At 56.3% G+C, this 125211-nt stretch overlaps 35 protein-coding genes and 1 non-coding gene across 36 annotated transcripts; 21 read left to right on the plus strand and 15 right to left on the minus strand.

The window, feature by feature from the left end:
* Nucleotides 1-5278: 5278 nt before the first annotated feature.
* PHYSODRAFT_532249 (hypothetical protein) lies at nt 5279-6381 on the minus strand (the record flags this gene model as incomplete). Its single annotated transcript, XM_009540170.1, has 2 exons — nt 5279-5727; nt 5787-6381. Coding segments are annotated over 2 exons (1044 nt in total), but the record flags the coding sequence as incomplete, so codon positions are not given.
* A 9287-nt stretch (nt 6382-15668) lies between these two features.
* Nucleotides 15669-16106, plus strand: PHYSODRAFT_415076 (hypothetical protein; the record flags this gene model as incomplete). Its single annotated transcript, XM_009540171.1, has 2 exons — nt 15669-15887; nt 15996-16106. Coding segments are annotated over 2 exons (330 nt in total), but the record flags the coding sequence as incomplete, so codon positions are not given.
* Nucleotides 16107-16136: 30 nt separating this feature from the next.
* On the plus strand, nt 16137-16598 carry PHYSODRAFT_532158 (hypothetical protein; the record flags this gene model as incomplete). Its single annotated transcript, XM_009540172.1, has 2 exons — nt 16137-16256; nt 16365-16598. The coding sequence occupies 2 exons, from the start codon at nt 16137-16139 to the stop codon at nt 16596-16598; spliced, it is 354 nt and encodes a 117-aa protein (XP_009538467.1).
* Nucleotides 16599-17175: 577 nt separating this feature from the next.
* On the minus strand, nt 17176-20030 carry PHYSODRAFT_341819 (hypothetical protein; the record flags this gene model as incomplete). Its single annotated transcript, XM_009540173.1, has 5 exons — nt 17176-17263; nt 17311-17625; nt 17736-17887; nt 19622-19925; nt 19987-20030. The coding sequence occupies 5 exons, from the start codon at nt 20028-20030 to the stop codon at nt 17176-17178; spliced, it is 903 nt and encodes a 300-aa protein (XP_009538468.1).
* A 242-nt stretch (nt 20031-20272) lies between these two features.
* Nucleotides 20273-20677, plus strand: PHYSODRAFT_419717 (hypothetical protein; the record flags this gene model as incomplete). The annotated part of the gene is made up of 1 exon (XM_009540174.1): nt 20273-20677. A coding segment is annotated over one exon (405 nt), but the record flags the coding sequence as incomplete, so codon positions are not given.
* Nucleotides 20678-22929: 2252 nt separating this feature from the next.
* On the minus strand, nt 22930-23079 carry PHYSODRAFT_531434 (hypothetical protein; the record flags this gene model as incomplete). The annotated part of the gene is made up of 1 exon (XM_009540175.1): nt 22930-23079. A coding segment is annotated over one exon (150 nt), but the record flags the coding sequence as incomplete, so codon positions are not given.
* A 327-nt stretch (nt 23080-23406) lies between these two features.
* On the plus strand, nt 23407-24390 carry PHYSODRAFT_532090 (hypothetical protein; the record flags this gene model as incomplete). Its single annotated transcript, XM_009540176.1, has 3 exons — nt 23407-23788; nt 23922-24011; nt 24071-24390. 3 exons carry the CDS (start codon nt 23407-23409, stop codon nt 24388-24390), a joined length of 792 nt encoding a protein of 263 aa, XP_009538471.1.
* An 11225-nt stretch (nt 24391-35615) lies between these two features.
* Nucleotides 35616-36979, minus strand: PHYSODRAFT_248105 (hypothetical protein; the record flags this gene model as incomplete). Its single annotated transcript, XM_009540177.1, has 4 exons — nt 35616-35821; nt 36035-36436; nt 36674-36868; nt 36970-36979. 4 exons carry the CDS (start codon nt 36977-36979, stop codon nt 35616-35618), a joined length of 813 nt encoding a protein of 270 aa, XP_009538472.1.
* A 1611-nt stretch (nt 36980-38590) lies between these two features.
* Nucleotides 38591-38860, plus strand: PHYSODRAFT_383212 (hypothetical protein; the record flags this gene model as incomplete). Its single annotated transcript, XM_009540178.1, has 1 exon — nt 38591-38860. A coding segment is annotated over one exon (270 nt), but the record flags the coding sequence as incomplete, so codon positions are not given.
* A 3036-nt stretch (nt 38861-41896) lies between these two features.
* Nucleotides 41897-43174, plus strand: PHYSODRAFT_532021 (hypothetical protein; the record flags this gene model as incomplete). Its single annotated transcript, XM_009540179.1, has 1 exon — nt 41897-43174. One exon carries the CDS (start codon nt 41897-41899, stop codon nt 43172-43174), a length of 1278 nt encoding a protein of 425 aa, XP_009538474.1.
* Nucleotides 43175-43285: 111 nt separating this feature from the next.
* Nucleotides 43286-44167, minus strand: PHYSODRAFT_531430 (hypothetical protein; the record flags this gene model as incomplete). Its single annotated transcript, XM_009540180.1, has 3 exons — nt 43286-43525; nt 43601-43801; nt 43976-44167. 3 exons carry the CDS (start codon nt 44165-44167, stop codon nt 43286-43288), a joined length of 633 nt encoding a protein of 210 aa, XP_009538475.1.
* Nucleotides 44168-44468: 301 nt separating this feature from the next.
* On the minus strand, nt 44469-45188 carry PHYSODRAFT_341826 (hypothetical protein; the record flags this gene model as incomplete). Its single annotated transcript, XM_009540181.1, has 1 exon — nt 44469-45188. The coding sequence occupies one exon, from the start codon at nt 45186-45188 to the stop codon at nt 44469-44471; it is 720 nt and encodes a 239-aa protein (XP_009538476.1).
* A 522-nt stretch (nt 45189-45710) lies between these two features.
* Nucleotides 45711-48482, plus strand: PHYSODRAFT_566196 (hypothetical protein; the record flags this gene model as incomplete). Its single annotated transcript, XM_009540182.1, has 1 exon — nt 45711-48482. The coding sequence occupies one exon, from the start codon at nt 45711-45713 to the stop codon at nt 48480-48482; it is 2772 nt and encodes a 923-aa protein (XP_009538477.1).
* Nucleotides 48483-49013: 531 nt separating this feature from the next.
* On the plus strand, nt 49014-50380 carry PHYSODRAFT_531424 (hypothetical protein; the record flags this gene model as incomplete). The annotated part of the gene is made up of 2 exons (XM_009540183.1): nt 49014-49761; nt 49869-50380. The coding sequence occupies 2 exons, from the start codon at nt 49014-49016 to the stop codon at nt 50378-50380; spliced, it is 1260 nt and encodes a 419-aa protein (XP_009538478.1).
* Nucleotides 50381-50450: 70 nt separating this feature from the next.
* Nucleotides 50451-53566, minus strand: PHYSODRAFT_566199 (hypothetical protein; the record flags this gene model as incomplete). Its single annotated transcript, XM_009540184.1, has 1 exon — nt 50451-53566. One exon carries the CDS (start codon nt 53564-53566, stop codon nt 50855-50857), a length of 2712 nt encoding a protein of 903 aa, XP_009538479.1. The 3' UTR covers nt 50451-50854.
* A 540-nt stretch (nt 53567-54106) lies between these two features.
* Nucleotides 54107-54179, plus strand: PHYSODRAFT_t1549. The gene has a single exon. It is a non-coding gene; the product is annotated as a tRNA-Arg (tRNA).
* A 1453-nt stretch (nt 54180-55632) lies between these two features.
* On the plus strand, nt 55633-56780 carry PHYSODRAFT_531325 (hypothetical protein; the record flags this gene model as incomplete). Its single annotated transcript, XM_009540185.1, has 2 exons — nt 55633-56406; nt 56511-56780. The coding sequence occupies 2 exons, from the start codon at nt 55633-55635 to the stop codon at nt 56778-56780; spliced, it is 1044 nt and encodes a 347-aa protein (XP_009538480.1).
* A 289-nt stretch (nt 56781-57069) lies between these two features.
* PHYSODRAFT_531875 (hypothetical protein) lies at nt 57070-59039 on the minus strand (the record flags this gene model as incomplete). The annotated part of the gene is made up of 6 exons (XM_009540186.1): nt 57070-57195; nt 57275-57400; nt 57463-57900; nt 57979-58113; nt 58188-58650; nt 58732-59039. The coding sequence occupies 6 exons, from the start codon at nt 59037-59039 to the stop codon at nt 57070-57072; spliced, it is 1596 nt and encodes a 531-aa protein (XP_009538481.1).
* A 203-nt stretch (nt 59040-59242) lies between these two features.
* Nucleotides 59243-59859, minus strand: PHYSODRAFT_532160 (hypothetical protein; the record flags this gene model as incomplete). Its single annotated transcript, XM_009540187.1, has 3 exons — nt 59243-59338; nt 59407-59484; nt 59674-59859. The coding sequence occupies 3 exons, from the start codon at nt 59857-59859 to the stop codon at nt 59243-59245; spliced, it is 360 nt and encodes a 119-aa protein (XP_009538482.1).
* An 89-nt stretch (nt 59860-59948) lies between these two features.
* PHYSODRAFT_532191 (hypothetical protein) lies at nt 59949-60394 on the minus strand (the record flags this gene model as incomplete). Its single annotated transcript, XM_009540188.1, has 2 exons — nt 59949-60016; nt 60112-60394. The coding sequence occupies 2 exons, from the start codon at nt 60392-60394 to the stop codon at nt 59949-59951; spliced, it is 351 nt and encodes a 116-aa protein (XP_009538483.1).
* Nucleotides 60395-61719: 1325 nt separating this feature from the next.
* Nucleotides 61720-65659, minus strand: PHYSODRAFT_532067 (hypothetical protein; the record flags this gene model as incomplete). Its single annotated transcript, XM_009540189.1, has 2 exons — nt 61720-62125; nt 65172-65659. Coding segments are annotated over 2 exons (894 nt in total), but the record flags the coding sequence as incomplete, so codon positions are not given.
* A 1448-nt stretch (nt 65660-67107) lies between these two features.
* PHYSODRAFT_531635 (putative glycosyl hydrolase family 5 protein) lies at nt 67108-68451 on the plus strand (the record flags this gene model as incomplete). The annotated part of the gene is made up of 1 exon (XM_009540190.1): nt 67108-68451. One exon carries the CDS (start codon nt 67108-67110, stop codon nt 68449-68451), a length of 1344 nt encoding a protein of 447 aa, XP_009538485.1.
* Nucleotides 68452-68877: 426 nt separating this feature from the next.
* Nucleotides 68878-71061, plus strand: PHYSODRAFT_532399 (ABCF/EF-3b transporter-like protein; the record flags this gene model as incomplete). The annotated part of the gene is made up of 1 exon (XM_009540191.1): nt 68878-71061. The coding sequence occupies one exon, from the start codon at nt 68878-68880 to the stop codon at nt 71059-71061; it is 2184 nt and encodes a 727-aa protein (XP_009538486.1).
* An 887-nt stretch (nt 71062-71948) lies between these two features.
* Nucleotides 71949-73586, plus strand: PHYSODRAFT_531067 (hypothetical protein; the record flags this gene model as incomplete). The annotated part of the gene is made up of 2 exons (XM_009540192.1): nt 71949-72123; nt 72451-73586. The coding sequence occupies 2 exons, from the start codon at nt 71949-71951 to the stop codon at nt 73584-73586; spliced, it is 1311 nt and encodes a 436-aa protein (XP_009538487.1).
* Nucleotides 73587-76710: 3124 nt separating this feature from the next.
* Nucleotides 76711-81671, plus strand: PHYSODRAFT_531438 (hypothetical protein; the record flags this gene model as incomplete). The annotated part of the gene is made up of 2 exons (XM_009540193.1): nt 76711-81410; nt 81500-81671. The coding sequence occupies 2 exons, from the start codon at nt 76711-76713 to the stop codon at nt 81669-81671; spliced, it is 4872 nt and encodes a 1623-aa protein (XP_009538488.1).
* Nucleotides 81672-82645: 974 nt separating this feature from the next.
* PHYSODRAFT_307441 (hypothetical protein) lies at nt 82646-84066 on the minus strand (the record flags this gene model as incomplete). Its single annotated transcript, XM_009540194.1, has 2 exons — nt 82646-83823; nt 83916-84066. 2 exons carry the CDS (start codon nt 84064-84066, stop codon nt 82646-82648), a joined length of 1329 nt encoding a protein of 442 aa, XP_009538489.1.
* Nucleotides 84067-84420: 354 nt separating this feature from the next.
* Nucleotides 84421-87642, plus strand: PHYSODRAFT_532354 (hypothetical protein; the record flags this gene model as incomplete). Its single annotated transcript, XM_009540195.1, has 2 exons — nt 84421-85526; nt 85596-87642. The coding sequence occupies 2 exons, from the start codon at nt 84421-84423 to the stop codon at nt 87640-87642; spliced, it is 3153 nt and encodes a 1050-aa protein (XP_009538490.1).
* Nucleotides 87643-98289: 10647 nt separating this feature from the next.
* On the minus strand, nt 98290-99270 carry PHYSODRAFT_394763 (hypothetical protein; the record flags this gene model as incomplete). The annotated part of the gene is made up of 1 exon (XM_009540196.1): nt 98290-99270. A coding segment is annotated over one exon (981 nt), but the record flags the coding sequence as incomplete, so codon positions are not given.
* Nucleotides 99271-106148: 6878 nt separating this feature from the next.
* On the plus strand, nt 106149-107054 carry PHYSODRAFT_532121 (hypothetical protein; the record flags this gene model as incomplete). The annotated part of the gene is made up of 1 exon (XM_009540197.1): nt 106149-107054. One exon carries the CDS (start codon nt 106149-106151, stop codon nt 107052-107054), a length of 906 nt encoding a protein of 301 aa, XP_009538492.1.
* A 615-nt stretch (nt 107055-107669) lies between these two features.
* On the plus strand, nt 107670-111090 carry PHYSODRAFT_319887 (hypothetical protein; the record flags this gene model as incomplete). Its single annotated transcript, XM_009540198.1, has 5 exons — nt 107670-107914; nt 108023-108344; nt 108420-109058; nt 109158-110087; nt 110278-111090. 5 exons carry the CDS (start codon nt 107670-107672, stop codon nt 111088-111090), a joined length of 2949 nt encoding a protein of 982 aa, XP_009538493.1.
* A 949-nt stretch (nt 111091-112039) lies between these two features.
* Nucleotides 112040-112992, minus strand: PHYSODRAFT_248098 (hypothetical protein; the record flags this gene model as incomplete). Its single annotated transcript, XM_009540199.1, has 2 exons — nt 112040-112060; nt 112093-112992. The coding sequence occupies 2 exons, from the start codon at nt 112990-112992 to the stop codon at nt 112040-112042; spliced, it is 921 nt and encodes a 306-aa protein (XP_009538494.1).
* A 203-nt stretch (nt 112993-113195) lies between these two features.
* On the minus strand, nt 113196-114083 carry PHYSODRAFT_248097 (serine protease trypsin-like protein; the record flags this gene model as incomplete). Its single annotated transcript, XM_009540200.1, has 1 exon — nt 113196-114083. The coding sequence occupies one exon, from the start codon at nt 114081-114083 to the stop codon at nt 113196-113198; it is 888 nt and encodes a 295-aa protein (XP_009538495.1).
* A 734-nt stretch (nt 114084-114817) lies between these two features.
* Nucleotides 114818-115671, plus strand: PHYSODRAFT_566203 (serine protease trypsin-like protein; the record flags this gene model as incomplete). The annotated part of the gene is made up of 1 exon (XM_009540201.1): nt 114818-115671. The coding sequence occupies one exon, from the start codon at nt 114818-114820 to the stop codon at nt 115613-115615; it is 798 nt and encodes a 265-aa protein (XP_009538496.1). The 3' UTR covers nt 115616-115671.
* Nucleotides 115672-117081: 1410 nt separating this feature from the next.
* Nucleotides 117082-118380, plus strand: PHYSODRAFT_341847 (hypothetical protein; the record flags this gene model as incomplete). Its single annotated transcript, XM_009540202.1, has 1 exon — nt 117082-118380. One exon carries the CDS (start codon nt 117082-117084, stop codon nt 118378-118380), a length of 1299 nt encoding a protein of 432 aa, XP_009538497.1.
* Nucleotides 118381-119217: 837 nt separating this feature from the next.
* PHYSODRAFT_248094 (hypothetical protein) lies at nt 119218-121488 on the plus strand (the record flags this gene model as incomplete). The annotated part of the gene is made up of 1 exon (XM_009540203.1): nt 119218-121488. The coding sequence occupies one exon, from the start codon at nt 119218-119220 to the stop codon at nt 121486-121488; it is 2271 nt and encodes a 756-aa protein (XP_009538498.1).
* A 2867-nt stretch (nt 121489-124355) lies between these two features.
* Nucleotides 124356-125204, plus strand: PHYSODRAFT_399671 (hypothetical protein; the record flags this gene model as incomplete). The annotated part of the gene is made up of 1 exon (XM_009540204.1): nt 124356-125204. A coding segment is annotated over one exon (849 nt), but the record flags the coding sequence as incomplete, so codon positions are not given.
* Nucleotides 125205-125211: the final 7 nt, after the last annotated feature.

The following is a 125211-nucleotide window of genomic DNA, read 5'->3' on the forward strand; positions in this document are numbered from 1 at the left end:
TAAAGCCATTACCACTTGTTTTATGTATTGAAGTCTGTGCTTATGATTTTTTCCCGTTCTTTTTGTGCTGGATTCGTCTTCTTCTCCGCATTTCGATGGTATTTTCAGTTTTTTGTAATTCCACCTGGATGTTGAGTTAGCCACCGATAACGCAAATAGGGGCACGAAGAGATAGTTTCTTTTATTTCTAACTCGAACGAGTTTTTGTCTCCAAAACGCGTTTAAAGCTACACATGTAAACATACATGCACTTGACGTTGCCGCTCGTGAGGCCGTCTCACAGCAATGTGTTTCCTAACGAGCCCGTTCTCAAGAGCTATCAGAAATGCGCTCGACGGACTTCACTTGCAATTATAGCGAATATTTATTAATAGGACTGCATAGGTCTAATAAACTACCGGATTGGGTTGCGTTTTGAAATTCCGTAGTAAAAGGCCAAAAATTGCGGGCTGTTACAGCATTGCGTGTTAATCGCGATGGGAGATATTTAATCGGGTTACAATGGACACCGTTCGCTTTGCTTGTCCCCCATCCTCGTATTTTGCCCAACTCTATTGCGTGGGTGGGGTGCTTACTCCAGGGGCACAGTTATTAATAGGAAAGCCATTTTAAAACTCCATCATCGTGTGAATTGGATAATGATGAATGAACACCACGACGAATCAGTGATTAGCACATCAGTACTGTAATATTCACAACGACACACAGCAGCAGCACACTTAAATAACATGCTGCAAAACGAGTAACTGACGTGAGCACAACGACCAATCAGGGTACAGACCAAAACCTAGCGAATCATCCATACGAATGAAAATAGTCAGTTCATCACATACATAATTTCCGGGTAGACCTTCCGATCTAGATACCAGGCATCAAGTAGCGGACGACGTCCTGATCAGCCGCCACACTTCCAATGAAGCCCCATACCGCGCAAGTTGACCTGCCCCCCCCCCTCTGACCCACCAAGAATGTCCCGAGTGGAAGCGACACAAGTGCTAATATTGCTGCGGCCATCCACGCTCGCGTTTTTAGCGGAAGCGAGGGCAGGCTCTCGTTTTGCAGTATTGCGCTGGGTGTATAGCAAGGTGATTGGACAGCCGCTTACGGTAGCGCACCTCAAGGTTGACGCCGGTAGCAGTATAATGCAATTAGCAGTGTGTTTGGTGGGGACTGTAACTACGTGCACCTCATGCGCTATTACCACCGTGAGCGTATGAAGGGGCTACTGAAGGAGCTGAGCGAAGACGTTCTTCGTGACGTCTACGACATGCAATCCAACCGTTACGTGGAGAATAGTCCGGTATACTTAATTGCCCAAGACATTCGCTGCATACTTCAAGTGAGAGTGATTTAACTAGCGCGTTTGCCCCTACCAGTACCACCAGTCTCCTCATGACGCTGCGACGGCCAACAAGCGAGTTGGGCAGTTCAATCAGGCGTTGAAGCAAGACTACACTAGCCACCGGCCATTCAAAATGTCTGGGCTCAGAACACAACTCGCTGTGTGCTGTCACGAACATGGCATCGACCTGCCTCCGCTTGTCACAAAAAGCCGCCGTCGAAGAAGATCTTGGCACGGGTGAGAGTGCTCAGATCGCAGCAACGCTTGCGCGAACTTGCTGTCCCTTGCATGAGCGTCGAGTTCTTGCTTGGTGGCTAACGTCCGGCGAGGTGCATGTACTGTACACACATCCACCCAGGATCTTCGACACTAGAACGAACACCATGAAACAAGACATCGAAGTGTATGGAGAAGTGGACTGGCAAAATCCGTTCCTGGTCTCGCACAGCGCAGGTTTCAGCTCACAAACGCGTCGACGTGCTCAGCGATGGGTAGTCACGCGTAAGATAATCCGGAACCTGTCTAGCGTAATTTGATATGACACAGGTTGCAAGTAGTTGAGGTCTTGGTTAGGATGACGTGCACGGGATTGTCGTCTCGTGTCGTCGGTTGCCTCTTCCTTCTTCTCGTTCTCCTCAGGTCTCGTCCAGGCCCTATCGTTCGCCGATGACAGTCCTTCTCACTCTCCTCTGGTCTCTAAATTAGTTCGGAGGCGCGAAGGGAGCGACAGTGTTCTGGGTACATACCGAGGTGTTACCGGTATGGCCCTGATTTACCATGACCTCGCCGGTTCGTAGTTTGCGCAGCCTAAGTACCTCGTAGTGGTAGGCTAGCAAGAAGTCAGTCAGTTCGGAATTCGCCAAGGAATACAGAGATCCTTTCCGTTCTCACCTTGGTTGGCCCGCCGCCGGGCGCCACGCAGATCACTCCCTCTTCAACTCTTCCTCCTTGTTCTGTGCTGCAGGCAGTGCCTGCCAGGCACAGATGGCTCTGCGATCTCACATCTACGATCTCAGTTCTCAGTTCTACGATCTCAGCTCTACGATCTTCAGCCTGTCTGGATACCCAAGTGATTCAACCCACAAGCTGCTGGAGTTCCGCGTCTAATCACTGGTGAACAGCACTGACGAGCAGCGCACGTAGGAGGAAGAGGTGAAGAGGGAGTAGCTGCAAGACCCGTTAACGAGGCTCGAATACATGTCAGTTTGAAATTTCCCTCCTAGTGCGCAATAGAGAGGGTGGCTGGGGCTAGCTGAGCGCCAAGTCAGAACAGACAGGGCCGAGCGACCAACGGAGTGACAAACGCAGCCGGCACGATGTAGCGCCCCGCGCACGTCTTGCGAGGTCGATTCTTCTTCTCTGTGGAGGGTTGGACTTGAAAGCCAGACGTGGCAAGAGATGTGTATTACTTCCTAGGCTGATGTGCTTGCGTGCTTGAGTGTAAATTGCGGACTGCCTGCCTTACTCCCTTTCTCTCTTTCCAACCTTACCATGGTCAGATCTCCTTTACCTTGTCTTAACTGGGCTTCGTTACACCTCCATGGTGCTCTCCTCCATCCATCTTGCTGTTCTGGGCGCGCAGATGTCGTCCTTCTCGAATACCAAAGCACTTGTCCCTGTATAGTTGTCGAGTCAGGGCTTGACCGGTATTGTCCGGAATATCCCGGGACCAAAAGTCACCAAAAGTGACCGAAAGTGACCTATTCCTGGCAGTTTTCCTGCTTCCCCGACAACAATTTTAGCCAATATAATTAGCCCGAAAGCAAGCAGGAGCTTACATCACAACAAGTATCCAGGCAAGTTATCAAGACAGCGAAGCTCCGCATAGCTCACTAAACTTGACAAGCAGCTCGAGAGAGCCGCCGACCATGACGAGATGGCACTAGTACTGACGCTAATGCTGCGTCTTCGCTCAACGCGTCAACGAAGCTCGCTGTTCTCAACGTCGAAGATGGCGACTATCAGTGTGGCGCCTGTGGACGGGAGCAAGACCAGCTCTCGGCAGACCAAGCACCTAGAAGTGGTTTTCATGCGATAGCATTAACCCACCACACCGGTAAGCGTTCCAATGCATCCCCCACCTACTCTGAACTGTGCCTAACCACTCTGTGTACTTATGTGTTGTTAGCATAGCGAACAGCTTGAATACAGCAGTATGGAGATTAAGGCCTTCGGCGAGGGTTTAGATGCAGCTTTATTCAATCGAGCCGAGCCATTTGCAAGTGCCAGTGACATAGAGAATAGCAGGGCTTTTGGTACGAAATCAATAACATGATGCTCTCACAATTTGACACAAATACTAACTTGGTCGAAGATGTTTGCATGTAGTATTTATTTATTTTGATACGAAAAACGTGGCAATGGACTGGATTTTAGCTTTCTTTCGCTTTTCGTAGTCTGGGTTCTTGCTGTTTGCGTTGCAACCTCGTTTTCGGGTCCGACAACTCTTGCACGCGGGGTCGTTATCGTTTTCATTGTCTTCCGCTGCTGCTAGCTGCTGCGGCTCTGGCGGCTGGGCGATCTGCTGGAGTGCAAGACTTGGCTGGACAACACGCGTCACTAGTGCAGATTGTTGCATCCTTTCTGCTACTACGGTACTGCTGTTCACTCGTAGCTGCTTCGCATTCCGACTCCGTTGCTTGAGTCGACATCAAAGAGCATTTTGGTTTAGAGTTCCAGCCGGGTTCATCTTCAAGTACAAAGCATGGATATTAGCCCACTTGCCGTGTGTTCCTTTGGGTATAGTGGCGGCATATTCTAGCAGCACGGTTTTCGTTTCTTCGCCGAGAATCTCGTGCGCAGGTCTTGTTGGCGGAGTCACCGACAGATTCGGCTCCCATGTCGACGGAAAAGTAGGTGCGCCAGACGAGGACAGCTCTGCAGATGAACGCAGCGGGACCACGACCGCAGTAGAATCTTGAGGCCTTGGCTGAACGGGTTGCTCGCAGACTCTGCCTTCGACAGAATCAAATTTTGGCTGCTTCAATTTATTTTCTCCAGTTTTCTTGTTGCGCTGTAGTTTTGAGCTCGGCGCAGAGACTCCCAGCGCCGCTCAAGAAACTCATCACTCTACGATTAATGTCGGGACATGCGCATGCTGCAAAATCATATACCGAGCGGTACACTTGCTTTACACTTTTGATGCCCGTCGACAATCTCAGAATCTGAAACAAATTTTCTTGAAGCGAGCTCTCGCCTCCGCGATTTTCTTCATCGTTGACCATCTTGTTTTGCACCATCAGGGCCCGAGCCTCTTGGCTTAAGGTTTTAGGCGCGCACTGCGTCAGCTGCAAATCTATAGAGGCTAACCGCCGAGCAATCGCTTGGTGACTGTGCTTCCTGATGGCTAAGCTGGGGTTATCCATCCGCCTGACCGCTGCATTATACAGAATCGTTGTGACCACCTCACACGGCTCCCACTTTGCGTCTTTAGAAGCAAGTTGCTCAGCACGCACTTGTTTCAACAGCGCAAACTCGTGAGCAGAAAATTCAGAGGTACTCTCGTACTCTGGCTCCAGACCCAAGTTCTCGGTGAAGTCGTGCTGATTCATTTGCTTGCACCCTCGATATGCAGAATATAACATTGTTCGGATGTCGTCGAGCGCAGAATTGCTGCGGAGCATATTCCCCTCAGCATATTCAACCCGCAATGGAATCATGTCGTACAGAGTCTCCCACGAACGATGGCCTTGCCATTGCGAAGCCCCCGGTATATATTGTTGTTGGAGACTAATTGCGTACGGACGGGCTGCAAGCAACTGGCTAATGTACTCGAGCTGAGGTGAATCTGGGATTATTCCTCGGCAAAGAACAGCAGTTCGGCACAGTGTCATGAAATCAAAACCAGTGAATTCGGGTTGCGTCGAAACTTTGCTCCAACCTTCAGATTATGCTGTAACCACAAAATAAAAAAGAAATAATGTTTGTGAGTTTTTATTAATGGATAAGAGAAGAGTTTGCGGCTGTACCTGCAGAAGAAAGATGTCCAGAATTCGTAGACCGACTTCGATGGACACTACACGGTCCAGTAGCTTGCGAAGCTTGGAATGTATAGCCTCCAGCTGACTGGTAGAGACGACTCGGACAGAGCAACCTCCTTCGCAATATAATAGTGCTCGTCTCTACAAACAGGTCCCCAGTACGAATCTGCTCTAAATTACTTTTGACGCAGCCTTCCCATTCGCTACTTGAAACACGGATATCCGATGGATTCATTGTAGCCAAGGCAGCGGTGAACATGCGCTCCATCACATCTGGAGATCGAAGCTTTCCCTCCACGTCGTACAAACCTTCAGAAAGTCTCTTAGATAACCACTGTCGCTTCACCGAATCGCTTATTTTCTCAGTCAATCTCTGAATAACGTGAAAAGGGTCTTGTTTCACCACTACAGACTCGCCAAAAACATTTTTTACGAGGTTGCGCATGCCATTTGCGTGATCGCACACACAAAATCGCTCAATATGAGAAGTGGAGGCCAGCTTGTTTGCAATTGGCTGCAAATAGCGGTAGTTTTTTCATGGTTTTCAGACTTTGTCAGACCCCGCGCGAGCAACTGACGCACTTCATTCTGGACAAGCAACAACATGCGCACGCTAGCCACTTGTTCTTTGCTTCCATCTGCGCCAAACACCTTCAGCTTGCTACAAAACTTTTGCGAGTGGTCCACCCTAAGTACTTTAGCGCACTCCGCAGACGCCATGTGAGCTTCCACCAACGTACTGCACACTGCAGTTTGCGTAAGCCACAATTTTTGGATGACCTCGCTGTCAAGGCACCCGTGATCTGTCATATACTGCTCCACCGAGAGAAGCAAAGGCTGACTGTAGTGGGGGTCGGCTCGCTTGCGTTTCTCTATCTCGGTTGCGGCACCAGCTAACAGGGTGTAGTACCGCTTCTGTCGACGGCGAACAATGTTGTTGGTGGCCCCTGATATCCCCATAGTTGTCAACATACTATCATATACAAGGTCAAACAGCTCTAGCGAGATGCCAGATTTGTAAGTAAGTAGATATGGAAATGCTAACAGCACTTCTTTCGATGTGGACAAGTCTTTGTGTTGCAGGAGCGCGCCAGGTGCGGCGATAGAGGCGACGAAGCTCTCGTCAACAGACACATGACGAAGCGAAAGTGCTGTGGGCGCACCCACCGCTTCCTGGTTCAGCCCTCGAGAGAGAGTAATGGTGTTGACGTTTATGCTGGCAAATATGTAGCGATATGTAAATGTCAGCTTTAGGAGGGCATTGAACACTGGATAAATACGAACATATAGACCAGCAACATGCCCGCCCAAGACCAGCTTTTATCCTTCGTTTAGATGCAAAATAGCTTACGCTGTAGTATGGCTCTCTGAGGATGAGTGAGAGCAATAACCGCAATTAGTAGAAAATGTGGTATCTCAGCAGACAGTGCATACATAATTTCCTTTCTTAGACCCAACAAGAAAATTACGATGACAATAAAGATTCATGTACTAGGGGGGTTATTTTGGTGGGGTACTAATCAGTGATATTTCAGTTTTTGGGTTTCCACAAAAAATATAGCCTTTTTGTTGAACCTTGCCCCGTACCAGGCTCTGGACTGCACTGACTACATGGAACACGAGACGTGTACTATGTCATACCTTAGGAAGAAGTCAACTTGTGATATCAGGTAGTCGTAGTTGGCCGAAGCGCTTGCTGATGGCCCCAGTGCCTGTGACATAGTCACATGTGGATATCTCCGAATGGAAACTCTAACTTGAAAAATGAACATCGGTTACGTACGCTGGGCCACCACATAGTCGACCTTGGTGATGGCGTCCAATGCCACGCATACGTATAGGCCCTATCGCGTGTCAATGAAAAGAATACAATATGGAACATATGCATTGTCCATCACAAAAATGGCCCACCGAGCTTTCCGCTAAGACGTCTCCACCTGAACAACCCAGCCGATCTGCATACACACGTCCAGTTGGCGACACAGTCAGATCAAAGGACCGCCAATACCACCATATACTATCGAACATGTCGCCCCTGCCGATATCAACCATGTTCCATGCGAACCATACACCACTGGCACATTTGGCGATCTCTGACCCCCATCCGGACAAACCTAGACACCATCCGCTCGGAGGAAGTAACAAAAGTTGCTTCTCACCGCCACGTCACAACCAAACAGAGGCACCAGTAAAACGTTTGATACTGCCGCGTGCAAACACAGCCCGCATTGACGGATCTAAAACCTGCGCCAGCCTACCGGTCGCTTGGAGCATCATGGCGAGGAAGGTGGATGCACGGCTCAGTAGCTCAACTATAAAAAAGATCAAAAATATTCCCTTCTCGGCACCATCCCTACCCCTGAGAACCTTGAATGATAACGGCACGGATGGATTCATCGGCGAACACTCCTAGTGCATACTCCCCACTCTCATGCCCGTGACCGGATAACATCTCCGGGCGGACCAGTTGTGACTACTCTCACGATTCCACGGACACTCATCAAGTGAATCTGCCCTTCGGGGTCGCGCTTCGAAAGAGCAGCATGCACGAGTATGAGTTACCTTTGCTTTCTAAACTCTACTCAATATTAACCCAGCAAACTATCAAGCGCTCGCGACTTCCAAGGCACAAGGACGTCAAGGATCACCAGTTTTTGTGCGCCTATGTGTCACACCAAGGTATCCTCCGCGGATAATCTGCGGTATCGGATTGGTGCACGAATCCAAAGTATGGAGGCATATGAAGAGAAAAGGAGACGCTACAAGCACATCCTGTAACGGGGTTACACGCACAAGTGGCTGCAGTCACTTGTTTCTCTAACAGATGCGATGTCTGTTAGAGGTTTGAACACTTCCTCGACCTTGGTGTAAGGTACACCAATGGCTACATACATTTACGACCACCACGACGGGTGGTCCATGCACATTTAGGATTCCTATTGGCTGAAAGCAGCATCTTTTAGCCAATGAGTGACTTGCATGTTAGCAGAATCCTGCCAACCAGCCGTTGGCAGATTCCTAACTTAGAATATTACATTTAGAGGAAGTCAGAAACATAAAACAAAAATAGCAGTTCTCATCTTTTACCAAAACCCGCTACTTGGAGTCTTTATCTTGTTGAAAGTAAACTCGTGGATCTCGAGTATACTTAATTCAAGTAAAAGAAACCTACGCTTCCTCATACACGTGCGCATACGTGTAAGCCGTAGTAGTGAGCCAAAGTAGGCCCATTACACCTGGTAGCACTTAGTAGTCCATGCAACGACCGACTACCTGAACGTTCGTACGGAGCTGTACGAACGAGGAGCCGAGAACCTTTTCATGAGCGCGGAGGTGCCCATGGAAAGATCCACTTCGCCTGCAACTCATGTTGCACGCGCTGACTGCCTCCACCTGTCGGATCCAGAGTGGGAGGCACTCCAACGACTGTCAACAATCATTGGGGAGGCGGCAGTAGCTGCGATGCTGCGTACGCTATCGCCGACAGAGCAACATGGTGTTGCTCTGGGGTTCATCATGAGGGAGCAGCGAGATGCTGCTTCGTCTACCACGGTGTCGTCGGGGACGACACCGCGCGCGCAATCGCTGAAGCTCAGCGTGAGCAATTACGTTGGAAGAGAGGGCGAGCCTCTCCTCCGTTGGCTTGTCGAACTCGACACTGCCATTGCGGCTCGACGCATCGTCGACCCGTTGTCGAAGGTCGCGTTCGCCATGTCATGTCTTGGCGGACGTGCAAGAAGTTGGGCGTATGGACGCCGACTCTCTGATCCTACGTGCTTTAGCACGTACGACGGTTTCAAGGAGGAGCTCAGACAAGCGTTTGAGCCAACGCAAAACGAGTTCCGGTCGAGGGCGGAGTTCCTCGACCTGCAGCAGGGCAAGCATGATGCCCATGCTTACGTGCAGAGAGCTCGGTACTTGGTCTCGAACATCGTGACCAACCCGATAGACGAGGCGACCAAGGTCGTCACGTTCATGAAGGGTCTGAGAGATGGGCCTGTAAAGTCCTATCGCTTCCGTGAGTACCCAGGCACTCTCGAAGCTGCGATTACTCTTGCAATGCAGGAGGAGTTTAGTCTGAGGCAGACTAAACTGCATGCGAATGCGCCGAGGCTGCAACCGCCTCCGGTCGCGATAGTGGGAGGTCCGGAACCAATGGACCTCTCGAATGCAACGGCTGTTGGTTATCAACAGCAACAAGGAAGTAATGTACGATGCTTCCATTGCGGAAGGATCGGTCACTTTGCCCGAGAGTGCACGGCACCCGAGCACCGAGATGGTGGTCGACGCGGCGATGCCGGGCATCGTCGCGGACAAAAAAAACGCTGGAACCCAGTAGGCGCGGGGCGCCCTACTGGTGAAGCAGTCACGCATGTCCAACTCGGACATGCGACACTGAGGACTGCAGCCCTCAGTGACGACCCTTCTCACTGCAAAATGCATGATGAGAAACCGAACCTTGTCATCTTGAACGTGTCTTCGAAGAGAGAGAGAGCAACTCATTTTGTGCTTTGGTTGATTCGGGCGCGTCGAACAACTTTGTTCGACTGCGAAGTCTATCAAGGCTTGACTTCGATGATTTAAAGATACCTCGAAGTATGTTGGAGGTACGACTGGCAACGAGTGCCGTCGTGAAGACCGAGAAGCGCATGGTACGCGTGCGCTTCACGTATGAAGATCAAGAGTTTTTCGAGACCTTTATCGTCCTGGATCTGGACGATAAGTTTGACATTGTATTGGGCATGCCGTGCAAGCCACGGCATGATCCGGTCATCGATTGGGAGAAGCGCACTCTCGTGCGCTTCGGTCGCGACAGCGGAACAGTGAGCGATGGCCCTGTTGCCGCTACGCACGCACCGTCAGATGCGCGCGACTCCCCACTCGAGACAGCGCCTAATGCCGCTGTCCCGGAGCGCCCTGAGCGCGCGCGAGCACGCGCGCAAGAGCAGCAAGCGTCGGCGTCGCCGCCGACGGTTGAAGGAGAAAATGTGTTGATCTCGGAGATCGACACCCGCTTTTCAGCGAATCAGGAAGAGTCTCCGACCTCAAGGGGCACGGAAAACGCAGGCGAGTCACACGCCTCAGCCGTGGAGGCTGACGCGAATCTGATTGGATCAGTTTTGGCCAATAATAAGAGCCAAGGTGACGAAACGCCGTCGACTCCGGGAGTCGATGCTGCAGGCGGTGCGGACGGTTGCAAACGTCCCGCACCGGAAAATCTTGCATGCTGTCGTGCAGCCGGGCTGCACGACGAAGCGCCTGGCGACCAAGCCGGGCTTGAAGTCGCTCGTCCGCGGGATATACCCGCCGGCGGTATACAAGAAGAACACCCGTCCACGGCTGGGCCTGGACGAGGTCAAGAACCAAGCGGAGCCGGGCTCCGCAAAACAAGAAGACGGCGCATGCGAAGGTCGCTGCGCAAGTTTCGGCCTGGGGCCGAGACGCTACAAGAAATGTCTGCCGGGCAGACGGGGGCTGAGAAGCCGGACGTCGAAACGTTGAACGTCTTGACGCGTACCTGTTCCGGGTTCCGGTACAGGGAGATGACTCTCGCTAATCCTCCGACGCAAGCGTCGGAGTTGACTTCGCTTCCAGTCGTGAGCTGGAAGCGCTTCGCGCGTGACTTGCACGATGGACGCATCGAGCAAATATGCATTCTCTCGGACGCCGTGAGAACGAAGAGCGAGAATGAAGAACTGAGGCAGTTCTTCATGGAGAGCACCACTACACTCTCAGTGCGAAGACTAAGAAGGAGTGCTTTGAGGAGCAGAGCTGGGACTCGCTGAAAAGGAGTCCTTCTACGAGATTCTACGGGAGCACGCGGACGTGCTTCCGGAAGAGATCCCTGTGGAGCTTCCGCAGGACAAGGGCATCCAACACGAGATTGATCTCGTGCCGGGCACGAAGTACTGTGTCACGCGGCAGTGGCCACTGCCGCGAGAGCAGGTCGAAGTGATCGACGACTTCTTCGAAAGTCGTCGCAAAGCTGGACAGGTGCGGGAATCGAAGTCCCCGCACAGTGCCCCGACGTTCTGTGTCAAGAAGCCACAGGGCGGATGGCGCATCGTTCATGCATACAACAAGCTGAACGATGCGACGATACCGGCGCAGACACCGATACCGCGAAAAGATGTCATCATCAATTCGATGGCCAGGAGCACTGTCTACAGTGCTCTTGATCTGCGCGATGGGTTCTATCAGATCCTCATGCGTGAGAGCGATATCCCTCTCACGGCTGTGAGCACGCCGAGCGGCATGCTCTGGGAGTGGCTAGTGATGCCGCAGGGTCTGAAGAACGCCCCTGCGACCTTCAACAGGTGCGTGACGCAGTTGTTGCGCTCGGTGCGCGACTTCGCACCGAGCTACTTCGACGATGTGTTCGTCCACAGCCGGGCTGCGGACGGGATGAGCGTTGTCGAGATGCACAAGGTGCATCTCCGGAAGCTGCTTGCGCTCATGCGCAAGCACAAGCTCTATGCGAACCTGAAGAAGTGCATCTTCGGGGCGAGCGAGATACCCGTGGTCGGGTGTCTCGTTGGGAAGAACGGTGTCCGCCCTGACCCTGAGAAGGTCAGAGTGATCAATGAGTGGCCGACGCCGTCGAATGTCAATGAACTGCGGCAGTTCCTTGGCTTGGCCACGTACTTGTGCAAGTACGTGAAGGACTACGCGGGCATGATACGCCCGCTGTCACAGCTCCTGAAAAAGGACGCCGAGTGGAATTGGGCTGCTGAGTGTCAGCAGGCCTTCGATGCAGTCAAGCAGGGCTTGACTGAGGCGCCGATCTTGGCGGTGGCCGACCAAGATCGCCCATTCCACGTTGTGTGCGATGCATCCGATTTTGTAATCGGATGTGCGTTGATGCAGCACGATCACGAGGGTCGTGATCGTGTGGTCTACTACCAATCGCGTCAGCTGAAGCCAGCTGAGCGCAACTACCCGGTACATGACAAGGAACGCCTTGCCATGAAGTACGCACTCGCGAAGTTCCGAGTGTATCTACTCGGAAGCAAACCGTTCGTGGTCTATACGGACCACGCGTCGCTGCGGACGGCTGTGAAGTCGCCGCACATCTCGCAACGGATGGCGAGATGGCTCTCATTCTTCGCAGAGTATAACTTCCGGGTTGAGTACAAACCCGGAAGACTCAATGTGGTGGCCGACGCGCTCTCACGCCGACCTGACTACGCCACGACTGATGCCGACGTCAATGCCATTGACGCCATGCGATCGAGCACCCCAACGTCGTCACTGTTGGACGACGTGAAGGTCGCGTACGCGCACGACGCGGACGCGAAGCTCTTGCTGACCTATGGCTCCGCGCCTTCTGACAAAGCTCGTCAGAAGCTGCCGAAGCATCTTCGTGCTCGTGCACACCGTTATCGGGTGCACGACGGGTTATTACTCTACAGTGCAGTCGACGACAACGCGGACCGCGTTGTCGTGCCCTATGACCATGACCTGCGACACAGGATCATGTATGAGTATCACGATGCGCCGACTGCGGGGCATCCGGGTCGTGAGAAGACATACCTTCTTCTCACGCGTGACTTCTACTGGGCCCACCAGTACAAATGGGTGCGCAAGTACGTCCGTGCTTGCGAAGTTTGTCAACGTGTGAAGCCTGCGCCGTTCGCGCAGGCTCCCTTGCAGTCACTCCCGACTCCGTCGGAGTGTTGGCAGTCCATGTCTTTGGACTTCGTATTCGGTCTTCCCCCGGACAGCCAGGGGAACACAGGCGTTGTGTCTTTGTTGGCCGCTTCAGCAAGATGTACCATCTTGCTGCTGTACCCGCTGAAGTGACTGCGAAACAGACTGCACGTCTGTTCGTCGACATGGTGTTCAAACACCATGGCATCCCGATCGACATTGTGTCGGATCGGAACCCGCGCTTCACTGCACACCTTTGGCAAGAAGTATTTACACTTCTTGGGAGTCAACTCTCGATGTCGACTGCGGACCATCCTCAGACGGACGGGCAGACCGAGCGCGTGAATCGCGTGCTCGTTGACGTGCTAAAGAGCTACGCTCACTCGATCCAACACTGGAGCGAGTGCCTGCCGATGGCAGAGTTCGCCATCAACAACTCGGTGCATGCCTCGACCGGGCATACACCGTTCTACGTGAATGCCATGAGGCACCCACGCCTCCCGAGCCTACTCGGGATGGTGACTCCTTCCTTAAGTGGGGGAGGATCTCCGACTGCAACGCAGCAGCCGCAGAATGCCGCTGACACTTGCACAGTGTCAGCCGCAACGACACGAAGTAAAGCCGAGAACCGCGCGTCTGTGCAGGGCACAGACGCCGACAAGCGCACGAAGAACGTGTCTGTGCGGGGCACAGACACTGACAAGAACAAGCAGAAGAAGAGCGTGTCTGTGCAGGGCACATACACCACGAAGACCAACGCAGAGGCAGGGCCTACTGCTGAAAGCGAGCTGAACGAGTTCAGTTCGGACGCAATTCACTTCGTACAGCGCAGACAAGCCGTCATTCGGTTTGTCCAAGACGCTATTGCAGCTTCTGTCGACCGACAGAAGCTGAACGCAGACAATGTTGGCAGGGGCAACACTAATGAATTCGAGAAGGGTTCATTAGTCTTGTTAGCTACTCAAAACTTGCCTAAACATGTCGTTTCCGACTTCGGGGCGAGCAAGCTCGCTCCGCGCTTCATCGGGCCGTTCACTGTGCTGGCACGGCACGGCAACGCCTACACACTGGACATACCGTATAGTATGTGTCTCCATCCGACGTTCTACGTCGGAAGGCTGAAGCCATACCTGCAGCTCGAGCTACCTAGCTCGGCTGAACCGAATCAGAAGAATCCGCGGATGCCGTCATCCTCTCCAGCGCGACTTCGCGCTGGAGCAGCGGGTCGAGCTAATGGTCCAGCTCGGCCGAAACGATCGATGCGGTCTGGGAGGCCGCCGCAAACTGCGAATACTTCAGAGCGCCGAACGCAGCGCTCTGGAACTACTCCACGACCGGGACTTGGTCGTGGGGAGACGCGAGATCAGAGTCAACACCAAGTTGACCACACACGGGGTGTGTTTCCGCCACCGCCGCCGCCAATTCGCGATGCACACGGCTCAACTCGATGAATTGTTGATCGGATTGTTGATCACAGTATCCCGAGAACGAACAGGCAACCAGTTTGTTTTCGTATTCGTTGGAGAGGATTTCCTCCCAACCAAGATACATAGGAGCCACGGAACGTCTTGCTCCAAGACGTTCCAGACTTGGTGAGGGTATACGAAGCCCACCACGCGCTACATACTGGAACGTAATGCGAGCGCTGCTGTTAACAGCACTTCAAGGGCGGGCTGTGGGTCCTGCCCCCCTGGCAGCAGCGCGCTTTGCACGTTGCCGCGCATTATGCGCAGCAGCAGAGATGTTCTCCGCTGCTGCGCCAGGGGTCTTCAACTTCGACGTGCTCGTTACGGAACGAGCACGCTCTCTTCAAACGTCACACATTGACCAAACGGTCAATGTTGGTTGACGTGCTGAGACCGGCACGTCTAACCTTGACGGGGGGATGGTGTAACAGGGTTACACGCACAAGTGGCTACAGTCACTTGTAACTCTAACAGACACGACGTCTGTTAGAGGTTCGAAAGACTTTCTCGTCCTTGGTGTAGACGCACCAAAGGCTACATACATTTACGATCACCACGACGGATGGTCCATAGAGACTTAGGATTCCTATTGGCTGAAAGCAGCATTTTAGCCAATGAGCGACATGCATAGCATTGGAATTCTGGCCACCAGCCGCTGGCAGATTCCTAACTTAGAATATTACATTTAGAGGAAGTCAGAAAGCATAAAACAAAAATAGCAGTTCTCATCTTTTACCAAAACCCGCTACTTGGAGTCTTTATCTTGTTGAAAGTAAACTCGTGGATCTCGAGTATACTTAACTCAAGTAAAAGAAACCTACGCTTCATCATGCACGTGCGCATACGTGTAAGCCGTAGTAGTGAGCCAAGGTAGGCCCACTACACATCCGGTACTGTCGTCCAACTCGAAAAGGATCAGCCCCAGCGTTTCCTGCGTGGGTTCCTCGTGTTCGGCGTCTACATTTCTGGACAACACGTTCTACTCCTAATTCGAGGCTTTGATGGGGCTCATTGCAAACACCCTAAGTACAATGGCGCCGTTTCGTCTCTAATCGGCCGGGACGGCAATGGCCAGAACGTGACCATGGCAACCGCGCTGATAAACATGGAGAACGAAGGCTTGTTTGGTTCCTGCACCTGTGTAACCAAGCTGGCCGCACCTTTTGTGACACTGCGGGGGTTTTCGACAGAGGCAAAATGATCGGAGCAGTAGAGCACTTTCGGTCCCAAACTGGTATCCGGGTGCATTTGCAGTATTGCACGATGCACATGCTGCGCAACATGAACAAACACTACGGTCTCGGCGATCAAGCCTTTCAGAATGCAGTCTGGAATATCCAGGGCGCCGAAAAGCAAAGAGAGTTTGCTGACGGTCTTGCCAAACTTCGCCGAGATTACGGTTATGCTGTGGCCAACTACATAGCATCAATTCCTACGGACTTCTGGTCAGTGCATGCGAATATGTCGTTCTTCGTTTCGGACCCATAACCCGAGACATCAGACGCAGATGAATATCTGACTGCGGACCCTTCAAGACCTCTTCACGTGAAGCCAAAGTTGTCATCCGCATCGACGGTCTTGCCTTTGTTTGGATGGAGAAGCACTAACTTTGTCGAAAGCGAGAACAGCACTACGGTAGAAAGTGGTATCCGCGACGTAGGCCCGTACGAGGCCTTTTACCAGCTTGCGGTGACTGAGATGGAGCGCTGCACTAAACGTGACCCGGCAATATCAAAGTGGAAGAAAGCAAAATGCGCTCTGACGCCTCACGCGGGATATTTGTGGGAGAAGGAGCGAGCTCGAGTTGGGGAGTATCACGTGCGAAAAAGCACGTCGACATTTTACGTTGCTGTTCGAACGGGATCTCCTCGAGCCCGGCGCGTCGACATCTCTATCCTTTCATACTCTTGTTCTACGTCAGACCAGCTGATGATCTCCTGCCGCCACATCAACGCGGTTCTCGACCATTGTGGATTGCAGGAGCACAACCTGCAGGCTTTAGACCCCAGCTATCTCGTGCAGACAAATGCAGATGGGTTCTCCGGCAAAGGCATCGAGCTACCAGTTCGGGATACGAACATGAACAGTGACCTTGTCAAACCATCACCGTTCTATAAGCAAGCAGGACGGCGGGTGCCACGGCGCATCGCAAGTTCATGAGAGGCTCCAACCGGAAAGACCTACAAATGCAAAGTATGCACGCAAGAAGGTCACAACCATCATACGTGTAAGCGGCACAGCAATGAGTGCGATGAGGCAAACGAAGACTTGATACCCACCGTAGTCTCGCTGCCGTGCATCGTCCGCACGAGTTCTGTCCAGGACTTCGTCTCCGGCAGTAATGTTCGGGGGTGTTTCGCCTCTCAGGCCGCTGGTAGAGGCACAAGCAGCGATTACTGAAAGCGACGAGGCTACACGCGAGTCGAAGCGAGCATGAAGCCAATGCCGCACAGCACAGATGAAGCCGAATGTCAGTAGCCTTCGTAGTGGATGATAAAAAATGTAAAAAACATCACCTCCTTTTACCTCTCGTGTTACGCGCTTATTAGCAATGTGACCTTGGACGTCTACCCGACTGCGTCACATCTAATTAGACGATCTTGACTCCTCCAGCCTTGGTGCATGCCCAGGCTGTTCTTGCTCTTGGAGACGAGTTGGTCGAGCAAGTCTACGGAGTCTGCGTGGCGCAGGACTCCGCTTTGCGTAGGACTCAGAGATATGTTGCAAGCTTTTGTATCTACTCCGTAACCAGCACGAACATAAGCGTGCACTTAGTATTGTTGACGAGTGAGACGTCGATCTCGTAGCCACTGGTGTGCTTCTTGCTGGTGGTGTGTTAGAGCAATTTGATGACGAGCTTGATCTTGCCGACGAGACGTAGTCAAGCACGCTTGGTAAGTCGCTCTTTAGAACCGACAGATTGGACAGCGTGGCGGTCTCGATGCCCAGCGCGGCCAGAGGCTCAGACGTGCCTTGCATTACGTAAATGGCGTAGCTCAGCTGGATGAACTCGCGCTTGATCTTCTGGTGGCCGAGCGATATGGGCACCCTGCTTTCGTTGGGCATCTTGACGACCAAGACCAGCAGTACCTTGAGGTACGCCTCGTGCATGTACGCACCAACGCAGGCCATCTTGACACCCAGGCTCGGGTCAGCGCCATGCGGACTCGTGACCTGAACGGCAGGTCTTGACGCCCGCGTAGCCGATGCCTATGAGCGCGACAGGCGCTATCTTGGCAGGCAGGCAGGCAGGCCGATCATATCCTTGGTCGCCAGGAAGCCGAAGTTGAGGTCGACGTCTTGGAGGTGAAGGGTAACGTGGGCGACGCGCGCAGGTGCGTAGTGGCCATTTTTGCAGGGGTGAGCCGGATGTTGAGCGTAGAACACCCTGGGGCCCTGGTGATGACGCTTGCGCTGCGCTTCACCTGCTTGACCAGGGTCACGTAAGGCTTGAGCCGGCATCACCAGCGTCGCATTGGCCGAGTACACGCGTGTCGCGACGTCGAGCGCACAGAAACAAGTCGAATGGCACCCTCAACACGGATGGTCCACTTAAAGTTGGAGTGATACTGGTACTGGTTTTAGGACTGGTACTGGTGTTGAAAAAGAGGTTCTAGACTGGTACTGGTTTTGGGAAAATCTCTTACCACAAATCAGTGTTGAATTTGCCTTCGACATCGCAAGTACCTTCAGAAAGTACATTGGCTCTACGGTGTAGCTAGGTTTTGGTAGTGGATCTAGTGTCGGTTAAGTCTGAATAACATATTGGCTAGCTATACGACTTTCCTAGTGACCTAATTACAAGCGCAGATCCCAGATCCACCCGGATTTAATACTTGGCCGGGTGTATCCTCAACTCTTAACATCCACGGATTCCGCTACAAGAAGCGCCGAGTACGACAAAGAAGATCACCCCGAGGCGGAGGAAAGGGACAATAACCCCCAAACACAACCCCATGGCCGACTCCAGATCCAGACCACCAGATCCAAGTACACGAGGTATTGGATTTGGACCTATAACTAGGAGTAGAGTGAAGATTTCCGTGCTGCTCCACCCACATGCGCTTGTTACGCCCAGGTGTTGCTTCTTCACCGCTTGAACGCTTTGGTAGACACCAGAAGAGCAAGATCCAGCCCTACCATCGGGTTCACAAGATGACAAGTTCAGCATAAGATCACGGAACATCGGGGGAACCCTCCGTTAGTCAGTGTTCGGGCCCGGTTAGCAAGTTGGATCCAGCAATCACGCTCATTATGCTGATCCGGCTACTTCACAATAGAGTCTACACTGTTTAACTGGTCAGTAATTGCTAAGTTGCACCCCCTATCATCATTACAGCGGCCAACAAACAAATATCGAACAGCCAAATATATTGCAATTTTCGCCCCAATCGTGGCCATTGTTACGTCTTGTTCAACGCTATGTGGTTTACATCCTTCCCCATACGTAGTTGTAGGCATCAGATATTCTAGCACCATTTCGAAATACATACTTGGCAAAACGTAGCTATCCGGTCGCTATTTTCACGACCATAATCTTTGTTGGGACACTTCTTTGTACGACCACTCCATTTGAGCCAGGCAAAAGGCGCTTAACCCCTCTAGCCCCGCTTCCTGTATTCTACAGGGTAAGCACTTTTCTTATCCTGTATTAAACAGGATAAGAAATCAGGCATACTTTAATCAAATGCAACTATACAAATGTCAAGTAATTTGAACCGATCACAAGATAAGCAAGGTTGTTGATAAGCTCGGGGGGTATAATTCGTGGCCCAGGTTTTTCGAGATTCAGTGAATTCGCGCGCGCCCAGCATTCGCGCCATTCGCGAATCCGACGGACGGAAAGCAAGTGAAGGCAGACACGTGATGGGTGAACGCAAGCACATCAAGCCTCTCACATGGCCCAAGCTGTGGACAAAACTAAAAAAGCTTGGGTGGCGGTTTGAGCGGCCGAAGGGTCTCTCCAACGAAAGTCGCTTCTACACACGTGCAGGATGGGAGAAACGACCGAATGCAACGCACCTTGTCGACTATTTTGACGGAGGAGATGAAGTCTGGAAGCATCTACCAGTCCCTGGTACGCGGCATGTTACAATAATAGCTTTGTTGGTTTTCTAACGCTACGACAGTTCTGTACGACGAGGCCCCTCCTACCAAACGCCAAGCTACGGAAGCCACTGTACGCGAAGCGCAGACACCCACGGGAGCGGCAGCGGCGACCGCGGTGGAGTCCGACTCGCCGGCACGCCAATCGGCACCTCCACCTCTAAACCCAATCTCGAGACCTCCCCAAAGCCCCCATCCAAGTCGCCGACGAAGCCGACCACCACGGTGCCCGCCAAGTCGCCGTCCCAGTCGTCCGCGTCACCAGCAAAGTCGCTCACAAAGGCGCCTGCGAAGTCTCCCGCCAAAGCACCAGCCACGTCATCAGCAGAGACGACCCCAGCGAAGTCTCCCGCCAAGGCGCCCCAAAGGTACGTTTGGATGCTACATGTCAAGGCGGCGTTTCGAGGAAATTGTGAGGTTCCTACACCTTAGCGACAACTACGGGTCCGACGCACGCAAGTACAAAACCTGAAAGATCAAGCCCATCGCTGACACGATCAACACTACCTTCAAGCTGGGGATGACGGTTGGCCAGCGGATCGCGTTCGACGAAGGAATGACTCCTATGAGAAGCAAGTACAACCCCATGCGGCAGTATCTACGAGGGAAGCCCCATCCTTGGGGAACCAAGTGTTTCCTGACGTGCGATGTCGACAGTGGCTACTGTTACAGGTATGGTGCTCTAAGATTCTTAAATTCTACAGGATAACAACTTACTCTGTGTGTTCGTAATCCTGTACAGGGCCGAGATCTACCAGGGGCGAATCAACAGCGATAGTGCCGATTTGAACCAAGGACCCAACGCTGTCATTCGCAACATTGAAGAGGTACTCGAAGGGCTGCCAAAGCGTCGACTCATTATCACGGATAGGTTCTACTCCAGCGTGCTGCTGTTGTCCATCCTCCTGCAGCGGGGCCTGTACCATGTCGGCACGATCCAGACCAATCGACGAGGATACTGCAAGACGATCCCTTACAAACAAGAGAAGCGGCCAAAGTCCATGGCGCGTGGGTCTTACCGAATTGCGCGTTCGAAAGCAGAGCCCGGTATGTTAGCCGTGTCTTGGATGGACAACCTACCGGTGCACTTCATCGCTACGGGCTGCGGCACACGACCGACGCGATTGTCAAGGCGTGCAGGCGCTGAAGTTGCCGGCGTTCCTGCGCCACAGCTTGTGAAGGACTACCAAGACGGGATAGGCGGCGCGGACTTACACGATCAACTCCGTCTTCAGCGATTTTCAATTCAGGTCGGTTTTGCTTTATCTATCTATCCTGTTTTTGCCCAGATTATGTTGCTGACAAACGAATGTTATTCTGCATTCTACAGCGAACCATGAAAATGAGGAAGTATTATCTCACGATTTTTCTCGGGCTGGTTGATATGGCGTTGGTCAGCGCTTACATCATTTATCGACGTGTGCAAGCTGAGCGTGCACCCGGCAAAGCTCCACCGACTGATGCCGAGTTCACGCGATTGATGTAGACGGCGCTGCTGGGAGTGGGGGCCGCGGACTTCGAAGGTGACTTGTCTGTCCGAGCGCTGGTGGACACGCCAGTACTCCCGTCGCCAACACCACGGTACACGCTACCAGGATGTCACGCGACAAAGCAAGTGGACATCTACCGCGTCACGCGAGGGAAGAACGGCAAAGAGACGAGGAAACGCCGCCAGTATGGTTGCAAGGTGTGTTCACTCCTTCGGCCGGGGAAGAATCCGTGGAGACGACCTTCTACTGCGTTGAGTGTACCGAGGCAAGGCCAAAAGGGGCCACGGACGACGCTGCATGCGCCAAAGGAAAGGTTTACCTCTGCCAAAAAGCTCGTCAGCACGATCCAAGCGCGCCGACAAACATTGCGACCTGCTGGCAAATTTGGTATGACCTTTGGTGTGGTGGTGACAACATTCCTCCAGGATTCAAGGCGATCAGACTGCGCACTGCAAAAGGACGTGACGTACAACAAGCCAGCGGAGCTGCCGACGACTCCAGTGATAGCGACGGTAGCTCAAGCTCAAGTGTTAGGTCGTGTAGTGCCCGAAGTTCGCACAGTGTTCCCAGTGATGTAGACAATCATCAAGAATGAATGCAGATAGTTTGTGAGTGATGGTATTTGTTGAATTTTGACATTTTTCTCTACAAACCTATAATTTGGATACGGAGAATACAGGGTATCACAAGACACCTAACAATGATACCCTGTACAGCACACTGTAGAAAACAAGAATATAGTAAAATCAAGTCATTTCCTTATCCGGTAGAATACAGGGTAACTTCTGCCCAAAATCGCGGGGCTAGAGGGGTTAATTAGTGCAAATACCTGCACTTAGTATCCACATAACTAACTCTAGTTTATTCTCAATGACTGGCCTGTGGCCACACGTCCCTCAGGGAGTAATCCTTGGTGTATCGCACACCATAAGGGTAACCACAAGGGTAACCTCCGTGTAACCCCGTTACAACTTCCCAGGTCAATATCCTACCCGTAGGAATGGCTACGTCCAACCGGTAGGGTTGAGCCATCATAAAATTATATTGACGTTTGTATGCAATGGCATATAGAGACATATTTTGATCATGACGTGCCCGACGAGGAAGACTCTTGAGTATGAACTCGGATTTCAGACTTGCAACTCCTATGGGAAGCTTGGGATGAAATAGAATGGCATCGTGAAAACTAAGTTGGTGGAACCTGGGTATCTCCGGAACCTTTGTGTCAATCTAGAAGCTGTAGTTCCAGGTCATTTTTCAGTAATCTATTTTTAAAGTCATCCTACCGGTAGGATTCGAAACTTACACCTCCCCAGACGAGAACCTTTCTGGCGACCACAAGACGGGCTCAATTAAGCACTGTATTGTGAAATACGTTGCTCTTTAAGCCAGTTCGCTACTGTTGAGCTCCAGCAAATAGTGTGTATTTCGACCGCAAATAAAACTGAGCTTTGTGCACTAAATTCTATTCAAACCGGTTTAAAATTCGGACTGAATTTGCCAGCTTTCAGAGATCGCCATGAAGGACTATCGACGAGTACAAGACACAGTGACAGCCGTGCAGATAACTTAATGGCAACTTTGAGGTAGGGATATGCGTTTCTCGGGCGCGTCTCGTCCCCTTCCTGACTTACCTCCTCGTGTAGGTTGCTGTCGCCTTCATCCGTGTCAGCGTCACTGGGCTGCAGATCCTCTTCCTCCCCCTCATCTTCCGTGCATGAGTCGTATTCGACCTGGTAACATGTCCCATTTTCTTCGCAAACATCCCCTTGGGCCTTGGCACTCCGAACAGCTTCCTCCAACTCTGACGGATCCGTTATCACCTTCCGCAATGGATTCGAGTAGCGTCGATTCTAGTACAGGCCAACGATCTTGTTAACTTTTTCCAGACCAAGCTAATGTCGTCGATCGGAGTGAACATATTTGTGAGCACCCCAGTTTCTCTCTGTCTCAGCCGAGGAGGTCGGCATCGTAAAAACTCTGCGCGCAATCCTATGCAAAATAGGATATGCCTCGAGACGGGCCTTCCACCACTCCATTGGAGCCGTCCGAGCTTCATACTTTCGTCGTTGAGAACCCTAGTCGGTCTTTTGGTTCCAGAATACTCCCGCTTGGTGAAATGCATCCAGCGCTTCAGCTTTCGAGAGAAACGCTTGTAAACTCAGTGGTGACAGGTCCGAACATGGCACCGGTGCATGTTTGCACGATAGCAACCGGAGCGAAACGGGGCCCTGCATGGTCCTGCTTATGCTTCGAGTGGTGGACTGGCTGGAAGATATTCTCAGGGTAGGTAAAGTGGCCATCATTACGACAGATAATGCCCCCAACATGGAGAAGGCTTGGAAGATCATCGAAGCAGAGCGTGAGATATTATGCAATGGCTGTGCCGCGCACACACAATCAACCTACTGCTTCAGGACGTGTCCAAATTGGAGGATGTGCAACAGACTGTGACAGGGGCCGAGACGATTACAGCGTACTTCATGAAGAGGCCGCAGCTACTTGCACGATTTAAGGAGGAGAAGCTATCACTCGCTCTTGATGACAGCACCAATGCGTCCGGCCGCTCGTTTTCGGTGTCTGTTCCTACGCGCTGGTATTCGTCGTATCAAAGTCTCGTGAACGTGATCCGGAATAAGGAGGCAGTCATTTGTGTTTTTAATGATGACGAATTCATGGAAGCGGACAAAGGAGCTAAGAGGCGTCGGAGGCAACCAGCACCAGTAGTCCCAACAACGACATCGAGGAAGAGGAGTAAACGGGCCAAGAAGAAGAGCAAAAAACGAGGGAAGCGGCACAAACTCAAACGCCCAAGTCGGCCAAAGAAATCGCCTTTAGACGTGTTGATAAGGTCGTGCGGGATGAAGAATTTTGGCTGAAAGGCGAGAAGTGATCCGGCTGCTGAGCCCGATCATAAAGAAGCTTGGGTTGTTGGAGTCGGATCGGTGTTGTATATTTTTGGTCTACTGGGCATTTCGTAATCTGATGAGCGACCCTCTATATTGCGAGCCAACGTTTCTAACTAAACTGCTGAAGCCATTAGTAGTTTGGTCGAGGCGAGATGGAATTTTGCTCACACAGAAGCCATGGGAATCGCGTACTATTTGGACCCTGCCCAGGATCCCCGTAGATTTGTGAACAATGACCAGGGGCAGTCAAAAGATCAGATCGAGATGGTGGCGAGGCGCCTGGGGTTTGCTTGGGATTCGACCAGCCGTCATACGAGACCCCGAGGTACGGCTGATCTCGCATCTCCAAGAATCTGTCGTCCATCATTCCATCATGAGCCACGTCGAGCAGGTGGCATCCCATGTCCTTCGGTGAAGAAACACGCAAATGCGGGCAGAGGGTCTTGATCATCCACATGAAGCTAGGTAAGCCAACTTGACGGAATGCCGAACCGGACTCGTAAATGTAATCAGACACCAATGTGTTCATTAGTTCTTGCGAGATCACACGTGCCTGCTGCTACTGACCAGGTTCATCGGCTGCGGACTGGGGTAGATTGACAGCTCCATACTCCCTTCGTTTCTTCTCTGCAGCTTCCTCTGCTCGCTCCAGCATCACGCGCTTCCTCTTGTTCTTCTCCACCAATGTGCGTCCACGGCACTTTGTCGAATGGCATTCCAGCTTCGAGCACTTCGGGTTAGTGATGACAACACGGCAACGCTTGCACGCCACACTGCCACCATCGTCCTTGTCGCTGAAAAGGTCCCAGACCTCGCTTCGAGGGCGACCTCCGGGCATCGCTGGTCCACTGTAATTACGCATTAGCACACACCGATGGTCAACAACATCGCCGTCGCCGCTTCCTCACCTGCCTTCACCTAGAGCTGCAGTACAGGCTTCTCACGCTCCGCGACCCGCAACGGCATGAGTTGTTGCAGAAGACGAGTTGAAGTTGAAGTGGCGGAGTGCGCACTCGGCCCGCGAGCGGGAGAATTCAAATGCGTACTTAGTATGAATCTAAAATTACAAAAGTAGCCGCAAATCAGTTCTGTCGACAAAACGAAAAAATTGGCCACACAACTCAAGTTTTAACGGGTATAATACATCTGACTCGAACTAAACCGACTCAAACTAACAGTCCCGGACACCAAAGAGGGCCCAAAACTACTTTCTCCACCGTTGGTAGATTCGTATTCTTCTAGAGGAAACATGAAAAAGTAGAGCAAGCACGCTAAGATTCGCTTCGCAATGACCACACCAAATAGTCGCTGCCTTTGCTCAAGTCACTTCCATTTCCTGCAAATCATCATTATTGCATCTCACTGCGAGGCCGAAGCTCGAATTGTGACGGGGTCACACAGCACAATGCTCAGAGAAGGTGCGCACGGATATTACTATCCAGGTGAACAGCAGTTCACCAGTTCCCGGCCTCAAAGGGAACGGTTTGCTACAAAAGAGTAGGTTATAAGACTGACTGTATTTTGATAGAGGTTAACTTGGTCGTAATACAAACTACAAATTAACTATACAAAAGCCCACACACCTCTAATGGTTTGCTTGCGGAGCTACTGGTACCATGTACCGTGAACTCGGGAGAGTGAAACCCGTCACTCTTCATGTAAGGGGTACAATTGATTGTACCCCGTTATATCTTCCTCCACTTATCTGGAAAACACATCTGATTCTCAATCAGCTACGAGAGAATCTGAACACCCAAAGGTCGGAATCTCGGGCGCCGCCGCCGCAAGGCTGGCGCGCCTCATTGTCACACCCACAATGACTTGTGCCCGCAGTGGCCACCCCGCGCTGCATCCCCCTGCCCTCGGCGATGTCGGCCGCAAAGCCTCTTGGGGACGCATCCACAGCGCTAGCAGGCGCAGAGTGCCTCGGCACGGGATGCATGTGCCTCCAAACTTGCAGTGTCCCTCGTAGACCACCAGCAGTTAGTGTCGCATGGCATTCGGGCCCCGCTGGTACGTTCGTGCTGCGGTGCCTCCCGCGTGGGACGGCACCTTTCAGGTCAGCGCGAAGCGTAACTATAGATAGAGGCGCGCTGCTCATCTCCGGCCATGACAGCGGTCCGACAGGACCCCGCTCGTCACGGCGCAGCGTGTCAGTCGTTCGAGAGCGCCGGCACGACCTTTGGGCAGATCTGGTGTAGGAAACACCAGATTTCGTGCGACCAACTCGGCTGGAATGGTACACTTTACCGGGAGCCGAGCTGAGCCGAGTTCACCATCTTACCCGGACACTTTATCTGTAGTGGGCCTACCTTGGCTCACTACTACGGCTTACACGTATGCGCACGTGCATGATGAAGCGTAGGTTTCTTTTACTTGAGTTAAGTATACTCGAGATCCACGAGTTTACTTTCAACAAGATAAAGACTCCAAGTAGCGGGTTTTGGTAAAAGATGAGAACTGCTATTTTTGTTTTATGCTTTCTGACTTCCTCTAAATGTAATATTCTAAGTTAGGAATCTGCCAGCGGCTGGTGGCCAGAATTCCAATGCTATGCATGTCGCTCATTGGCTAAAATGCTGCTTTCAGCCAATAGGAATCCTAAGTCTCTATGGACCACCCGTCGTGGTGATCGTAAATGTATGTAGCCTTTGGTGCGTCTACACCAAGGACGAGAAAGTCTTTCGAACCTCTAACAGACGTCGTGTCTGTTAGAGTTACAAGTGACTGTAGCCACTTGTGCGTGTAACCCTGTTACACCATCCCCCCGTCAAGGTTAGACGTGCCGGTCTCAGCACGTCAACCAACATTGACCGTTTGGTCAATGTGTGACGTTTGAAGAGAGCGTGCTCGTTCCGTAACGAGCACGTCGAAGTTGAAGACCCCTGGCGCAGCAGCGGAGAACATCTCTGCTGCTGCGCATAATGCGCGGCAACGTGCAAAGCGCGCTGCTGCCAGGGGGGCAGGACCCACAGCCCGCCCTTGAAGTGCTGTTAACAGCAGCGCTCGCATTACGTTCCAGTATGTAGCGCGTGGTGGGCTTCGTATACCCTCACCAAGTCTGGAACGTCTTGGAGCAAGACGTTCCGTGGCTCCTATGTATCTTGGTTGGGAGGAAATCCTCTCCAACGAATACGAAAACAAACTGGTTGCCTGTTCGTTCTCGGGATACTGTGATCAACAATCCGATCAACAATTCATCGAGTTGAGCCGTGTGCATCGCGAATTGGCGGCGGCGGTGGCGGAAACACACCCCGTGTGTGGTCAACTTGGTGTTGACTCTGATCTCGCGTCTCCCCACGACCAAGTCCCGGTCGTGGAGTAGTTCCAGAGCGCTGCGTTCGGCGCTCTGAAGTATTCGCAGTTTGCGGCGGCCTCCCAGACCGCATCGATCGTTTCGGCCGAGCTGGACCATTAGCTCGACCCGCTGCTCCAGCGCGAAGTCGCGCTGGAGAGGATGACGGCGTCCGCCGATTCTTCTGATTCGGTTCAGCCGAGCTAGGTAGCTCGAGCTGCAGGTATGGCTTCAGCCTTCCGACGTAGAACGTCGGATGGAGACACATACTATACGGTATGTCCAGTGTGTAGGCGTTGCCGTGCCGTGCCAGCACAGTGAACGGCCCGATGAAGCGCGGAGCGAGCTTGCTCGCCCCGAAGTCGGAAACGACATGTTTAGGCAAGTTTTGAGTAGCTAACAAGACTAATGAACCCTTCTCGAATTCATTAGTGTTGCCCCTGCCAACATTGTCTGCGTTCAGCTTCTGTCGGTCGACAGAAGCTGCAATAGCGTCTTGGACAAACCGAATGACGGCTTGTCTGCGCTGTACGAAGTGAATTGCGTCCGAACTGAACTCGTTCAGCTCGCTTTCAGCAGTAGGCCCTGCCTCTGCGTTGGTCTTCGTGGTGTATGTGCCCTGCACAGACACGCTCTTCTTCTGCTTGTTCTTGTCAGTGTCTGTGCCCCGCACAGACACGTTCTTCGTGCGCTTGTCGGCGTCTGTGCCCTGCACAGACGCGCGGTTCTCGGCTTTACTTCGTGTCGTTGCGGCTGACACTGTGCAAGTGTCAGCGGCATTCTGCGGCTGCTGCGTTGCAGTCGGAGATCCTCCCCCACTTAAGGAAGGAGTCACCATCCCGAGTAGGCTCGGGAGGCGTGGGTGCCTCATGGCATTCACGTAGAACGGTGTATGCCCGGTCGAGGCATGCACCGAGTTGTTGATGGCGAACTCTGCCATCGGCAGGCACTCGCTCCAGTGTTGGAACGAGTGAGCGTAGCTCTTTAGCACGTCAACGAGCACGCGATTCACGCGCTCGGTCTGCCCGTCCGTCTGAGGATGGTCCGCAGTCGACATCGAGAGTTGACTCCCAAGAAGTGTAAATACTTCTTGCCAAAGGTGTGCAGTGAAGCGCGGGTTCCGATCCGACACAATGTCGATCGGGATGCCATGGTGTTTGAACACCATGTCGACGAACAGACGTGCAGTCTGTTTCGCAGTCACTTCAGCGGGTACAGCAGCAAGATGGTACATCTTGCTGAAGCGGCCAACAAAGACACAACGCCTGTGTTCCCCTGGCTGTCCGGGGGAAGACCGAATACGAAGTCCAAAGACATGGACTGCCAACACTCCGACGGAGTCGGGAGTGACTGCAAGGGAGCCTGCGCGAACGGCGCAGGCTTCACACGTTGACAAACTTCGCAAGCACGGACGTACTTGCGCACCCATTTGTACTGGTGGGCCCAGTAGAAGTCACGCGTGAGAAGAAGGTATGTCTTCTCACGACCCGGATGCCCCGCAGTCGGCGCATCGTGATACTCATACATGATCCTGTGTCGCAGGTCATGGTCATAGGGCACGACAACGCGGTCCGCGTTGTCGTCGACTGCACTGTAGAGTAATAACCCGTCGTGCACCCGATAACGGTGTGCACGAGCACGAAGATGCTTCGGCAGCTTCTGACGAGCTTTGTCAGAAGGCGCGGAGCCATAGGCCAGCAAGAGCTTCGCGTCCGCGTCGTGCGCGTACGCGACCTTCACGTCGTCCAACAGTGACGACGTTGGGGTGCTCGATCGCATGGCGTCAATGGCATTGACGTCGGCATCAGTCGTGGCGTAGTCAGGTCGGCGTGAGAGCGCGTCGGCCACCACATTGAGTCTTCCGGGTTTGTACTCAACCCGGAAGTTATACTCTGCGAAGAATGAGAGCCATCTCGCCATCCGTTGCGAGATGTGCGGCGACTTCACAGCCGTCCGCAGCGACGCGTGGTCCGTATAGACCACGAACGGTTTGCTTCCGAGTAGATACACTCGGAACTTCGCGAGTGCGTACTTCATGGCAAGGCGTTCCTTGTCATGTACCGGGTAGTTGCGCTCAGCTGGCTTCAGCTGACGCGATTGGTAGTAGACCACACGATCACGACCCTCGTGATCGTGCTGCATCAACGCACATCCGATTGCGAAGTCGGATGCATCGCACACAACGTGGAATGGGCGATCTTGGTCGGCCACCGCCAAGATCGGCGCCTCAGTCAAGCCCTGCTTGACTGCATCGAAGGCCTGCTGACACTCAGCAGCCCAATTCCACTCGGCGTCCTTTTTCAGGAGCTGTGACAGCGGGCGTATCATGCCCGCGTAGTCCTTCACGTACTTGCACAAGTACGTGGCCAAGCCAAGGAACTGCCGCAGTTCATTGACATTCGACGGCGTCGGCCACTCATTGATCACTCTGACCTTCTCAGGGTCAGGGCGGACACCGTTCTTCCCAACGAGACAGGTATCTCGCTCGCCCCGAAGATGCACTTCTTCAGGTTCGCATAGAGCTTGTGCTTGCGCATGAGCGCAAGCAGCTTCCGGAGATGCACCTTGTGCATCTCGACAACGCTCATCCCGTCCGCAGCCCGGCTGTGGACGAACACATCGTCGAAGTAGCTCGGTGCGAAGTCGCGCACCGAGCGCAACAACTGCGTCACGCACCTGTTGAAGGTCGCAGGGGCGTTCTTCAGACCCTGCGGCATCACTAGCCACTCCCAGAGCATGCCGCTCGGCGTGCTCACAGCCGTGAGAGGGATATCGCTCTCACGCATGAGGATCTGATAGAACCCATCGCGCAGATCAAGAGCACTGTAGACAGTGCTCCTGGCCATCGAATTGATAATGACATCTTTTCGCGGTATCGGTGTCTGCGCCGGTATCGTCGCATCGTTCAGCTTGTTGTATGCATGAACGATGCGCCATCCGCCCTGTGGCTTCTTGACACAGAACGTCGGGGCACTGTGCGGGGACTTCGATTCCCGCACCTGTCCAGCTTTGCGACGACTTTCGAAGAAGTCGTCGATCACTTCGACCTGCTCTCGCGGCAGTGGCCACTGCCGCGTGACACAGTACTTCGTGCCCGGCACGAGATCAATCTCGTGTTGGATGCCCTTGTCCTGCGGAAGCTCCACAGGGATCTCTTCCGGAAGCACGTCCGCGTGCTCCCGTAGAATCTCGTAGAAGGACTCCTTTTCAGCGAGTCCCAGCTCTGCTCCTCAAAGCACTCCTTCTTAGTCTTCGCACTGAGAGTGTCCTCGCTCTCAGTGGTGCTCTCCATGAAGAACTGCCTCAGTTCTTCATTCTCGCTCTTCGTTCTCACGGCGTCCGAGAGAATGCATATTTGCTCGATGCGTCCATCGTGCAAGTCACGCGCGAAGCGCTTCCAGCTCACGACTGGAAGCGAAGTCAACTCCGACGCTTGCGTCGGAGGATTAGCGAGAGTCATCTCCCTGTACCGGAACCCGGAACAGGTACGCGTCAAGACGTTCAACGTTTCGACGTCCGGCTTCTCAGCCCCCGTCTGCCCGGCAGACATTTCTTGTAGCGTCTCGGCCCCAGGCCGAAACTTGCGCAGCGACCTTCGCATGCGCCGTCTTCTTGTTTTGCGGAGCCCGGCTCCGCTTGGTTCTTGACCTCGTCCAGGCCCAGCCGTGGACGGGTGTTCTTCTTGTATACCGCCGGCGGGTATATCCCGCGGACGAGCGACTTCAAGCCCGGCTTGGTCGCCAGGCGCTTCGTCGTGCAGCCCGGCTGCACGACAGCATGCAAGATTTTCCGGTGCGGGACGTTTGCAACCGTCCGCACCGCCTGCAGCATCGACTCCCGGAGTCGACGGCGTTTCGTCACCTTGGCTCTTATTATTGGCCAAAACTGATCCAATCAGATTCGCGTCAGCCTCCACGGCTGAGGCGTGTGACTCGCCTGCGTTTTCCGTGCCCCTTGAGGTCGGAGACTCTTCCTGATTCGCTGAAAAGCGGGTGTCGATCTCCGAGATCAACACATTTTCTCCTTCAACCGTCGGCGGCGACGCCGACGCTTGCTGCTCTTGCGCGCGTGCTCGCGCGCGCTCAGGGCGCTCCGGGACAGCGGCATTAGGCGCTGTCTCGAGTGGGGAGTCGCGCGCATCTGACGGTGCGTGCGTAGCGGCAACAGGGCCATCGCTCACTGTTCCGCTGTCGCGACCGAAGCGCACGAGAGTGCGCTTCTCCCAATCGATGACCGGATCATGCCGTGGCTTGCACGGCATGCCCAATACAATGTCAAACTTATCGTCCAGATCCAGGACGATAAAGGTCTCGAAAAACTCTTGATCTTCATACGTGAAGCGCACGCGTACCATGCGCTTCTCGGTCTTCACGACGGCACTCGTTGCCAGTCGTACCTCCAACATACTTCGAGGTATCTTTAAATCATCGAAGTCAAGCCTTGATAGACTTCGCAGTCGAACAAAGTTGTTCGACGCGCCCGAATCAACCAAAGCACAAAATGAGTTGCTCTCTCTCTCTTCGAAGACACGTTCAAGATGACAAGGTTCGGTTTCTCATCATGCATTTTGCAGTGAGAAGGGTCGTCACTGAGGGCTGCAGTCCTCAGTGTCGCATGTCCGAGTTGGACATGCGTGACTGCTTCACCAGTAGGGCGCCCCGCGCCTACTGGGTTCCAGCGTTTTTTTTTTTGTCCGCGACGATGCCCGGCATCGCCGCGTCGACCACCATCTCGGTGCTCGGGTGCCGTGCACTCTCGGGCAAAGTGACCGATCCTTCCGCAATGGAAGCATCGTACATTACTTCCTTGTTGCTGTTGATAACCAACAGCCGTTGCATTCGAGAGGTCCATTGGTTCCGGACCTCCCACTATCGCGACCGGAGGCGGTTGCAGCCTCGGCGCATTCGCATGCAGTTTAGTCTGCCTCAGACTAAACTCCTCCTGCATTGCAAGAGCAATCGCAGCTTCGAGAGTGCCTGGGTACTCACGGAAGAGATAGGTCTTTACAGGCCCATCTCACAGACCCTTCATGAACGTGACGACCTTGGTCGCCTCGTCTATCGGGTTGGTCACAATGTTCGAGACCAAATACCGTGCTCTCTGCGCGTAAGCATGAACATCATGCTTAACCTGCTGTAGGTCGAGGAACTCTCCCCTCGACCGGAACTAGTTTTGCGGGGGCTCAAATGTTTGTCTGAGCTCCTCCTTGAAACCCTCGTACGTGCAGAAGCACGTAGGATCAGAGAGTCGGCGCCCATACGCCCAACTTCTCGCTCGTCCGCCAAGACATGACATGGCGAACGCAACCTTGGACAACGGGTCGACGATACGTCGAGCTGCAATGGCAATGTCGAGTTCGACAAGCCACCGGAGGAGAGGCTCGCCCTCTCTTCCGGCATAGTTGCTCACGTTTAGCTTCAACGATTGCTCGCGCGGTGTCGTCCCCGACGCCACCGTGATAGAGGAAGTAGCATCACCCTGCTCCTTCATGATGAACCCCAGAGCAACACCATGTTGCTCTGTCGGCGATAGCGTACGCAGCATCGCAGCTACTGCCGCCTCCCCAATGATTGTTGACAGTCGTTGGAGTGCCTCCCACTCTGGATCCGACAGGTGGAGGCAGTCAGCGCGTGCAACATGAGTTGCAGGCGAAGTGGAGCTTTCCATGGGCCCCTCCGCGCTCATGAAAAGGTTCTCGGCTCCTCGTTCGTACAGCTCCGTACGAACGTTCAGGTAGTCGGTCGTTGGACGGACTACTAAGTGCTACCAGGTGTAGTGGGCCTACCTTGGCTCACTACTACGACTTCCACGAATGCGCACGTGTATGTGGAAGCGTAGGTTTCTTTTACTTGAATTAAGTATACTCGAGATCCACGAGTTTACTTTCAACAAGATAAAGACTCCAAGTAGCGGGTTTTGGTAAAAGATGAGAACTGCTATTTTTGTTTTATGCTTTCTGACTTCCTCTAAATGTAATATTCTAAGTTAGGAATCTGCCAGCGGCTGGTGGCCAGAATTCCAATGCTATGCATGTCGCTCATTGGCTAAAATGCTGCTTTCAGCCAATAGGAATCCTAAGTCTCTATGGACCACCCGTCGTGGTGATCGTAAATGTATGTAGCCTTTGGTGCGTCTACACCAAGGACGAGAAAGTCTTTCGAACCTCTAACAGACGTCGTGTCTGTTAGAGTTACAAGTGACTGTAGCCACTTGTGCGTGTAACCCTGTTGCATTATCCGGCTCAGCCGAGTTCGAAGAGTTATCCGGATGCCTTATCCGGACCAGATCCAAAACCGCCCACTTTCACTTGGTATTTGTATGGGAGCTTAGGAATAGTGGAGGCGCCCCTTCAGGGCGCCCGACAGAGATAACAAACAACAGAGCAGAATTTTGCTAGGCCCTAAAGCACGTGTACACGTTCCGGTAAGTCCCTGCACGGGGCCGGATTATGTCTGCTGCCGGTACTCAAGAGGCATAAGCATGTAGGGTACTCGGCTGGCAGCGCCAAGAGATTAAGGTCGGCCCGGGTTGGGCGCGTGTCTCACCAAGCGCGAAGGAAAAGTCTCGCCACCGCTGCGAGTCGGTGTTCCCGTACGTCCGGGCACTGATTGCTAAGTCGAGAAGCCTTTGCTCTCAGCGAGGTGTAAAAGCGCTCAGTGCGCCGTCGTCCATCTTTTGGTGGAGGGCACAGGGTTGAGTGAACAGAGGGCGGTTCTCCGGAGGAGTTATCTTGGTTGGCAGAGCTCGCGAGAGGCGAGACACCCGCTGTCCCAGTTGGTACGAACCGCTCGAGGGCAACCCGGCGCAGGCCATCAAAGCCGACCAGCCCGGCTATTGTTGTTTTTGTAGCCATATTACCACAACTGACGATTTTGCGCGTGCTGCTATACCACACAGAGGTCAAGCGTTGACCCAAGCCAAGAAGCATTGGGCTTCATCGTCGCCATAGTCCCGGGGACCACGGCTGCTGCTCACAACACGCTCGTCATTCCGAGGAACGCGGCGGACTTGTCCCATGTCCTGCCCCGCGTCACGGCCATCGTGGAGCCGACGCTGAGGTGTCTTCCGTCGACACCAAGGTACCGCAATCGCACTTCATCATGGTGTGAGACGCCTTGACCTCTACCACCAGCGGTTGCATCATGCATCGCGGCGACCAACACCAGGTCAGTGTGCGTGCTAGGCAGCATGACGCCCAGCCCATACCAGGACATGATTGTGTACAGGGGCACCACCCCATACACCAAAGGCACGCCGTGCACCTTGTGTACCACAACTGCCATTAGTGCCTCGTGCACATAGCGTACCACGATCACGGCAAGTTCCGCGTGCACTGCGAGTACCTCGCACACACCAAGTGCCCCGCGCACAGTGAGCGTCATGGGCCGACGGCTCCGCGCCTACCTCACAGACAATTGTGCCGCGTGCACGCGTACCGTACAAGCGCAGCATGCACCGCGCTAAGTGTGAATGCCCACAAAGGCAACACGTTCGGGTTCACCCTTCGTGGGCTACACCCAACCACCTTGCTGTTGACTACCTGACCGGCAGACGTGCCGCGACCAGCGTAGCAACAGCATGGAGCTGCCCCTCGGGTTTGCCCCATCCTGGGCTTGAGGCTGATCGCTACCTGGCCGGAAGACGTGCCACCCCCAGCGTAGCAACAGCCTTGAGCTATGGCATGGTGCTGGTGGCTACCTGGTCGGTAGACGTACTGCGCCCCGTGTAGCAACAGCATCGAGCTGCGGCATGGCGATGCGTAAGCGCGCACACCTTCGTCTGTGGGCCAAGCCGCAGATTAGCTGCCATGTCCTCGCCAAACCGAGGCAGCCTTCTGACAGCGAATTCGCCCGCCGTCTTCGGCCCAGCAGCGGCAGTGGCCACTACCAACGTTGCTGGCCATCGGTCACCATGACCTTGGGACCTAAGCACCGATGCATCAGGTCCAGCACCTTCGTGCAATTCTTCGTGAGTGGTTGCACCAGGCAGCCACTACATCAGCTTCTATGACGAAGCAAGTCCCTTGCCAGAGACGCCGGGAGGAAGGGCACTTCCGATCCCCTCCCCCACTTACGATTCGAACCCCGGCGGGCCAGGCGCCAGCCGGTCGCCTAACCTCGCGCCGCCCTGCAGCGCCGAGTCGCTATACCAGCAGATTCCGGTCCAACAGACTCCGGTGGCGCGGGCAGCTACCCTGCTTGGGCTTCGGGTCAACATCATCGACCAAGGCTTTGTATCTACCAGCCGATATGAAGTTTGAGTCTGCGTGACTTGACGTGGTACTCTGTTATCCACGTCTGCGGGCAAAGACACCCATGACACCGTACAACTTGTCCTGCCTTTAGAGTAGCTTCATGGCATGCACGCATACTCAGACTCAGCCATCTCGGCACCGAGTCATGGACACTTGTTGCCCCAACGCCGCTCCACACGCCAGGCATAATAGCCCTCGGTTGCAGATACACTGCACCTTCTCCATGGAGATCATCATGTCATCGATGCCTCCCTTCTTCTTCTTCTTCTTCTTCTTCTTCTTGTCGGACGCATCCAGCACCATAGTGGTCCCATTGAACGCCCTTGTGTCTATCCCGAGGTGGGAACATGACTCACCAATGCTCTGACAGACACAATGTACCATTACCCCCGTACACACACGTGTACTACCGACAACCCACCGTTGTTCTTCACCAAAGCGAGCGTCAGTGCTCGCAAGGGACCCCGGGTCTCTGTGGTGTACGCCTTCCGTACACCCATCACAAAGACTCGGGCCAACCCCAGCAAGGCCCTCGTCCTTACTGGTGGTTGTGGCTCCCTTGAGCACCTGACGGTGGATGGCGTCGGCTCCCCCTTGACCCTCTGGTCTTCGGGTAGTCTTCTTCCCAGACCCTGACGATGGGCAGGCACGTTGATAGTGTCCCAGTCCGCCGCAGCCGTAGCAGCGGACTGAGTACTGCTCAGCTGAACTCAGATCCATGGGTTCTGGCTCGCTTTCAGTGACCACAGGCTGTACAACAGCCAGAGCACCAGCCTGCTTGTGGCTGTACTCCTCCTGGAGGGCGACTTGGATCTCCTCCTCCATAGTGGCGGTGCGCACGCGGAACAACTGCGTGCGCGCAGGACCGACCTTTAGGCCACTGTCATCTTGATGTATTCCGACAGTGGGTCCCCCACTAGCGAGGCTGCCAACGTGCGCATCTCCTGTACGTACACGTATAGCTCGCGCTCCCCTTGTTTGCAGGCAAGGAAGCTCGAGCGCTGGCGGAACTCGTTGTACGCCGGGCGAAAAGCGGCTCGAAGCTGCTCACACAGCTGAGCCCAGGATGTAAAACATCCAGGCGACATCGCTTCGCGCGTGTACGCCCAAGTCTTGGCACGTCCACCAAGATTGGAGAGCGCAAAGGCGACTCAAAGGTTCTCAGCCGAGATGAGACCTACGCTCGATCTCGGTCTCCCGGATCCAGAAGTGAAGGTTCTCATCTTCCTCCCCTTCGAATGGAGGCACAGTTAGCCGCAAAGGCTTAGGCTGCACCCGTTTGGGCTCACTCATCTGAGCCAGCAGGTTTCCCTGCACATGAGCGATGAGCCCGCGTTCGTACTCGTCAAACGCGCTCATCCGCTCGACCGGCTCGGCTGGCGTCGCCGCGCCAAGCTCCGGAGGGCATCACTTCCGAAGATGCCCGCCATCTTCGGCACTGACTCGAACTGCGGGTCAGTCAAGAGAGGAAACTCACTCCGGTCCATCGTGGCTCACGGACCTGAGCCACCGAGGATTCAGGTAGACCCATCTACCCGCGTAGGCGTAGGATTGACTACGAGTGCTACCAAGTGTGACGGGGTCACACAGCACAATGCACAGAGGAAGTGCGTACGGCTATTACTATCCAGGTGAACAGCAGTTCACCAGTTCTCGGCCTCAAAGGGAACAGTTTGCTACAAAGGAGTAGGTTATAAGACTGACTGTATTTTGGTAGAGGTTAACTTGGTCGTAATACAAACTACAAGTTAACTATACAAAAGCCCACACAACTCTAATGCTTGGCTTGCGGAGCTACTGGTACCATGTACCGTGAACTCGGGAGAGTGACACCCGTCACTCTTCATGCAAGGGGTATACACGAATGGAGGTGGCTCGAAGGTGCTCGCGAGCCCTGTAGGTAGCAATCGCGACCGAGCGCCGCACGCAATAACAACCTGTATGTATACTACTCGGAGTATGTCTACACCTGCACATGCACTGAACACCATCATATGCGTTGTTGTTGAGGAGCTAGTCGCCTGTGAAGCCTGCCCCCTGACTTCGGCTGATTTTTGGACGGTCCGAAAATGTTATACTTCATTTTAGTATGAGCCGACCGCGCCACCGCCTTTTTGAGACTCCAATAACTCTACTTTTGATGCTTTCGAGCTACTAAGGCGATTGGGCGAAGCGCCTCAATGAGATCTATCGATTGGTCCAAACAGCACTTCAAAATTCGGAGATTAATTTTAAGATCAAAACTCAAAAAGACCCTGCCCGGGACTGTAAACTCACTAAACTTACTACCAGCCGATATTGGCTGACCTAGCCGGGTTTCGACTCGTGGATCCCTTGTTAACTGGACGTCCCTTCAACAATGTACGGGATCTCGGGAAAAGAATAAATTCGGTTTTTCCTGGCGAGTCTAGGAATGCTGAAACTTTGCATATCTACTAGTATGTCCATCAAAGGAGTAATGCCAAAGTGGCTTCTCCTTTTCTTGCCCCGTTCGGCAACGAGGACATGGAGCGTAGCCCCCCTTACTATTTGTCAGTCATCTTATCGCTAGTAATTCGCGATCTTTCATACCAACCTGAAAGGTCACACAAATACATATAGTTTTTTATATGCTACATAAATAACGGTAAGGAAGATCGCAGAGGCGCCAGGCAACGCCAACTTTGAGGATATAGCGCTTCATACAGCGGCATTACCCAAGCTAGATGCAGGGCTTTCTATCCATGTCGGTCTCAACGGCGATGCTCCTCTCATTGCAGAGTTAAATTCGCCGAAATAACAGGTTTCCGACCTGTCATGTACATTCATGAAGGGACGCCCAGTTAATATTAAGGAAAGGCAGCAATACGAGGGGGTCCACGGGGTCCACTTAAAAATGGGAGGGGTATTATTATTCTCCATTTTCGGTAAACATGCCGCATGTTACATCAGACCTCCTTTATTCCGGCACTTGAAGTTCATATATGGCAATGTGCCTATTTGAAGTTTTTTCGAGTGCCGAAATGAGCGACCGTTCAAAATCGTAGAATTCAAGCAGTGAACGATGGAGAAGCTAAAGCCAAGCGTCTCTAAGAAGCCCCCCCTCGCGTAAAACCCCGTTCCAAGACGCTCACAAGCTGCAGTACGGGCTCGAGGTCGTAGCGTGTGACGCTGGGGGAGCGGCTTGCTCGGTCCGCTGCCTGTTTTGCCGATACTTTGGTAGAGAGGAAGCACCCAAGGGCAAACGAAAGCGTACTCAAAATATCAAATACTACAAGGCTCCTTCCCGACCCCAGAACTACATCGAGCACAATACTACCGCGCACTCAGCTAAGTGGGGAGAATACACAGATCTCGGTGACGCAGAGAAGGCTGTATTTTTTGCTGATCTCACTTTTCAACCAATTGGTAGCTCATTTTGGCACAGAGAGTGCTGTGTTGCGGTATTCTTTCCAGAGTTGATTGTGACTGAGCTGGTTGGAAAGGTATTTTTCAATGCTGAAGATGAAGATGATGATATGACTGTTGCGAGGGCTCTTCGTGCTTTCGGCTCGGTAGTGAATGGGGTCTACCCAGGGCTTCATATCATCGGCTATTTTTACGATATGCATGATACAGATACAAAGTTTAAAATGAGCGGGGCTGGATCAACTGATCTTGATACACGTACACTGTCGTATCGATATCATATCAATATCGTATCAAAAAACAAATACTCTATCAATGAAGGTGATTGTGGTAAAATTTAAAATTAATGCGATTTAATTGGTCAAAATACCTATGTTGGTACATAATATGTACTACTCGTGCGACACCACCCTTTTGAGCCCTAGCTCTGAAAACGAAAGAGAACGAAAGAGTGCAGCTCCATCGCATTGGGCGCAGTTGGACAGCTGCAGTTATTCGCGAAATAATGCGATAGTACCATGACAGCAAGCAAACTGTGCTACTTATTGACTTTTTGTAGATAATTTCAGGCAGTTTTAAGGCTGGGATCGCCCCGGTAAAGCAGGCATGCTTCTGAAAACGAGGCCTGAGAGTGAGTAGGCATTTTGGTGCACACCTTTTCAACTTCAAAACTGCAAATTGTAAGTTCAAAACAGCAAAAGGTAAGATCAAAACAACAATACTCTATAAATGTATATTACAAACTATCATCATATACGATTATAGAGTACAATTTGCCTGTGCTGCGTGCCAACCAATGAGCTGTGTATAAAAGTACGAAGCTAGCCTGGTTTCTGCTCGTGCAGTTTTGAACTTACCTTTTGCAGAATTGAACTTGGAATTTGCGGTTTTGAAGTTGAAAAGGTGTAGACCTCATGCTGAAGGAACCCACGTGCAGAACTGCTATCGCGGAAGTTAACAGTTCTGAGCAAGCTACAATGGTATCGGATATAATATTACCGGATACCAATCAGTTTGTGTGGGCGGATCAATGATCCTGATCGCAAGCTTCTAGTGGTATCACCTGATATTGATACAAGTAATACATGCATATAGTATCATCGTATCAATGGGTATCACCTGTTGCTATTAAGCCCTGGGTCTACTTGGTAGACCGTCTACCAAGTGGAAATTAAGACGCCTCTGCGGTTTACTCTTTCGGTCAAACATCTCTCGGTTGGGTTGTCTTTTCAGTAGACGGCAGCAGTAATTCAGCAGCACTACAACGCCACAGGGAACTCGAAGCTTTACGGTATGACCGACGCTATGGCAGGCACTTATGCACGTATTATAGTTGCCTATTCGTTTCAACGCATCAGCAACCTCATAGCAGACCCCAATATGTGGGGGGTTGCATTTGCTTGCGACATCACAACCCACACCGATCGTTCTTTCATGGATCAGCGTGTTCGTGTTGCCGTCAACGGCGTGCTAGTCAACCTACACTTGCTCGCGGTCCCTATGTTTGACCGCCACACTGCTGTGGTCCAAGTTCAACTGATTGTTCGAGTACTCGATATTTTGTTCGCTAACTGGAGACAGAAGTTGGTTGGTATTTCATCGGATGGAGAGAACTATGACAGGCCGTCATGGTGGGGTGGTCACTCTTTTAGAGAAAGAGGCCACCCACTCGGTGCTGAGAGTGTGGTGTGCTGCTCATCAAATGGACCTGGTCATGAAAGCCGGTTTTGCAATTGTTGGGAATGGAGACTTTGTGAAGAAGACAAAGGGATTAATTGTTCACCTTCGCCGCCACGGTGGCTGTACATGGGAAACGCATTGCAGTGAATATTAAAAAACCATTTTCGCCTCGATGAACACCTTGATGAAAACGTGTCTGCGGCACCAACGCCATCATGGTGGGTCAATGCAGCGGTTGTTTGTGGGATAACGGTGGTGGTGAACGTCACGTTTGTCAAGATACAGGGGGAGGATGTCCTGCTCTCGCAGCAAACGGCAGAGATTGAGCTCCTTGTAGATCGCCTTCGCAAACTGCTACGAGTTGAACGCGTACCTAGCTCTGAATTCCAATCTAGCGCTAATGACACGATTACTATGAAGTACTGACTCAAAGAGCAACACTTACTCGAGTTTATTCAAGACCAGGGGACGTTCGTCAAGAATCACATGAATAGTGTTGCAGATGCCGACAAAAATTCGATTCTGAGGCAGCTTGGTAAGTTTGTACTGCATCTAATTGAAGGTATGGAGCATGAACAAGCTGAGCGAGACAACAACAATGACGCTGCCGCATCTCCGGCTCCGCCAGTAATGCCAGCTGAGCTTGTCACAGTCCCTTCTCGCCAGTTTGCAGAAGATATTTTGAATCGTCGCCGCGATCAATTGGCTTTGTTTTGGAGTGAGGCAAGAATTGAAGCCGTTGAACGGGAGCATCGAGAGCTGTGTCAAGCCAATCTGCATGATCTGGTTCGCACAGCCCTGGAGGAAGAATCGTATGACACCAGCTTCAACGACGCCTGGGATTCAATGCAAAACGCTGCTGCTCCAAAGACATTTTCACATCTCCGTCAGTTCTGCTGCGGATTGGCGACCGTATTCGCGAATACGGCGTCCGTCGAATCCGATTTTTCCGTATTGAAGTGTGAACTGAACGACCCGCGCACTTCGTTGGCTTCTCTAGCCCTTGAAGGCATCTTCCAGGCTAAACAGTTCGACATGCTAGAGAAATTGTAGTAAAATGCATACTTTATTTCCTTAAACTGGCACTGTGCCGAAATAAACAAAACAAGAGTGCCGAAATATAGCTAATCCGACACATCCCGGCAGGTTATAAGGGAGGTCTGTGTTACATGCGCATGACTCGGACTCGCTGCGATGCAGCGTCGTGCCAATCGCGTATGCGCGTCAGATCGGTTTTGAAACGTAGGCTAGCGCACTGGCATTGACCGGCATCTAAGCTGGTAGCACACAAGCGACGACACTCACCAAGCACTCGTTCAGCGACCAAGCGCAGCAGCATGGCGGAGGCGCCTGGAGGAGACGAGGCCTACAACCCGTTCGACGCGCCGACGAGCGACAGGAATCCCTTTCCTCCCTTTGAGGCCGCGCTGGCTGACGATCAGTCGGCGGCAACAGCGGCGGAAGGGGAGGGAACTGGGCTGCAGGGCGCCGGCACGGCGCTGGACTGGAGCATCGACACGCTTGCGGAGCTCAAGCCGGCGATTTTCTCGCCGCTGCCGCAGCAGAAAGAGGCCAACGTCTCGGGGACTTCGCACGGGGCCAGCGGGTTCTTCGAGGACGAGGAGCAGTACGAGGTACTGCGCACGCCGCTGCCTGCAGCTCGGCCATCGACCGCCGCCGCTCCGAGCAGAACCCGAGCAACGTCAACGCCGTCGCCACCGCTGGAGCTGCACCGACGCTGCAGAGAGACCATAGCGCGATGCGAAGCGAGGCTGCGGGAGCGGCAGCGCAAGATGGACAAGTTGCAGTCGGTCCTCCCTCCGCCCACGCCGAAGCGGTCGAGCCACCCGCGCGCCACTCCGCCGTCTCGATCGACCCCGCCGCGCCCAGCCAAGAGGAACCGACTGAGCGGCTTCGCGACGCCCGGCAGCGACTGGAAGTCCCAGTCGCCCAGCGCAAGGCCCCCAAAGTGGTCGGCGTCGCCCATTGCCATCGTCGGCAGCAAACAGCCGCTTTGCGCCACGCCGGCCACGTTGCAGTTCGATGCGCTGACCCCGTCGCCGCTGGTCAAGACGCCGCGGGACTCGACGAAGCACAGCTCGAAGCTGCGGCTGTCCTTCGGGCTCTCGCCCATCGCGTTCTCATCCCCGGAGCAAACGCAAGCGGAGAAGATGGAGGAGGGGAAGGACGAGGAAGAGGAGAAGGTTGCCAGTAACGACGACACTCTGCCGCTCAGTTCGACGGAGGAATCTGCGGCCAGCGTTTCGCCCGAGTCCGAGAAGGAGAACGCAGAGCAGCAAGCTCAACGTGAAGCTGGCCGTCAGCAGGAATCGTCATCATCCCACGCCCCTCCTCCGATGCCCGCAGCGAAGAAATCAGTGGCACCGGCGCGGCGGCAGCAGGCCTTCATGGAGGCGATGGAGGCCGAGGCTCGCTGTAACGACTCCAGGAGGACACCACCGCCACCACCGCTGACAGCAGCAGCAGCGCCGTCTTCCATTCTGTCGCTGTATCAGGAAGCAAAGCGCCTAGGCATGACGGACCCTCAGACCCAATGGCAGTACGTGCAGACGCTGCGTCAAAGTGACCAGAAGAACTCTGCGCCCAAAGGATAACATGCTCCATGTTCATTACTAGTACCGATAGAGTAGCAAAACAATCTTCTTGTAGTAGAGTAAACGCGCAATAACTTAAGTTTCCTCCCCCTCTTCCCTCCTCTCCAATGCTCAGTTCGCCTTGGGGCTGGAAGTCGTGTGGCTGCGTCGCGACACCAGGCGCCGCTGCACTCGGAAGTCCCCGATCCAGTAGCCATCCGAGCGCAGAGCGTCCTCCAGCCTCTCCGAGCTGCTCCGCCTGACGTACGCGTCCTGCTTGGACGCGAACGTCGCGCGGCGCGACCGCTCCTGGTGCTTGGCGGTGCCGTTCATGCCCGTGTCAGCGCGCCGTCTGGGCACTCGGCGCTTCCTCTCCAGCACGTCTGCGTGACTACTACGCGAGACCGAAGCCCTGACTGGCGACCGACTGGATCTGCTGTCTCCAACTGCCGACGAGGACCGCGGGCGCGTGGCCTGTCGCCGCTGGAGCTCTCCGTCCGTCGTGTTGCTGCGCGTCCTGACGTTTGCGAGGCTCTTGCTGTGTCTGGAGGCGGGGGATCTGGCGCGCGCCTTGATGCTCGGGGGCGCTCCGGCCTCGCTGTCATCGTCCTCCGATTCGGTCTCGGAGGGGGGCGCGGCTGCCACTTTCTTGAGCTGCATCGGCAGTGTCTCGGGCGTCACGGGGGCCACCGCTGCGGTCGCGATAGTCTCCTCTTCTTCTGCTGCTGCGTCTGCTTCTTCCTGTCCCTGATCTTGCTGAGCCTGTAGCTGCTGTTGCGGCGTCTCCCGTTGCTGTTCCGCTGGTTGCGGCTCCTGGGGCACGCGCGAGCACGAGTAGAAGCCCTTGGCGTAGCGCTGGCGTCTCGAGTCCACGAACCACAAGGCCAGCGCCGACGCGCAGGCCGCCAGCGTGTAGCGCGGAGTCACGAGCTGCACAAGCAGCACCACGAGGCGCACGATGGCGGCCGTTAGCAGTAGCAGCAGCGCCGCCAGCGCCACACCGGCCGCGCACATGAGACGCAGTCCCATTCCTAACTGTGAATCGACCTGCGCTCGATCGAGCGAATAGAGAAATGAAGAAATGAAGAAATGAAGAAATGAAGAAATGAAGACCTGCTGGTCGGTGCCCTAAATGTGACTCGGTTTTTGTATGGATATCTTGTCCCACTGTCTCTGAATATCCAAAAGCGGGTTTGTTGACCAATGACAGGACGAAAGCTGTCTATTGCAGGTTGCAGGTGTCTACGATAAGAACGCTTTTGCTGCAAGTGCAAGTGCATTGAGCAGCGGGGGCTCTTCTGAAGGTGGTGCCGATTCACGACGCTAGCGACCCGGCCGCGGAGAATCTGATTTGGTTGAACACGCGGCTAGATTCTCCGCGTCCAGCATGCAGCGCTCCGTCCCAAATCTCCGGCGCACGGCCCAGCGCTGGAAGCGGCAAAGCGCAGAGGCGAGGCTGCAATACTAAGCGTGGGTGAACTTTGCGGTGCGCTGGCCGAGACATTTCGCCGACAAGAGCACGACTGACTGGCAGACGGCGGTCTCGACGTCCATTCGACGGCGCGAGCGCATGCTCGAGCATCTCGAAGCAGCGCTCTGAAGCCACCCCGGCGAGTGACCGGCGGAAGCGCTGCCACAACCGAGATGCTGGCGGGAACGCCGGCTGCCGGTCGGCGCTTCTCTGCATTGCAGTGACAGAGACTGCCGCCAGGCCCGATCTTGGGCCCACGCGCGCAGCCCCGCAGCGCAGCGCCACAGCTTGGCCGATCTCATCCTCGAGCCGCGAGACTCCCGCGGAGAGCGAGAACGAGCCGCGAAACGGTAAACCTTGGAAGTTGCGGGCGATAAGCGCTCGCGTTCCTGGAAGGCTGGGGTGCAGCCGAAACGCCCTATGGCTGCGGGCCCAGCTGGCCCCGAAAACGCGATGTGGACTGCGTAAAGCGGAGCAGCGAGGCATTACAGCATTACGCGCCCGCGCAGGGGCTCGGGGACAGGCCACGAAACTAACAACAACTTCGCGGCGACCGCCGTTCATCCTGGCGTGGCTCGGCCTCAATTGACACGCCCGCCAAAATTATCGCGGTGACTAAAGAACGCAGGATGTGAATGCATCGAGCAAGCTGTACATACATGCAAATGACTGTGGGGAAACTTTGCTCGGCGTACCAGAATCCTGGTACAGTGAAGCGTCTGCGAAACGGGGCTACTGCCACACAACGCGCAACGAAGGGACACGACCCCGCCAAACCCGATCGCGTATCTTCGATGGTCGCAAAGACCCACCTCAGCATCACCCAGCTCGTCTCGAATGCAGCCCCTCCTCGTGCTGCTGCTGCTGCTGGTTGCGCTGGTCGCGCTGGTCGCGCGGCCCGCGCAGGGCTCGGACGATGGCGGCGACCAGCCCGCGGCCGCTGCAACGCTCCAGCGCGATCCGCTGCTGGAGGCGCCGCTCAGGGACTTGCTGCTGACGCCGCTGGCGGGCGACGCGGCGGCGCCACTGGACGCGCGACTGCAGAGCGCCTTCGTCCAATGCCGAGAGCTGGGCGTGACGTCCTTCATGTACGAGAGCGGCGCCGACTCGAGCGGCGGGGGCGCCTTGCCGTCACTGGGCGCAGACGATGTGGCCTACTGCAACCGTCTGCGCTACGTGCGGCACCAGCGCCAGCACTTCCGAGGCGTCTGGCAAGAGCTAGCGACACAGACTGAGGAGCCCGAGAGGCCGCAACAAGTGGACAAGAGGCCAGCGGACGACGTGAGCTTCCAGGAGTTCTTTGAGCTGTACGCGGAGAAGACGCGGCCGGTGCTGCTGCAGCTAAAAGACGACGAGAAGGACCCCGTGGCGCAGCTGTTGGGGCTCGACGAAACTCGCAGCAGCGATGCAGAGGAGGCTGCTGCTAGTCCGAGCGCGATGGACAAGTTTCTAAGCGGTTGCTTCGGTGACGAAACGCAACGAGGAAGTGTCCGACCGCTGCGGGTTGAAGATGAGGCGTGCGCGGCCCTGCTGGAGACCTCTTTCCGCGTGCCGATTTACATGACTCACGACTACGTCCAGCGCACCAACGCATCGCGCGAGGTGGCTTTCTTGCCTGCCATTATAGAGCTTTCGTCTGATCTCGATGCGCCCGAGAGCGCGAAGGACATTGTAGCGTGTCCGTACGGACTTCACATGCTGGCGGTCCCTCTCGGAGACGACTCTGTCAGTGGTGTGCGCGTGTCGTTAGTTGACCGCAAGTTTCAGCCGGTCGCTGCGCCGTCTTCAATGCGCGACCAGCTCCAGGAAGTTGCTCTCGGTGCCGACGCGAACGTCGCGTTCAGCACAGAAACTACGGTGCTAGATGCTGGCTTCTTCCAGCGAGCGCCGGAGCTGTACAGCGCAGTTGAGTTGGAGCCTGGACGCAATGTGCTCTTCGTCCCAGGTAGCGTCGTCTCGACAATGCGCGTATTGACCCCACCGTCATCGTCGCCACGAACGGCGAAAGTTCTTCGCTTCTGCTATTGCGATGCCGCCAACGTGAAGGACGTCAAGCAAGCTGCTGGTGTTGATGCGCTGCTCATGACAAGTGACAATAGGGACGAGGCGGTTTATGGTTTACTGCACGCGCTCCAGAGTCCAGCCTTCGACTCTACGTTCTCGCGCCGCCCGACAAGCAGCGACACTAGCTGGAATACGTTCGTCAAGTGGCCTCGCGACCCTGCGTACCTTGCCAGGAAAAACCGAAGGCATAAAAGTGGAGGTGCTAATGGTGATGACCAGGAAGGAGAAGAGGAGCAACTATCACGTCGTGAGCGGCTCAAGCAGTGGCAAGATGACAAGCGGTGGGAGCGATACATCGCGTCTCTCACGTTACCCGTCGCGTGGCCGCCTATCGTCGTCAATACAACTCGCACGACGGCTACACTGCGTTGGCAGGAGCTGTACCAGCCGCTGAAGCACGATCTTACAAGCTACGGCTACGAGGTAAGCTGGAAGCGTGAAAATCGGGATGGCAGTGCGACGGAGGACCCAGCACTGGCAGGAGAACTAGAGAACTCGGTGAATGTGACGCATGACCAGCTCACGCGCAGCAGGATGCCGTCGACGCTTTTCGGCGACGACTTCGACGGGCGCGACCTCGAAGCTGTGATCACGGGTCTGCAAGCTGAGACGGCGTACTCCTTTTCAGTGCGTCTGCTCGTGGGGGAGGCCCAAGGAGCCGTGAGTGGAGCTTCACGCCGCGTGGTCACTAGCCCGTGCGCTCCTCCGTCTCCAATCCGTGGTGTTCCTGAGACGAGAGATGTAGAAGAAACGTGCTTGGTACTGCGATGGCTTGACGCCGAAGACGACGGCGGCAAAAAAATCGAGCTATACCTCGTGTCAATGGAGAAACTACCGGAGATAGGAGAGCAGGACGACCTGAACAATGGCAGAGGGGCAGACAACGGAGCAGTTGTTCGTGAGCACGAAAAAGTCATCGCGGTGAACTCGAGCATCAGCCATGGACAGGTCACTGCAGAAACGTTGAGCTCCGGTGCGCTGTGGCTTTCTACCAAGGTGTGTGGTTTGTTTCCTGGTGCGGCTTACACGTTTCGAGTTGCAGCGATGAACGTGCTGGGTGCCGGGCACTGGAGTCACCGCAGCAGCCGCGTCGTGATCGCACCGCGGCGCCGCCTCACATCGCTAGAAAGCGGCGCTAAAAGCCAATACTTGGCCGTCCCGACATTGAAAGGCGTGGGAGACCCTGGCTACTCCGTCGTAAGCGGAGTCGACATCCTCTCTCAAAGCGACTTGAGCGCGCTGATCGCCCAAGACCCGCACCGCATCCTCCGCGCGACTGGAGTCCAGGTCCAAGACGCGACTCTACCCCGCGTAGTGCTCTCCGACGTGAACGAGCAAGTCCAATTGCTGTCAAGCAACGCAAGTGAACAGGGGACTGTGGGGGTCGAGCGCTCGTTCGAAGCGTGGAGTAGCCACTACAGCCCTCGACTCTTCGACGTGTCGGCCGAATTGGTGCTGGCAGACCCGCCGGATGCCTCGCAGCCACTGCGCAACGCTCACGCCGTCCGCGATCGAGTGCTTCTGGCGGTGCGAGGCGGCGTCCCCTTCGTGTTCAAGTTGCACTTCGCGCAGCGTGCCGGTGCTCTGGGGCTCATCATCGCCGACGCGGATGGGGTGTGCGGCGGTGGCTTCGACCAGAGCTGCGTGCCCGGCGCCGACAAGAGGCGCGGAGAAGGTTTTGCAGCGCAGGAGCGGCACACACTTTGGCAAGAGGCGCAGATTCCCTGCGTGCTGGTGCTGCAGGACACGGCCCAGGAGCTGCTCGAGCGGCTCGGAGCAGCTTCATCTGCATAGTGCAAATGGCTACATTCTAGTGTGTAATGCACGAATGCCCACGAAAAGACGCGATCCAACAATGTAGCCATCTCCTGCGTCATGTGCATTTCAGTTCAACTTCCGAGAAAGCCAGGCGCCGCCGCCGTGTACTGCGCGTCTAAGACGTATTTGTCGACAGCTCTCGCTCGCTCTGAACGCTGCGTCGAGCGCAATCGCGAGGCTGTCTCCCAGCCCGTCGCAAAGCAGAGCGAGCCACACCATACCCCTTCGCGAGTCTCAGAATAGCGGCTCTACCGTCCGTCGCGCCTACAGAGCCGGGATACGGTATCTTGCCGGCCCGTTGAAGAGTCCGCAGTCCGCTGGTAGTCACCCGTCGGCAGTCTGCCACTCACGCAGGCAGGCAAGTACCAAGCTCTCCGTTTCCAGGCATCAATGAACCCTGGACGGCCCCCACCTCCAGCTGGTGAATCGGATTCCGGCGCAGCGCAGGGCGGCGGCAATCGTGGTACATCGCCGTCCGAGTGGAGGCGAGATGAACACGGCAGGTTCATGCAAGCACTCGAGCACTATGGCTCAGGACGGACGGGCGGCGAGTGGAAGCTCATCACGGACTTCGTGGGCACGCGCACCATCGAGGAAGTGCGTTTGCACGGGCGGCAGTATCTCCAGCGACTGGTTCAACAGTTGCCGCCATCCCCCGAGGCGGCGGCTGCAAGTCGCTCCTTGTCCAGCGCAGGCAATCAGAACAACCCCAACAGACAGAACTACCAGGTACCCAGAGGCGTCGAACTCCAGAAACCACGAGGAAAGAGATCCGTCCCCCAGCCACAGGGAGTCCCGCCGGGCGGCAGCAGCGCTCTGAGCGCGGCGGCACTGGAGTGTGCACAGTCGATGAGTGTTCAAGCCCCAGCGCAATATTACAGCCAGCAATTTCCGCCACAATACCAGCCAGGAAGCGCTGCTCCGCGACGGAACGGGCAGCGGTCGAATCCCTGGACATTCCAAGAAGACAAAGCCTTTGAAACAGTGCTGGCAGATTGGGCTGGCAACAAGCCGTACTCCTGGGTGAAAATCGCGGCAGCCCTGCCGGGTAAGACGGCGAAGGACGTGCGCACCCGCTACGACGAAATGGTGGGGGAAGTCGCCTCGATTGAGTTTGGAGAGGTGGTGCCAGTCCCCGACAGCAACGTTCCTAGCGACCCTGCCGCTAATCGGCGACATGGTTCCACCTCAACGCTGCGTCAGCGAGCAGTTCCACCGCCACCTATTGAGGTACCGCCTAGAAGTGTAGGCAAAGGTGAGCTTTGGGGGACAAACGTTGTACTTATTTTGCGTGTCTGCTAGCATCTCATCATAGTCATTTTGTGTATCTCTTAGATGGAGCAGTGGGGGGCTTCCCTTCAGGTAGTAGCACTCGAAGCAGGAGAGGTTCTGCGAGCGGGATCACTATGCTCAGCCCGACATTCCTCGACTTGTTGGCGAAGGAAGCCGAAAGTGAGGAGAAATCGCCGTTGCCGGCACTGCCGATGCCGTTCCCAGGACTAACCAACCTGCCGTCGCCTTTGTTCTCGCCGACTCTGCTACCGTCGGGGTCTCCTGGCTTCTTCAGTCCTGGCAACAAGAAGTCGGCAGCTCGCGGCCAGCAAGACAAAAAGTTTTTGGGGGATGACGCCAAGATGGAGGATGTAGACGCAGAGCCAGCGGGGAAGAGCGACGATCCGCGGCGCTCCTCGACTCCGCGGATATGGAACGACTTCCTTGCCGACGATTTCAAGTTCGACGACCCCCTCGGCCCAACCCCCCGTCGTAGCACTAGGAAAATCCCTCGCTCAAAGGGAAGCGAGGGCCACAAGGCGTCCAAGAAGAAGGGCCCAGGACAGGAAGACGTCGAAATGACCGATGCTTCAGCCGCCTGAGCGCCCGCAAGTGGTAGGTAGGTGCGTGTTAAGTAGGACTGTCAGTCTGTGGTGTCGTAGTGTTCGGCTTGGCAATATCATGCGCCGTGTGGTAAGTTTCTTCTAATGGTATTGTAACACCGCGCCATCGGGCTAGCACGTGACGTACTTCCCAAGTTGAAAAGCCTATTGCTTGCTACCTACAACCTGCTGCTACGGGGGTCGATCGGTTATCTACTATTCTCTACCGTCCTACTCGCTCGTCTTTGCTTGCCTACGACTAACTACTAACTACTGCCTACTGCTACTCCTACTGCCGTCACCCCACCAGCCGCGCTCTTAGTTCTACAACCGCTCGGCAGCTGCTTCATCGTAGCCTCCGTTGTGGTCGTCTTCATCGTCTACTTCATCATCATCACATCGTCGTTGGGTCTCCTCCTTCGGACCGCGGGGAGACACGACAGACAGCAGCAGCTGCTGCACCACTCGCTCTCTCTACAAGTTGAAGCGCGTGGTGAGGAACTGCCGCAGAGGCTCCGGGAAGCTCGCGAAGTACGCAGCCCAGTTGTCACCCAGGCTCGTCTTGAACCCGTGCACGATCTGGTACAGCATGTCCTTGAGCTCCGCGTGCTGGATCTGCTGGCCCTCCAGCGAAGCGATGGCACCGCACATGAACATGAAGTCGGCGACAATGCCGTTCGGGTTCGCCTTCACCATGTAGCACAGGCCCAGGAAGCAGTGCTCCTTCTCTTCCGGTGCCCGCACGTGGGCGAGCGCGCGGCACCACCGCTTGGCAAACTCCTGCAGGTGCGGAGCCACCACATTGGGGCACACGTAACCGAGTCGGCCGATAGTGATCGCGCAGTTCTCCACAAGGTTGCGCGGCAGCTTCGGGCGGTTGATCATGCCGATCAGGCGACCCAGGCAGTTCTCGACGTAAGGCTCCATCTCGGCTCCGATGCGAATCGCGATCTCTCCCACCGACCAGCTAGCGTTGTTGCACACAGTAGGCAAGTCCGGGTCAATGTTCTCGATAAGCACCGGCAGCAGGTCGCCGAGACCGGGGCGGAGAATGTTCGGCGCGTGCTTTGCCAGGTCGCCCACGACGCCCATGGCACTCTGGCGGACATCCATCACATCGTGACGCACGCAGCTCATCAACAGGTTCAGGATGTTCGATCCGGTCAGCAGCGCCTCGCTGTTGCTCTGCAGACCCTCAATCATACCCGAGATCAGGTCCAGAGCGCAAACGACGAGCTCCGGGTCGCCCTCGTCAAACTCGTTCGGGCTCTGCTCAGACATGGCGTCCGCAAGCAGCTCGTTCTCCACGATGCGCTGGCAGCGCACATACACGTTCATCGCAAACTCCTGGAAGCCGTTACCCAGCGCCTGAGCCACAGGCGCCAAACACTCGAAAAGCGGCAGAATCTCGCGGCTGCGGTCATCCAGAGCGTTCCACTTCGCAATAAGCGGCGGCATCAGAATCTTAATCAACTCCGGGTGGTTCAGGTGCTCGCCGATCGAGTCCGCGAGCGTTCCAATAGCGTCGTACAGAATAAGCAGGTTCTTCGCCTGGTACTTGCCAAAGGCGAACATGAGGTTCTGCAAAATCGGGTTCAGGTACGGCACCAGCTCCTCGCGTGCCTCCTCTTCCAGGGTACAGAACGCAGAGCACGCGGCCTCCTGCACCTTCTTGTGCTGGTCGAGAATGCGCTTCAGCATGCCCTCCACCAGCGGCTTGAACAGCGCCTCATGGTTTCCCTGCTCCACCACCCACGTGACATAGCGACTCAGCGTCCAGCACGTGATGCTGCGAATGAGTGGGGCAGGGTCCTCGAGCTTCAGCAGCAGGAACGGGTACAGCTGCGGTAGGTGCGGTGTGATACCGTTGTAGCAGCCGTCTGCGATGGCGCCTAGCGCCAGGATGCCGCTCTCCACGAGAGGCCACGGCTGCTCCTGCGCGAGACGCTCCTGCAGCAGGGGCAGCAGCGTCGGCAGGATGTCGTTGCCGTAGCCGTTGGCCAGGTTGTCCAGGCTGGCAGCCGAGCAGCGACGAAGGTTCCACTCCAACAGCGAGTCGTCATCGTCGTCGTCGTAATCCTCGTCGTCGTCATCGTCGTCGTCGTCCAGGCCGCCACCCTCGTGGCCGCCGCCAGCCTTGCGGTGGAAGATGGGCTTGATGTCCTCCGGCCGGTCGGGCACGTTCTCATCCTGGTTCTGCTCCTCGGCCTCGAAGTTGGCCAGGTCCTCCTCGCTGTACACCATGCGCTGGAAGAGGAGCGGCACGATCTGCGTCAGGTAGGGCTGCAGCATGTGCTTGATGTCGTTGAACTCGCGCAGGTCGCAGAACGAGGCCCAGAACTCGCAGGCCTCGATGGCCACGTTCTCGTCCTCGTCCTGGTTGGCGCGCAGGATGAACTGGATGATGCTGTCCAGGTGCGGCACGAGGTACTGCACGCCCACCTCGAGCAGGATGACGATGCTCTTGCACACGAGCTTGCGCACGTCGTTGGACGGGTCCTGCGTGAGCAGCGAGATGCCCGCCAGGAAGTTCTCCATCCGCACGACGAGCCCCACGGGCATGTAGATGAGCACGTTGTTGAGGCACTCGAGCGCGTCGCGGCGGAAGTTGGCGTTCTGGTGGTGGAAGTACTGCAGCAGCTTGGGCACGAGCACGTTGAGCGGGCGGCTGGGCGAGTTCTCGAGCTTGGCGGCCGAGTCCTCGCAGATCTTGACGAGCGCGCCGAAGGCTCCGGCCACGGCGTTCTCGTCCTGCTGCTCCAGCAGCACGAGCAGCGCCGGCATGAGCTCGGGCCACTCGTCCAGGAACGTGTACTGCGACACGAAGGTGGTCACGATGGAGCCGGCGGCGTTGCGGATGGGCGCGAGCGGGTCGGCCAGCACGCGCAGCGTCTGCGCGCGGATGACGGCGAGGATCTCCGTCTCCGTCGGGTTGAGCACAGCGCCGGCGTCGCGCGCCTTGATGTTGCGCTTGAGCAGCAGGCCGGCGAGCTGGCGCACGTTGGGCTCGAACTGGGCGGAGCACAGCAGGTGCACGAGGTACAGGTTGAACTCGAGGTTCTTCTGGAACTGCTGCAGGCGCTGGTAGGACTCGCGCTGCACCTGGTTGTTGGGCACCATGTAGGCCTGCAGTAGGGCCACCACCTCGTTCAGCAGCGCGGGCTGCGGCTGCCACGTGTCGCTCATGGTCTCGAGTCTCTACGTCTTCTTCTGGCTTGGAAGGGGGAGGGGGCTCTTTTTAGGGGCTGGTTTTACGGCCCGGGGATGCAGGGAATATGTAGGGGGGCGGGGGGAAATGCAGGGCCAGAAAGACGGAGCTGGAGAGACCGCGGGGACGCCTGCTACGGTGCTGCTGGAGCTGGAGCTGCTGCTGCGGGGGCCTGGACGCCAGGCACGGAAGAGGACGGCGGGCGGCGCCTTAGCGGGAGGAAATGAACGAGCTTCTTCACCACCAACCGCAATTAGCGCCTCGACGCCATTGGCTGAATTGGGCGCATTTTGGACCAATCAAGGAGGCATTCCGATGGACGATAGTCCTGAGTCAGCAGATTGTCCGGCCTCGGCATCGAGGGCTCGGCCGGGGAGTCTCAACTCATGCGCGGCTTTGGTCGGCGGTCTAGTAGAGCTACATTGCTGTAGCATGAAGGGGTGATTCCCGCACGTGTTCTTAAGCTGGTGTTTATAGATTTGCTGCTGTAAACCAAAAACGATGGTCTAATTTAAGCGGCTCGCGTGGCCCAATGGATACGGCGCTGCCCTCCTAAGGCAGAGATTGCGGGTTCAAGTCCCGCCGTGAGTAAAGTTTCTTTCCGGTAAGCGCAGGGAAATGCGACATACTGTATACTCGATTTTGGCTCTGTCGACTTTTTGTTCGTTTTGCAGGCACTTTGCTCACAACGTGAGAACCACCTCGGCGATTGGCTCTCGGCAAAACAGAGCACACGTCTCCATCAAAGCGCTGCTTTGGCAGACAGCGAAATAGATGTAAAGTCAGCACCATGCATTGAATGTTCAGAGAACTACCAAACCACCACTTCATAGCAGAAATAGGCCCGGAGTGCTCATGGCCATCAATCATACCGGTACTGTCGGCTGCTATTTTTGCACGAATCTCAGTCCGGTTCTGTTGTGTCTGTTGCCGTAGCTTCCGGCAAGGTTGTGTGCATGATCGAGGAGCTTTCATTTGATTGCTTTGTCTTTGCTAGTTAGCATTACCGCTTATCGAAAAAAAGCGTACGAAGCTTCATGTCGGAAAAATGAATTAAATGTGTGCTTTACATGTTACGTTGAGGCCTGGGCACCACCAAGGTCTAAGATACTGTAGTCCTCAGTGGTATGTATCCTGGTCCAGGATTCCTGGATAGCTGGTTGTGGCACCTATTTCTATAGCTACTTCTAGACCTTTCAGGTTTGGGTTTAGTCAAGCATCCTACGACTCTGAGCTCGTTTGCAGAGAAGAAACTGATAGGCTAAAACGGCTCACCTTGGCGGCAACGTCGATGGGGATTCCCCACACTACTGTATAGTACTACTAGTAATGGAGCACCTCAGTCGCGTTGCTCCGTTGAGTTGCTTAGGGGGCCGACACCCTCTAATTGATCCAATATCATGCTCATGTTTTGTAGTGTAGTGAGCTTAGCGCCTCACTTTAATTAACCCTTTCAGGTCATCGAACTTATAAAGAATTAGCAACACTGGTGGGGCTGCATGATGAAGTCTTCATTATCAGCAAATACTATCCCGAGCTTCTCTATTCTATCGGCAGCGAGTGGTTGCGAGGAAGCAAACCCGCGCGAGGTGACCGTGAAGCATGTCCGCGTAGAAGGGCCCAGCGACAAGCAGGGCAGCGAACGAGCCAGTCGCTGCGGCTTGGAGCTAGTTGCGTAGTGCGGGGGGTGGTCCCCCAGGGTATAAGAAGACCATCTGCGCCACCGCTGGGCTGCAGGCTATTGCATAACATAGTACTTAAGTAAATCAACTTCATGCGAGCAGCTACAGATCCGCGAGCGTGCTTACTGTAGCTACTCGTCAAAGTCAACACTGCTGCCGCTACTAAATCTTTAGTGATTTCTTGGACTGAAAGTCTAACGTTTTCGTTATAAAACCCGAAAAAAACACACGATTTTGATAACGTATACGGACAAACATTCCCGCGTCCGTCCATCCATTGGCCAAAACCTTCGATGTCTCCGCCAATCACCGCCGGCCAAAAAGGCCACCATTGCGACTCAAGTCACTCATCGATTCGACCCATGACGACCCCCGCGAACGCCAACGAGCAGTGCGTGGGCCCGCAGTCCGAGCAGGCGGGCAAGGCCGACGGCTGCGCCGGCTGCCCCAACCAGAGCCTGTGCGCGTCGGGCGCGGCGCGGCAGCCGGACCCGGCCGTGTCGGACGTCAGGCAGCGCCTGGCGGGCGTCAAGCACAAGCTGCTGGTGCTCTCGGGCAAGGGCGGCGTGGGCAAGAGCACGGTGGCGTGCCAGCTGGCCTTCGCGCTGGCCGGCCGCGGCTTCCAGGTGGGTCTGCTGGACGTGGACATCACGGGCCCGAGCGTGCCGCGCATGCTGGGGCTGCTGGGCCAGGAGGTGCACCAAAGCGCGGCCGGCTGGTCGCCCGTGTACGTGGACGACAACCTGGGCGTCATGTCCATTGGCTTCATGCTGCCCAACGCGGACGACGCCATCATCTGGCGCGGCCCCAAGAAGAGCGGCATCATCAAGCAGTTCCTCGTGGACGTGCAGTGGGGGGAGCTCGACTACCTCATCATCGACACGCCGCCCGGCACGTCGGACGAGCACATCAGCATCGTGCAGTACATGAAGGAGGCGGACCTGGACGGCGCCGTCGTGGTCACCACCCCGCAGGAGGTCGCGCTCAGCGACGTGCGCAAGGAGCTCAACTTCTGCCGCAAGACCAACATCAACGTGCTGGGCGTCGTCGAGAACATGAGCGGCGTGCAGCGTCCGCTCAGCGACGTCAAGTTCGTCGGCGCCGACGGCGACGACCAGACGGCGGCCTTCATGAAGGTGCGAGCGTGGTGGTGGTGGTGGTGGTGCTGTTCATGTTGCTTAGAAGAGCTGCTTGCTTAACGCTGTTGTTGTTGTTGTTGTTTCGTTCCTGTGTGCTATAGCTGCTGCAAGAGAAGGCGCCCGAGCTGCTGCAGCACTCGGTGCAGATGGAGGTGTTCCCCGCGGCCAGCGGCGGTGGTGAGGCTATGGCCAAGAAGTTCAACGTGCCGTTCCTCGGCCGGCTGCCGCTCGACAACAAGATGACGGGCGCGTGCGAAGAGGGCGTCTCGTTCCTGGAGGAGTACCCGGACTCGGTCGCGGCCCCGGCCTTCAGCAAAATCGTCCAAGGTGAGGAGTGGTGTTGTGGATTTGGATGTGCTGTGGTTGATTGACTAACTAACTGGTTCCCTTGTGTTTCGTCGTGTAGATATTGTTGCATCCGTTGAGAAGAAGTAAGGGCAACGATCGTCCAAGAGAAGTTTGCTAGATGCCACTAACCTCGAATGCTGACGGAGGTGAAAACACGAAAACGTGTATATGCACACTTGAGCAATTTATCGGCCCTCGACGACTTTGGGGCACTTCCTTCTTTACTTGTTCGACGGCTTTGCACGAGCGCTGGCCTCTGGATGATGGAGCATCCTCTCACTTACGCTCGCGCGTCAGTTTCTCGTATTGCCACTACTGCCTTGAGAACGCATATATTGAGCTGGACATCTGCTCCGTGTTGAGCAATACAATAACGACCGACACGTTGTCGGACGAGCCCGACCGAATCGCCAAGTTTGCCAGCGACTGGCTTGCTTGCTGTAAGTGAGACACGAGTCAAGGCAACCAACGTCAGATTCGATTAGCAACATACCCCATCGATCGACGACGTCCGTACCTTGGCAGAGTATCCTTCGTTTAACCTGTCGGCGACATACTTGACCGCTTCCTTACTCTTGATTGTGTCCCACAAACCGTCGCACGCAAGGATAAGGAAGTCAAACTCGGGCGTGATTTCGATCTCCTGTTGCAAAACAGCAGAGTTAGTATCCTGCTCAACCAAACACCGCCAGAACGCCATCTTACCTGACACTCAGGAATTGAGATAACCAAATCGCCGTGAAACACGCGGTCGTGGCCCTCAGGGAAAGCCCAGTACTCATACTTCGACAGGGCCTCGCCCTTGTAGTCAATGTCACCGATAGCGCGAGAAACAGCCAGCTCACCGTTCACCCGGTAAATCGTCACCCATTTGACAACGCGCTCTGCTCGCTGCTGGATCTCCGGGTCGCTCAGATCCATCGAGTGCAGCTTGGACAGTTGCAGTTCGCGCTCCTCCTTCACCCAGCCTCCCTGGGCTTCGATCCGCCTTCGCTCGTCCTCTCGCCCGGGCGTTTGCTCTTCGATAATGTCCAATGCTTGACCACCGATACTCACAACTGCTCTGCTGTCTCCAATGTTTGCGGTAATTAAGCGGTTTCCTCGAATCAGCACCACAGCAGCAGTAGTGCCGTCGTCCAAACTCTGTCATGATAGCGCAAAATAACGGGAAATTAGCGCCAGTACATTTGATGTAAGTGCTCGAAAAACTGAACAACATACCTCTTCTTCAGCCTTCGCAAGGAATTCCTTGTCAATGCGTGCAAAACACTCCTCAAATGCCAGGCGCGTGTCCGTCATGAAGGCTTCATGGGCGGTCAGATATGGTATCAGGCGCTGGTTTGAAAACGTTGCAGCCTGTAATACACGTAGGTTGACGGACGCTTTCAGACGGGCGAGTCTAACAAGCACGAAGACTAGCAGCAACTTACCCGGACGCCGCTGTGGCCATCAAACAAAGCGTAAAACGACTGCTTCTGATGATGGGGCTCGTCATCCTTCAAATGTGCGTTGAGGTCTGGAATACAGCAGCAGACATCTTCCATGGCCGACCGAACGCCTAGTAAAGACGTCACTCCATGAACGTCGTCACCCGTGGAGTAGCTCGAGCTGTCTTCGTTAAAAGTCTCATGGAATGAATCGCGGCTGTTAATCGAGAACGACTCAATGGGCTGCATCTCCGCGAAACCTTCTCTCTGGTGCCGGGGTACCCAGCGACCAGCAGTGGGAGCAGGTGCGGGCTCTGGCGGTGGAGACAAGTCAACTGGAAGAGGTGGCGGTGACGTCGGCTCGGCAGCGCTTCGGTTGCGAAGATACCGAGGAATATACTTGCCCGTTGCGACCGGGGGCGATGATGTCGGCATCATCGGCGGGGTCTCAGCGGTTCCTTCAGCGCTCTTACTTTCGGCAGCTCCGTCCTCCCATCGCCCACCTAAATGCAGATGTCCATCGCGATCGATGCTCTCTTCTTTCGACTCTGCAATTGAGCTTCGCCGTACTGGTGGAGTGTGGTGCTCCGGCACATCGTCCATCGGGTCGAACGCAAACATTAGCGGGCTTCGCGGTCCAAAACTTCCAAAAGCGAGCGGGCTACTGGCCCGCCGAGGACTCGTCCGCGATGATGAAGAACCTTCTCCTCCTGTCGATTCGTCTGAAAAGCTCGTTGACGCGAAAAAGCCCCCGCTTGCACGTCCGCGGTATAAATCATCAACAGAGGCGGCCACCGGGAATTGGTCCATGTAATCCTGATAGTCGAACGATACGCTGCGGTTGACGCGAGACATACTCTGCTGCAGAAGCACCCCAGCGCAAACACAGACATATTCGCTTGTAGGTGAGTACATGGTGCATTGGTTTCAACGCAGTGAGGCGTCCCGTTCAACAACGTACTCTTCGAGATAAACTATTGCAAAGCCGGTTCGGTCGATGCTCCGCCTGAAAGAACGTGACCACAAACCATCGTGACCCTTAGCCGTGGTGACATTTGTCAACTGGATGCCATCAAGGTGCGCACCTGGGTCCGTGAGAGCGCAGACACGATGTTTGCAATGGATTTCTGAAAGTTAAAGAGCCACTCGTGCATCTAAAACGCATTAAATAAAAGTTAGCCCACCATAAAAGAATTGCCACAACTCGTTCACATATCCTTACCATATCTTTGGACTCGGCTCGCAGGACATACCGCCGACTTTCCATGCGGATCTGGAAGGCAGCGACGCCAAAGTCCTTCTGCAAGAGCACGACGGACGCATGGGAGAGCGGACGTAGGTGCAAGTTAGCAACGAGAGGACGCACAGGGGTGAGGCAGAGGTGGTCGAGGGGCGTCTCAGTGCGAGAGACAGCAGTAGTGACGCCTGCGTTCTCCTCTTCCTCCTCCGCCTCCTCTGCAATGGCCATTGCAAGGCCGCTGGATCGTACCGCTGTGGTCACCGAGTCGATGTTTTCCATGGAGATGACGCCGCAGCACGTTTCGTCCGTGGGTTTCTGCTCGCGGACGTCGCTCTGCGACTTGTAGTAGAAGAGTTTGCTGTCCTGCATGACGAACCACCGCCTCTTCCAGAGCTTCGCGTCCTCCGAGCTCTGCTTCTCCAGGTACCCCTCCATGAACGCCGCTCTGGCAAGTAACATGTAGAAAAATAGGTTAGCACTCTCTAACCGTGACAGCAACTCTGTCTTCCACTCCAGTTGCGCCATTACTCGAGGTATCTGGTATATCCGTCCATGGTTCTCGGTCGGAAGTAGCTTGTTGACGTCATCGCTCCTGTGAAGTTACGCACAAGTTTAAGCCGCATCTTAAAGTTAACCTACAAACTTCCCTCAAAGTTGCGTCCTACAACGCAGTGCAAGTCTGCGCACCTGCACCCTCCAGGTCGTCGCCATCCGACGAGGACGAGGACGAAGAGGACGACGAGCGACCACCCGCACGGTCGAAGAAGTGGCGCGGGAAGCTCGAGACCCGTGCCGGCTGCGTGTTGGGCACCGGAATGGCCGCGCCGCCGGCCTCCAGCTGCGACGTGGGGGCCGTTTCCGCGCGCTCGCGGTGCGCGTGCGACGCCGGAGACGCGTAGCTCTCGTCGGGCGTCGGCCAGGGCGCGGCCGGGGACGCGTCGCGCTGCAGGAGCCGGCGGAGACTGGCCATGGCGCTGCTGATCAGTGCCAAGATTCGCTTTTGAAGCGATTGTTTCGTACCGGTTTCGGTTTCAACCGGTGACAAGCCTTCCAACGAAGGGAGGGTGTGGGGGTAATTTTTTTACGCATAGAAAACGCATTTTAAATAGGGAAGACATCGGTATACCGATAATCACGTAGGTATTTTACCCCTACCCCTCGAATCCCCATATAAGAAAAATAATCTTAGGTTAAAGCTGAGATCATTGTACCTGATCAGTGTACGCAGAGACCAGGAAAATGTTTCGTCCGAATGCCGCCAGGACCAGAAAGCCCAGCCACCCGTGGCGTCGTCATTGAACATAGCGAGCTGCTTGCGTCCTAGTTCGTGAAAGCATCCAATGTCCTGAAACATACCTTTTTCGTCGGGAGGGCCCGCCATACTCCACTGCCCGACGAAGAGGCGGTTGCCCTTGGGCTCTCGCTGCAGGTTGTCCTTCCTGTGCGTGTCCAGGGGTCCAGAATCCACGCCTCGCTCCTGCCCTCGTACCCGCGGATGAAGTACGCGAGGATCTCGTTCCACACGTTCTCGTACACCGGCGCGCGGATGACGCCGTCGAAGCCGCTGGGGTCCTGCTCCGTGACCAGCGGAGACACGAGTATGACGCAGTCGTTGCCGGTGGCGCGGATCCGCTTGTAGGCGCCGATGTAATAGTCTATCAGCACCTTCCGGTCGGTGGGCGGCGCCGGCTCGTTCATGAGGCCCAAGCCGAGGAACGCCGGGCTGTCCTTGTACCTGTCAGCGATGAAGGAGGCAAACGTGAGCGAGTTGTTGACGTTCGTCTGTGAGTTTCTCCAGTCGGTGGCCCCAACATTCACGGGCGCGCTATGCGCGTAGCCGTTCTGGCTGCCCTGGTGCGCGTGGAGACTCACGATGACAGCGAGGTTGTGCTTCAGGGCCCAGTCGTTGATGAGCACGTCCAGGTACTTGAGTCCACCCGGAGCGAACTCTTCGCTCTCGACGCCAGGTAAGTCGACGGCGTCGCGGACGATCCAGTAGCCTACGGGCACGCGGACCGTGTTGAGCACGCCGGTGTCGGCGATTTCTTTGATGTCGGACTCAGTGATCCACGTCTGTCGGTGGTCTTCGAACGCGGCGGCACCCTTTTCCTTGCCGAGGAACTTCATGACTGCGAACTCGCCTTGCGACGCGACATCCTCCGGTGCATCTTGCCAGAGTGTGTAGGAGTCCCACGACATCCAGTGCTCAGCCACGAGCCACGCGCCGAGATTGACCGCTCTCGCTCGAGCCTCGCCGCGACGGATCTTGGCCTGGACGTGGCTCACGCCCGTCAGATCCACCTTGCCCGACACGGCCTCCACCGACCGACGCTTGCCGTCGATGCTGCTCTTCAAGTAGCACGCGGGCTTGCCCGGGTGGTCGTTCACGAAGGTATACGCCACGCAACCAGCAGTCTGCGTGCACTTCTCGCAGCAGCCCGTCGGGTGGAGACCGTAGACGACGCCCAGGTCGTTGCCATGGAAGTCGACGTCCGTGAGCTGCGTGGAGCAGTATTTGGGGGCCTTGACGCACTGGTAGTAGCCCGAGTTCCACGGCTGGCAGTACGAGCCGTACGGACAGCAGCTGGACCAGTCCTTGTTGCCGCAGTAGCCGCCTACCTGCGTGGAGCACGACGAGGTTCTTGGCGACGTCACGGCCGCCGACACTGCGCCGGGGATGCTCTTCTTGGTGCCGATAGCGCTCTTGAGGTAGCAGTGCGTCCGGCCGTCCCACCCAGCGTTGACGAAGGTGAAGGCCGTGCAGCCGAGGGTGTCGGCGCACACTCTTCCGGCAGCTGAAGACCGGCGATGTCTGCGACGTCGTTGTCCCTGTAGTCGACGCCCACTTCGGGGACGCCGCACTTGGCCGGTTGGGAGACGCACTGGTAGTAGGCGGGGCTCCATGGCTGGCAGTACTCTCCGGCAGGGCAGCAGTTCGGTCCGATGTTCCTGTTGCCGCAGAATTGACCGGGTCCAGCGCAAGCCTCCATGACCTCCAGGAGCTCGCTCGCAGCATTGATGTCCGATGCCAGCGTTAGAGCGAAAAGAGCGAAAAGAGCTCGGGTCAGAGGCATTCAGGGTACGGAAAGACGACTGGGTTTTGAGTCGATGGTCCTTCGCCGACGTTCAAGCCGCGGGAGGTTTGAAAACTGAGTGTCCCGACGGAGTTTTGACGGGATGCAAGCAAGCCTGGCAGATATAATGAAGCTTGATGACAACCGAGTTAGCCGTGAGTAACGAGTTGAAATATGAGCCAGGAAGCAAGTGAAGAGATTGATGAATTCAAGTCCGGCAACAATTAAATGATTTTAGGGCCGGACCTGGTAGGAGGGTCCCGGGCGTAAATCATCGTAAAACTGGGATACCGTCCAAGTAAGTTGTAAACCTAGCCAGCATCCAGTTGTGAACCAAGCTTGAATACATTTACCAGGCTTGCTTGCATCCCGTCAAAACTCCGTCGGGACACTCAGTTTTCAAACCTCCCGCGGCTTGAACGTCGGCGAAGGACCATCGACTCAAAACCCAGTCGTCTTTCCGTACCCTGAATGCCTCTGACCCGAGCTCTTTTCGCTCTTTTCGCTCTAACGCTGGCATCGGACATCAATGCTGCGAGCGAGCTCCTGGAGGTCATGGAGGCTTGCGCTGGACCCGGTCAATTCTGCGGCAACAGGAACATCGGACCGAACTGCTGCCCTGCCGGAGAGTACTGCCAGCCATGGAGCCCCGCCTACTACCAGTGCGTCTCCCAACCGGCCAAGTGCGGCGTCCCCGAAGTGGGCGTCGACTACAGGGACAACGACGTCGCAGACATCGCCGGTCTTCAGCTGCCGGAAGAGTGTGCGCCGACACCCTCGGCTGCACGGCCTTCACCTTCGTCAACGCTGGGTGGGACGGCCGGACGCACTGCTACCTCAAGAGCGCTATCGGCACCAAGAAGAGCATCCCCGGCGCAGTGTCGGCGGCCGTGACGTCGCCAAGAACCTCGTCGTGCTCCACGCAGGTAGGCGGCTACTGCGGCAACAAGGACTGGTCCAGCTGCTGTCCGTACGGCTCGTACTGCCAGCCGTGGAACTCGGGCTACTACCAGTGCGTCAAGGCCCCCAAATACTGCTCCACGCAGCTCACGGACGTCGACTTCCATGGCAACGACCTGGGCGTCGTCTACGGTCTCCACCCGACGGGCTGCTGCGAGAAGTGCACGCAGACTGCTGGTTGCGTGGCGTATACCTTCGTGAACGACCACCCGGGCAAGCCCGCGTGCTACTTGAAGAGCAGCATCGACGGCAAGCGTCGGTCGGTGGAGGCCGTGTCGGGCAAGGTGGATCTGACGGGCGTGAGCCACGTCCAGGCCAAGATCCGTCGCGGCGAGGCTCGAGCGAGAGCGGTCAATCTCGGCGCGTGGCTCGTGGCTGAGCACTGGATGTCGTGGGACTCCTACACACTCTGGCAAGATGCACCGGAGGATGTCGCGTCGCAAGGCGAGTTCGCAGTCATGAAGTTCCTCGGCAAGGAAAAGGGTGCCGCCGCGTTCGAAGACCACCGACAGACGTGGATCACTGAGTCCGACATCAAAGAAATCGCCGACACCGGCGTGCTCAACACGGTCCGCGTGCCCGTAGGCTACTGGATCGTCCGCGACGCCGTCGACTTACCTGGCGTCGAGAGCGAAGAGTTCGCTCCGGGTGGACTCAAGTACCTGGACGTGCTCATCAACGACTGGGCCCTGAAGCACAACCTCGCTGTCATCGTGAGTCTCCACGCGCACCAGGGCAGCCAGAACGGCTACGCGCATAGCGCGCCCGTGAATGTTGGGGCCACCGACTGGAGAAACTCACAGACGAACGTCAACAACTCGCTCACGTTTGCCTCCTTCATCGCTGACAGGTACAAGGACAGCCCGGCGTTCCTCGGCTTGGGCCTCATGAACGAGCCGGCGCCGCCCACCGACCGGAAGGTGCTGATAGACTATTACATCGGCGCCTACAAGCGGATCCGCGCCACCGGCAACGACTGCGTCATACTCGTGTCTCCGCTGGTCACGGAGCAGGACCCCAGCGGCTTCGACGGCGTCATCCGCGCGCCGGTGTACGAGAACGTGTGGAACGAGATCCTCGCGTACTTCATCCGCGGGTACGAGGGCAGGAGCGAGGCGTGGATTCTGGACCCCTGGACACGCACAGGAAGGACAACCTGCAGCGAGAGCCCAAGGGCAACCGCCTCTTCGTCGGGCAGTGGAGTATGGCGGGCCCTCCCGACGAAAAAGGTATGTTTCAGGACATTGGATGCTTTCACGAACTAGGACGCAAGCAGCTCGCTATGTTCAATGACGACGCCACGGGTGGCTGGGCTTTCTGGTCCTGGCGGCATTCGGACGAAACATTTTCCTGGTCTCTGCGTACACTGATCAGGTACAATGATCTCAGCTTTAGGTTCGAACTCACCTAAGATGCCCCCATAAGCCTACCGTACCAATCCGCGAAAAGACAAACTACTGTATATTAATACCACTTCACCGGATTAGTTTTGCTTCGCCTCCACTAGGGATGCATGAGGATTGGAACGGCTAAGCTTTTGCTACTCGTGGCCTGCCGAGGCAGAAACATTGGTAACAACGCCCGACAGAGCACTGACTGAGATACGCTTGTCGGAGAGACTGCTCTTCAGGTAGCACGCGGGGCCTCTCGGGTCGGCGTTCACGAACGTGTAGCCCACGCAGCCTGCAGTCAACGCGCAACTGGTCGCAGCACTCCCAGGGGTATCCGCCGAACGAGACGCCCATGTCGTTGCCGTAGAAGTCCACATCCGTGAGTTGTGTTGGGCACCGCTCCGGTGTGTCGATGCACTGATAGTACTGCGAGTTCCAGGGCTGGCAATAGGTTGTGTCCGGGCAGCAGAGTGTTCCCTTGTCATTGCCGCAATAGCCACCGCTTTGGGTGTGGCAAGCACTCGTAACAACGGTCGACACAGCACCCGGTACGCCCTTCTTCGTGCCCGTCGCGCTCTTCTGATAGCAGTGAGTTTGGTCATCCCAGTCGTAGTTGATAAACGTGAACGCGATGCAGCCCGAAGTCGCAGCGCACTCATCACAGCATTCATCTGGGAACCTCAACCCTACAACGTCGAAGAGATCGTCGCCGTAGAAGTCGACTCCAACTTCGGGGGTGCCGCACTGCGCAAGTTCCGGGCGACACTGGAAGTAGTCGGGGTTCCATGGCTGGCAGTAGTTTCCGGGCATGCAGCACGTAGGACCGCTTTGCTGGTTACCACAGGAATCTCCTGAGTCACCGCAGATTCCCGTTGAGCCAAGCACTTGGTGCACTTGAAGGTCAATGCTAAAACCGATGAGCGCCAGACTGGAGAGAGGTAGGTAGGTCTTCAAGGGTATTGCTGGGGGTGGAGAGCTGAGGCCCAAATGACGTTCACACTGAGAATTGGAGAATGGACGAGGTTTAGCTTGGTTGAAACGCATTGGATACCCGTCACATCCTTCAACTTGCGCTAGCACGACTTTCTCCTGAGAACGTGCTAGCGCAATAGGTAGGAGGGCTCGAGTGGAAGGTTGGGTGCATGTACCCTGCGGCTGCCTGTCGCGCGGTTGAGGCTAACAAACCACACTAGGGTAACATGATAAGTTCGTTAACACAACTTTTTTAAAGTTCAATTTAGCTAAAGAGATTCGAGCTGTGCCGTCGTTCCTGGTAAACATGACGCAGGCCACCTGTATAGAATGATCGGTGCCCTGGCCGCGAGTACTCGTGCAAGTCAACTCATTTGACCAGGCTCAACTGAAGGCAGCGTCAACAGTCGCCTCCTCCTAGGAAAATGTTGGCCAGACTGACATCTCCGAGCGTTGCTGTTTGCTGGCTGACTCAGCGCTCAGTTAATACTTAGCGCAAAGCTTTGGAACTGGGTAGACATTTACCCTCCGTTACTCCCTGCGGTTCGGACGACAGGCGTGCACGTGGTTGATAACCACCTAACTAAAAAACGGCGTAATAACCTCCAAAGGTATCGGTCACTACGGTACTAAAGCTCTGCATGCACGGCTTGCTTCAGCGGCGAGAGCAATGGGGACAACGGTACGGTAAATGAAATATCTCCGTCGTTCCGGAAGGCTTGAAAGTGTCACCGCGGATGTTGTCGCAGTTGTCGGTTCTCGCGGGTATGTTTCGCGTCTGCACAAGTCGCAGCCTTCTACCACGAATTCCGAGGTGATTGGCAGTGAACTCGGTTCTTTAGACGGATAAGCTTGTGATGGTGGCGGCAGACACTTGATGCTGTCAGCGTTCCGTGGTCTTGGTACAGATAGATGGCCAAGCGAAAAGAAGGCGCGGGAAGATGATTTCGCGTTGCTTAGAGCTCTTGGCGTTCAGGGGTTCACTTCCACATTTCCACTGTTCCACCAAAGTCGTCGAAGCAATCCACACCAAGCTCAAGCCCCTTTCAAGACCGACCATGGCGTGGAAGATCTTTTCGTCTTCTCTTCTCGCACTTGGAGCTATCGCCACCTCCAGCTTGACTCACGGTGTCGCGGCTTCGAGTGAGGCAGCGCAGGCGTGTGCGGTGGCCGGTGGGAACTGCGGCAATGCCCAGGTCGGCCCCAACTGCTGTCCGTCGGGGCAGTTCTGCCAGCCGTGGAACCCGGGCTACTACCAGTGCATCCCCAAGCCTGCCAAGTGCGGCATGCCTGAAGTGGGCACGGACTACTTCGGGGGCGACCTCAGTGAAGCGTCTGGGGTCATCCTCCCGGAGACTTGCTGCGACGCTTGTTCATCCACCGCCGGGTGCGTAGCCTTCACGTTCGTCAACGTTGGGTGGGACGGCAAGCCGCACTGCTACCTCAAGAAAAGCATCGACGTCGCCAACAAGAAAGCGTATCCGGCCGCAATTTCTGCTGCTGTTACGCCAAGCACAGCAGCGTCGGGCCACGACCAAGCCAAGATCCGCAGCGGAGCCGCCAAGCCAAGAGCGGTGAACCTCGGAGGCTGGCTCGCGAGCGAGTACTGGATGTCGTGGGATTCCCCCTTGTGGACGGGTGTTCCCAGCGCGACAGCTTCGCAAGGAGAGTACAACGTCATGAAATTCCTCGGCAAGACCGCAGGGACTGCTGCATTTGAGAAGCACCGGCAGACGTGGATCACCGAGGCCGACATCAAGGAGATCGCGGCCACCGGCATGCTCAACACCGTCCGTGTGCCTGTCGGCCATTGGATCATCCGCGACGCCACCACCTCGCCCGGTACAGAGAGCGATATGTACGCCCGTGGCGGTCTCAAGTACCTCGACATGCTAATCAACACGTGGGCTGTCAAGTACAACCTGGCGGTGATCATCAGTCTCCACGCGCACCAGGGCAGCCAGAACGGCTTCGAGCACAGCTCCCCCGTCACGATGGGGAAGATTGGGTGGAGCACGTCGCAGACCAACATCGACAATTCGCTCAAGTTCGCCACGTTCCTCGCTGACCGCTACAGGAACAGCCCGGCGTTCCTTGGCCTGGCCTTGATGAACGAACCTCTGCCTCCCGTCGACCGGACGGCGCTGCAGAAGTACTACATTCAAGCCTACAAGCAGATCCGAACCACCGGGAACATGTGCGTCTTGATGGTGACAACGTTCCTCAGTGAGCAAGACGCGGATCACCTGTACGGAATGATCGGCGCGCCGGCGTACGTGAACGTGTGGGACGAGCTCCACGCGTACTTCATCTGGGGCTACGCTGGCGTGTCCGAGGAGCAGATACTCGCACAGGTCGACTCGTTCGACCAAACGCATCTGAAGGCAGCGCCAACCAACAACCGCCTCTTCCTGGGCGAGTGGTGCATGGGGGGTCCTCCCGACCAGACCGGCATCTTCCAGAACTTGGACAACTTCCGCGAGCTGGGGCGGAAGCAGCTCGCGTACTACAACGCGGACCTGACAGGCGGCTGGGCCTTTTGGTCGTGGCGCCACTCGGACGAAACGATCAAGCGCACGGGCTGGTCGATGCGGTATCTGATCCGGAACGGCTACCTCAAACTGTCGTGAACGTAGGCAAAGGAAACAAGCATACTTCAAAGTAAATGACTTTAGGAAAGTGCAAGAGTATGTGAGAGTCCTTTTAATGAGCTCGATGTCGCCACCCCGAATGACCTTGTGGAAGGCCTGACCAGTTCGCCACCACGCTAGAAACCAGGTGAACGAACTCGTGGCATCTCGGACAATCCAATGGCCCGCAGCGGCGCGAACAGTGTTGAGCACACCAGGAACGACGATTTCCTTGATGTTCGATGCCCAGGGGGCCAGGGGGGGTACAGCGAGGCAAGTGCTGGCGCGTAGCACTTGAAGCTGCTTGTGAGTGCGAACTTAACAACGGTTTGATTATTAAGTTCGATACCAGGTCTATTTGATTTGATTGGCTGAAAATTGGTTGGGTCTCCCCTCAGCTCACACACACAACGAGCGTATCAAGCCATGGAGCGCGCTGTGACGCAGGCGCTGAGCGCGACGCTGCGCGGGCTGGATGAGACCATCCTCGAGTACATCAGCGGCGCCGTGGCGGACCAGCTGGCGGACAAGGTGCCGGCGGACGCGGCGGCGCTGGAGGCGCAGCTGGAGGAGAGCGTGGCGCCGTTCCTGCTGAGCACGGGCTTCTGCGACGACGAGGCGGCGGCCTCGCAGCAGTGCGCGGCGCTGGCGGCCAAGCTCATGGCCAGCCCGGAGCTGCAGGCTCTGCGCGGCGAGGGCGGCGGCGCGCAGGACGCCGTGCGCGTGCTGGAGAACACGCAGAGCATCGAGGAGCAGGCGCGCAAGGACGAGGGCGCGGCCGACGCCGAGCAGCTCATGGCGCGCATGTGGGGCTTCGACAAGATCCGCAAGACCACGAACGACGAGCTGGAGGCGCAGCAGTCGGCCATGTCGGCCCGCCAGGTGCGCAAGCAGATCAAGCTGGAGCAGCTCACGGCCGAGCGCGAGGAGGAGCAGGCCGAGCTCGACCGCGAGTGGGAGGACGCGCGCTTCCTGCCGGACCTGACGCAGGACAACGGCGAGCGCGACATCCACGTGCCGCGCCTGACCATCAACTTCAAGGGCAAGACGCTGCTGTCCGACACGGCGCTCAAGATCGTGGCCGGCCGGCGCTACGGCCTCGTGGGCAAGAACGGCGCCGGCAAGACCACGCTGCTGCGCTACATCTCGCACTACGAGCTCGAGGGCTTCCCGCGGCACATCCGCATCCAGCTGGTGGAGCAGGAGTCCGCCTCCAAGCTCAGCAAGGACGACCGCAGCGTGCTCGAGGTGGTGCTGGCCGCCGACTACGAGCGCACCATGCTGCTGCAGGAGGAGAAGGAGCTCACGGCCGAGGAGGCCAGTCAGGGCGCGGACCACAGCGTCCGCCTCAAGGAGATCTACGACCGACTTGTGAACATCGACTCGGACACGGCCGAGTCGCGCGCGCGCACGATCCTCAGCGGCCTGCAGTTCCCCGACCACGTCGTGGACGGCCCGGCCAAGGCGCTGTCCGGTGGTTGGCGCATGCGCACGGCGCTGGCCGGCGCGCTGTTCATGGCGCCCGACCTGCTGCTGTTGGATGAGCCCACGAACCACTTGGATCTCGAGGCCGTCATCTGGCTCGAGCACTACCTGGAGAAGTACGAGAAGCAGATGATCGTGGTGTCCCACGACCGCAACTTCCTAAACGCCGTGACCACCGACATCGTGTACCTGACGAACCAGAAGCTCACGTACTACAAGGGCGACTACAACACGTTCGAGCACACGATGAAGGAGAACCTGCGCCAGCAGCGCAAGGCCTACGACGCCCAGCAGATGAAGATCCAGCACATGCAGGAGTTCATCGAGCGCTTCCGCGCCAACGCCAAGAAGGCGCCGCTGGTGCAGTCGCGTGTCAAGGCGCTCGACAAGATCCTGCGCAACGAGCTGATCGACGAGCCCGAGGACGAACACGCCTTCCGCATGCACTTCCCGCCCCCGGAGCCGCTGGGACGGCCGATCATCGCCGTCGAGGACGTCGGCTTCCGGTATACGCCCGAGTCGCCCGTGCTGTTCAAGGACGTGCACCTGGGCGTGGACATGTCCAGCCGCATTGGTATCCTCGGTGTGAACGGCTCGGGTAAGTCGACGCTCATCAACATCATGATCGGCAAGCTGCGCCCGAAGGACGGCTCGGTCACGATGAACCCGCGTCTGCGCGTGGCCACGTTCACGCAGCACCACGTCGACTCGCTCGACCTGTCCAAGTCCGCCGTGCAGAACATGCAGGAGCTGTTCCCGGGCCACGAGCCCGACGAGTTCCGGTCACACCTCGGCCGCTTCAACCTGTCGGGCGAGCTGGCGATCAAGCCCACGCGCACGCTGTCCGGTGGCCAGAAGTCGCGTGTCGGCTTCGCGCTCATGACGTGGCGGCTGCCGCACGTCGTGGTGCTCGATGAGCCCACGAACCACTTGGACATGGAGACCATCGACGCGCTGATCGACGCGCTGCGCGAGTACAAGGGCGGCGTGGTCATCGTGTCCCACGACCAGCACTTCGTGACGAGCGTGTGCGAGGAGCTCTGGGTCGTGGGCGACCAGAAGGTGGCGCGCTTCCGCGGCAGCATGAGCGAGTACAAGAACCAGGTGCTTGGGGCGAAGAAGTGAGTGAGTGTATCATAGACCCCCGCGCTCTCTCGCTGGGAGCTCCTGGGGATTAGACCGGGTAGAACACGCAAGAAAGAGAGAAAGAAAAATAAACGCAGCAATGCCTACCAGTGTCTGCGAGTTCCCGGCGGGTGAGGAAGCTGCGTACTACATGCACTTCTCTACTGCACGCATCTACATCTGAGCTGGACCACCGTAAAGGTAGTAGCGGTCGCACATGTGCCACTAGGACCAACCAACACGTCAAGTCTTGTCGTTGGCTCCCTCTTGATGTGTTTCGCTCATGATGTCTTGAGGTGGTCGACCTCGCCTCTATGGCACAAGCTCTCTCGAACTGAGTCGCTGCCATGCCATGGCAAGTAAGTGCACGACTGATTTCCGACATTTTTTCTGTCCGCATTGAAGCAGTAACGTGGCTCCTTTCATGCATAGGGAACCCCGAGGCCAGCAGGAAGGAGGCCAACCGAGCAGTTAATCGTTTCCCACCGGAAGTTAACGTGCGTGTAGGTTCGATGCAGCCTCGATTCAGTCGGTCTTTCTCTTCAGGGCTGTCTGTCACTTTTCATTCTGCGTCTCGGAGACGCAATCTACCTCCATCCCCAGCGATGGCTCCTTCTTCTTCATCTTCGCGCCACCTTCTCCTCGCACTTGCAACCGTTGCACTTGGATACTATGGAGTGACGGCATCCACCGAGGCGACGGAGGCATGCGCGGCCTCCGGCGCGTTCTGCGGCAACGAGCAGAGCGGCCCTGGTTGCTGCTCGTCCGGCAACTACTGCCAGCCGTGGAACCCAAGCTACTACCAGTGCCGGCCGACACTGCCCAAGTGCGGCACACCCGAAGTCGGTGTCGACTACTACGGCGCCGACATCGCCAACTTTGTCGGCATGGTGCTGCCAGAAGAATGCTGCAACAAGTGCGCGGCGACGGCGGGCTGCGCGGCCTTCACCTTTATCAACTCTGGCTGGGACGGCCAGACCCACTGCTACCTCAAGAGCAGCACCGGCACCAAGAAGAGCGTCGCGGGGGCTGTGTCGGTAGTCGTGGCTTCGGCCACGTGCAGTACCCCCGACGGGGGCTTTTGCGGCAACTCGAAGGGCACGACGTGCTGTCCGACAGCCACCTACTGCCAGCCCTGGAACGCCGACTACTACCAGTGCAAGCACACCCCAGCCAAGTGCTCGACCCAACTCACGGACGTGGACTTCTACGGCAACGACATGGGCGTCTCGTTCGGCGGGTACCCCTGGGACTGCTGCGAGAAGTGCGCGTCGACTGCAGGCTGCGTGGGCTACACATTCGTGAACGCCGACCCGAGAGGCCCCGCGTGCTACCTCAAGAGCAGTCTCTCGGGAAAACGCACTTCGGTCGGAGCTGTATCGGGGACAGTCAACTCTCCACTGGCTGTGAACTCGACGTCGACTCATATCCAGGCGCAGATCCGTAGTGGTGCCGTCAAGTCCCGAGCCGTCAACTTGGGTGGTTGGCTGGTGAGCGAGAACTGGATGTCCTGGGACTCGCCGCTGTGGACGAACGTGGCCAGCGACCAGGCGTGGCGTGGCGAGTACAACGTCATGAAAGGCCTCGGCAAGACGGAAGGCGCCGCCGCCTTTGAAGCGCATCGCAAGACGTGGATCACTGAGGCCGACATCAAGGAGATCGCGGCCACCGGCGTGCTCAACACTGTTCGAGTTTCTGTCGGCCACTGGATCGTTCGAGACGCCACCACTGCTCCTGGCACTGAGGGCGACATGTACGCTCCTGGCGGACTCAAGTACCTGGACACGCTCATCAACGACTGGGCCGTCAAGTACAACGTGGCGGTCTTGGTGAGCCTCCACGCGCATCAGGGCAGTCAGAACGGCTACGAGCACAGCTCTCCAGTCACCATCGGCACTGTTGCGTGGAGTACGTCGCAGACCAACATCGACAACTCGCTAGTGTTCTCGACCTTCCTGGCGGCTCGATACAAGGACAGCCCCGGGTTCCTCGGTCTGGCCTTGATGAACGAGCCTCAGCCCCCCGTGGATCGAACTGCGCTGCAGAACTACTACATAGAGTCGTACAACCGCATTCGAGCCACGGGTAACCAGTGTATTCTGCTCGTGACTCCGTTCCTGAGTGAACAAGACGCGGACCACTTGAGCGGGATGATCGGCGCCCCCGACTACGTGAATGTGTGGAACGAGATCCACGCGTACTTCATCTGGGGCTACGACGGCGTGACGGAGGAGCAGATTCTGGCGCAGATCGACGTGTACGACCAGAGCCACCTCAAGGCGGCGCAGACCAACAACCGCCTCTTCCTGGGCGAGTGGTGTATGGGAGGCCCTCCCGACCAGACCGGCATCTTCCAGAACTTGGACAACTTTCGTGAACTTGGACGGAAGCAGCTCGCGTACTACAACGCGGACACCACCGGTGGCTGGGCCTTCTGGACGTGGCGCCATTCGGACGAAACGATCAAGCGCACGGGCTGGTCGATGCGCTATTTGATCCGGAACGGCTTCCTCAACCTGTCTTGAGCTCGCGGTAATAACTCCAGGCACGCCTTAATCGTCAATAATGATCACTTCACCTTGCGAATAAATACAGCGGTGTCTTCACATTGCTCACCCCGACAGCCTCGGGAGCGACACGGAAGCAGACAAACGCCCAGAAGAACTGCCATCTCGAATGGGATTCCCGACGGCCGGTAGCTGGTCAGTTGAGCTGCTAACTTCCGGGCCTCCTGGTCTTGGTGAACTTTCAACACGTTTCCGCGAAGTTACTCCTGTTCCCTTTGGTGATGAGACTGCGGTGGTTATTGAGGACGGCAGGCCAGTTCTAGGAGACGCTGGGACAACACGCACCGAGTTATCGGTTGACGTGCTTTTGCGTCTGGTTACACCTGCTGCACCTGCCTTTGAACTGCCGAAAGCCCCGGGTTTATCGCTCCCCATGAAGGCGGTGACTAGGTCCAGTCCGTAGATTTCTTCGAGACTCTTGCCGCGACTCGAAGAGAGAACATCGCTCAGAAGCTGTGCAGCGCCTCCAATGCTGCCTCGGTTGTTGTTGCCTGGCGGTTCGTCCGCGTCCTTACCACGCCGTCGATGCTGCGTTTGAAAACGCCGCGACTCTGCTACTAACCAGTCGGCATCGACATTCTCCGAGACATCAATGACCAAGACGGGAGCAGGAGAATCGGCGTCTTGCACCCCGTAGTTGGTACTGCCAGACCGACTGCCACCATTGCCGGCAAAAACCTCGATCCTCCCGTCGTCGGTCACAGCGACACTTTTTAAGCAACCAGCCCCACTCGCAGTATTGTTACTTTGACTGGAGACGAGGGTCTCGAGCCCCTTGGCCACGACACGAATGCCATCGAGCGAAATGCAGTTCTGGCGGAGATCGATTTCTCGGATTCTACTGTTGGAAGAGGTGTCAGCGCCGATAAGACTTACCACCAGCCTCTTCAGGAACACGAGCACCCTCCCCATGGCCTCGCTCGTGAGGTGGTTGCAACGCAAATCAACGCGCTCTAGTTTGGATGCGCCTTCACTGTCCAGCATCTTCAAAACGGGCCGCAGATCTTCATCAACCAGCCAGCACTCGCGCATCTCCAAGCAATCGGAAGCAGGCCAAGCAACACCAACCCCAATGGACAGAGTGGATCTCGTAAATGCGTCGGCAAACTTGCACACGAGCTTGGATTTGGCTCTCTGCACTGCGTGGAACTCGGTCGTTAGCTCCGTAAACTTCTCCGCAAGCCGCTGCCTTTTGTCGATCACTTGCTGTTTCTGCTCCATGCAGTCCCGAATCACGCTTTCAGATTGCTGCCGAAGAAGCTCGAGCTGGTCTTTCAACAAGGTCTTCTCGATCTCCACCGCTGCTCGGGCCTGGGACTCGCGGTTCACGTCTCGCACCAATCGATGGATTCGCTCCTTCTGCTCTAGCGTCAGCGCCTCTTGTGCACTCAAAAGCTGCTTCGTCTCTCGATGCCGCAGCTCTTGTTGCTTTTCTTGGGCGAGCTTCTTCGTGAGCCCCTCCTTCACCTCCTGAAGCTGCTTCAGCAGCACCGCAATCTCACGCTTCGCGTCGGCCAGCAGCTTACTTTGCTTGTCATCGGACGCAGCCGCGCTCTGCTTCTGTGCTGCTAGGTCCGCTTCGAGCTGCTTCTTCCACTCGAGCGAGTCTTGCAGCACTCGCTCAAGCTCCTGCATCCGGCATTGGGCAGCCAGCAGCTGCTCTTCCGCACTCTCCTGACGGTCGACCGCCTCATGCAGCCGCGCCTCGACGTCCTGCAGCTTCAGAGTGAGGTCGTACTGTTTGTTGCGGCGCATGACGAGCTCGCTCTGCACCTTCTCGATCTCCATCTGATAGTTGAGCTGAGCGGACGACAGCTCCTCCTGCAGAGCCTTCCGCTCCCGACGGAGCTTCTCCTGCAGTGCAGTCACAGCCGATGCCTTCTCCTCCGCTTGTCTCGTTCGATGAAGCACCTCCACTTCACTCTCAGCCGAGCGCGCGATGTGCTCACGATGTGAACTGCGAAGCTGTTCGCACTCCCGCTCGCTGTCTTCCAGTCTTGCCTTCAGCTCCTCTGTATCCCGCTCCTGTGCCTCGAGCGCCTGCAAGAGCTTCTCGTTCTGCGTCGTAGCGATCTCCATCGCCTTCTCCCGGCCCTCCGCTTGACTGCGACTCACCTGAAGAGCATCAATCTCCGCTTCCAGCCGATCGATCTTCCGCTGGCGTCGCACCAGGTCGTTTTCCTTGGAGATGACGTTCCTCTGCAGCTGCTCGAGCGCCGCTTCTAGCTCGTCCAACTGCACTCGGAGCTGGTCGTTTTGGCCCGAGAGCAGCCACACTTCGCGCGCCTTGGCCTCGATCGCGTCGTCGCGCAGTCGAATGAGCTGGTTCTCGTGGAAACTGCGCGGTGACAGGCACGCGTCCGCCTTCTCCGGCTGCAGGTCCTCCACGCTCTTCTCCAGTCGGCGAACAGCGCCCTGCTGTCGCTCTAACTCCCTGCGCAACTGCTTCTCCGTGTCGGTCGCAGTCGCGAGCTCCTGGTTCTTCTTCACCAGCGTCTGCTCCCTGGCGTCCAGCGCCGCACAAACCATGGTAAAGTCATCTTCGTCCTTCTTCACCTGCTCCCGAAGCTCCTCCGCCTGGGCGTTCGCCTTCTGCACCTTCAACTCGAGAGCTTGAGTCTCCGCTGCCTTGGCTTCGAGCTTGCTGGTCAGCGCCTTGATCTGCTCCAGCAGCTCGTCCACGTACTCGGCCTTACGCGCCAGCAGAATCTCCTTGGCGTTGATCTCGGCCGCCTGCTTCTCCGCTAGCAGCTTGAACGCTTGCGCCGTGTCGTCCAGCTCCACGACGGTCTCCTCCAGCTGCTGGACCCGCGCTCGCAACGCAGCCTCGCTACTAGCCGACTCTACTACTACATCATTCTCTTCACCTTGGTCTTCTGGCCTGCCTCCATCGTCCGACATCAACACACTAGGCGTCGCCTGGGAGTCAAATGCAGCGCGTGTCTAGTCTGGCCAACGGTCGCTCGCTTTGCGCTTAAAGCAGACTGCGATCTTCTTAGCCGATGCTTCGCGCAGCGTGGCGGTCAGTGCAGTGATCATGAGGCTGCTGCAGCTTTTGGCGCTTGTCGAGCTGATGCCATTGATGCCAGCGGCAGCGCAGTCGCTCGTGGTGTCGGAGGCCAACTGCTCGGTCGCGGACGAGGCCCAGAACGCGTCCATGACTCTTACCTGGAACCTCTTCGACGGAGCCGTCAACTACACGCGCATCTCGCACTCGAGCGAGGCGCTTCCAGCCGCCAGCTCCTCTCTGTCCGACCGCCTGCTCATTCTCGGCGGCATCGAGTACGAGTCGGCGCAGCCCGTGGTGAGCAGCCCCGTGCTGGTCTACAACGTCGCCACCAACGCGTTCCTCCTGCCCCAAGACCAGATCCTGTCCGCAGTCTCCGCAGCGTACCAGTCCACGGGGACAACAACAGTTGAGTCTGTGTTCGTGCCGCCCGCCAGTCGAGCGGAGCACGCGTCCTTCGTCAACCAGGACGGGGCCGTCTTCGTCTTCGGCGGACGCAGTCGGGAGTTCGTCAACGATACGTGGCGAGGCTGCGTGGACGCCAGCTCGACCAACATCGTCTGGGACGAACTCGTCACCGCCACGGACGCTGCCACCGTGGCCGCCACCCCCGTCCCGCGCATCGGCCACTCCTTCACCAAAGTCTTCGAGAACAGCACGACAATCGGCGCGCTGGTGCTTGGTGGCCTGTCCGAGGACTACGTAGAGCTCAGTGGGCTGCACTTGGCGTTGATCACCAAGGCGTCCTCGTCGTCGTCGACGCCCGCGTGCACCAACCGGGGACCGAAACTCGCGTGGCGGATGCTGAAAGCTGGACCATTGACGGACCCCGGCAAGGTGCCGACTGCACGAGCGTACCATGTCGCGATGACCCCATCCAAGCTCTTCACGGCCTCGAAACTCGCGTGTCTGATAGTCCACGGAGGCAAAAGCACGCTGGAAGGCACCATCTTCAACGAACTTTGGCGCCTGTGTCCTCCGTCGGTGCTCCCTGCGTCCGTCCCAGTGGAGAGGATGAACTACACGTGGGAGCTGCTGGCTAATATCGGAACTACCCCAGGCGCACGATACGGAGCGAGCATGACGTTCGTGGACGAAGGCAAACTCGCCCTCGCCGGGGGTTCCTACACGTTTCCAAGCGACTTCCTCAGCGACACGTGGGAGCTCAATGTGAACGCCACGCAGTGGATTCGTCTCTCCTTCTCGGAAGACTACGCGCCTCCGCGTCGAGGCCACACGCTCACGTTCTTCTCGACCGCCACGCGGTTGTTCCTCTTCGGCGGTCGAGATCGCTACGCAGTCGTCCAGAAGCGGATGCAGGCGGCGTACTACGGCGCTCCGTTCTGTGCGGCCGGGCTCAAGATCACCTTCTGCTCCGCTACGTCCAAGTACGTCTGCATCGCGTGTCCAGCCGGATCGTACCTCGAGAGCGGCTCGCGCAAGTGTCTGCAGTGTCCTCAGGGAACGTTTTCATCTGCGGGATCGGCCGAGTGCACGAAATGCCCCGCCGGAACGTACAGCACCGATGTGGGCAAGGACAGCAGGGCACCCTGCACTTCGTGTCCTTCAGGCACATTCTCGCAGACTGTAGGCGCCGTCTCGAGTGCTGCGTGCAATGCGTGCGCAGCAGGCACTTTCGCTTCGTCCTCTGGCTCGGTGTCGTGCTCAAGCTGTGCGGCTGGCACATTCTCCAACGCAAACGCTTCGACGTGCACGGTCTGCCCTCAAGGCAAATGGAGCTCCGCTGGCGCTGGCGTCTGCACCGATTGCGCCGCTGGGACGTACACCCCAAACTCGGGCTCGACCGCGTGCTTCTCTTGTCCAAGGGGTTTCTTCAGCAACCAGGGCGACGTGACTTGCTCCGCTTGCCCAGTGAACACCTACAGCTCGTCCATTGGCGCCGCCGCTGCAGCCTGCCAGACGTGTCCTTCGTACGCGTTCACAACGTCCGCTGGCCAGAGCGAGTGCAACTTCTGTCCGTCAGGCTCGAGTTGGACTGGTGTCACGTGCCAGTCGTGCAGTAAGGGCTACTACGCGTCGACTGACACCAACGGAGCGTGTATTGCCTGTCCAAAGGGGTCGTATGCTCCAGACGTCGGGTCTTCTACCTGTCAAAGCTGCCCCACAGGGGCCACGAGCGCAACGGGATCGACGAATTCCAGTGACTGCCAGCTTTGTTCTGATGGGTCATTCCTCAACGGGGGAGTCTGCCAAACTTGTGGCGCGGGCACTTACCCCGAGCCCAGCGGATTCTGCTCTTCTTGTGTTGCCGGGAGCTATTACTCAGGTGGAGGGACGTCAGGAGCTTCGGATACGTCACTCGGTTGTGCGTCGTGCCCATCAATGAGCTACAGCAGCGGGCTCGGAGCCACGGGCTGCTCCGTCTGTGCAGACAACACGTACTCGATGGAAGCGTGGCGGAATTGCGTCTCCTGTGGCGCCTCTCAAGCCTCACTCCCAGGGTGCGTCACCGGCCGAAATGGTATTCTGTGCTCGGGGAACGGGAACTGTGTCTACGGAGGCTGTGCTTGCAACTCGAGCTGGGTCGGGGGCGACTGCAGTGTGCCTGTGGACGCTGCTGCTTCACCTGTAGGACCAGCAGTGTTGTTCTTCTCCAATGCGTCACTTCAGCTCATCAATGCGTCCACACAAACCTCAGCGAGCGATATCGTTGTTCAGGTCGCTCGGTCGGGGTATCTCAACTCTCGGCTGCAGGCAACGATCGCATGGGGCTCGACCAATTTCTCCGCCAGCCCTTCTTCCCTGCCTGCTTCACTCGACTTCGCGCCAGGAGACTCCCTCAAAACTGTCCAGATCCCGATCGCGCAGCTTTCACCGAGGACTGGCTGTCGGTTCTTCTCCTTGGTGCTTCAGGACCTCCCAGGGGCGAGCATCAGTGCTGTGTCATCCGATTCGGACAACAAGCTGACCGTGTACGTTGATGACATGAACGGCGTCTCCGGTGGAGGGACTGGGAAAGTTGTGACTTCGACGTATACGAGGCAGCCGAATGGTACCGCTCTTGCCGCCGTAACTTTAGATCGACTCGTGACCACGCAACTCACGCTCACCCCTCAGACAACGACGGGAGCTGCGAACTTCGGAGTGCTCTTGCGCGACCAGCCCCTGAATCTGCTGCTTGCCATCGACTTTTCTGCTTCATGGGCGTCTTCGTTCGTGAATCTGCTCCCTGCCATCATCGCTCAGCTCCAGACCGTCTATCGATCGGTTCCTGACGGCGTTCGACTGGGACTGCTGAACGGCACTAGCAAACCAGCCGCAGTGTTTTATCCTGACCTCGTAGCCTTCTTCGACGGCGTCCAGGCGCTCGCGGGGTCTAATAAAACTGTCGATTGGAATTGGATAGCAAATGGATTGACATTCAGTACGACGGCGTGGCCAGCAGCAGATCGCCGGCATTTGCTCGTTGTTGCAGGAGATGCCATGATAGCAGGAGGCTCCGTCACTCTACCGGCAGCCTTGATCACCCAGCTGCGTTCACAAAGCGTCTTCGCGTTTATCCTCTCTCCGACGCAAGTAACACTCGCTACTGGAAGTGACGTGGTGAAGAGCGTGGCGTACGGCGCCAAGCCGGCAATCCCGTCCGTACTCCGCCAGGCTTTCGAGCAGAAGGACAGCGTTCTGCCTGCGAACTTGAACATTCTCTCAGACCCGGCAGGACTCGTCTCCTCTGTCCAAGTGACTGGTTTCTCCGGTGGTTCTAGCTCACTCCCAGTGATCCTCGTCGCTCTCGGGTCCTTCCCAACTCCAGCACAAGTGAAAGCAGTGCCCTCCCTGACTGTCACGCTCTCTGTGCCCGGCGGGTCCTTGGTATCGATCCAGATTAGCGAACCTGGACGCGCGTGCTTCCCGCCGACGCAGACACTCGCAGTCGACTCGCTCCCTTTAAGTGGTTGGGCTGATGCGTGGCATCTCTCTACCTTGAGCGACGTCGCACGACTCTGGAAGCCCCCTACTGCATCGCCAACGCTGGCCATGACGCTGCGTCAAACCCCGTCACTGCTACGAAAGTTAACGAACACAGTCTTGTCGGTGTCCGATTCGGCAGCGACGAGTGTCAGCTTATCCAGAACCTTCCCTGGTTCATTCTTCGCGGCGGGGCTATCCCTGGCCTCGCGAGGATACTGGAGGTCAGCTTCCCACAGCAGCACGGCAGTCTGCAACATCCAGTTGACCATGGTCGGTGCCAACAAGAGCCTGACGTCGTCCAGCGTAGTTCCTTTTGCGTCTCAAGTTGTTCCAGGCGAGTGGAATTATGGGTACTTGCAGACCATTATTCCTTGGGAGCTGAGCAGTCTGACAGCAACGTTAGCATGCAACACGACCTCCTCGAGCGTATCTGTCGAGTGGGCAGCGCTCGGTCTGCTCCCCGATCCCAACTTTGCGTGCATGTGTCCTCGAGGATTTTACCACGATACTCTCTCCGATGAAGGCGGCGACGGAACGTGCGTTCGCTGTGCCGCGGGTTCGTACTGCGCAGCAGGGATCAGACGGCAGTGTCCTGACGGCACTTTCTCCTTCGGGAAAGCAGCCTCATGCGAGACTTGTCGAGACGGATGGATCTGCACCGACGGGCTGGCAAGACTCTGCGACCCAGGAACGTATTCAACGCCGTCTTTTACCTGCGGTGTTTGTCCGAGTGGCTACGCATGCCGGAACGGCAAGAAGTCAATTTGCCCAGCCGGTATGTTTTCTCGCCCGCTTGCTAGTCAGTGTCAGAGCTGCCCGCCAGGAACAATATCTCGCTCGGAAGGGTACGGAGGCTGCTAGATGCTGGAGACAATTAGTCACGATACCGTGCTAACTAACCTTGCGTTTGCGTTTGTTGCTTGCTGCCCTCCAGATCTTCCACCTGTGATTTGTGTCCGCTGGGGTGGACGTCCAACTACCAGCGCAATCACTGCATTCCATGCCCGCCGGGCGAAGAAACGCTGTACGCTGGACAACATCCCTGCTCTTCGTGCGTTGCAACTGCGTTCCCTGTCCGCAACCAACCCGAGGTATGCCTTGCATGAACACTGATCACCTCCTCGCCAGTGCAGTCATCGCATCTATTTACAGTACTCGCAACCTGTGCCGACTCAAGTAAGTGTAAACAACTCATACGCGCGCTACAAAGGCGACCACTCGCTGCTTGATGTCGCTTGCAGTCCTGTCGGTTAAACACAGACGGAAGTGGGCGCGTTAGACCACGAGGATATTCGGATGAGCGAATGAGGTACTACATACGAAGGCCAAACCTCTGAGCTCGAAGAACGACCCCCTCGCTGGCTGCTGGCTTGTGCACATCGGAGTAATCAGGGATAATTCGCTGGCCACGGATATCGTCTCGAGCCTTGCCATCGGCAGCTTTCTTCGCAACTTCAGCCCGCATCGAGACAAGGTCACTCAGGCATTCACGAATAGGCTTCTTAGCATCAAATTCCTCCGCCAGCGTTGCAAGCTCGTAGCAGGATCTACATGAACAGCCGCAGCCTGTTAGTGTATGTGCGCACCATTTGGTTAATAGCTACACGATCATCTCACCTGTCTGTAGCGCCAACAGTGCCATCAGCAGATACCTTGCCACTCTCAACCAGCGACAGCAATGCCTCGACAGCATAAAGCTTGATGAAGAACGTGTATGCTGCGATTCCGGCTCGCCGTGACGACTCGCGCATGTAGTTCTTGCCCAAGCCCTTCACTTGCTTGTCCATATACACGGCCTCGCCATTAGGAAGGCTAATTTTTGCTTTACCTTCGGCAGCTTCGAGCTCCGAACGCGCGTCTGCATCATGCCCATTTAGAATGCCGAACTGATCCCATCCGAACACACTACCACACGCTTACCTTTCATATATTGGATAATTTCTGGGCGGAAAATGGCAGCCTCAATGTGTGTGCGCTTCGACTTGTTGCGAGAGCGGAACTTGTCTTCGTTCCGCAGCACGGTGAAAACACTACTAGAGAGCACCCACCTGCTCAAATGCAATGCCAACAGAAACAAACATCAGCCCATCCAGACGGTCCAGTGGAGGCTTCCTAAAACAACGTACCCTGGTGAAATCTCATTGATGGCCGGTGACAGCGACGGAATGATGTGAGCTGGCGTGTTAATCAGCGCAAAGGGCATCGCCACTAGTTGCGGCAGCGTGTTGACTGCAGTTGCAATCACCGAATACGGAGCCTTGACGAAGTTGCTGGGGAACTTGACGTTGCACCCCAGCCCGAAAAACACCCCTTCGCCATGGAACAGCTCCTGATCTGGCGCCTTCAACGTGTGGTTGCTGCCGACGTTCGCTCCGTAGCCAATGTTGCCTTTGCCCTTCGGCCAGACGGACGCAATCAAGAGCGCCTGGTGGTGGAAACCCACAAACGGCCCCACGAAGCTGGAGGTCACCTCGCCCTCCGCCACGGACGTGTTGGGCCCAATCACGGAGCTCATGACGATGCCGTGGCGCTCCACATGCGACGTATCGCACAAGAACGCGCCTTCGACCACGCTGAGCGCCTCAACAGTCGAGTTCCACTGCACGATCGAGTCGCGGACGATACTCTTCATCCGGACAACTGACGGCTCCCCCGCAGTCGACAGAATCGTCGAATTGGCGATGTCGCTGTCCTCCACGAGCGCATAGTCGCCCACAAATGCCCCTTCCACCCGTGAACACCCTCGCACACGCGCATTTTGCGCCACAATCGCCATCGGCGCCTTAACCTCGGCCACATACTTGTCCACAAAGGCGTCGTACGTCTTCAAGAACTCGACGTCTCCTCTCTGCGTAGCGACTGCAGCGCCCAGTGAGAAGGGCATGTCCGCCACCACGCGGAGGTCGCGTCCGCCAGTCTCCACCCCCACGTGGAGCAGGTGGCCGTTGCCACAGGCGGAGGCGCCTGCACTCGCTGCTGGGCCTGTGACGCTGCCGCACTGAATGACGGCGGCGCGCGCGTCCACGAGGACGTCCTTGAGCACCAGCGTGTCCTTCACCAGCGCGTGGTCCAGCACCACCGCGTTGCTCAGCGCCGAGTTGTAGACGCCGCAGCGGAACGGGATGCCGTCCACGTCGTGGCTGTACGAGGCCGAGAAGCTGCCGAGCGCCACTCGGCCGTGGAATGAGCACTGGCGGATGCTCGCCGTCTGCAGCGGCGCGTGCTCGTGGGTCTTGCGCACGTCGCGCCAGTCATCAGCTGCAGATAACGTTGAAGTGTGGCATAAGAAGCAGGTTATGAGCCCACATCTGATTCCAGGCGTCCTGCTACCGCTATATATGCCGCCGTACCGGTGTTGCCGTTGGCCTCGAGCGCGCGAATCTCAGCGGCCGAGAGCGGGAAGTAGGAGCGCGTGAAGTCCTCGCGGCGGGCCTTGACGTACTGCACGTGGTCGGAGGCCAACAGCGCCGCCAGGTCGTGCGTCTGCGCGTGCTGCGGCATGGCGACGGCGGAGAGTGCGGAGTGCGGGTCGGCGCCAGTCCGCTTTAACTGGTGCCGACTGCTCACCTGCTCTTGATCTTTGTATGCGTGCCGCTTCAACTGCCTCACTTATTCCCGACCGCAGCTGAAATCTATGTTCCACCACACCATTTTAACGTACAACACACAAGTTGCCGTTTTGGCGGGAACGGCCACTTATTAATACCTGGTGGATTAGATCGATCGATGGCGGGGCTCAAGCGCGAGTCGCCTCCGGGCGCGGCCGAGGCGGCCGTGGCCGAGCTCAAGAAGCCGCGGCTGAGCGCGTACGGCGCCAAGGCCGAGCCCGCGACCTTCGCCGACGACCTGGAGCACATGGCGCCCATCGCCACCAAGGCCAGCGCCTGGCCGCGCAAGCCCATGGTCACCGTGGACCCGAGCGCCGACTCGGTGGCCTTCCAGTGGATCGACATCGACATGTACGACGGACCGCCGCTGCCCGCGAACCCCAAGAAGGGCGCGGAGGTGCCCGGGCTCAAGGCATCGGGCGGCGCGAGCCAGAACGCCGCCATCATCCGCCTCTACGGCGTCTCCATGGAGGGCCACAGCGTGCTCATGCACGTGCACGGCGTGCTGCCCTACTTCTACTGCGTGTGCCCCGACAACTTCGACGAGAGCAGGTGCGGCGAGGTGCGCGCCGCGCTGGACGCGGCGGTGTCGCAGCGGGACCGCGACAGCAGCAGCGCCGCGCGCGTCGTGGGCGTGCAGGTCGTGCGCGACAAGATGTCCATCTACGGGTACCAGTTCGACCGGTACACGACGCTCTTCAAGATCTACCTGAGCATGCCCAGCTACGTGCCCAAGCTGCGCAGCGCGCTGGAGGGCGGGCTCACGCTGCCCGGCTGCGACTTCCGCAACTACCAGACGTACGAGAGCAACGTGCCGTTCATCCTGCGCTTCATGATCGACGAGGGCATCCGCGGCTGCAACTGGGTGGAGGCCCCCAAGGGCGCGTACTCGGTGCGCAGCACGGCGCAGAAGAAGTCGCTGTGCCAGCTGGAGATCGATATCACCTATGACAACTTGGTCAGCCACGCCCCCGAGGGGCAGTGGGGCAAGGTGGCGCCCCTGAGGATCCTCAGTTTTGATATCGAGTGCATGGGCCGGAAGGGCCACTTCCCTGAGGCGGAGCAGGACCCCGTCATCCAGATCGCCAACGTTGTGCAGGAACAGGGATCCCACACACCTATCATCCGCAATGTGTTCGTGCTGGACACGTGCAAGCCCATTGTTGGTGCCCACGTGATGGAGTTCGAGAAGGAAGGAGAGATGCTGGAGAAGTGGGCGCGCTTCGTGCAGGAAGTGGACCCGGACATCATCACGGGATACAATATCGCCAACTTCGATATCCCGTACCTGCTCAACCGTGGCAAGGCGCTCAAGCTGCAGAACTACAATCTCCTGGGTCGGTTGGCGAACAAGTACGTATCCCCACGTCTTATTTTTTGTTAAGACGATTATATTGACGTTGATGTTATCTCATCATGCAGGGCGGCGTTCATGGAAAAGAAGACGTTCAGCTCTGCGCAGTACGGCAAGAGCGAAAACGTCAAGACGACAATCCACGGCCGATGCATGTTCGACTTACTGCCGATCATGCGCCGCAGCCAGCAGCTGAGCTCGTACTCCCTGAACGCTGTGAGCGCAGCCTTCCTGGGCCAACAGAAGGAGGACGTGCCTCACGGAATTATCAGTGACCTGCAGCGTGGTACGGACGATGATCGCCATCGTCTAGCGGTTTACTGTCTGAAGGACGCCTACTTACCGCTGCGGCTGCTTGACAAGCTCTCGTATCTCGTCAACTTCATTGAAATGGCTCGTGTTTCCGGCGTGCCCATTGATTTCCTTATTGAGCGCGGTCAGCAGATTAAGGTCTTCTCCATGCTTCTGCGCAAGTGCAAGGATGCGTCTCTCGTCGTGCCGACGCTGCCTCGCTCCCAGAACAACGAAGATGCAGGCTATGAAGGCGCTACGGTGATTGAGCCCAAGAAGGCGTTCTACTCGGTGCCTATCGCGACGCTAGATTTTGCGTCGCTGTATCCGTCGATCATGCAGGCCTTCAACCTCTGCTACTCTACACTGGTTGCGCCCGGAGATGTTGACAAGCTGGCTCCTGGCGACTACGAGAGGTCTCCTTCAGGCGATATCTTCGTGACTAGCAAGAAGAAGAAGGGTATTCTGCCGTTGATTCTGGAGGAAGTGCTGGCGGCACGTAAGCAGGCGAAGTGGGACATGAATGCCGCGACCGATCCTATGGAAAAGGCAGTGCAGAATGGACGACAGCTAGCGCTTAAGGTGAGTGCCAACTCGGTGTACGGTTTCACCGGTGCAATTGTGGGCCAAATGCCGTGTATTCCTATCGCGTCCAGTACCACGGCATACGGCCGTCAGCTTCTGTTCCGGACGCGGGAAGAGGTCGAGCGCATCTACACTATTGCCAACGGATACAAGGCGGATGCACAGGTGGTGTACGGTGATACGGATTCTGTTATGATTAAGTTCGGCGTTGACACGGTGGAGGAAGCGATGCCGCTTGCCGAAGAGGCTGCCAAGCGTGTGTCGGATATCTTCCCGAACCCAATCAAGCTCGAGTTCGAGAAGGTGTACTTCCCGTACCTGCTGATGAACAAGAAGCGATACGCTGGTCTGCTCTGGACGAAACCCGAGAAGTACGACAAGCTGGACTCGAAGGGTCTTGAGACTGTGCGTCGTGACAACTGTCTGCTGGTGAGACGCATGGTGGAATCCGTGCTGCGCAAGATCCTTATCAATCGTGACGTACCGGGAGCCATTTCGTACACAAAGAATGTTATTTCGGACCTGCTCCAGAACCGTATCGATATCTCGCTGCTGGTGATCACGAAGGGACTGAAGAAGACGGTGGATCAGGACGACTACAAAGTGAAACAGGCTCACACTGAGCTGGCGGAACGCATGCGAAAGCGCGACCCCGGTTCAGCTCCAGCGTTGGGTGAGCGCATTGCCTACGTAATTATCGATAAGGGCAAAGCGACGCCGCTGTACGACAAGGCTGAAGACCCGGTGTATGCGCTGGAGAACAACATCCCGATCGATTGCGACTACTACATGAAGCAGCAGTTGCAGAACCCGCTGGAGCGTATCTTCGAGCCCATTATTGGCCTGAGCAAGGTCAAGTCGGATCTGCTGAACGGTGCGCACACGCTCAAGCGCTCCAAGCCCGTCCTGAAGCAGAACAGCGGAGGTATGATGAACTTCGCCGTGAAGAAGCTCAAGTGTCTGGGCTGCAAGGCCCCGCTGAACGGCAAGGGTGCGCTGTGCCGCAGCTGCGTGGAGCGTGAGGCGGAGGTGTTTTCACGACAGCTAGAGTCGGTCAACGAGCTGGAGCACTTGTTCGCGCGACTGTGGACGCAGTGCCAGAACTGCCAGGGCAGTCTGCACCAGGACGTGCTGTGCTCGAGCCGCGATTGCCCTATTTTCTACAAGCGCATCAAGGTGCAGAAGGACCTCGGCGAGGCCCAGGCCTCCCTGGAGCGATTCCAATCCGTCGACTGGTAGGGAGGAACGGTCAGAGCCCCGGTTCTTTCTTGCTGTGCATTTTTCATTTCAGTAAGAATACAGACTTTGCTAACTAGGTCGTCTTCGACTTGGCTGGGAATGCCTGTGAGGTAAATGAGGTAAAATGCTAGTGCTGCTTGTACTGGCGCTAATTGGCGCCAAGCGATTCATGGCCTCTGCGGGCACCCACGAATGTCATGCGTGCCGCAGTTCACTTTCTGAAGCTGGTGGACAGAACTACGGGTGGCGATGAGTGCTACACACTTCCTGCCTCCTTCCGCTGCTTGCTGCCGAACTGCCGTTGGAACATGATGTAGCACAAAGGTTGAGCCAGCCGAGTTAACACATTTCCTTCCAACCTTCACTTTTTGTTTTTGAAGAAAAAGACTTTGAACTCTCTCTGATCTGTTGGATTTTCTATTAAAAAGGGCAATTCAGATTAGAGCACACAAATCTGGCCCTTTCTTTTATGATATCCAATTCAGATTGTAGAACACAAATCTAGGAGACCAATATCTAATTTAGGACAGCGAACTCCAATTCAGAACTTTTTTAAAATTTAAAAGTTTAAACCCAAAACGTTTTAACAGTTTTAACGTTTAAAAATAATCAAATCTAGCAAAACCACAAAACAAACTCCAAACTCAAAATCAACAGAACTTCTAAATCTGGACGCCTGCTGCCCGGCGACTCGCCAGTGCTGGCGCATACTGCGTTAGTGCGCGCTACTACAATTTGCATTGCTGTACTGCGCTGTACGACGACAAGGCTAACAGCACCCGCATCACCGAGGGCGAACTCAGCGCAGTTCTGGCCAAGCACAAGCGCCCCAAGATGGTCATTCAGCAATTCGAGAACAATACCACATAACAACAGTTTATATGAACAGTGAAAGTGGACATTGACATTTAATTGGTGTTCACTGAATCGGATACTACTACTTTTAAAAATAAAAGGTAGGACAACCACGAGGTGCTGTTGCACCACGAAAACGCAATCACTGAGTTTTCTTCTTCTTCGCGCGCTCTAGCTTGTCAAGCAGCTTTTCATGTTTGTGATGGATCGCTGCATGGGCCGCAGGTCGCGCGGCGAGGGCGAGGCGGCGAAGGCCATGGCGGTGGAAGGCGGCGGCAGGCGCAGCGCGGGCTGGTCGCGGCGCAGCGAGGGCGTCGCCATCGAGAGAGATCTGGGGCGGGCGCGGCTGGTTGCAGAATGGGCCTAACAAAAGCAGGGGCTTTGTAAGGCCAAAAAGTTTAGGATCGCCCGTCTGGAGTTTCATTAGCTGCAAGCTTCCACGGCCTTCTTTTTGCGGAGATGGGCGCCAAGTGATTTGGAATTCTATTTCCAGAGTCGCTTGTGACCGGAGGAAACGCGCGGTCGTTGCCGTTGCCGTTGCCGTTGCTGTCTTGGTCGAAATAAGAGCAGCGGCAGCAGCACCGCAACCGAGTGCTCGAACGGCAGGCAGCCCAGCGTGCTGTGGAGTGGGGGCTATTGTGAGGGAGCTGTAGGCGCATATATGACTATGTGGTGTAGCGGGATCGGCCAAAATCTGGTTAAGGCCTGATCGAGCTTCCCACCAGCGCCCAAACACCGACTAACGGAGGGGGTCCCCCAACGATCCGTGATCGGCTGAACTTGTTCTCACCTTGTGTACCCGTCGGCGGGCTGGATCTGCTCTCTCGGGGCTCCGAAGATGCAGCACTTGGTGAAGATCGAGTGTCTTGGCGTGACGCGGGGATAGTTTGTGGAGCAGCGCGGTAGTCTTCGCTCTGCGTCCGAGTATACGCTCCGATCGAGGGTTCTTCGCTTCGATCGGTCGGCCTGGAGTAGATCCAAGGCCTGTTGTTGCCTTTCCGGGTGTGTTCCTTCCTTTCCTGAGTTGCTTGCCGCTTCCTATAGCGGGATCGAGGTCGATTGAGAGACGCAGCGATCGCCGGCCAAGCAGTATCCGGCCGATCGAGGACTTGCACACGAGAGAAAGATCACTAGCGTAGGTCAAGCTGGCCAATGTATTAATCCAGTCTTAACCGTACCGCTAGTTCACTACCCGAAGTGTCAACGCTTGCCGAGGCCAATGTAGCTCCTGGGACTTGACGACTTGAGGGCACTTGTGGTCTTCTGTGCAAATGGCGTTCTGATTTATGTTTAGCTGGTCTCTCTCTACCGCTGCCATCTCATCTACCATCCTACAACCAAACGATTACTGGATTCTTGCCCTGGCTTCGCCCCCATGTGCTTCCCATCCGGGTCGATCGGCGATCCACGATCGGCTCCCAATCCACGATCGACCCCGATCGGCTCCCGATCCACGATCACCTCCTGATCCACGATCGATCCCGATCGGCGATCACCTCCCGATCGATGACCTGTGCGAGTTGCCGTGCGCTGCCGATCCGTCCTCTTCTCTCCTCGGCCGCCCTAGATCAGCGAGATTGGTCGTCGATCCGGGCTTGGGTCTACGTCGAATCACGCCGCAGTCCAAGCGCGATCGCCCGTAATCTGTCTTGACATATGTGTTGCCTTACGCGTCGACGTTATCCAATCGCTTGAGATCTCTCGATAGACCCTCTTGATCCGCGACCGCAGCCTGATCCCTGCCTATAGTTCTGCCACCATGTCGCTTGATGTCATCGCAGTTGGAAATTCTTGTTCGGTGCTTCACCACAACCGCCCCCTGTCCGTAAGTCGGGTCGGGCCGCACGGTGGCTCACTGCGGACAAGACTTCACCATCCCAGTATCAACGGCTCACACTTCGTCGTGAAACCTATTACTCCGCTTGATCGAGGCGGGCACCGACGATCACCGGCAGGACCCAAAGGTTGCTACCGCCCCAGGATCACCTGGAACAGCCGATCGCGTGTCTCCTCAACGAACTTATCCCCAATAGAGAGTGTCTGCAGCAACAACAGCATCCCCCAGCTCGGATGATCGAATTCAGCGTCCAGCTGGTCAGCTCGTCTGTCGTGAAATCTTCGATTTTTGGAGGCTGATCGCGCATCTTCGTAGCATGAAAGTCTCGGATCAATAAACACCACCGTAATCTTCGTCACTGTTGGTCACCTCTCTCAAGTCAATCCGTCGTCACCAACCCGATCAGTCCAGATCCATCGTCATACCACCTTTCGCCACCAACCCGATCAGCCCAGATCCGTCGTCGTAGCGCCTTGTAGTTGCTCCATAATCATCCGATCTGCATTCATATGCACACAATCATATCGAATATAAACCCCCTTCCTCCGATCAACGGCCTCCCCGTCGATCCGTCACTCACCAAGGCGACCAGCTCGCCCTGGCGGTCCGATCTCACTCTTCTTCGTGAGACTGCATCGCGCCAAATCGGTTCCGGTTCACGCGATCTCGAAGGAACTGGTGCAACAAAGCTCCACAGTTGAGATCAGCCTCGTCGACCCAGTCAGGCTCGTCATAACCCTTCCAGTGTACCAGGAACTCTCGATACGTCCGGCCATACCGAGTCCTGCGACCTGTTCTCGTATCCGTGATCTTCTCCACTTCGCACTCGTTCGAGTCTCGATCTGGGGCCCAGCTGTCCTCCGGAAGTAAGACTTCGTCGAAATCGAGTCGATCTGCTTCGTCCACCGTGAGTGCGATCTGCGGTCGATCGGGGAAGTCAATGACCAACTTCAGCTTCGAAACATGCACGATCGGGAATAGGTGATAGTCCGTACCAGCGATCTGAAGATTCATCGTGTACTCGTTCACCTTCTCCGCCACACGGAACGGGCTGTGCCACAGGTGAGCCAGCTTCCGGGCATACCCCTCTTTCACACGATCCAGGTACAGCCACACCTGAGATCCAGCTTCGATCGACTGCGGTCGAACTTCTTCATTGTGTCGATCGGCCCGATCCGCGATCGCCTCGCGTAGTCGAGCATTCACCTGACTTCGAGCCTGATCGTAGTGCTTCTGGATCCGATAACGCCACCGTCGAGGATCCCGATCCCGAGTCCGGGTACTACCCAAAGGTATCGTTGCCTCGAGCGTCGATCGAGGATCCCATCCATGCACCAGATAAAAAGGGGAGTCCCCACGGACCCGATCTTGAGCCGTGTTGATCGCGAAGGTCAATCGCTCTGCGTACTCATCCCAATCCCTCTGATCCAGATCCTCCACGAACATCTTCAGGGCTCTCGTCGCCGTCTGTACCATTCGCTCTGCAGTACCGTTAGCCTGAGGTCGATATGCCATCGCGCTCGCTGGCGCATACCCAGGATCTTGTTAAAGGCGCGGAAGAAGTCAGCCATCAATCCCGGCTCTCGATCGTGCCTGATCACCTCGCTAGCACCAAATCGCCGGAACACGCACTCTTCGTAAGACTCGGCGATCGTCTGCGCCGTTCGGGAGGAACTGGCCTTCGCGATCACGTATCCCGTGAACAGATCGACCCAGATCAACAGTTCCGTATTACCCTTGTACGACTTGGGTAGCGAAGGTATGTGATCCATTGCTATGATCTGGAACGGGTATGTCGCCTGGATGTTTCCCGGCGACTCGCCCCTGATCGTGGGTCGTCCTTTGCCGGTCTCGCAGTCGACACATTCGCCGACGTACTTCTGCACACTTCTGAAGAGACCTCTTCAATGAAAGTGATCGCGGATCCGCTGGTATGTACGCCCGATCCCCTGGTGTCCACCTTCCAGAGTGGAGTGATAGTGATGCAGGATGTCTTGATGCAGCGTCTCCGGTGCCACCAGTCTCATCAGTCCATCACGATCTGCATTCGATCGCTTGGAGGGTGGGCAATAGAACAGCAGAATCACCGTCGATCTCGTAGTCCGCGGCGAGGTTGCCATATGATCGAGCCTCATCCTGTGTCAGATCAGCCACATCTCCCATCAGATACTTCTTCATACTCGCGATCCACGTTTTTTCATCCTGTGCTCGACGAATCCGATCGATCCGCAACCCTCGCACGAACTCCTCCTGCATGACGGTCGGGTTCGGCCGTGATCTGGTGCCCGATCGGGTCGTCATCGGCGATAGTCGGACGATCGACTCATCCGACCGGGCGACCAGGATCTCATCAAGTCGGTTCAGTGTCACTAGATCCCCATGATCGGCATCCTCCTCGACGACGACGCCCCCTTCACGTTGGAGTGCTGCACTGGCCAGGCTGTCCGCACTTCCGTTCCAGTCTCGTTTCACATGTAACAGCTCGTGATCTGGCCAGTTCCGTAGTCGATCCAGCACCTTTTGCTTCAACAATGTCAGCTTAGGTGCTTTGCAGTCGATCTCGCCCCGTACTTGTCGGATCACCAGGTTGGAATCACCGCAGACCACTATCCTGCCTTGATCTATGCCGTCAAGGAGGTCGAAACCCAACAACAGACCATGATACTCTGCCTCGTTTACAGTCAGCCCTTCAGCATAGCCCGATCGGGCCTTCACCACACTCCATTCGGGTAACTTCCACAAGATCGCGCTGTATGCGCCTCCGCCTCGCTTGACGCGGGCAGATCCATCGAAACTTATCACCAGCAGCTATTCGTCCGCACGCACAGTCGGGATCGGGGCCTGAATCTTCCGCCGGGGTTCTTTCTTCGGCGCGATCGCGATCAACGCGTCGTCCATATCCGATCGAGGCGTAATACTAGCGGCGATCGCCCCCAATATCTCGTCCTCTCCCTTGGTGCACTTCGTGATCTCAAGTGTCCAGGGCGATAGGAGTGCAACCCACTGACCCAATCGGCCTTGAAGGCCGGGTGATCGGAACAGCCACGCCAACGTCGAGTGTCGGGTCAAGACCCGGATCGATCGTCCAACCAGCATGTTATAGTTCAGGTCCAGGATCCGTAACAGCGCCAGCACTTCTTTCTCCACCACGTTGTAGTTCAATTCATTCGACTTCAGCGCTCGACTGGCGAAGGTAACGGGATGATAGATCTGGTCGTGCTCCTGCGTCAATGCGGCCGAGATCGCCCAGTCACTCGCATACACAATCACGACCGGAGTCCGATCGCGATCGAAGTGCCGCAGGATCGGTGTCGTCGCGATCTTCATCTTCAGTGTCGAAAAGGCACGATGAGCACGGATCCAGCGTTCATCGGCGACCCCGACTTCAGGAACTGGTGGAGTCCGATCGGGATTCACTGGGTCCGTATCCACTGAGTTCGGCTCTTGACGATCCAGGATCTGGCGCAGATCAGGGCGCTTCTCCAGCTCGGCGAAGTTCACCTCGCGCAGTTCATACAGGATCGCCGCGTAGATCGCGTAATCTTCCACGAAACGGCTGTAGTAGTTGAGACTGCCCAAAAATGACTGCTTCGATCGGAGCGATCCGGGGAACGGCAGATCAGTCAGAGCAGTGAGATCCTTCGGATTGGCCTCTAGCCCGTCGTTCGACACACGATGTCCCAGATAGTCCACCTTACGCATCCCCCAAGAGCTCTTCTCCACACTGATCGAGAGATTCTACTTATCACAAGCGTCCAGCAGGTGATCCACACGATCGCACAGCTCATCCCATGATCCGGCCGTCACAAGAATGTCATCGATGTACGATCTGCGACCTAGCACTGATGGACGCCCCGGATCTTCTGGTTCTCCTGACTCGATCAAGTCCGTAGTGACTTCACAGTCTGACGATCGCGGGATCCTGGTGAAACCATACAACGCGTCGTCCAGAAGTCGCTGGTAGATCTGAGGAGCGTTCTTCAAGCCGAACGGCATCCGGTTCCACTCGAACAGACCCATGTGGGTGATAAAGGCCGAGATCGCACGAGCTCGATCGGTCATTGTCACCACCCAGAATCCACTAGCCATGTCCAAAGAGCAATACCAGAGTACCTTATCCAGATCCTCCAGCAAATCGTTGATCAAGGGCATCGGATATACCATCAGCCTGGTTAGACTGTTGACGAGCCGATAATCGATGCAGAGTCGTATATCCACGCCGTTCTTCTTGATGATCACGACGATCGGCGAGGCCCACGGTGATCGAGATTTCCGAATCATCTTGGCTGACAATAATCCCTTGATCAGCTCGGACACCTTCTCCACGAACTGAGGGGCAACTTTCCGGACACGTGGAGCGATCGGCTTCGCGTCGCCCACGTCGATGTCGCAGGTGACGCCCCGGGCTGCTGGGGGAAGTGCATTGCCCTTGCCGATCAGCAGGTGATTCCTGTGTCAGATCTTCTTTCGCAGCCGATCGATCTCCTCCGGGGTGTTGAACTCCAGATCTCCCACCTTGATATCATTGATCTTCACCTCATCCGTCGTCAGATCACAATTTCAGGAAGCACAGCTAATTCACCTTGGACATCTTCTGCTGACAGATTCCCGCCCTCATGGTAATGGACCTGATCATCAGCACCAACGTCTCGATCTGGTTCTGGCGCAACGAGATCGTCCCGATTTGAAGTGGGTGTGGCCTCAATTTTTACCTGATCACCTCCAACGATCGATGAGTTTTCGGCCACTTGCGGCAGTTGTTCAGATGCGGGAACACCATCGACTACTGTATCGTCACTTGATCTCGACTCTTCCACAGCTAAGACAGCCACAGGGTGTGTCCGATCGGTACTCCCGCCCCCAAGATCTGGTTCGACGGCACAACCGTCGACCTGATCGGCCGATGGCAAGTGAGGGGACACGATTGCGCCCTTCTCAGCTGCTTTACCACCGGAATCCACATGGTCTGGCTTCCTCTCTGGATCGCCAGCACGATCATATTGCGGCTTCGCGTCATCTATCGGTGCATACGCTTGATCCGTGATCGGCAAAGGCTGGGAGTCCATCCCCACCTGTTTTTGCTTTGGAGAGCATTCCTCCTCCGATCCGGAAGGTTCACACACCGACTCAACCGGATCCGACCGCGGGTCTGGTGGATCTCCGACGAGAACAGTTGAAGCTGACGACCTCGACTCCTCTGTCACGCGATCATCGTCCGGCAACGGTCTGCCTCCTGATCTAAGCGTATTAACGACGGCCGCCCCCGGATCAGGGCTCATTGCCTCCGGTTCGCTTGTTGGATCGGGATGACCCGTCGACTGATCGATGATCGGGGATACCTTGCGTCTCTGGAGAATGGCTTGGGGCGTTGGATAAATCGGTCGCTCGACGGCAGGTACTGGAGGTCCCGTTGGTGCCTCCTGGTTCGTCGGCCGGTCATCTGTCGTGGCTTGAAAGGCTAGATTCTGCCATTCCATGTATCGACGAGATCCGATCGACACATATCCTGGGATCCGGGGTATCCGATCTCCAGCCAGCCACATCGCGATCCGTTCATTCCGATGCAAGACGAGGTCTTTGTCACTGATGTTGGTAACCTGGAGATATCGGATCCTGCCGGGTCCTCGGACCACGGTCGGCACCCAGCGATCTCCACGGGTGACCCACAGCTTTTCTCGATCCGTCACCTTCATTCGTAGCGAAAGCTCGATCGAATCCCCGATCGCGATCTGCATTCCCTAATCCACACACACGTGTCGGACATTGTCGTTGTACAGCTGACGCCGTCCGCTAAGCTGGATCTTGACTTCGTCAGGGAGACAGATAGAGCCGTCCGCAAGATCGAGGTGGATCCCCGCCGGAACCATGAAGTCCATACCCAGGATCGCCTCTTGTCCTGATAGATCGCCAACCCAGATATCGAAGAAATACACCAGCGATCCCGCCAGCGTAACCTTGATCCTGGTCCTTCCTTCCGTCATGTACACGCTTTCGCCAATCCCCACACATTCCTGGCTCTGACTCATGTCGACATAGCACCCCACCTTACGAGCAAAGGCGGTGTCCACGATGGACACCTCGGCGCCGGTGTCAAAGAGTAAGATCGACTTCTCATTGTTGATCTTGCCAGTGATCTTGGCCTGACGGAACCACTTACCTGGCGAATGATGTTTCCAGTACCCTCTGGACTCCCCAGGGAGGAGATCGGGCACCACATCGCCAGATCTGCGGTGTTCGCTGACGCGAGGCCGACTTCGATCGCGATCATGCTCCGGGATCTCGGTCGTCACTTCTCCACCAGCTGGCTTGAACCATTCCTCCGGTCTGCGTTGCTTCCAATAGCCCGGCGTTTCTCCAGACTGAAGATCCAAGGGCACTTCGGCGTCAGAACGGCTGAAGTCGTCCGATCGATGTAGACTTAAGACCTTGGTGGCAAATTTCGCATGCAGATCACATGTATTACCGCGTAGATCAGTCCGTCCACTTACTCGATCTACCGTGTTCTTGTTCACGAATGCATAGATGCAGTACCTAGAACGCTCGGTTCGTACCGGATTCCAACCCGGCGAGCGTCCTAGTTTAACATCTTCTCGGCGATCGCGGGCAACATGCCAGCGTGCTTCACCGGGTTGAACCATTGACGGATCTGGTTGTAGAATTCCTCCATCGGACACTTGCCCATCTCGTGTAGTTCACCACATCCACGACACACAAACAGGCAGCGATCCGCCGGATGACCTCGCTTGCCACACTTCTCGCACGGCAAACGTCTCCAGCAATCGAGATCGGTGTGTTTCCGCGATCCACAGTGTGAGCAGCGGTTTGATCGCTCCGATCCGTCAGGTGAAGATCGCAATCGTGGATCCGATCGAGGTGAGTCATGGTTGATCTGCGCTTGGTTGCTTCGATCCGGCTTCGTCGAGTCGCCCCCAGCGTTGCGAGACTTGTCATCGGCCGACGCTAGGTAAACGCGACGTAGATCACCCTCCGAGTCCGATCCTTCCGATCTTGTGTCTGATCCAGACGCCTGGCTCGCGATCTGAACTGCACGCACTGCCCGCTTGGTTGCAGCAGCTCGGAACTTTCTGACGATACTTCGATCCAAAGGCGGATCGCTTCTGTCTGCTCTTCGCGCGCTCTCGAGCGCGCAGGACTTCCTCCAGATCTTCAGCGTCCGCAAGCCGGAGTAGGGTGAGCTGATCGGCCAGTTCCGGATCGCCCAGCGTCTCGATGAAGTGTTCGACATGTTCTCGGCGGGCCTTGGAATCTCCGTCCTTGATCTTCAATCTCGCACGCAGAGCCGCCACATTCAGTCGATAGAGGTACTCCAACGGCGATTCATCTGATCTCTTGCGAGAATGGTAATACTGCCAAGCGACCGATACTTCCAGGCCACAATACTGGATCTGAAAACTCCGGAGTAGATCGCTCCACTTGTTCCGCGTCGATCGGCCCAGCTGGCGGTACCAGTTCTTCGCCGGGCCCGTCAGTAGATCAGCGAAGGTCAAGCACTTCTCTTCGTCCGTAGACTGATCTCGCAGGAGCGCCGACTTTACCTTGCTGATCCACGATCGGGCGCGGTCTTCGTCCTGATTCTTGCCACTGAACTCCTTGAGATCGGACATCGCGGAGATTCGCACGCGCTGGATCAAGGAGGGCCCAGTGGATCCCGAGGCAGTGGTGGCCACCACAGCAGGGGCCGAACTGGTTAGATCAATATCGTCCGGATCGTATTCCCACTGGGAGGGATCTTGGTCCGGTGATCCGGCTGATTCCATTTCCACGTCCCGCGATCCAACGTTGTCGTCGACCACTGGAGTAGGTGTTACCACCGTGGCCTCTTGTTCCTTCAGAAATCGAGTCATCGCAGCCTGAAAGTAAGACTCCAGTCTGCCATTCGACTCATCTGATCCGGTGGCACTGGTGGGCCGATCGGTCGACTTGGGTTTCTGCTTCCAAGGTCCTGACCGCATGCGTTCCTGACGTTGACTCCGTGATCGCGCGTCCAACATCGCAGATCCTGAAGGGCCGAGGGACATCCGTTGGGATTCAGACGACGTATCCGATACATGTTCCGCTGCGGAGACATAAGGTGACGACGATCGGTACCCAGTGGACTCCACTCGCGGCGATGACACTGGAGCCGGCGACACTGGATCTGGCACCTTCGGGTCCGGACTGTCCGCGATCACGTCGACCAAAGGTCTCAACTTGTCGACCAATGTCTGGATCGCTGTCTGGATCATATCGAGATCTTGATCGAAAAGATCGTTCGCTTCAAAGGCGCCAGCCACTAAGCCGGCTTCCTTCAACAGCCCGAGCAGGTTCTTCACCGCCATCAGCTTGTTATCCATCACTCGGGGGGCCGAAATCGGGCCCTTCGGGTCGTTGATCTGCTCTGGCCGCACAATCACCATGACAGGATCTTGACGCAAGAAATCGCGCAGTTCCTTCAAGTAATACTGACGATCCAGGTCAGCCTCAGACCAGTCGAGCGCCGATGGTCTGGGATCTTCGTCGTCCAAGCCTGGCGCTCTCAGCTTCTTCTTCACGATCTGGGTCTTGTCCGCGATCGCGTCCAGGTAGCCCGGATCGAGCCTGATCGGCGAGTCAGCGAACGCGTATCGGTCCGATCCCGCCTTAGTTTGTTTTGTTAGTGAATCTCGGTTCGCACCAAGATCCACCGGGGTCCCCGAAGGGACCTGGGGAGGATGTTGAGGTTTGTCTTCTAGATCTGTCTCCAGATCGCCCTCGATTCCGTCGACAGAAGTCCTCCGAGCACTCTGTCGATCCGCGGATCTCGTTTTGTTCAGCAGCGTCTTCGTTGATCCGATATCCGACGACGCCTCTTCCCCTGGTTCTTTCTTCACTTGCGCATCTTCTACGGACTCACGGTGAAATCCGGAGTCCCCAAGAGATCCGGGCACGCGCACCATTGTGGTGTAGCGGGATCGGCCAAAATCTGGTTAAGGCCTGATCGAGCTTCCCACCAGCGCCCAAACACCGACTAACGGAGGGGGTCCCCCAACGATCCGTGATCGGCTGAACTTGTTCTCACCTTGTGTACCCGTCGGCGGGCTGGATCTGCTCTCTCGGGGCTCCGAAGATGCAGCACTTGGTGAAGATCGAGTGTCTTGGCGTGACGCGGGGATAGTTTGTGGAGCAGCGCGGTAGTCTTCGCTCTGCGTCCGAGTATACGCTCCGATCGAGGGTTCTTCGCTTCGATCGGTCGGCCTGGAGTAGATCCAAGGCCTGTTGTTGCCTTTCCGGGTGTGTTCCTTCCTTTCCTGAGTTGCTTGCCGCTTCCTATAGCGGGATCGAGGTCGATTGAGAGACGCAGCGATCGCCGGCCAAGCAGTATCCGGCCGATCGAGGACTTGCACACGAGAGAAAGATCACTAGCGTAGGTCAAGCTGGCCAATGTATTAATCCAGTCTTAACCGTACCGCTAGTTCACTACCCGAAGTGTCAACGCTTGCCGAGGCCAATGTAGCTCCTGGGACTTGACGACTTGAGGGCACTTGTGGTCTTCTGTGCAAATGGCGTTCTGATTTATGTTTAGCTGGTCTCTCTCTACCGCTGCCATCTCATCTACCATCCTACAACCAAACGATTACTGGATTCTTGCCCTGGCTTCGCCCCCATGTGCTTCCCATCCGGGTCGATCGGCGATCCACGATCGGCTCCCAATCCACGATCGACCCCGATCGGCTCCCGATCCACGATCACCTCCTGATCCACGATCGATCCCGATCGGCGATCACCTCCCGATCGATGACCTGTGCGAGTTGCCGTGCGCTGCCGATCCGTCCACTTCTCTCCTCGGCCGCCCTAGATCTGCGAGATTGGTCGTCGATCCGGGCTTGGGTCTACGTCGAATCACGCCGCAGTCCAAGCGCGATCGCCCGTAATCTGTCTTGACATATGTGTTGCCTTACGCGTCGACGTTATCCAATCGCTTGAGATCTCTCGATAGACCCTCTTGATCCGCGACCGCAGCCTGATCCCTGCCTATCGTTCTGCCACCATGTCGCTTGATGTCATCGCAGTTGGAAATTCTTGTTCGGTGCTTCACCACAACTATGGCCGAGATCACGGTGGTTCAGGGCGGCGAAGGTTCTGCGCGGGTTAACAGCAGGCTTGACGCGGGCTGGACCGGCGCGGCGGTTCCCTCGCTCTCTGCACGAGCGGGGTTTAGAAGAGCTCGACCTCGCGAGGCAATCATACATCCACACAGACGTACGTAGAGCGAGCACGACAGGTACTCCCACCTGCAGGCAAAACTTAGCGCGGGCGTGGGCGTGGCTGGCCGTCCCAGATAAGCACTGCAGCGTGCACCAGAAACCGCCGCAACAACAAACGGCCGCCCAGTCCACACAAAGGCGACAGACGCAGTCGCGTTCGTCTGGGCTACACTCTACCATTGGCGCCCGGTTACATCCGGGTCATCACCGAGGGCAGCGCAGCGTGTCGGGAGGAGGTGCTTAAGTGAGCGAGCGACCCGCGCGTATCTTGTTGAGCAGGGCCAAAGCGCGGTGAGCAGCCAGCCAGCTGTTGATCGTGAGTCAAGGCCAGATAAACCTTTGCCGCGAAGCACGCTCTACTCTGCTTCGCTCTGCTTGCTCTCTGCGGCGGGGCTCGGGACGGTGTTCAGCGCCAGGGGCACTTCGGTTTTTGGAGGCGCACTCATCGCGGATGAGTGGTGGAAATGCAGCAGAAGCGTTTTGGATTGCCGACGATAGGCGGCGGCGTCGAATGGAGGCAAAAAAATCAGCTACGGCCGCTGGGTGTGCGAGCGCTTATGACTCGTAAGTTACGAGGGGCTGCCGCCGCCACGGAGCGATCAAGTGGTGCGTGGGCCGGCGAGTCCAGCGCAAGCCGGGTGGCTCGTTCAGGCCCGAAGAAATCACTTGTGTCGAGCATTCGTAAGACAGTTTGACGACAAATCAAATCTAGTGATTTGATTGGCGAATAGTACGACTTGCCAATTCTGTTGGCACTGCCAGGCGCAGAGTCTCTGCTAGGAAGGCCCGCGTTCCTCTTCGCTACTCTTTTTGATGCATTTCGTTGCCCGTCGTATCCTGACTAATATCGGGCGCAGCATAGTAGTGGTAGTAATGATTGGCGGTTCGATAGAACTGTGCGGAAGAGCGCTGCGACACCAACAAACTCCCCCTACATATTTAAAACACCACGGCGAGCTTAGATCGTTTAGATTTCCTAGTACTACAGTAGCAAGCCGAACAAACTGGTAAGCGCCTTCAGCCGGGCTGATCAATTACATTAGCTTGGCATTTTTCATGTATTCCCGAGTTTCCCCGCTCATTTGACTCTTAGAGGCCCTCATGTCGTTTGCGACACCACCAACAGCTTGCCTACACGTGGCCGCGGGTGAGGTTGGAGGTGTCCACTACCGACGTAGGTGGAGCTGCAGCAGTGTGCGCCTCCGGGAGTAAGGCAGCCAAGCAAACCGCAACAAATACAAATACCAAGACTGGCTGACGCTGCCTTGTTGCTACTACAAAACAGTTCATTTCATGGCTTTGGTAAGATCCCATAATGTATTGAATGTCTACTCCCTCGCGTCCTCCGACAACGCCTCGGTGCGGAGCATGTGTGCGCGCTCGTCGTGCATTGTTTCGCTCGGAGGCGTCCTCAGAGGACACGACAGGGTTCGTGGGCCGCACTACCGGAGGAAGAGGGGCTCTATTTGGTTATGCATTAACTAGAATTCACTTTAAAGCCCTGAACGTTTTGTTTGTCAAGTTGGGCTAATGGTTCGGGTGCATTTATTTCTTAACCATTCTCAAATAAGCGTGTACATTGTAGTTGGCAGTAGGGCCGCACTACCGACTACATGTTCGTGCTTGTGAGCGCCTTATTTCGTGGGCTCGACTTTAGGTGGCACGAGCAATTCAAAAACGGCAAAGCGGTTGTCCTCGGGTTCCTACATGCTCAACGGAGGAACGCACGCAACGACACTACCCTCTTTCGTGCAGAAAGTTTTGGCCAATCGCATGGTGCAAATTGTTGTCCGACAAACTGTCTTACGTTTTGACAGACAAAATACAATGTAATCACTGGTATACTAAAACCAAGATGTAGCCAAAGTGCGTTGATTGCAAAACGTAAGTCACTTTGTCTTACGGTAGGCTCTCTGGGGCTAAGTATCGTCTTACGAAAGAGCATGAATCGCGCGTGAGAGGCTGGGAATATTTTTGCAGCATATGGATATAGGATCAGGTCGTAGGATCTCAAGGAGAATGCGTTTGTCACTACAGATTGTAAGGATAAACCGTGCAATCTACAAACTTCAACATGGATACGAAGAGATGTTTGGGCGGGTCCAAATTTAGGATCTACTCTAATTTGGAATCCACTCATATGAGCCTCCCTAAAAATGCGCGAATCCAAAATGGCAAACGTGAATCTAGTTTTTGGCTCACCGGCAGATTAGGCCCAGTTTTTAGAACATTCAAATTCTAGAAACGGGGCAGATATTATTGTGTTTGTATTTCGAACCCCATTGTGTTGCATTTATGTTGACACCCACTCGCCCACCAGCCCCGGCGCTACTTCTGTTTTGTATGCCTTGCGATCAGGGCTGATTTGAATATGTTTGTTCGGCACTAAAAATCTATTTTTCCGCGCTCAACCAGAGGCGCTGTTGTCATCGGTTTCCCCAGATAAAGCTCGGAACTACCTACCAAGATCCAGGGCAGTAGCAGGCAGTGGCGGGGCCACATCAAAAGTGTCGGTAACTACCTTTTTTGCAAGTCTCCGTTCTAGATTTAGACCGTTCTAAAAATGGGCTCGTTTTGCCGGTGAGCTAGTGTTTCATCAAGCTGCGTTACCATTTACGAACTCAGCCAGAAAGAGGTTGAAGACGACTGATTCAGGCAGCCTGGCGACACACGAATGTAACGGAGCCGATGCTGCGCTCGATGGGGCGAGCAACTGTAACATCTACAGTAGCACCCTACAGGTAGAAGTTTAACACCAGCACACACTAGTGAAGAGATGGTACCAGTGAATGTGTGCACCACTTTGAACGCGTATGCCGTCTCGATGTTCAACAATGGTAGGTCAGTTACCTCGAGTTTTAAAATGGAGACTATCTTGCAGTGCTCAGCGTTGCTGTTATTTAAAGGCGTCTGCGACTGCAGCCGCAGCTCGAACAAATGCGTCGTTTGACCACCGCCCTCACCACTCTCATGACAGTTTCATCTTCAAAATGCTGCTGATGAAAGTTTTGCTAGCACCAAACAGGCGGATACGCTTTGGATTCTATTGGCTCGAGGCACTCGTCCTTTGCGTTCGCAACGCGATGCCCTTGACTGAGTCAAGTCAAGTCGAGTTCGTAAATGGTAACGCAGCTTGATGAAACACTAGATTCACGTTTGCCATTTTGGATTCGCGCATTTTTAGGGAGGCTCATATGAGTGGATTCCAAATTAGAGTAGATCCTAAATTTGGACCCGCCCAAACATCTCTTCGTATCCATGTTGAAGTTTGTAGATAGCACGGTTTATCCTTACAATCTGTAGTGACAAACGCATTCTCCTTGAGATCCTACGACCTGATCCTATATCCATATGCTGCAAAACTATTCCCAGCCTCTCACGCGCGATTTCTTCGGGCCTGAACGAGCCACCCGGCTTGCGCTGGACTCGCCGGCCCACGCACCACTTGATCGCTCCGTGGCGGCGGCAGCCCCTCGTAACTTACGAGTCATAAGCGCTCGCACACCCAGCGGCCGTAGCTGATTTTTTTGCCTCCATTCGACGCCGCCGCCTATCGTCGGCAATCCAAAACGCTTCTGCTGCATTTCCACCACTCATCCGCGATGAGTGCGCCTCCAAAAACCGAAGTGCCCCTGGCGCTGAACACCGTCCCGAGCCCCGCCGCAGAGAGCAAGCAGAGCGAAGCAGAGTAGAGCGTGCTTCGCGGCAAAGGTTTATCTGGCCTTGACTCACGATCAACAGCTGGCTGGCTGCTCACCGCGCTTTGGCCCTGCTCAACAAGATACGCGCGGGTCGCTCGCTCACTTAAGCACCTCCTCCCGACACGCTGCGCTGCCCTCGGTGATGACCCGGATGTAACCGGGCGCCAATGGTAGAGTGTAGCCCAGACGAACGCGACTGCGTCTGTCGCCTTTGTGTGGACTGGGCGGCCGTTTGTTGTTGCGGCGGTTTCTGGTGCACGCTGCAGTGCTTATCTGGGACGGCCAGCCACGCCCACGCCCGCGCTAAGTTTTGCCTGCAGGTGGGAGTACCTGTCGTGCTCGCTCTACGTACGTCTGTGTGGATGTATGATTGCCTCGCGACGTCGAGCTCTTCTAAACCCCGCTCGTGCAGAGAGCGAGGGAACCGCCGCGCCGGTCCAGCCCGCGTCAAGCCTGCTGTTAACCCGCGCAGAACCTTCGCCGCCCTGAACCACCGTGATCTCGGCCATAGCCATATATGCGCCTACAGCTCCCTCACAATAGCCCCCACTCCACAGCACGCTGGGCTGCCTGCCGTTCGCGCACTCGGTTGCGGTGCTGCTGCCGCTGCTCTTATCTCGACCAAGACAGCAACGGCAACGGCAACGGCAACGGCCGCGCGTTTCCTCTGGTCGCAAGCGACTCTGGAAATAGAATTCCAAATCACTCGGCGCCCATCTCCGCAAAAAGAAGGCCGTGGAAGCTTGCAGCTAACGAAACTCCAGACGGGCGATCCTAAACTTTTTGGCCTTACAAAGCCCCTGCTTTTGTTAGGCCCATTCTGCAACCAGCCGCGCCCGCCCCAGATCTCTCTCGATGGCGACGCCCTCGCTGCGCCGCGACCAGCCCGCGCTGCGCCTGCCGCCACCTCCCACCGCCATGGCCTTCGCCGCCTCGCCCTCGCCGCACCAGCACTGGCGAGTCGCCGGGCAGCAGGTGTCCAGATTTAGAAGCGTTCCAGATGCCGACGTGTTCCCGCCCCCTCCTCCTGGTGCTGTTGCTGCTGCCCCAGTGCTGCCGAGGATCGCGTCACTGCTGAGCAGCAGCGCCACTCGAGAGCCCAGGAGACCGGAGGAGAGCCAAGTCGCCCTCTCTCGCAAGCGGAAACTGCCCAACGAGGAGCTGCGAGGGGTGCGAGAGCAGTCGCCACGTGCAGCTGCAGCTGCGAGTGCAGGTCTGCAGCTCTACGCTACGTCAAGGACAAGTAACAACGCGGCCCCCAGGACGACAGTGTTTAGCCACCAGCCGCAGCCGCAGGGCGAGAGGATCCGCCGCCTCGCGTCTTCGTCGCCTCCTTCCTCCGACTGGGAGAGTCGCTACGCCAGCGTGTCCAGCCGAATTCCGGCGGTAGCCAGCGCCATGCGTCAAGCTGTGTACAGGGAGTTCGGGCCCAGAGCCGTCGGTGCTTCGTTGGCTGCAAGGCAACAGCATCAACAAGAGGAGGAGGAGGAGGAAGGAGACGAGGAGCATGAAGCGGCGGCTGTGCTCGTGTCGTCGTCGTCCTCCTCCTCAGAGCCTCGGAGCCGCGTGCCGACGTCGGCGGAGATTTCCAGCCGCTACTTGGCCCGCGATCCTCTCAGGGGGCGGACGCCCACCCAGAGCGACTCCGCAGAGCGTCGCCGCCTGTACTACCACCACAGCATCGACCCGCACAAGATCCACGAGATCCACGTCCCGGCCGAGATCCCAGTGGTGACGCGCTACCATGACGATCTGCCCAACAGCAGGAGGCACAGGATGGCCAGCAGGTACCACCACCTCCACCACCGCGAGGTGTCTCCGCCCCGCGCTCGCCCGCTCTACTACGACCGCGCAGAGGCGGAGGAGATGATGCACGTGATGGCCCAGAAGCGGCGTCGAGTGTCGCCCTCTGCTGCCGCTCCCAGTCCCTCAGCTCAGCCCCGCCAGCCGCTGTACGAGTCGCAGCACGGACTCGCAGTCCTCGAGACGTCGAAACCCCTCATGCGTCCACGCTACGTCGCTAGCAGGGACAACTCTGCAGTGGAGAGCGCGTCTCGACGGCGCTACGTCCGCGGTAGTGGCTCAATGGACTTGGAGCAGGTGGACTCGCCTCTCTCTGCTGGCTCAAGGATCAGCTACAACAGCAGCAGCGGTAGTGAGGGCCTCGTGAGGACGAGCGTCGCTGAATCAAGCCCATCTCCATCCCCAAGAGGCCTCGTTGTTAACACGGAGAAGACCGCTGTCGAGCACACGCCCCTCACGACGCTCGTGCTCAAGTCCAAGGAGTTCCTCAAGTCCAAGAGCCTCGTACGCAACCGCCACGACGAGATCGACTGGGTCGCGACGTTCTTGAAAGTGGGCTTCGACTCATCCAGCATCTACGCGCTCATGTGTCCGCTGCGCAAGGGCCGCTGGAAGTCGGAGGAGGAAAAATACACGATGGGGCTGCTACGGCTCATCGAAAACGGCACGATCCTCCTGCGCCACGGCCAGAGCATCCGCGGCTACATCGGCGAGAAGCTGCACAGCGACGACATGCGCGTGCTCAAGAAGCTGAGCAACTGCAAGATGTTTCACTTCGCCAAGCTCATCAACCCGCGGCTCGCGCAGGAGGAGAAGATCGACATGACGGTGGCAGGGGCTCGGGAAGGCATGGAGCGGCTGGACCAGCTCAAGGGCGAGTTCCTGCGCTCCGTGCAGCTGGAAGCGCTCGTGGCTGTTCGCAAGTACCTCAGTGACAGCTCTCTGCGCGATCTACTCAACGTGCGCGCGTAAGCCCCCTGTTAGTTGCTAGGAGTTGTGGCGGTGGTCGTAGTAGTTTTCGTGTATTCTAAAGCGTAACGAAATGAGTTGCGAGGTTGTCTTTCTTTCACTTTCTGTTCCGATGGTTCGAGCTCGAGTGACTTTGCCAATCGTTCACTGACGGTGATAGTGCAACGTGAACGAGGGTGTCTACGTAGTGTCCACCGCGTCGACCTCCTCTTCTCATGCAGTACCATTGCCAAGCCATACATTAATAGCTCAAGGCTAACTACCGACGATTTTAGCTCTATCTCTAGCTGGAGCGCTCGCTTGTTGCTGCATTCGCACAGCTTCAACTCTTGTGTCAAGATGAAGCGCGCCGTTGAGGGCCACGCCGATGCCATTCCCACGCACAAGTCCACCTTCACGCTCCAGATCGACGCCGCAGTGGAAAGTGGCGCCTTCGAGGCTCCAGGCTTTCGCTTTCGTTTCCTGGATGGAACTAGGAAGCAGACCTCCGCCATCGGCTCTGGCTCCGGGTGGACCCCAGTGCATGACAGCGATCCGTTTGAGACTTCACCAGCCTCACCAGCGCGTTTCCGCTTCGAGCAGAGCTTCCCCGACGTTGCGATCTCCGAGGCCTTCGCGATGGCCCTCGACGACGACCCCGTCTTGTCCTTCTTCCTGTTCGATCACCCGGGGCTGGCAGGAGGTGGAGCCACACCACGCGGACAGGGCAAAGAGGCCAAGCCTTCAACGGGGAAAGCCCACGCAGCAGCAGCCGCAGCCCCAGTTGCTCCTCTGGCAGTCGAGTTCGCACCCAAAGCCTTCGCTGGGCTGTACGAGATGGACGTCAGCAGTTTACTGGCAGGAGCTCTTCACGTGAAGCAAGTGTGGGCTCTCTCGCCCAGCGCAGAGCAGGCGACGGGCGCTGAAGACCTCGGAGGCAACGTGTTCTGGTCGAAGCTTGCTCCGAGCGAGATCCAGCCACCGGCCCAGAGCCTCTGCGTGATGCCATCGGCCTCTGGTCTGACGTATCTCTCCATCCAGGTCACTGTCGACCGCCCCGTGCTAGCTGGTGAGCTCCTGAAAAGGCTCAACCCGCTCACGATCACCATCGGAACGGCTCGTCGACTGCCTGGAGCTGTGAGCCAGGGAATCGGAACGGCGTCACCTCACTTGGCCCTCCAACGCTACTGCAAGCCAGCGTTCGCACTGATCCACTTCTTCCCCGACCAACTGCAGTCGTCGTCCAGTCTAGCGGCGAATACACCGCAATCTCACTCAGTCCACCGCCTGCTGCTGACTCCAGGGCAGCGCCAGGTAAATACCAAGATATCGACCACTTTATGAATGACGGCAACAACTAACCATTCATGGCATGTCGTTGATGAGCAGAGCGAGACGGTCCGGTGGAACGCGAGTGTTACGCTGCTTTGCGGGCGCTTCGACTCCTTGGAGCTGGTTGATGCGATTCGGTTCGGCGCGCTGACCGTGGAGATCCGGGATCGAGACTTAAGGCAGGAGGAGACGCTGGCTCGGTTCCAACTGAAGTGGGAGAGTTTGTACACGACGGGGCTCGATCCTGGCCTAGCACAACAAGACCCACCGTCGTCCATCTTGTCATCTCGTAGCGACTCAAACCAGCCTCTCACTCCTACCACCACGTCAGCTCCTGCAGCCAAGCCGATGGAGCTTTCAGTCGTCGACGATATCGCCCGTAGCGACTGGCGGCAGATGCTGGCAAACTCGGATCGTCTCTTTCCGTTCGGCCTGGCAAGATTCCGACTCGTGGAGCTTCTCAACACTGCGAAACAGAGCATGGGCGGCATGAGAGCCGACAGTGACAAGCCGTACATGGGGCTGAAGCTCACGACAGACATCATCGCTATGAAGCGGCGTGCGAGTCCTCTCGGCACAGCAACCTTAAGCGAGGAGAGTGAGCTCCCAGCGACTGTCGACTTGTCCCCACTGGAAAAAGTAATCCGCGAGCCAGGAGCGTACGTGACCACCGGCGCCTCACTCAGCATCCGACTCGTTCTGCAATCTCCGACCGAGGTGGTGAGCTCAGCAACTCCAGAGGATTTAACCGCACGCGTGGACAGTGAGCCCCCAGCCTCACTAGACGAACAAAAGCCGCCCAGTTCACTTAAATTCTCCAGGATCGTTGTGATCATTCCGTACAAGGACAAGGTGACTCTGGGGGAAATCACCAAAGCCATGACTACAGTCAACTTGAAGGCGCTGCCTGGGGTCCCGGTTCGCTCGTACCAAATGACAGAAGCCGAGAAAATGGACTGCGAAACAGGCACATTGGACGTGATCACGGGCACCCAGATCATCGACAGTCAGTTCCGCATGATCATCCTGGAAGGTCTGGCCGACCAAGGCATGAAGTTCTTGCACGAGCAGCTCCAGCGGAAAGGGCCGAACGACCCCCAAGGCTATCGGATGTTCAGCAACGACCAGCTCCGCTTCACGCGGCGGCTGTACACTGTGTTCGAGATCGACGTGAAGCGGATCAAGCTCCGGTATCCGCTCCCTCTTCTGATGACAACGCCCGACATCTACATGCGAACCAAAGTGTCCGAGAACTGTCACCAGGCTCTCGCTCGACTGGCGGATATGCGGAAAGTCCAGCGTCTGATTGAGGTGAAGCACCTGGATCTCTTCCCCACGGCGCAAATGCTGCTGGAAGTGGAGAGCAAGTATGGTGAGAGTATCACGCTGGAAGACATCCACGGCTCAAGCGACACCAAATCCAGCGTGTCCTCCAAATCCGAGGTCAACAACAACGTCGGAGAGCAGCAGACTAAGGCGAAAGACGGTGAGCACACTGTCGGCTCCACAAGACACCGCAGCAGTCGGCTTAAAGCGCCGACGGACTCAACGAATGCGAGCTTCGAGCAGTCCCGTCGGAGTCGCGTTGAGAAAAACTTCCTCCTCGAGCGGAAGAACCAAAGCGACCAGGTGAAGGCCGAGTACACCGAAAAGAAGCAGATCGCTGAGATGCTGGAGGACAAGTCGCAACTTCCCGTTTATCTGTACAGCGGCCAGAAGCTTCGGGTGAGCGTGTTAGAACTTGTGTGTGAAACTCGACGCTTGTGTCTAACACTTGTTTGGTTCTTGCTTGGCATGGCAGACCCAGGACCTCCTCCAGGAGAAGCAGCGCGAGAGATTGTCCAAGGACCGCCATGCCACTTACACGTACAGTCGTGAATTCCAGTCGCTTGCACTCAGCATGGTCAACCCGGAGGCACTGCGGCAGACGGAAGAGCAGGAAGATCGCAAGAAATGGACCACGCAGCGCGGCTTCATCTACCCGGCGCCTCGCCAACCAGCAGAGTACTACAAACACGCAAATGCTCCGAGTGAAGCTCGATGCGAAGACCTCCGTCAGCCATTCGTCGACAACGTCAACCACCCGAAGCCTGTATCGCGAGACTCCGGCGAGCCTGGAAGCCGGAAGGGGCCCGAGTTCTCCACCCTCCCGTCCAAGGACATGATATTTGGAGGAACAAACGGGGACGGCTCCGTGAACCCCGACTACTTCCGCAGTGTGCATCTGTGCGGCGAGGGGCTTCGTCTGGAGATGGAGGAGGCCCTCAAGAAGGAGCAGGGCGAGTGGGAACGCCGCCTTGTCGTCGACAAGAAGCAGCTCAAGTTCCTCGCACACGGGAACATCTGCAGTCTGCCCCGAGAAAAACCGTCTCAGCTGGACAAGATCTCCGATATCCTAAAGGGCCCCGCGCAGTCGAAGCCCATCCGGATCGTCAAGAATGCGACGCTGCCGAGCGGAAAGCGGGTCCCACTGGAGAAGGCACCCGTGACTATTCACAACCAGGAAGAGTACGCGGGCTGCGTAGCTGCCACATTCGCGAGCACATTGCGGCCATCTGACAGCAACCAGTTTGTGGCGACAGACGCCACGTCGGGGCAACCCAAAGACTTCTTCCCATCAACGACAAATATTTTGACGCCGCCAGTGAAGAAATTCATCACCCGGAAGGAAATCACTCCAGTGCGCGAGACGGAGAAGAGAGGGCTCGTCTGGAGGAACGAGTACTAAGTAGTGTAGCAGCGTAGCGAAATAGAGCAGCGCCTAACTATCAATCTGACGCAATGCTTCCCCCAGTAATGCGATCCGTTCGAGAAGCATCTGCACGATCTGATCATCTTCTTCCCCCGGTACCTCGCTATCCTCCACGCCTTCGTCATCTAGATCGAGCTGTGAGTTGCTGCCGGATGGTTCCTTGACGGTATCTGAAGCCACTGGCAGCTGAGGTATTTCCTCAGCGTTTACTGCTGTTGGAGGGCCCTGAATGCTGGTAGTTAAATCGGCGACTCCACTGCTTCCTTTCGCGTCGTCTGAGCGGCTCCCACTAGGCCCAATCGGAGAACTAGCCGCACTAAGTGGATTATCACTTGGTTCCTTGGTGCTCGCGCCGTCCTCCTCGTGCTTATCATCAACTGTCGCCGTCTCTTGTTGTTCACTTGAAGGATCGGAGAAAAAGTCATGTTCCCAGGAATGCACCACCAAGCTGACGAGGCTGTCGAGCGTCTTAGCTGTCTCGGCTGGAATGTGTTTATCTTGCCCGCGAGTGGAGGCACTGGAGTCGTGAGAAAGCCCAGGGAGGCTAGCATGTGACGAGGGCGACTTTAGATCCAAAGCTGGCTCAGGACGTGCAGGACTTGCTGTCTGGAGCAGTGGGAGCTCGGGCACTTGATCCGTCGAGCAGTGTTCCTGCGGCTGGAACGGCCTGCTCTGTTCTTCCTTAGCCGCGCATTTGTCCGAGAAGCTCAACTCGTCAGAATGATGAGCCATGGCCTGATCGTTTACTGCACCAGTATCGCTGTATTCTGCGGGTACAGCAGTGTCATTGCAGCGCTCCTGATCAGGCTCGGGCTCATGCCCCCGTGAAACGTGTGAGCCAACTGATGACCCGCTGGATCGCAGTCCTTTGTCCGTAAAATCCAACGAAGAAACTCCCGTTTGAAAACTCTTTGCGTCACCTCCTTCAGCCGAGCTCACGCTTTCCCTACTCACATTCAATGTTTCTTCGCTTCGGACCACCGGCGATTGCCAGTCTTCCTCCACTTTTTCCTCTCGCATCCCAGGCTCACGATCATCGGCACTCCGGACCGGCGACGACTTCACCTCGTCGCCGTTAAAGTCACGCTGTTGCTCCGTCGATCCCCAGCTAGACGTCGACCTCGCACCAAAACCCTCCAATGGACCGCCTCTTCTGTACGAACCTGGCGATAACGGAGGTTTCCTCCCCAGCTGCCTCCTTGGCTCCTCTCCCTTATCTATCGACAGCCGAAAGTCGATCAGCTTCAGCCCAGATGTAGAAGCAGCAGCCCCTGATGTTGTCGTCGACCCCCACCCGAGACGCCTGCGCACCCTCTCTATCACCTCCTCCGGGTCTTCTCGTTCTACCTCTTCCACCTCTCCGACCTCGTCCAAATCTACCGACCCCCACTCAACGGAGCCCCACGACTGTAGAACCTCTGCTGGCTCTGCCCCAGTCAGGACCTCGCCCTCTCGACTGGAATCGCTGCCCCAGACGCGCAATCGACGGCGCAACTTGCTCTCAACACTGTCGACGCTGCTGTCATTGCCCTCCCCCTCTTGAGGAATTTGAAATTCCTTCTCTTCGACCTCCTCGGTAGTCGTTTTCTCATCTATTGGTTCTTCTTCTTCTTCTTCTTCTTCTTCTTCTTGCTCGTCTTCGTCTGGGAAGGAGAAGACGTCGCCCGACGCCCACGTGGACGGACTGGGCGGCGGACTGCGCGCGTACCGAGGCGACTTGGTCCACCAGAAGTCGCCGCGTTGGGCCGCCACGCGCGCCTCTCGCGGCTGCGGCTTCTCGTAGCGGAAGCGCGCGATGTACTTGCCGATGGTCGTCGCCCGCAGCGCCGGCGGAGGCGACAGCGGAGGCGGCGGGGGCGGCGCCGCGTCCTCTGCCATGACTTTCTGATCTCAATTTTGCGAAACAAAATGCCCAAATGGGTGGGTCGTCTATGACATAAAACTCTTTTTAAGACTCTACTGAGATGAAAAGGGATTATGTCAGTTCAGACTCGGACACGTGCAGTCGATAGGTCTATCGACGCTTCCTTGTTCGAGGTCGTTTACTTGAGAAATCAACTTGGCAGGAGTGAATTCGTGTTCTAAAGAGAGTAAGGAGTTGCGAGCCGATCCGCAACAATCTCTCTATGGTAGCACTCGCCCTTCACGATCGACTGAATCCAGTCAAGGCCGACTGGAAGACGCGAGTAGTAGCTAGGGTATCCGGCCTTCTTGCAGTCAGCGCCCCAGCTAACCGAGCCAACCAAAACGTCGCCTTCAGGACGCTCCACGATGAGGGGACCGCCGTAGTCCCCCGTACACGAGGGCTCATTGCCCACGGCACGTGAACACATCAAGGTGTCGTCCACGAACGTCTGCTTGGAGCATTCTTCGTTGCTAATGAGCTGCACGTCCGCACGCTGCAGTTCGTGGGCGTGCTGGTCCGCCCCTCCAGTGTTGTACCAGCCCAGCTTGGTCACCGTCTCGCCCACCTTGATGTCCGATCCGTCCGCCGCACCGAGTGCGATGGGCTTGAAGGAGCTGGGCTTCTGCAGCTCCAGCACCACGTAGTCGTACGAGTATTGCGAGCTCTCGGAGTTGTTGGGGTGGCTGAGGATCCCCACGACCTTGATCTGCTCCCCATCTTCCGTGCCGTTATTGTAGTGCGAGCCGATCGACGCGTAGCGAATGTTGCCGCCAACGCAGGCGCCGCCCGTGAGGAGATGCTTGGGGGTAATGAGCGTAGCAGCGCAGAAGTTGTTGTGGGTCGCGTTCACTCGGAGACTAGCGACGTACGTCTTGGTGCCGATCGGGACTGTGCTGTTAGCGGGCTGCAATGACGTTCCGATGGTGCCGCTCGAGATGTTGCTTGGGATGAGGTCGCTGACTGAGACGTTGCTATAGCTGGATCCATCTTGGGCACCAGTGGGCAGCGAGCCGAAGACCAGCGCGACTGAGGCAACAGCGAAGACGGCAGACACGAGCTTCATGGCGAACAGTGCGGAGTTGGTTGAAAGGCAGGAAAAGCTCGAATGGATCAAGCAAGTACATAGTACAAGTACGGTACACGTCTGTGCATGATTCGATGTGGGCTGTGCAGACAGTGAAGCCAGGGATTTGGGCGCAGAAGAAGGCAATCACGCCCGATTTTCTACGATAACGTTTCTCTTGATTGCATGTTGTGACATGATTTGTCTTTATTGGAGGGACTCATGCCTTGGCGTTCGCTTCTCTTCGTGTTTCCCCTTACCATTATACAAATTGCCGGTGTTGCATGTGTCGTGAATCCGTTCGCGAAGAGTAGGCGCTCAAACGCCCCCAAATTATCTGACGTCGAAGTTCGACTCGAACCTTATCATTGGTGGCAGGCAGCAAGAGGCAGCGTTGCATTTTATTGTGTTTGTTGATCTTCAAAGCGTAACCGAGATCTTTCATCTTTCATATGGTGCACCAACGGAGGCATTGCTGGTCGATTTGTGCATTTGGCATCCAGGTTGTCACACTGCACTGCAGGATTGGCAACAATTCGTTGGCAATCCTCCTCATACAAAATCGAGAATGTGCAGATTTGCAAGTCATTGGTACGCAGTGACTTCTCCCCATCACGCTTTCTATCTCAAGACTTGTATTACTGCACCGTAGCGCTCTCTGCTGCATCAATTCACAGAGCCACTACAGATTCTACCGTGGGCTCCACAGCCACCGCCGTTTTTTTGCTTTTGCCATGATTAAGTCGACCGCAGTCTCCACCCTCGCGTTGGTCTGTGCCGCCTCCGCCGTTAGCGCCTACCAAGGACACGTTGAACGCGAGCTTATCCTCAGCGGTGAAGTTGTCCCCGCCGGAACCAAGACGTACGTCGCCGGCCTACGCATCAAGAGGGACTCAGACAGCTTGTGCGGTGGCACCCTCATCACCCCCACCCACGTCCTCACCGCCTCACATTGCGCGGCCTACGGATTCCACTGGGCCTCGATCGGAGAGCACTATCGGAATGGCACGGAAATCGGCGAGCAGATCAAGATCGTGTCGCTGATGAATCACCCAAACTACTCCGAGCTCGTCCGGAACGCAGACGACTTCATGGTCGTGGAGCTCGAGAGACCCAGCAAGTTCAAACCGGTCAAGCTCGCCGCGGCCGACGACTCGGACTTCAAACCGGGGAGGATGGCCACGACGATGGGATGGGGAACGAAAGCGGAGACGGGCGAGAACTTCTCGTACGAGCTGCAGCGCGTGGACGTCCCGTTGGCGAGCGATCAAGCGTGCGCAGCCTACGAGACGGTGGACTCGAGTATGGTGTGCGCTGGTGGCGAGGCAAACCGCGACTCGTGTCAGGGCGACTCGGGTGGCCCGCTCATTGTCGAGTCGGCTGAGGGTGACGATGTGCTGGTTGGCGTTGTGAGCTGGGCGAAGGACGATACATGCGGCAGGGCGGGCTACTACGGCATCTACTCTCGAGTGTCAAGTGCACGGGCGTGGATTGAGACCATCACGGGCGGTAGCGGCACTTGTCTTCCGTGATGCCAACCACTTATGAAAGCATCACCGATAAACAATACAACGTTCCGAGCTGATCTCAATTTTTTGCGATCGCTGTTCATTTTTTCCATGACAAGAAAGTTGGTGTGGAAAAGATGCATGGGATGGTTATTCTATATTCGGGATGGAAGTCATTGGTGTTGAAAAGATGCATTGGACCGATTTGCTATATACGGTGCGCACCGTGCGCACCGTGCGGTACGATACCGAGCATACCGCACCTATATGCAGGGGGGGGGGTGTTCCAAAAAGGACACCTTTTTCGTACTTTGTGGGGTGTCCCTGTGTCAAGTCTGAGCCAAATTGCCTTGGCGCCGGGTGTGACTTAGCCGGGGCCATGCCTTCTGTCACCGGTTCTCCCACCGGTTGGCCCTGAGAGTCTCAAGCTACGTCAAGCTGGACGAGACCAAGGCGCGTGAACCTCGGACTGAAGAAGCTCATCCAGGGAGCTGAGCTCGCAGATGAACTGGTCAAGCTGGAGAAAGCCAGAGGAGATCAACACGATGCTGCAGTCTCTCCAGGTTTCGTCCGCAGAGGCGACCAAGTCGCTCAGATCAAGGCGATATGTGAGGAAGACGCGGCTCGTATCTCGGCTGAGAAGGAGCTGTGCGAGCACCATGTTTGGCGGTGTGATGATCCTGTTCAAGCTGCCGCTGATCCCGGTGAAGCAGGTGAAGCTGAACGTGGCCAAGCAGGAGATCGACTACTTAGAGACGTCCTTCTCGCCCTACGCCCAATCGATGATGAGCGACTCCGACTTCCTCAAGAACGTGCAGAACTTCGGAGCAAGGATATGAACAACGAAGAGACTATCGAGCTGCTGACTCCGTTTCTGGAGCTCCAGGGGTTCCAGCAGAGTGTGATGAAGAACGCCTCGCTGGCAGCCGAAGTGTTGTTGCTCTGGTCGTGGCGGGTGTCGAAGAGGACATTGATCCGATGCTGGACCCGGTGCTGGAGAAGCAAATCATCGTCAAAGGTAAGAGCATGCTGATCAACGTATCGGACAAGAACATGGAGTTTAACCCGGCCTTCTCCATGCACTTCATGCTACAGGCCAAGACCACCGTGATCTACGCAGCCTACTTCTTCCAGCCGTGCGAGGGAAATAAATTACGTGCGACGCAAGTTTATTGGTTGAAAGCCTGCCCATCCCAAATAAGTTTTGGCACAAGACTAGTGTACACTAAACCAAATATGTATGCACCGCTCTTGTAAAAGTATTGGTACAATCTCTTGTGTACAGTTTCCCTTAATTGTATAGTACGTGATGAGGCTGACACCCAGAGTACAATTGAGGACGACAGTGCAATTGAGGACGACAGTACAATTGAGGACGACACCTAGAGTACAATTGAGGACGACCGATTCAAGTGTAGCTACGCCGTCTCAACAGTATAACCTTCATTTCAGCTTTTCTGTCGGAACCGGCAAGTCGTCAAGTCGCGCCCATGGATCTCCCAACAACCAGTCCGCTCTATAACGCTGCTATCGCCGCTGCCAAGTTCGCAGATCAGCGCTTAGAAGCCCGGACACCGACTGACTACAACGGTAGTCTTCAGCGATTCGCAAAGTTCTGCCAAAGCCAAGGTTATCCAGACCTGCTGAAGCATCGGTTTGTGGAGCTACCAGGCGTTATAGCAGCCTACATCAACGAGCTCGCGACTGCAAACACAAGCCAATGGCCCGCCGAGAAGCTTCGCGCAGCGCTCTGTTGGCACTACACCAAGCCGGAAATGCTTGCGGGTGGTCATTCCCACGATCGCTGGGTAATTGATACAGCTCAGGACGGAGCACTTGTTCCCCGCGGAAACCCAGCTCGATCAGCCGCCATCACCCAAATCCTAGCTAGGCTCAGCAAGTCTAAGAAGCGTGAAAGGACACCCAAGCGTGCGTCTCCGATGTCGCTGACAATGCTCACGAAGATGATGGCCTTTCTGGAGTCCAACTCAATGTTGAACGAGACTATGAGGATTTGGTTCTCAGCGGTCTGCTCGCTCAGCTTCTATGGAATGTGTCGTATCAACGAAGTTCTGCTCATGAAGAAAGGCGGCATCCAGCTCGGACTGCAACGTAAATCCCGTGCAAACGGCACAGAGATCTGCTTCGGCTGCTTCACCATTCGTGACCGAAAGACAGACCACGACCCACTCGCCAGTCGGACGTATTCGCTGCACCATCTGCCGAAAGAGGAACGAGCTGCCGAGGCGTTGACGAACCTGGAGAGGTGGTTCGCATACGCGCGGACAAAACTACACCATTCATGGCGCGATAGTGACTATGCTTTCCCATCGCTGACGAAGATCCCACGTGGCTGCAGTAAAAAACTAAAGCCCGGTGCGACCGCTTCTACCAAGACTACCTCCTTTGCAAACGTCGGTGTAAAATGGGGATCGCCGATGTCCGACACCAATTTCACGCAGGTGCTGAACATCGTTGCTGAGGCGGCTGGGATCAGCCGGAATTTGCTCGGCGACGAGATCTGGTTCACATCGCACTGTTTCCGGCGCGGGGGTGCCCAGTACAGGTTCATGTTTGCACCAGAGAAGCGCCGATGGTCGTTGAAGTTTGTAAAGTGGTGGGCGGGCTGGGCGCCTAGTGAGAAATCTGAGACAGTTACGAGGTATCTTTTGGACGATGTCCTCGATCGCGACGAAAACCAACTTGGTGACTCGTTGGCGCCCGTGTGGTGTAGGAAACACCAGATTTCGCGCGACCAACTCGGCTGGAGTGGTACACTGTACCGGTAGCTGAGCTCAGCCAAGTTCACCAGCTTATCCGGACACTTTATCCGGCTCAGCCGAGTTCGAAGAATTATCCGGATAGCTTATCCGGACCAGCCGAGCTCAAGCGTCGCCGAGCTCAGCGAAGAGTCGGCCGAGATCCAAAACCGCCCACTTTCATTTGGTATTTGTATAGGAACTTAGGAATAGTGGAGGCGCCCCTTCAGGGCGCCCGATAGAGATAACAAACAACAGAGCAGAATTTTCTAGGTCCACAACACGTGTACACGTTTCGGTAAGTCCCTGCACGGGGCTGGATTATGTCTGCTGCCGGTACCCGAGAGGCATAGCTTGTAGGGTACTCGGCTGGCAGCGCCAAGAGATTAAGGTCGGCCCGGGTTGGGCGCGTGTCTCGCCAAGCGCGAAGGAAAAGTCTCGCCACCGCTGCGAGCCGGTGTTCCCGTACGTCCCGGGCACTGATTGCTGAGTCGAGAAGCCTTTGCTCTCGGCGACCTGTAAAAGCGCTCCGTGCGCGGTCGTCCATCCTTTGGTGGAGGGCACAGGGTTAAGTGAACGGAGGCCGTCGAACTCGGCGGCTCTCCGGAGGGGTGATCTTGGTTGGCAGGTCTCGACGAAAGGCGAGACACCCGCTGTCCCGGTTGGGCCGAACCGCTCGGGGGCAACTTGGCGCAGGCCAACAAAGCCGACCAGCTCGGCTATTGTTGTGTTTGTAACCAAGTTACGACAACTGACGATTGTGTGTGTACTAACTGGTGCCGCGACCCGGGAACAGGGGTGTGCTTGTGTTTCGTAGGTACCAGCTAACCAAGGTTTGAGAAGAAGAGAAGAGAAGAGAGTGTGAAGATGGTCAAGGGAATTGTTACGCCGAGTCCAGCGACGGTTGGAAGTAACTCGGCTGGACTGACCAACTCGGCGGACTCGGCGAATGCGATGATCACGGACGCGACGGTGGGCGAGGCGCGCACCGTCCAGTTCGATGAGGAGGATGCCCAAGACCAAGAAAGTGAGGAAGATGTTGAGGATGAGTATGAGGAGAAAGCCGAGCTACTCGGCGAAGTCGACGAGTTGTCGCTGCAAGTCGGACGAATGGGTACCCCACGTCCAGTTGTGCGCAACCTGGCGGCCGAGCTCGGCAATGATACGGACGACGAAGATCAAGCCGCCGCTCAAGGGGAACGTCCGCCCCTGATCCCGCGAGCGACGAGGAATGCGGATACGCCAAGTGCGAACAAGGTTCTGGGCAGGCTAGGAGAGGAGATGCGAGCTCAGAGCGAGTGGATGATGATGTTTGCCCCAGTGGCGATGGCTCAGGCGAGATGGCCGGTGCTGGGGCCCGAGCTGACTCAGCCGGTGAACAGCACCGACATCAACCAACTGGTCGAAGACACGGTGTTGCTACTCAAGGCGATGGGGTTCCGGTGCACGAGCCGACCCAACAGCCTACTACTCGGCGATTGGGACCCCAGCCGAGCTTCACGCGAAATCCTCAAGTGGAAGCGTCGGTTGAGAGTCTCGTTTGGTCTCGAGCGGGGGGCCGTCGGAACTCGGCAGACTATTGCGAAACGAGTGGCTGATACTCCGAAGACCGTCGAAGACCCCAGCAGGATTCCCCTGCCGAAGACTCCCGAACGCAAGAGAGCCGTGGTGTTCCGCTCGACTGAGGGTACGCCGTATTTCGAAGATTCGCATATGAAGACGCCAACGCGTGGCAAGCAGCCAAGTGGACGCTACGCTGAGTTGTTTGACGCTGCAGACACAGCCGAGCTCAGCGACAGCGACGATGGGCGCGAGTACCTGAACTCGGCTGAAGAGTCGGTGAAGGACGTCATCAAGCACCTTAGCTTCGATGACGCTGAAAGTGATCGGACGCAGTACTTGGAGGTTCGCACCCATGCGTCCCTCGACAAGATCCCTATGTTCGAAGGCAAACGTTACCGACTGGATGACTCTCTCCAGTGGCTTAAGCGGTTCATCTACGAGATGAAGGGAACTCGGCTGGCGCAAGACCTCTGGTATGAGCCATTCTCGCTGAAGCTGGAGCGAGGCGCGAAGAGCTGGTATCGCCAGCTCCCGAAGAAGACGCAATGGAAGTGGAGTCTGCTGAGCGAGGCATTTGCCGACTACTACTGTTCGCAGTTTGACCAGTCGGCACGAGCTCACTATTACTCGGCTCAGCGCAAGGACAACGAGCTGGTGTGTGACTTCCTCATTCGTCTCAACGGATATGCGAAGCCGGCGAAAATCCAGTACGAAGCCGGTGGAGCGGATGCTGCTGACCATGTGGAACACTTCCCGTTGCACTGCGGAGATGATGACGTCATGGATCTGCTCTATCCGCAACAGCTCACCGACATCAAGAAGGTCGAGAAGATCATCAACCAGAAGATCCTGGGGGAGCGCCGGAAGAAACAGCGCGACCGTCTCATCGGAAGCCGCAACCGAGATGCCAAGCGCACCGATTCGCCAAGGCACTCGGAAGCTCGGCGGAGTGAGCCGCGCCGAGATGACCGCCGAGATGACCGGCGAAGCCGACGCGACGATGGTCGAGACCGCCGACTAGCGACAGCGCTGCTGGAGGACGACCCGTATGAGCTGGCTGAGAGACGCCAATCCAATCGGCGATCCAACCTCTACGACTCGGACAGCGATCAGAGCGACGGCAGCCAGCCGAGCTACTCCGACTCGGCTGTAGACTCGGAAGACGATTACATCGACACCGGGTTCACCAGCGACCGCGACCGTAGATCAGGGGGCCGAGGGAACTCAGCTGGGACACCAAGGAGTGATCACCGCAGGGGTCAGCCGAGCTCGGCTGACCGCGCCAGTCGAGGATACGATCGGCGTGACCAGACTGGGCGGCGCAGTGACTCCCGTGAACGCCCCTCGTATGGACCTTGTGCTGCCTGCGGTGGTGCGAACCACTCCGTTCACTACTGCCGCCGTCGCTGCAAGTTCTGCAAGCAATTGCACGATGTCGGTCAATGCGAGCTGTTCCAGCGCTATGAGAAGCTCGCCACATTTGTCAAGTCCAATGTTGACAAGTCCAAGTTACCTGAAGACCTCCAGGACCTCTACACGCCGAGTGATTTAAACTCGGCGGCCCGCCAACACTGACCGGGTTGGATGATACCGGGCTGCTACAGTCAGCCGAGCCGGCAGTACAGGCGAACTTTGTGTTTGCCTTTGTGGGTGAGGCAGGAAGGCCCGAGGACCGAGAAGACGACGTATTGGATTGTGAAAGCGATGGATTTGATTGTGAGCTCGGCGAGAGTGGAGAAGAAAGCCGAGCGAGATTGTGCAGTGCAGTTGCGACTCAGCGATCGACGGATGTGACCACAGCCACCAGAGTTATGAAGCTGCTCCCTGGGGAGCGACTCCGCTGGTGGTCGTCACAAAAGTTTGACCGCCGAGTTCGGATGAGAGCTCTCATAATGGGAGCGGTGAATGACCAGCGTACGAAGATATTGCTTGACACCGGCGCGAATGTGTCGGCAGTAAGCGAAGGGTTCGCGAAGAGGCTGCGGTTAAAGCGGTTCACACGCCAGGATCAACAGATTGGCGTTCAAGGTATTGGGAAAGGCAAAGTGGCGACGATGTCACGAGCGATGGTGAAGGTGACACTTGGCTGGGAGGTCACGTATGAATTTGAAGTATGGATCCTCGATCACCACGCGGGAGTCGAGTTGATCCTCGGTACGGACTTCATGATTCCGGCTGGGATCCGCCTGGATCTGTACAACTCGATGGCGAAGTTACCAGATGAAGTTGTCCTACCTCTCGTGAAGTCCCAGAACTCAGCGGATGAACCGAAGGGCGGCCTCTACATCACAGACGGCCCGACCGAACCGGTGAATCTCGAGAGCCGAGTTCCCACCGAGTTCAGGCTGATGAGGAATCAACCAAGTGATGAAACACATGACTTCTGGGTACGCCGGACTAAAGACTGGGTACCGACCGTGGTATTCGACCGGCGTAACCGAGTGGCTCGAGTTCGCCTGACCAACCTTAAGCCGACTTGGACGTGGTGCCCAGCACATTTCCCAGTGGTTGCCTGGGCGCCGCATGGGGTGTTACCGCCCGATGGTTATGTCAGGCTGCACTCGGCGAAGTACAAAGATTGGCTAGTCATGGCCTACGAAGCGGCTATGGACAAGGATCTGCTGCAAAAGGAACAACGGCTGTACGCCGAGTGGCTGGCTCGACAGCCGTCAGCTGTGGACCGTTGAAACTACCCTGAACTGAAAGGGGTGACTACGTGGCCGTCTACCAAGAAGCGGGATTCGACACTGACTTGCGCCCAGCAATGGGAGAGGCTGGCCGAGTCGGAGGAGCGAGCCGAGGCAGAAGCAGTCGATAGTCCACCCTTGACTCTGACAGAACCAACGAACTCGGCTATCGCTACCCTAGCGCCTGAGGAAGTAACATTGAGCGCGGAGCCTACAGCTGACTTGGTCAATTGTGGCGAAGCACCGAACAAGAATTTCCAACTGCGATGACATCAAGCGACATGGTGGCAGAACGATAGGCAGGGATCAGGCTGCGGTCGCGGATCAAGAGGGTCTATCGAGAGATCTCAAGCGATTGGATAACGTCGACGCGTAAGACAACACATATGTCAAGACAGATTACGGGCGATCGCGCTTGGACTGCGGCGTGATTCGACGTAGACCCAAGCCCGGATCGACGACCAATCTCGCAGATCTAGGGCGGCCGAGGACAAAAGAGGACGGGTCGGCAGCGCACGGCAAATCGCACAGGTCATCGATCGGGAGTTGATCGCCGATCGCCGATCGGGATCGATCGTGGATCAGGAGGTGATCGTGGATCGGGAGCCGATCGGGGTCGATCGTGGATTGGGAGCCGATCGTGGATCGCCGATCGACCCGGATGGGAAGCACATGCGGGCGAAGCCAGGGCAAGAATCCAGTAATCGTTTGGTTGTAGGATGGTAGATGAGATGGCAGCGGTAGAGAGAGACCAGCTAAACATAAATCAGAACGCCATTTGCACAGAAGACCACAAGTGCCCTCAAGTCGTCAAGTCCCAGGAGCTACATTGGCCTCGGCAAGCATCGACACTTTTGGACAGTGAGTTAGTGGTACGGTTAAGACTGGATTAATACATTGGCCAGCTTGACCTACTCTAGCGATCTATTTCTTGTGTGCGAACCCCAGATCGACCGGATACTGCTTGGCCGGCGATCGTTTCTCCTCTCGATCAACCTCGATCCCGCTATAGGAAGCGGCAAGCAACCCAGGAAAGGAAGGAACACACCCGGAAAGGCAACTACAGGCCTTGGATCAACTCCAGGCCGACCGATCGGAGCGAACAACCCTCGATCGGAGCGTATACTCGGACGCAGAGCGAAGACTACCGCGCTGCTCCACAAACTATCCCCGCGTCACGCCAAGACACTCGATCTTCACCAAGTGCTGCATCTTCGGAGCCCCGAGAGAGCAGATCCAGCCCGCTGACGGGTACACAAGGTGAGAACAAGTTCAGCCGATCACGGATCGTTGGGGGACCCCCTCCGTTAGTCGGTGTTTGGGCGCTGGTGGGAAGCTCGATCAGGCCTTAACCAGATTTTGGCCGATCCCGCTACACCACAATGGTGCGCGTGCCCGGATCTTTTGGGGACTCCGGATTTCACCGTGAGTCCGTAGAAGATGCGCAAGTGAAGAAAAAAACCAGGGGAAGAGGCGTCGTCGGATATCGGATCGACGAAGACGGTGCTGAACAAAACGAGATCCGCGGATTGACAGAGTGCTCGGAGGACTTCTGTTGACGGAATCGAGGGTGATCTGGAGACAGATCTAGAAGCCAAACCTCAACATCCTCCCCAGGTCCCTTCGGGGACCCCGGTGGATCTTGGTGCGAACCGAGATTCACTAACAAAACAAACTAAGGCGGGATCGGACCGATACGCGTTCGCTGACTCGCCGACCAGGCTCGATGCGGACTACCTGGACGCGATCGCGGACAAGACCCAGATCGTGAGGAAGAAGCTGAGAGCGCCAGGCTTGGACGACGAAGATCCCAGACCGTCGGCGCTCGACTGGTCTGAGGCTGACCTGGATCGTCAGTATTACTTGAAGGAACTGCGAGATTTCTTGCGTCAAGATCCTGTCATGGTGATCGTGCGGCCAGAGCAGATCGACGACCCGAAGGGCCTGATCTCGGCCCGCCGAGTGACGGATAACAAGCTGATGGCGGTGAAGAACCTGCTCGGGCTGTTGAAGGAAGCCGGCTTCGTGGCTGGCGCCTTTGAAGCGAACGATCTTTTCGATCAAGATCTCGATGTGATCCAGACAGCGATTCAGACATTGGTCGACAAGTTGAGACCTTTGGTCGACATGATCGCGGACAGTCCGGACCCGAAGGTGCCAGATCCGGTGTCGCCGGCTCCAGTGTCATCGCCGCGAGTGGAGGCCACTGGGTACCGATCGTCGTCACCTTATGTCTCCGCAGCGGAACATGTATCGGATACGTCGTCTGAACCCCAACGAATGTCCCTCGGCCCTTCAGGATCTGCGATGTTGGACGCGCGATCACGGAGTCAACGTCAGGAACGCATGCGGTCAGGACCTCGGAAGCAGAAACCCAAGTCGACCGATCGGACCACCAGTGCTACTGGATCAGATGAGTCGAATGGCAAACTGGAGTCTTACTTTGAGGCTGCGATGGCTCGATTTCTGAAGGAACAACAGGCCACGGTGGTAACACCTACTCCAGTGGTCGACGACCACGTTGGATCGCGGGACGTGGAGATGGAATCAGCCGGATCGCCGGATCAAGATCTCTCTCAGTGGGAATACGATCCGGACGATATTGATCTAC

The sequence above is a fragment of the Phytophthora sojae genome, assembly GCF_000149755.1.
Source record: "Phytophthora sojae unplaced genomic scaffold PHYSOscaffold_14, whole genome shotgun sequence".
Lineage (NCBI taxonomy): Eukaryota > Oomycota > Peronosporomycetes > Peronosporales > Peronosporaceae > Phytophthora > Phytophthora sojae.